Raw genomic sequence first — 144179 nt, 5'->3', positions numbered from 1 at the left:
TAATCAAACCATTGAAAATATAATTACCATCAAGGATGAAGTAGCACTTGATCTTTACATTTAAATAAGCATAAAGTAATCAACTAGTTATAAAATGTTTGTCACCAACCTTGTATATATTCCTTAGAGATAAAACTCAAACTTTGTACAAAAGATGTAAAAATGATTACATTGTATTGTTCTCTCTTCTAGACAATAGCATCCCCTATTAATAGACAAGGATTCAATTTTGAAATGAAAGGGTATACCCCTTCACTAGAATAAAATAACCATCCCTAGTTGATAAGTACTAGCTTAATTATAGATAACTGACATATAACAAGTAAATTGGAACATAACAGTTCTAAAAATCTCAAATGACATTAAATCAATCGCCCACAAGGATGCCACACTTTTGGACGTGCTCTGGATAGCTTTTGGACTGATGAGTATCTACATCATGCATGGTATCCTTGATGATGATCTTTATTTTGACAAATTTCTCCATGTGATGTAATATGCTCCAGTCCAACCTCATTGGTGTGTGCAGCATCTAGGGATCTTGCAAGGATTCCCTGGTATTCATTTAACCACTAATTTTTATCCTTTTGTTCATCAATAAAACTTGGTATACCTTCTTCCATTGTAGATGTAAATTAATTTAATTTGGAATTCAAATCCTATAAGAATTTCTCATGCTTCTCAATGACCTTCTATATTGCCCCAATTTCTTAAATGTTAGGATATTGTAAACTTTTGTCATGCAATAATATGTCCAATCTATATTTTATCATGTTACTTATAATTTTTTTTTAAATTTTTACTCAAAAGAGTTGGATCTTACTTTTGCACATTCAAATGTGCCTCTATGAAATCCCACTTCTATATTTTCTCACCCAGGGGTTCAAAACATTGTTTTAGTTATTGATACAATATTTGACTGAAAAGACACTTCTAGACAACTTGTAACTATTAATTCCCTTTTTGTGTGAGCATATTTGTATTCCTAATCTGGACACTTATTGAAAAATTCCTTAGAAATTAGGTTGATATGAAAATTATCATGCATTGGCATAGTTTTTTTATGATATTACTCTTTTGACACCATCGGTATTGTTAATCTCGTATTGGTTTTAAAAAAGTAGTGACAAAACACTTAGTCATTATTCAGCAAAGTAAAGTTCCTGCCAAGTATAATTATATAGATAGTACATGTCGAGTAATATGCTAGTTAGTACCAAGCACTAGTAGGTGTCAAATAGTTAATGTGTGCCAAGTCATTGAGGTGTCAAACCAACAAAGGGAGCCCAGAAAATAACATGTGTCGAGTGATTTTGGTGCCGAGCAAACAAAGTGTGCTGAGCTATTTAGAAGTTGAGTTACAACATTAAGAGCATAGTGGAGGCCAAGCATTAGAGCCTTTGGATGCCAAGTGATGGTTTATGACATAGATGCTTGTAATGACATAAACTTCTATGTAAACCATTTTTGGGCCAACATAATCATATTTAATGATTGTAAAAGATAAGTATGGAGTCATATTATGAATCCTTATACAATATATGCAATTAATCAAATTGAGGAAAGCATTAGGCAAAAATAAGGATCAACCTCAATCATTGATTCTTGCCTAATCCATCACCACCAATATTTATAAAAGAAGGTAGACCCTAAGAATTTTGTGTGCTGCAAAGAGACGAATGCTAAGAGTTTAGATGACATTCATAGTGGTTGAGATGGCTATAACAAAGCTATGCATTGTAGAATTAGTTTGAGAAGAATAGAGCAAAAACATAAGAAGGAGATCTAACATCAAGAAGTGAGTTTCTAATCGAAGGATCACAGTGTCGAATCATTCTAACAAATGATATAGAGAAAATCTCTTAACTGAGTAGTCCTAACAGGTTATTGTAAATATCTTAACTAAGTGCATGCTTGATTGTAAGTTTAAATCCTCTTACAAGCTGAGACCTAATAATATTTGTAAGCCTTTAACATGGTAGACCTCTCATAGGGTAGATCATAGATTATGATCAAACACTTTGTAGCCATAATAGGCCACACTTTACAACTGCAATAGTGAAGATTTGTGGGTGTCATCCCCACCCCAATTTTACCTTCTCATTGGAGGGTCTTTGTGTAACACAATTCATTGTGTTATGTGTTATCTACGTTATGCTATGGATGTGATACATGTTATGTATTTTAGTTTACATGTTAAGTTATGAGATGGATGTTAGCGATACGTTTTAAGAGGTAAAAATTTTAAGAGCTGATTCACCCCCCTCCCCCCCCTCAGAACTTACTTTCCATTGTTATTTCCAACAATTGGTATAAGAGTTTTGTTCTCTAGAAAGGAAAGTTTTATAGTTTTGGAGGTAAGACCTTGAAGATGGAAGTCTACAAGTTGGGAAAGACTATTGAGAGCTAGAAGATTGAAATACAGCTTGCCCTACATCAACTCAAGGAGGCAAGAGATGAATTGCAATGTTCATTGAAGAAAAAAAAATGGCTATTTAGCAAAATGACACTTAGTACCAAGAAGAAGATAATACTATATTGTTTGAGGATGGAAAGTCAAATGAATTTGATGCAACAGTTGTAGATCTGATGGAAAAGAACAATGCCCTAACTAAGGAAGTCAGAAATCTCAAAAGAAAATAAGAAGTACAATCAGTATTTCTATTTGAGGTAACTGAAAATAAAAAGAAAGCTGAGGAACATAGAGTCATGATTAAAGAAGACAAAATAATACTAGCTAACAGACTTGAAGAGAAGACATTAGATGTGCAAAAGCTTGCTAACATGGAATTGGATACAATGAATCAATTGGTGCTTGCAAACCATGAATTGAATGGAAAGGAAATTGAGATCACAACCCTAAAGACATGGAATGATCTACTACAAAATGAATTAAGTGATGAAAAGGAATTCATTAAAAGATTCAACAAACCAAGTGAAGCCATAAAACATCTTGAGAAATTAATGGAATCACCAAGATGTAATAATGATACTACTAGATTGGGATACACTAATATTGAAGAAGGAGAATCATCTAGAAATAGTGAGAAAAGGAATAACAAAGGTAAGAACTACAAACCCACTTATCATTATTGTGGAAAATTGGGTCATACAGCAAATGTTTGTGGGAGCAAAACTATCAACCAAAAAACTGAGCAGAAATACAAAGGATACTACTACAACTGCAACAAACAAGGACATAAAAAAAAAGAATGCAAGACCAAGACCATGAGAACTAAGAGATTTGAAGGATAATTTTACAGTTGTCAAAAGTATGGATATAGAGCATATAAATGCAGATCTAAGACCAAGTGGATGTCAAACAAACAGACAAAGGTACACCAAAATGGAAACCCCTATGATTGGGATTACAACACAAGGTAGAATTGTCACCATTTTCAAGAATATGGACATGTTCCTAAAAATTGCATAAGGACACATTTTAGAGGCAACTATAATAGATGGTTCAGTGAAATTAAATTCTTTAGTTATCTCAAGACTAGTCATGTCAGTAGAAACTATCCAACTAGGTCACCAGCGCCGAGCAATGAAACTAGTAAAGGAAAAGAAAGTGAAGGTGCAAATGAACAAGACATGGAAAAAGAAGGAAGATTGTAGTACATCAAGTTTGGATGAGGTCACTTCATCCAATGGATTAGGTGATCACATCACCCCCCAACTAGGCAATGAAAGGCATATGTGGAAGTGACATTTGAAAAGTTATATTATGCATCAGTTCCAAATATCTAAGATCTAAAAAGAATAAATATGCATAAATCAAGATGAAATGAAGAAGTTAAGAGTAAGAGTTATTCTATAGATATATTGTTTCCTATGTTGTTGTTAAGCATGAAATAAATTATAATTATTGTTGAGTGATGGAGTCAAGGCTAGTATGGGTTGAGCTCACTATGTGTATTGAGCATACTGGGAATTCTATGTTAGCCGAGTGTGTTGAAAATCCTATATTGGTTGAGCTTATAGTTGTGTAAACACTAAACAATTAATATTGAATTTGAAGGATGATATAGTCGATTTCCAACTCATTTGCACTTACCAAAGTTTGAAGAGCATGAAGGAAAATTGATAAAGGAGATTCTAGTGTTTGTTGACTAGATATAACTGCTACTCAAATCCATTATACGAATTCAAGAGGTATTTAGCTTATGTCAAGTTATGTTGTTTCATTTATCGCAAACCCTAGGAAAGTAGAATGGCAGCTAGTTCTTCATCTACTATTAGAAAAGAGGGGAAAGAGGTTTTCAACATCCAATTTATAAGCAATGATGTTAGGTAACTCTCATTTCGAGGAATTCTTGAGATTGCATACAAGGGAGATTCATCTAGTGCGCTATCTATGATACCACCAAAGGTTCTTATGATCCAGGATGTGATATGTTGCTATACTAGAAAGATTGGAGAGGTAGGAGATATGAAGATTAGAGACACCTACATTAAGTTGTGTGATAATGGAGTTTTGAGGGAAGAGAGTAAGATCATTGAATGAAAAGGGTTAACACGTGCCCTAGATTTTCCTCAAATGTTTAAAACTGAATGGATTCAGATTGTTCTAAGTCATATACATGACAACCAATTGTGATTATAGGGTGGACCAATTAAGATTTCTAAAAGGATTGTGCATAAGGTAATAGGGTATCCTACTCTTGACCAACCTAAGAGCATGAAAAGTAATGCAAAGGAGGTTATAGAAAAGAATATAGGTATCGTATGGAATAAAAGAGGGATATAAATTGACACTATTTCAAATCCCATTATTGCATTTGTAGCACAAGTCATTACCCATAAGTTCTTTCAATCAAGCTGACTGAACAATGTTTCATGTATGGTAGTGGACTTGGGTTACAAAATTGTAAAGGGAGATCATTCCTATGACCTTCATGAGTTACAACTACAACAGTTATCAAAAAACTTGGAAGCTATTAGGAAAGCCAAAAGTGCATCTTGCAATTTGGTTCTTTGATTGTTTGCATATTTTTCTATGTGCGAAATACATTCCCCACCTTTGAAAAAGTTACTTGGCAGACCAATAGGTCAATTACAAAATAAATTTCAGAATTCATTGAGCAACTTGGAGATAATTTTGAATCAGTTATGACTAGTTATTTTGAGGATTTTAAGTAGTCCACGAAACAAAGATTGAGGATTCTTGTGTAATTAGCAGAACAACATATGACACATATGATGTTACATCTTTTGGAAACTATGATGAATCCAAATCAAATCTATGTTTCATCATTGTTTCATAAAGATGCTACATGACTGCTACATCTTTTGGAAACTATGATGAAGCCAAATCTAGAATAACCATTGATTTGAAAACAACTACAATTTTTTGAGGAAGAAGAACAAACTTGTCAAAAAGTTGAAGGAGAGATTTGGTGAAGGTGAAGGTGAAGAAGAAGAAGAAGATGATGATGATGATGATGAACAAGGCCAAGCACCATTGAAACTAACACAAGGCCTAGGTGAAGATGTTGAAGGTCTCAAGGAAGAAGAAGTCAAGGAAGAACCTAAGGAAAAGGAGAAGAAAAGGATAGCAGAGACTCAAATGATGGCGAAAACTGAGAAGCTTGTGAAGAAGTCACAATAAAAGCTAGTTGTACCTATAACTAGGTCAAGCACAAGGGCAAACACTGTATAGGCTAAGGAAGTGACTAATGTTAAAGGAAAGAGAGCCAGCACTACAGTAGAGATGAGCCAACCTGCTCCAAAGACATTCAAAAGATTAAGGAACAAGTACACACCTCAGAAGGATTTAGATGAGGTAAAGAAAAAGTTAGATGACTTGAGTCAATACAAAGTTGTAAGCCATAATCCCTCTTTTGATATTGACAACTAGTGTGAAAACATTACAAGCAATGCAGATTTGTGTAGTTTTACAAGTGTTGATTTTGATAAGCTAGGGAGTGTTGATAAAAAAAAGGTTCAAGAGGCCATATATGATATGATGGCTAATTTCAAGACTACTCCACTAGAAATTGCCAACTCTCTACCCAAAAGTCTTTATGACAAAGTTGAGAACAAGTGATAATTTAGTTTAACCACTAAGAAACAAATAAGGGAAACTACTCATGCACGGGTAATGTCTAAATTAATAAAAAGATTATTGCCAAAGCTATAAAGAAGCATAAAGGAAAATTTTCCCCCAAATACAAAGCTTTCCATATTTAAAGAAGAATATAGAAGATGTGGTAACCAAAGGTACATCAATTTAGAAATCTATCTATGGGTTATCCACTCAAGCAATTAACGAGAAAGGTGAGCAAGAAGAGCAAGAACCTGAGAAGAATGAGGAAGAGATAGACAAAGAGGTGAACCAAGTCATAGAAGCTAATATGGTGGGTATTGAAGGAACAATAAATGAGGCAACATATGAAGAAGAGCAACCAGATGTGCAAGACACATAAATGTTGAGTGTTAGTCCCCCACATGATGACCGAGAGAGTCAATAGGACTTAGTTAGCATTAAGGATGTTCATGATACAACAACACATAATGTAAATCCTTTAAATGAAGATGACTTGAAGAAAATTCTACAAGACTCCACCAATGCAACACTTCTATGTAGTAATCCTATATTGGTGAGAGTAGATGAGATTCAATAGGCAAAAGTTGCATCTGCAGGGCAAAAACAACAAGTTACATCACATGTGCCCCCACTAGCTATAGAGACTAAGGATAAGGAAATATATGATCTTCAAAGAGATAAAAGTATAAACCTAGAATGGAAGGATGATACAACAGAGACACCATACGTTATGCCAATAATTATCATTTAGATGAAAGAGGTAGAATCACAAACAACAGAAACATCAGTGCCAAGCCTAAACAATTCAAGTTTACAAGTCGTAGTGACTATTGAGAAAGATGGAAATGAAGTGCATAAGGGTTAGGAAGCAAGTCATGTACCTATTCTACCATCACAGGGTGAAGGAAGGGAATAAGGCTAAAGAGTTGAAGCTAACTACTGAGCCTAAGGAACAAATTACAATACAAACTCTAGTTACAATGCTAGTTTCTACATCTCCTCTCAACAGTCACACTCTGTAGAGGTCGAGTACAAATGTCACACTATTAGAAATATCAAGGTCAACTTCCAACACACCCAAGAGTGTTGAGGTTGCATCATTTGATGATGTAAATTTAGATGAAGTGGTTGAGTTACCAAAGTTTGATATTCATACAATCACTGTTGAAGAGATAAGCATTCTTTGGGAAGCTCTAAGGAGGAAAAAGAGGTAAGAAATCTTAAGGAGGGAGCATAAGCAAAAGAAATTTTTGCATAAAATTAAAGACATATTTTTTTTGACTTTAGTCTCCTAGAGATGAATGAAGGTAAGCTTATAGTAGAGCAACTTGTCACTATTGTGGACAAGATAAAGGATGAAGAGTTGGATTGTAATGTCAAATTATTTTATTAGAATGGTCAAAAAGAAAGTTTCATACAAAGGTTTTAGAAAATATATATAGTGTTATTGCACTAAGATAGGTTGATTTAGAAACCAAAATAGGAAGTGTGAGGAAGGTGTTAGAGAATATTTTTACTCTCTACATAAAGTTATGCAATGTTGATCTATTCACTAAGGAAAATCAACAGGCTATTGACCAGCTATAAGGAGATCTACAACTCACATGTAGTACTTTAAAACTCTCTCTTAGTAATAGTTAGATACACTTTCAAGGGTTACTGATGACTCAGAGTAGGCTTGCTCAGTTGCAAGAAACAGATGCTAATAGCAAATCTACTCTAATTAGTATACAATCAATGTTAACACCTCACATGGAAGTGTTACACAAGGAACTAGTCTTTGTTGATACTTTGACGAAGATAGATTCTCAACTTTCTACTCATGAAGGCTTAGTTGACCTAGCTACTAATCTTGAAATATAGATTCATTCATTTGATGTAGCATGTGATAACTGGGATGCAACGTTGAAGATTATCATGGAGCAACACAAACCATTCCTAGATAAACACACTATCAGTGTACAACCCAAATGACATAAGTGTCAAAAAAGGGGATTATGAAGTTTTTGAGATATTATCAAGGAGAATATCTACTCAATAGGAGTAATGAATGACTGAAACAAAAATGAAGCATTTGCTCAAGGGGAGTAATGCAGTAGTAAGGTATGAAGGATATACAATAATTTTGCAAATTTTGAAAATTTGGAGTTTTGTATTGAAGTCGAGCGAAGAAGAAACATTATCTGACTTATGCATTAGATAAGAATGTATATGCCATGACAAAACATTTTTTCCACTCATGTCAAAGAGGGAGATTGTTAATCTCATATTGGTTTTGACAAAGTAGTGACAAAACACTTAGTCATTATTTAGCAAAGTGCCTGTTGAGCATAATTGTTTAGATGGTACATGCTGAGTAATATGATAGTTAGTACTAAGCACTAGTAGGTGTCGAGCAATCAGTGTGTGCCTAGTCATTTAGGTGCCAAGCCAACAGAGAGAACTAAGCAAATAGTATATGTCGAGTGATTTTGGTTTCAAGCAAATAGAGTGTGTCGAGCTATTCAGAAGTCAAGTTACAACATTAAGAGCACAGTGGAGGCCAAGCATCAGAGTCTTTGGATGCTGAGTGAATAGTTTATGAAATAGATGTTTTTAATGGCACAAACTTATATGTAAACCATTTTTTGGGCCAACATAATCATATTTTTATGATTGTAAAAGATAAGTATGGAGTCATATTATGAATCCCTATACAAACATGCAACCAATCAAATTGAGGGAAGCATTAGGCAGTAATAAGGATCAACCTCAGCCATTGATTCTTACCTAATCCATCACCACCAATGTTTATAAAAGAAGGAAAACCCTAAGAGGTTTGAGTGTGTCTGAGGAGATGAATGCTAAGAGTTTAGAGGGCATTCATAGTGGTTGAGATGGCTATAATAGAGTTATGCATTGCAGAATCAGTTTGAGAAGAACAGAGTAAAGAAGTGAAAGGACAAAGGAGACATATCTGATCAGGAGGATCAAGGTTTAAATATTAAGGAGGAGATCTAACATCAAGTAGCAAGGTGCTAACCAAAGGATCATGATGTTGAATCATTCTAACAGGTGATACAAAGTAAATCTCTTAACCAAGTAGTCCTAACAAGTTGTTGTAAATCTCTTAATCGATTACTTGCTTTATTGTAATTTTAAATCCTCTAACAAGGTGAGACCTAAAAGTCTTTGTAAGCCTTTAACAGGGGAGACCTCTCATAGGGTAGATCATAGATTATGATCAAATGCTTTGTAGCCATAATAGACCACACTTTACAATTGTGGTAGTGAAGATTTGTGGGTGTCATCTCCACCCCAATTTTACCTTCTCATTGGAGGTTTTATGGGTAACAAAATTCATTGTGTTATGTGTTATTTACTTTATGCTACGGATGTGATGCATGTTATGTTATTTCAGCTTACAGGTCAAGTAATGAGATGTATGTTGGTGATATCTTTTAAGAGGCAAAAGTTTTAAGAGCTAATTCACCCCCCCCACCCCCTCTCAGAACTTACTTTCCCATTGTTATTTCCAACATGGTATAGCATCTCCCATAATACTTTGGGTGTGTTTATCAATATAATTCAAACTAATAACTTCATCCAGTGTTGGTATAATTTCCAAATTTGTATTCTACTTATGCAATCTTACTCTAGCATTCTAGTATTTGAAGAATTCCTTCATGTGTGATGTAATACCCTCTGATCTAACCTCATTGATGTGTGTAGCATCTAGGGATCTTGTGAGAATTCCCTAGCATTCACTTAACCACTAATTTTATCCTTTATTTCCTTTTCTTCATTTATCAAACTTGGTATACCTTCTTCCATTGCAAATGTAGATTCATCTAATTTGGAATTTAAATCCTTTAAGAATTTTTCATGCTTCTCAATGACCTTTTGTATTGCCTCAATTTCTTAAGTGTCAACGTGTTGTAAACTTTTGTCATGCAATAATATTTTCAATCTATGTTTTATCCTATTACTTACAATAAATGTTTTTTTCATTTTTACTCAAACCAATTAGATCTTCCTTCTACAAATTCAAATATGCCTCTATGAATTCACTTCTATGTTCTTTTCGCTCAACAACTAAAAATATTGGTTTACTTATTGATACAATTTTTTTAATTGAAAAAACACTTCCTAGCAACATGTGATTATTAATTTCCTTTTTTTGTGAGCCCATATGTATGCCTGATGTGAGCATTAATTGGCAAACTCCTCATAAATTAGGTTGACATGACAACGATCATGCATTTTCATAGGTTTTTTAATGATATTACTCTTTTGGCACCATTGATATAACATCTCCAATAATACTTTTAGTATGTTCATTGATATAAGTCAAACCAATAACTTCATCAGGTGTTGGTATAGTTTTCAAATTGTTATTCTACCTATGTAATCTTACTCCAATATTCATGTATCGGTATAGCTTATTTTGATATTTATTTTGTCAAATCAACATGTGTTCTCTTAATGGTCTTGTACATCTATGCTCAACATCTCCATCGATTTTACATATATTAACCCATTGTTCTTTTTCTCCACTTATCATCATAACTTATCCTTATAACTTTATCAAGCGCCAGAGTATGTTTAAGAGATATCCGAATGTAATTTTATTATCCATATGGTACCTTATTTCCATAAGTTATATTGATAAGCTCATCAAGTATTAGAGACATGTTTACATTGTCTGGATGACTTTGTTAGTTATTAAGATGACCATTATCAAGGAGAATTTCTCCAATGCTCTTGCTTTCTCATTTGGGATACCCATTAGTGTAAGATATTCTGATTGACCCAACGAGTGTCTATGTGACTCCAAATTTATTTCTTTGATAGTGTTATGCTACTCTAATGAATCTATCTTAGTGTATTTTCCCTATGTCATTCTCTTGTATTTTTTTCTATTTTTGGTATATATCTTCCCAATGCTTTTATATTTCTTCTCTTATACAACTTATCCTAGTAAAGTATTTTGATTATTCTCCTACCTAGGTTCAGTTGCATGTTATTGTGGTAGGTTTATTTGATATTAAAAACTTCATTAGTATATCTCTAGTAAAGTCCAAACGGCTCAATTAAAAGACCAAAATGGCTTATGCCAATTCCTAGGATCCATGTCATTGCCTAGATACTACCCCAAAGGAATGGAATGATTTTTTAGGGCTACACCACACATAGAGCCAATGAGCTATCAACTGTCCATATCATTCAATCCTTCACATGGAGAAAAACTCTACTAACTATTCTTATAGTAGTGATATTAATCTAACCATGTAAGTATCAAAGAGTATCACAAGTACATCAAAAAAGTAGACTTGTATAAGGTAATAAAGATAAATCAATTGTAAAATTGTGTACTAACACATAGAAATAGATTGATATGACAATAATTTGGTGTGAAGTGACTAAAGTAAAAAAAAATGCACCTAGAATAATTCTATAATCACAAATTATATAATAAATACACACCTTTAAATCCATCAACTAATGTATGCATCAAAACCAGTTTCTAGAAGTTAGAAATAGATGCACCTTCTTGATCATAAATGATGCACATGATTGTATGGAGAAAATTTTCTTTCTGCATAGAATCTACAAAAAATAGGGTTCCAAAGTGGCTCTTTCTAGGGATGTATGCTCTCTATGAGCATAGAAAGAATCTAGTTATCTTTGGAGAAGCAGACCATATAAAATTATATAATTTCTCATATGAGAACCTAATTAGATGGCCTTAGGCCCTCTAAAAGTAATACCAATTATTTCCTCTGTAAAACACATGATTTTGTTCATGCCACAATTTAAACCTTTTGAAAACATCATTGTTTTCTTCACCATTCATACTACTTGTTGTATACATTTTAACTACCCTATAGATGTATCCATTGATATCACTTGATTTGAAAACAAACTATTATATTTATATCCTCTTTCATATTTGGCTTCAAGAATTTTTATTTTCTTAATCTACTTTATGTTTATTTGAAAATCCTAATACTTCATTATATTTCTTTTCTTTTGAAAAAGATTTTAAATCACCCTTAAAGACGTGAGGATTTTACTTTAATACGATTTTCATGAGCATGTCAAAGTTAGTAATGTCACAAATTTGATTATCCTTTTCGTTGTGTAACCTATTTTTTGACTGTGCAACATTCCTTAGAATAAATTTGGCAAATCTTCCTCATAATTTTTTATTTTTGAATTATTGTGTCCTAAAATATAGTATGCAAAATGGGCTCCACCATTTTCCCATAATTATTGTCATGTACACCACATTGTATTTTCCACAATGCAATTTTGATCTTCTTCTTGTACACAACACATGTTTTCCTCTTCAATTGTATCATGAAATACATCAAGAAATTATTGCTCAAAATCTCTCCATGATGAGATACTTTGTGTAGGTAGTGATTCATATGCTTCTCTTGCATTATCCATCAATTTTTTGACAAATGGTTTCATCGATTGGTCTTTTGCACAAATATAATCCTCTATAAATGTATCCAAATGGTCAAGTGTTTATTCATCATATTCTCCATAAAACCTTGATACAAGTTATGAAAACATGGTAAATAACTTATTAAGAATACAATGAAACCTTCTGAGATCCAATGTCCTAATGCAATCTAGAACAAATGGTTTTCTTTGAAATAGTTGTTTATTCTTATATATTTTGAAATAGATTTTCTTTCAAAAAGGAAAATTTGTATCTCCTTCTTGATCTTCTCTCTCAATAGAGTCACTAATGGGATTTTTTTTTAATAATAGGTTTGTTACCTCTTTTTGAGGAAAACTATTATTTTATGTATTCTTCCTTCCAACTAGGTAATTTATAACCAGATATTTTTATATGATGATTCCCAGTAGAGTTACCAATCTATATGTTGAGTGACTTAGATGGAGTAGGAAAAACCATACAAAATCTCTGGTAGATAAAAAATATAAAAATTCTAGGTGAATTTCTAAAACATCTTATGAACAGCTCCCTAGAAGAGGTCTCCAATATTCTATTAGTGGAAATCATATGGGGAAATTTGAACTATCAACTTTTAACAAATTGATACTAGAGCTTCTAGGTATGCTTCATAATGTTTTATAAAGATGATCTCTAGTAGATTCGCCAATGCTTCGATTACCAAAATCACATATTGGAATGAAGGATTTTTCCCACTTCTCCCAATGATTTCTCAAACAACTTTAGCCAACAAATGGGAATGATATTTTGATCTAGTTCCCTTACACTTTAGGCTCCACTAACCTTGGGTGGGTAGAACTTCACCTCAAACTCAATCTATTTGTTGGAGGCTTTTGTATAGAGAATTTAAATCTTTTTTGATCTCTCCAAATATCAATGTTTCTTGAGTTGGATGAATTATTGTTCTCACAACATTGAGATAAATTTGTGAATCAATTACTTAAATAAAAATTTGCTTTTCAGATAATTGTTTAAAAAAAAGATAACTTTGTTGTGTTGATATATTATGGATTGAAAATATGATTTCTTAATTAAGATTCCTTTGGAAATACCTAACTAAATTATTTGAAATTAATTATAGATGAGTGCCTTCAACTCTTACTAATTTTTATCAATTCAATTAGTTGATTATATACATAACTCTATGAGGTAGTTTTAACAACTTGTTCTTAAAACAAGACCATCACCTTAAAAGCATTTATATGTATTATTAATTAGAAGTTGTTGTTGCAATTAGTCTTACTAATTTTAACTTTCCTTTTGAAAGACCAATAAGATAGGATGAAGTTTGACAACCAATCTTACCAACTAATACTCAAACTCAAACTTAGTCTTAGTTAAAATAACTTAAGATAGCACATTGAAGCAATTTAAACAAAATAAATTTATCATACAGAATTATTCAAACCATTAAAAAGATAAATACCATCAAGAATAAAGTAACACCTTACTTTGCACTAAAATAAGCAATGAGTAATTAATTGGTTCTAAATTTATTGTCACTGGCCTTGTATATAATCCTTGGAGACAATGCAAAAGTTGCACAAAAGATGTTGCAATGATTGTATTGTATCGTTCTCTCTTCTAAACAAATGATCCCCTGTAAGTACATCAGTATTTAGTTTTGAAATGACAGGGCATACCCCTTCATTAGAGTGACACAATTATTCCTAATTAATGACTATTGTCTTAATTATAGATAGCTGACTTATAACAAATAAATGAGAAAATATCATTTATAAATATACTCAAATGACATTGAATCAATCTCCTATGAGGATGCCACACTTTTGGACATGCTCTATATATCTTTTGGATTAATAAGTATTTGCATTATGCATGGTGTCCTTGATGATGATCTCTATTTTGATAAATTACTCCATGTGTGATGTAACACCCTCTGTTCCAACCTCATTGGTGTGTGTAGCATCTAGGGGTCTTGCAAGGATTCCCTAGCATTCATTTAACCACTATCTTTTATCCTTTGTTTCCTTTTGTTCATCTGTCAAACTTGTTATACCTTCTTCAACTCTTGATGTAAATTCATTTAATTTTGAATTCTCCAATAATTTCTCATGCATCTCAATGACCTTCTATATAACCTCAATTTCCTTAGTGTCAGGCTATTGTTAACTTTTTGCATGCAACAATATGTCTAGTCTATATTTTATCCTATTACTTACAATCATTTTTTTGCATTTTTACTCAACCTATTTGGATCTTTCTTCTACAAATTCAAATGTACCTTTGTAAATTCTCATTGCTCTATTTTTTCAACCAATGGCTTAAAATACCAGTTTAGTTATTGTTACAATATTTTACTGAAATTATTTTATTGATAGCATGTAAATATTAAGTCCCTTTTTATGTGAACCCATATGTGTACCTAAGCTTAGCATTTATTACAAATTTTATCAGAAATTAGGTTGGCATGACAATGGTCATGCATCAAAATAGAATTTTTTTATGATATTAGTCTTTTTACACCATCATTATAATGTCTCTTAGAATACTTTTGGTATGTTCATCAGCATATGTCAAACCAATAACTTTATCGAGTGTTAGTATAGTTTCCAAACTGTTATTCCTCCTATGCAATCTTACTACAATGTTCCTATATCGACAAAGCTTATTTTGGTCTTTAATATGTCAAATTAGCATGTGTTCTTGTGATAATATTGTACATTTATGCTCAATATCTCCATCGACATTACATAACTCATTATTATTTTTCTTCACTTATCCTGCTAATGTGATCAGGTGTCAAAGTATGTTTAAAATTATCTCCCTATAGTATAAATATATTCACATATGTCCATTATTGAGAGATATCCTAATGTAGCCTAGTCATTCATATGGTACCCTATCACCATAGGTTATCCCGATGAGCTCCTCGGGTATTGGAGAAATGTTTAGATTGTCTGGCCAACTTTGCTAGCTATTATGATGATTATTGTTAGGGAGACTTTCTCCAATGATTTTATTTTCTCATTTGGTATATCCATCAGAATAATCTATCCTAACAAACACATCAAGTGTTAGTGTGACTCCAAATCTCTTTCTTTGATAGTGTTTCGATACTTTGATGAATCTATCAAGGTGTGTTTTTCCTATGTCAATCTCTTGCATGTTCATTTTACTATAAGTATATATCTTCTTGATTCTTTTCCATTTCTACTCTTATGCAACTTATTAGTGTATGGTACTCTAATTGTTCTCCCAACTCTAGAGAAGTTTGAGTAGATTGATTCAAAGACCAAAACTGCTTATTCTAGAACCTAGGTTCTATGTCATTTCCTAATTTCTAACCCGATGGGATAATTTTTTTGTGATATACTAGAAATATAGGTAATTTCATGTCATATTTCCATAACATGCAATCCTACACGTGGAGAAAAACTTCATTAGTTATCCTTATACTAATGAAATTAATCTAACTTGACAAATATCAAAGAGTATCACAAGGATTCATATCAGGTAATAAAGAGAAATCAATTGAAATTTGTGTGTTAACACAAAGAATATATATTTATATAAGAATAATTTGGTGTGAAGAGACTATGGTCAAAGTAAACAACTGGAATAATTCTACACTTACAAATTATAAAATATAAACATACCTCAAAATCAATCGCTTGGTATATGCATAAAAACAGTTCTTGAAAGTTGGTAATAGAAGTGCCTACTTGATCATAGATGATGCATATTATCATATGGAGAAAATATGGTTCCTATCATGGAATATGGAACTCTAAATTCTACAAAAAATTAGGGTTCCAACATGGTCATTCATATAATGTGGACTATTTCAAAGTGTTTGGAAGTAGGTGCTACATTAAAAAAGATAAGAGTGATGAAGGGATATTCTTAGAATATTCTACAAAGATCAAATACTATAAGTGTTTGAACAAGAGAACCAACAAGATAGTAGAGAGTGCCAATGTGAGAGTTGATGAATTTTCTAAGTAGAATGATGAATCAAACAAGAAGGAACTAGAAGACTACAAAGGAATTGTATATGTACAACTGACAGATCAAGTTAGTGAATATGGAAATAGGAAAAAAAATGAAGATGAACCAATGCATGTAAAACAAGAGGCTCCTAGATTTGAACCCATATTACCAAGATATGTTAATTTGAATCATTTTGTTAATCAAATTATTGGAGATATGAATGGTTGTGTGCTAACAAGAAGAAGGGCAAGAGAAGGTACATGTTTTCTTTCTAAATTTGAACCTAAAATAGTAAAAGAGGCACTAAAGGATGATTATTGGTGAAAGAAATGGAAGAACAATTAGAGTTTTGAAATAATTAGACATGGATACCTATTACCAAACTGATGGATAAGAATGTAATTGATACCACGTGATTTTTAAGGAATGATATGAATGAATTTGGTGAAGTAGTGAGAAACAAGGACACACTTGTTAGCAAAGGTTATATACAAGATGAAGGTTTAGATTGGTGAGATATTTGTAATTATTACCAAACTTGAAGGAGTGAGGATTCCATTTTCATATGTTGCATACAAAAAGTTCAACGTATATCAGATGGATGTTAAGTCAACATTTCTCAATGGTGTTGTGGAAAAAAAGTGTACATTAAGAAACCTAAAGGGTTTGATTCATTAGATGGAAAGGATTTGGTATGTAAGCTAAAGAAAACTCTATATAGATTAAAGTACGCACCAAGAGTATGGTATGAAAAACTACATTGATATCTGATCAAGACTAGTTTCATCAAAACTATTGAAGACAGTTATATGTATCTTAAGGTAGATAAGGAAGACAAGCAATTGATTTCTAAGATATTTTCAGGTGACATCATTTTGGAGGAAATGATGAGTTAAACATTGCATTTGTTGATAAGATAAAGATGGAATTTGCAATGTCAATGACCAATGACATCAAGTTCTTCATTGGATTACATGCATCAAAACTTAGAGATGTAATGTACATTAGCTAGTCCAAGTATATCAAAGAGGTGTTAAAGACATTTGGGTTAGAATACTCAAAACTAGTTGGTACACCTATAGTGATCGGTTCTAAATTATCTAAGGAAGATGAGTTCAAACAAGTGGACGAAACTCTATATAGGTCCATTATAGAAAGTTATAGTATGAAATATACAATAGACCAAATATAGAACATGATGTTGGAGAACTTTCTATTTTTTTTGCTAATCCTAAAGAAACATATTTGATGGTATGAAGAGGAACACATCTAATGGCAGTAAAGAGGATATCCAAGCATTTTAAGGGAGCTAAAGATTATGGTTTTTGGTATGATCATCAAGGTGATTTCAACTTAAGTGTGTTTATTGATGTAGATTGGGCATATGATGTGTAAATTATTTCTTAGCGATAAGCTTTTGTCCTGGACAAGCAAAAAAATATAACTACATTTCTCAATCCATGACTAAATCTGGATATGTTGTTGCTCATATTAATCATACACAAGTGGTGTGAATTAAGAAGATACTAAAAGGAATTCAAGAAAAGGTTATGGATTCGATGGTTATCTATGTAGGTCCTATCATAGGTCACTATACTGGGGATGAGTCAATATACTCATTGATTTCAATTACTCTATATCCCATTTCACACTTATCTACGAGTTGGTGCTAGCTATAACTTAACATGTAAGGATTAAGGAAAAAACATAGAACATGAAAATAGCAACACGTAACGCAATATTTATCTTGTGGAAACCTATCTAGGGTAAAAACCATAGTGTAAGTCAATCCTCACAAAGATTGTACTCGTCTAAAGTGTGCCCAATCAAGAGCTTATCTATGTTAGGAGATTACAAAAACATTATTAGGTGCCACCTGTGAGTGTTAAATATGGGCCTCTAAATTAACCACACACTTCAAAATGATCATTATTTTTCAAGTTGATCCAAGAATGAACATGAGATTATTCATATTGGATGTTTGCACAAGGCGATCTATTGCCTTCTAACTAGACGGGGTTTTACTATGCGCTGTCAAAATCGAGAGTTCAGTAACTAGATCAACTAGAATGAAGGATTTAAATGAATGTGAATGCAAGATTAATCTATATTTTTGAGATTTTATATGAAAATATATGAATTAATGTAGAGGATATGCAAATTAATCTAAGAACAAGATAAACAAATTAATCTAAATGGATGCATTGTAATCTATATGAGAAAGCAAATAATAGCAATGAAGTCTTGAATGCAAAATCCTTGAGTGTTTGATCCAATAGCTATTCGATACTCATCAATTGTATCCTTCAAAATGAGAGGTAGATGGTCTCTTTTATAGAATCTTGGAACTAATCAATGGTCAAGATCAAACCAGATGAACGGTTCAAATTAGAGGAGAGTTGAGTCAGAATAGCAAGTTTCCATTATTGAATGAGTTGAATGAGATGAATGAGGAAGAAATATTGGAGAGGATTTTCTATTTATTCAATTAAATATGACCTCATAATTGAATATTATAATTAATTGAATAATTAAATTCAACAATTAGGATGAGGGTATTTAATTAAATCAAATATATTTAATTCTATTTTCATGTGTATTAGCTAAAGGGGGTGAATTTAATTAAAGTGCTAGGAATTGTAATTAAATTGATTCAATTAGAAGGTTAATTTAGCCAATTTAAGTTGATATTTAGGAATTAAATAAAGTATGTGATTAATGTAGATTAAGGGTTTTCTACATTTGACACTTAGGTCAAGTAAAGACAATCAAAATTAGAAATGCCTAGTATAATAGGACTTGATTGATCAAGGAATTGATGTTGTAATATTGATGCACCAAAATTGGTTTAGAATGTCAATGTGCCAATTTTGGGGTACTACATTTTCCCCTCTTTGAAATGTGTGAGCAACACATTGATTCAAAAAAATCAAAAGTTTGAAGCATAGAATGAGAACTAAGATTATTTCAAGATTGATAATACAAAAACCAATTGATGAGATTTTTAGGGTTATTTCCATCATGAAGCTTAACCCTCTGGAGTCCAAATAGAACACCTAGATACAAGTCCAAGAGAATAAATTTTTTCATGATTCATAGGATCATTCCCCGAACGAGACTCAATTTTCAAGAGTCAAGGTTAGAATGCCCTGATACCTATCTATTAAAAGATGAAAAGATCAATCACAATTCATAGGATTGTCCCCAGAATAAGGCTTAATCCTCAAGAGTTAGTGTTAGAATGCCCTGATACCTATCTATTAAATAGTGAATGAAAGAAAGCTTAGGATTATTTCTAGAATGGAGCTTAATCATCTAGACTCTCGATAGAACACCTGAATACTAGTCCATAAAAGAGATAACAAGACCTATCATGAGTCATAGGATTATCCCTAGAATAAGGCTTAACCCTCAAGAGTTCAAACAAAATGCCTAGATACTTGTCCATCAAAGTATGATAAGGATTGTTATAAGTTTGATAAGGTGATCAATAAATAAGATGGATAGCATATGATGTCAGATAGAGGGAAAAAAAAGCCCCTAGTGATGATATGCCCCTAGTGATGAGGACATTAAGTTTATATAAAATTGAAGCAATATTTGATTAATTCAATGATGTAATCATCCTACCCCCTTGAGAGAGAAATCAAAAGATGACAAACTGAACAAATGTAAAGTAGTAGATTTGAAGATATTGACGTGATTAGAGATTCAGAGGAATTGAGAATGAATTAGAAGAGTGTGTAGAAAATTTGGAGTCGATTTAGAGTGATTCAAAGGTCCATTTGACCAAGGTTGACCAAAGTTGACTTTTGATGAAAAGGTTGAAAATTTTAATAAAATGTTGAGTTGATGTTTTTCTATGATTTGTATTGCATCAAAAAGATAGAGTGCAAAAGCATTTGATCGCATTGGTCCCAAATTTTAATATGCAATTTTGAGTTGTTTAGAGGTGTCAGATTTTGATTTCGATCCCAAAAATGTTCAAAGCAATCCAATTAGCTAGGAGGTGATGTTCACGTCAATCGATTGAGTGTTCAATATGGGCCTCTGAATTAATCACACACTTCAACATGATCACTATTTGTCAGGTTCATTCAAGAAGGAACATGAGATTATTCATCCTGGATGTCTACACAAGGTGATCTGTTGCCTTCTAACTATACTGGATTTTACTATGCACTCTCAGAATTGAGAGTTCAATAACAAAAACAACTAAAATGAAGGATTTAAATGAATGTGAATGCAATACTAATCTATATTTTAAAGATTTTATATCAAAATAGATGAATTAATCTAGATGGTATGCAAATTAATCTAAGAATGAGATAAACAAATTAATCTAAATGGATGCATTGTAATCTATATGAGAAAGCAAATAATAAAAATGAAGTCTTGAATACAAAATCCTTGAGTGTTTAATCCAACAACAATTTGATACTCATCAATTACATCCTTCAAAAATAGAGGCAAAGGGTCTCTTTTATAGAATCTTGGAACCAATCAATGGTCAAGATCAACCTAGATGAACAATTCAAATTAGAGGAGAGTTGAGTCCGAATAGCAAGTTTCCATTATTGAAGGAGTTGAATGAGATGAATGAGGAAGAAATATTGGAGAGGATATTTGATTTATTCAATTAAATATGACCTCATAATTGAATAATTAAATTTAATAATTAGGATGAGGGTATTTAATTAAATTAAATATATTTAATTCTATTTTCATGTGTATTTGCTAAAGGGGATGATTAAATTAAATTAAAGTGCTAGGACTTGTAATTAAATTAATTTGATTAGAAGGTTTTTTTTATAGGTAACTTTTATTTGTATTAAAGTGGATGATAAGATTTACAATGTATCAGCTATTAAAAGCTTGCCACTATTCTAAGTATCTTGACACAAAGCTTAAATGAATTCCACCCACAACCCCATATTACATTAGACGAAATGGGCATGAACACCCAACCAAAAAACTATACACCCTTGCATTCTTAGTGACCACACATAGTAAAGAAGAAGTATCATAACAATACCAAAGACTGGAAGAGACACAAACACATACCAACATCACTTAAACCACTTGTTAGAGTCTTCTTTGGTAAAGTTTGGGATGCCTCGATCAACACCTATCACCCACTCCTTTCCCTCGCTCATAGTTCCCTAAGAGTGCTTCCTACCTTCTGTGGTAGCAATGTCCACACCCACCTCTGCAACATTGACTGATGCTCCTGACACTGTCTCTTCCCTTGAGGTCCCCTAAGTAATCTATCAAATCAAAGGTTCCCTTGACATCCTTACACACTTGCACGGTGTTGATTCCATAAAACCTTTCCTAGAACCCTCCTTATACTGCACCGTCTCTTCTAGGAAAGTGATTACCTTCCTTTACCCCTTCACAACTTTTGGAATGTGTAGACCTTGTGGAGAGGCTAAGGACCAGATGACTAAAGGTTGAACTTGAGAGTCACTACTACCAATCAACCACCATGGGTCATGACTATTGTTCAACCCAATATCCAAAATGGCTCCATTGATAATGTCATCGATCCCAAGTAGCCACTAGAAGTCCATATAAGCCACCACAACCTACCTTACTTCCTCCTTGGATTCTCTTACCACTAAAGCCAATGCCATAAACAGAGATGAAAAATCCAAATTGGACCTCCCCCTCCAATATGTATTGAGGTATTTCGATCCAAATATCTCAAAAATACCAGTCATAAACTTCTTCTCCTCAAATAGAAAGATGTTCATTAGCCTTCTCACCAAAATCTTTCTCTGATAAGACTATGTCTGGTTGTCTAACCATAATGCAAAGTTGGCCTCCATCTCAAAATATTCATGTAGTCCACTTCTTACACAATAAAATCTGGGCCTTTTCTTTTAACTCTCCCTTGAACCCTCTGGAAGCACTAACTGTGAATTGTGCCAGCTTATGATTCCAATGCCTCTATCATACGCAAAGAGGTACAAATTTATGGATGCTCATCCAACTCAAGTTAATTACTTCATAATTGAACATGGTCATCACTCATGGTGTGGAAAATTTGAGTGCCCAATTCCAAATTCCTAATTCACCAACCTTATTGTAAAAGTCTAAGGTCTTCGAACATTTCATATTTTCTCTCCAAGGAACCTTCCACTCTAATATTCACCAACTTATTTGCTAGTTTATTAGCCTCCCAATATGTGTGAGAAATTCAAAAATCTTTGAACTTGTGTAGTAAACTCTTTATTTGATATATATACTTGTCAAGATGTCATGCCTCCAATTCCCCTTTCTTAATTCCATTCATAATAATATAAGAGTCTCCCTCCAAATGCACTTCTGTTATACCAATTTTGGTCCCTAAAACAAGAGCCTTTGTTGTTTCTTCACATTCTGCCACATTATTGGTGTCATCCCTTAAGTGTTTGGCATCAAGGGCTAAGGTGTTTTCCTCATGGTCCCATGCAATGTACCCACATCCCGATGGCCCAAGATTTCCTCTTGCTGCCCCCATCAAAATTTATCTTAATCCACCCATTCTATGGCAGGAGCCAAATGAAATTTTCTCTTTGATGAAAATGATCAACCTTTGGAAACCCATTAGTGGGCTGAAATTTAATAGTTGGGAAGCTCTTTTGTATTAGAGTATCTTGCCTTGTATAAAGTGTGCCATGATGATTTACTGTCAAGGCCACTATAGACATAACTTCTGCAATAGCCCTCTCCAAACATTTACCAAATCGGAAGCAATCTTCATCCTTATCCTAGAAAATCCTTTTGTTACACTCCTTCCAAAGTTCCCAAAGCATTATTGAAGGTATGATCTTCCAAGCCACTCCAAAAGTAGTACCTTTCTTCTCCATTGGTCATGCTTCCAGCCATCCTTTCAAAGTTTCTGAAAATGGGCATGCCCATTCCAACTTGGCCCTCACAAGATCCTATACCTTCTGGGAGAAATTGCAATGTAAAATAAAGTGATCAACTATCTCTTTGGCCTCTCTGCATAGAAGCATATGAATGGTCCCTAGAACCCCATATTTATTAACCTTTCCCTTGCTAAAAAAAATTCATTCCCTGCTAGCTAGGTGAAAGCACCCACTTTAGGTAGACAAGCCTAGTCCTAATAAAGATGTTGTTCTTAGGCCACATTATTATGCAGTCCTTCCAACAACTGGTAACCATTTTTTATCGAGTACCAACCACTTTTTGAACCACACCAAACTAGCTAATCCGATGAGTTTGAGCAAACTAAAGCCCTTTCTACCAATATTTGCTTGAGTTGTTCCATATCCTCATTGTTTAAAGTGAGGGAGGAGACATGTTTCCATCTCCCAGACTACCATTCATTATACTCTGCTAGTCTATGAAATCACTAACTTTTGTGCCTTGTTGTTGCTATGTTGCCTCAATCAAACTTTGAGAAACTCTAGTATTGTCTAACTTGTGTCCTCCATCCCATGAATCCTTCCAAAAATAACCCTTGCCTTCATCACCAATCTTTCAGGTCAAATGATTAGTCATCAATTCCCTACACCTTAATAGAAAATTCCAAATTGTTGATCCATGGGGAGGGTTTGCAATAGTCAATATTCTCTTCTCCTCCATGTTGTCCAAGTACTTTGCTTTGAGGATCTTTACCCAATGCTGATTACCCGTAGTATACATTTGCCAAACTAATTTGGCACCAAGTGCCATGTTTAACAACATCCAATCCCTTATGTTTGCCTTGCCTCTCCCTTTCGGGCAACGCACCTTCAACTAAGCCATAAGAGGAATCTTCCCCCCATCCTTCATCCCATTCCACAAATTTATTATCATACTATGTTGGATCATGGTGATATCTTTCTTTAGAATCATGAAACATGTCATTGAATATATTAGCATAGGCGAGATGATAGTATGGAACATCATGATCCTTCCTACTAGAGTCAACCACCGACCTTTCCAATTGTCCATCCTCTTTGAGAAGCCATTCACAGGTCCTTCCATATGGCTTCCTTACCTACCCCTTCAAATAGAGGTGTACCTAAAAATCTACCTGGGAGCTCTCGATTCTCACACCAAAGTATCTAGCAAAAATCTTCTGTGACCCTATTTTAGTTTTGAAGATGTAGATTTCTAATTTTTCCCAATTCAACGACTAACCCAAAGCCAAACCATATTATTTTCAAACCTTATTCATAACCCTTGCCTTAGCCATTGAGGCCACCAAAAAATAAACAAGTGTCATCCACAAACTGGGAATGGGTGGTGACTTCAATTTCTTGTGCTATCAGTATTCCTTCCATTGACCAAGCTCTCTCTTCTTGGTGATGAGTCTTCCCAAAGCTTCAACCAACAGGATGAATAAAAATGGGGATATTGGATCCCCTTGTATGATCCCCTGGATAGTCCCAAAGAAACCTTGAGGGCTAAAATTCACTAAAATTGAGGCCCTATAATCCAATATCATACTTGCAATCCATTTCAACCATCCTTCACCAAAGCCAAACTTTCACATAATAGCCAATAGAAAGCCCCTTTCAACATGGCCATAGGCTTTGTGAATATCAAGTTTTACCAACATCTTTTGGTCCTTGCTTTTCCTTGCTGAATGCATTGCCTTATGTGGCACAATGATGCCATCAACAATACTACAATTGGGCATAAAGCCACTTTGCTTTGGGGAGATAATGGAATCTAGAAGCAAGTTTAGTCTATTTTCATCTACCTTGGTAATAATTTTATATAATATATTATAGAGAGAAATGGGCCTAAAATCCTCATACCTAGATAGTTGTGTCTTCCTTGTTATGAGCGCAACCAATGTGTTATTGAAAACTTTCAAGATGAAGCTTTCCCTCCTAGATTCCTCCATTACTTCTAGTAGCTCCTCCTTGATGTGATTCCTAAACTTCTAGTAGAAGAGGGCTTGAAAGTCATCTAGCCAGGGAGCCTTTTCTCTTCCCAAACCAAAAACTGTAGCCTTTAGCTCACTCATCTTTATTAGTTCCATTAACATTTGATTATTTTGTTATGAGACAATGCATGGGATGACCCCTAAGACTCTTTCCTAAGTTGCACTCCTTTCCATCTTATTCACATTCTAAAGATCAGATTTTTTTTCCCTCAACTCAATTAATAGTGTCAAGTTCCTCAAGACTAGCACATCTTTATCTTTGATTGAAAGAATATGGTTCACATCGTGTCTTGCTTTCATTGAAATGTGAAAATATTTGTATTCTTGTCCCCCACCTTTAGCCAATCTTCTCTCAATTTTTGTTTGAGGTGAACTTCCTCCGTCATAAGAATTTCTAAGTACTTACCCATTAAAACTTGTTTTGTTTCAAAATAGACTATGTCCATACCTTGATCCAACACTTTGTTGTAGAGTGTTGCTAAATCTGTCTCTATCTCTTCTTTACTTTTCAAGATGTTACCAAAGTGAAATTTATTCTACTCCTTGAGATTTTTCTTGAGGTATTATAGATTTGAGAAGAAGTGAAAAGAAAAATTATCATTTGCTTCAGGTGCATTGGACCACCTATCAACCACCATTTCTTGAAAACCTTCTTCCCAAAAACACATTAACTCAAATTTGGAAGGATGTCTAAGGGGGATATCGTCTTGCTGTACCACTACATCGGGTAGTGATCTGAGCTCGAGAGTCCTAGGATTCTATTAGAAATAGATAATACTAAGAGGGGGGTGAACCAGTATTCTACAAACTTTTGCCCACAACTGGATATTATTAATTACTTTATAACATGCATATGAAAGTAAACCAATAATGTTAAATAGTAAATAAATCCATACACAAAGAGAACTCATAACACCATATTTTGTTAACTAGGAAAACCTTGGCCAAGGGAAAACCCTGGTGGGGATGGTACCCACAAAATGATCCACTAAATAAAAGAATCTTGTTAAGGATATTGAGCCTCTTAAGAGTCTATGAATTACATATAGTGTCTCAATCCTTGTTAGAGGATTAGGCTCCGTTAAAAGCCTCAACCTTGTTAGGAGTTGCTTCAACTCTATTAGGAGTTGGTAATACAATTACAACTATATGCATGAAGATTCCATTACCCTAACATGCAATTATACAATTTAGTGCCTTAAACGAAATAGAGATAGATAAAAAAGCCTCTTACTAATGTACTTTGCATTCCTTTTGATTATACATTAGACTTCACATCATATAAGCTTCCATATCATACATATAGTCCTTGTATAAGCTCCCAATACCATTTTCATATTAATACAATACACCATCTAAATTTGCAAGTTATTATTTCTTACTTATATCTTTGCTTTTTACAAAACTCTATCCAGTCAGCCTTGATACTTCCACATGTTTGGCTAAATACAAAATTAGCACTTTCCCTCTTACGATTAACATCTAGGATGTCATCCCTAATTAGTTAAGTAATTATTTTGTGACCAAAATAATTCCTTAACCAGCAATTAACTCTTTCCTGTAATACTTTGTTCTATTTTGTTCTCTACCCTTACTGGTGAATCTGATATAACTGACGTTGAACTGACTGTACAAAAATTGCACACTTAGACACATTATTAGGACTACTTTTCTACTTGTCCTTGACTGTGCACATGTCAATTGTTATTGTAGACTTTGCAATATCAAAATTACATCTATACTGGTGTTAAAATTGTCTAACACTTCAACAATTTTCTGTCTTTGAACATAGAATCTTTAGTTGTACAATCTATCATCACTTTAGAGATATATGATGACATGAATGAAAACCCTTATTCCAACCTACTTAGTCATATTTTCAACAGTTTCCCCCTTGTGCATTGATGAAAACATATGGGAAGAAATGGCTAAGTCCCAAAATGTTACACAAAAACTCTCAAAATTTGGCCTTCACAAAATTTCAAAATTACAAAATTTTGTGGATCATTACACATATAATCATCTTTCCTCATATCTCCTAATAATACTACTACTCTCCCTTAGTATATAATTATTACTTTCTTATACATTTATTCTATATAATTTTCCTGTATATTCTCCCTCTTTGACATTAATGACAAAGGTGTCAAAACTTATTTACATGTCAAAATTGAATTCTTTACCTTCTTTCTAGGCTCATAAGCAATAAATAAAATCTCCAAAATTGATTGTCAGAATCTTCATGTTCTTCGCTCATGAATCTTTTACTCCTTCTGAGATGTTGAGGAGAGCGCATAATCCATAAGATGCAATCTCCACCTCATTCAAATATGAGTAAATGAAGTTGTTAAAAGATGTCTTGGTTAACAAACATTCTTCCAACTGATGCTCAATGGTGCTCAACTTCATAGATATGTGTTCTCTCAGAAGTGAGAACCTTTTTGTGATCCTTGTATTTTTGTCTTCCAACAAACTTATCTAAACATAAGTCTTACTAACCTATGCTTTAATTGCTTCAATGTTTACACGAGGTTGACTTATATGATCTATCAGTGCCTTAACTTCTTTGCACTTCTTCTTAAGCTCCTCATCAATGTCTTTTATAAGAATGAAAGACATTGTACATTTTTCATATAAGGTTTTACCTTCAAGTTCCCACTTTCTTAATGCCTTGATGCAAGCATCTAGAATCATCAAATCATTCCTAATGTTGTGATAGACAGTGTCAAACATTTGTGCATCATGCTTTGCTTGAGCTTGTGTCATTGTAATTTCTGATAAACCTGTGAATTCAACATCAAATTCTTGAATCAAAACTTTGGCTCTATCTTCAGGATTGGGATCAAGTGATTTTACAGTCAAGGTACATCCTTGTAACTTTTTAGTTACATCCATTAGAGTCTTCTACAAACTCTTAACTTGTTTGATCTTGTTGATGATATTGCTTAGGAATGATATCAATTTTAACTCATCATCATCATCATCTGAGCCTATGAGTTCTGTAAGGGTTAGAGAGGTGCTTCTTGCACTTGCTTCCTCTTCTATCTTCTTCCTTTGTTCTTCTTATAGTTTCTTTTTCTCTTCCTCTTTCTTCTTTTCTTTTTCTTCCTCTTCTTTTCTTCTTCTTCCTTCATTTTCTTTTCTTCCTCTTCCTTCATTTTCTTTTCTTCCTCTTCTTTCCTCTTGTTCTCCTTGTCTTCTTTTCTTCCTCTTCCTTCCTTTCCTTCTCTTCCTCTTCCTTCCTTTTCTTCTATTCCTCTTCTTTCCTCTTCTTCTCCTCTTCTTCTTTTCTTTTGTTCTCCTCTTCTTCTTTTCTTTTGTTCTCCTCTTCTTCTTTTCTTTTCTTCTCCTTGTCTTGCTTTTTCTTTTATTCTTCTCATTTTCTTTTCTCTTTTTCTCTTTACATCACTCTTTTCTTTTCTTCTCTTCCTCATCTAAGCTAAAGTAGTCAATGATATTGCCACCAATGTTTGGCCCAAGATCCTTAAAAGGATCTTCTACAAATAATAATAATAATATAAATGAAATAAATAAATAAAATTAGGATCATCTTTTTTATTATTTTTGGTAATCCTAATTTTTGCTTTCTTTTGTTGTCTTTTTCTTTGTATTGGAATGTTTCTTTCTCTTGGTTGACCTTGTGTTGCCTCGATCTTTTTGACCCTCTTCCTCTCATACCTTGGCATTCTTGCATAAATTCTCTATTTGATTTGTAACTATTCATTTATCTCCTCCAACTCTTCACACCCTGATGATGGATCACTGAGTGTGATTTGAAACGTTGATGCAAAAATATGGCACACAATCAAATCCAAAACATGCATCTCTCAAGATAAATATTGTTAAATTTTGATTTGGATTCCCAAAATGAACTCAAGATCTCTCACTCCTCACTTTTCACATGAAATTTAAAGAGTAATTTATGATTTTAGATACATTAAATGAAAATCTAAAATGAATGCAAATCTAGGACTTTAGTCACTGAACTTTTAGCTTATTTTTCATCGATGAGTTTTTAATGATATCAAATGTTGATACAACACTTACTGGCTAGAATATCACAAGGATATGAACATGATACTTGTCTCTTTTTTGTATGTTTATTTTATTCAATAAATATCGAAAGTAGACATAAGCATCAAGGCACAAGTAGTTAGGATGACCAAAATATCCTTTCTGTTTGATTTAGCAAGCTAACATAAGCATCAAGACATAAACACCAAGATGAATAAAATATGTCTTGCATACATGCACATCATACATGCTAGACTTCTTTCTCATGCTATATAATTATAATTATTCTGTCCGAAATGATTCTTTATCATTCATGACCTGAGAAGTAATTTACCATTATCTACCTACAATGACCCATAAGTTCACATCCTAGGGTAGTTATGTGAATCACCATAATAATGAGGAATCACTAAAATAGACAAGGAGAAGTTCTAGCCTCTCCAAAGTATCTAAATAAAATGAGTCAAGCTATGCATGGCCATCCAACATGTGATGGAAGATCTCATAGTGGACACCCATTTTGTTTGGACCCTTCGGATCATCAAAACAAAACCATCAAACAAAAAACAAAGAAAATCCCCTATCATCTCTCCTCTAGCCAAGATAGGCATCTCAGAGTCATTTGAGGGAGAATAATAAGTGAAAATCATTACAAAGAAAATTCTAGTATAAATCAAGCATGTTTCCATTTTTCTTTCATCTTGACAAGTTTGATTGCCTATCGCATATTGATGTTCAAGATGCCAACATTCAGAGCCCTTAAGTGGTTAGGAGATAGGTAATTGACTCAGATTAGATGAATAGTAACTAAATCAAGGATAATTGGACTTAGATGATCAAAACATTGCCCCCTAGTACATGTTGATTTCCCCTAGACTATAACATTGATCAATTTCAATCAATGATGATCTTAGCAAGGTCACAAAAAGTGACTAAGAGCTATGTACAAGCTAAAGTAGCTAATGCAAGCTAGAACTGCATGAGAGAAAAGCACTTGAAAGTGGGTAAGATTGTAAGCAAAGGAAATTCTATTTTTGTTGTCATGATGCTTTTTTGCTAGGTTTTCATCAAGACACCTTTATCTTCTTTTTCCATTTTTTTGTTCTTTTCTCCCCTCTCTCTCTCTCTCTCTCTCTCTCTCTCTCTCTCTCTCTCTCTCTCTCTCTCTCTCTCTCTCTCTCTCTCTCTCTCTCTCTCTCTCTTTGTATTTTAGATCTTTTATTTTTTCTAGTATCATCAATGCAATAATTGCTAGTTTCTTGCCAAGACGATGATTTCTTCAAGAATTTTTCTATTTTGAATCATTTTTTAGGACTTTTCAGCATATATAAAAAGATTCTTAGAACATTGGTCATAGAATTTCTTCACATGAAGGGGATTAATGGGTTCCTAGAGTTGTTCTCCTTCGGTTGTTGATAACTGATATGAACTACACACAAAACCTTAAATAAAAATGTATGATCCAAGCTAATTTGGTTCAAACTTACCCTTATGTATTATGCTATGTTGATTATGTGGATTCTCTCTCAGGATGAGACCACCCACCTAAAATTCTCTTGGTTGTACTTACTTGTTATGGCTACTAGACGTTCTATTTTGGTAAGCTCTCAAGTGATTAAACACCACTTGGCGATGTTAATCAAGTAGTTCAAGCTCTTATTTCCTAGATATTATATGATCATCATCAGTGATAAGACCAATTAGAGAAACCGAGTGGGAATCTCAACCTCAATAGGTAGTATAACTTCTACTCCATACACCAAAGCAAAGGGCATTGCCCCCGTAGGTGTTCTAATACTAATACAATAAGCCTAGAGAGGTGGATTGATTTGAAGGTGCTAGTCTCTTGATATCTTGTTGACCATTTGATGTAGGATCTTCAACATGGTCTTGTTTGATGCCTTTGTTTCTCTATTTCCTTGAGGATAGTAAATGGAAGACCAATGTTGGTTTATCTTGAACTTTGCACAGAGTTGTTTAAGATCCTTATTCTTGAACCTCCCCTTGTTATCCATGATGATGGAAGAGGGAGTATCATACCTATAAATGATATAGTTGAAGATGGCCATTGCTACTATTTACTTGTAGCTTTAGTGAGAGGTATTGCCTCTACCCACTTTGTAAAGTATTCAATTGCTACAATGATGTAGTATAAGGCAAGAGAATTCCCAAAGGAGATGTCCTAACCCCCCAACAAATAACCACACAATAGAATATACATAATAAAATAGAGATTTAGATCCAAATAATGTCAATTCACATGATAGAATCATCAAATTTTCCTACAACATGCCCAATTGTAAGGCCTTTTGGGTTATGACCAAATACATAAGTAATTACAATAGTAATTCTACAAGACCTCGCAAGATCCAACTCCTAGCTAGTCCAAAACCACACTCTGGTAGAGAAATCTAAGAAGAATCTAAACTTGTGTTCACAAGCCACCAAGCAACCTCTTTGTTTCCTGAGCCGTAGTTACTAGCTTTGCTCAAACTTCGCTCTCTCAACTACTCCTTGCTTCCTCTATGTTGGATGATGATAATCCACTTATCACTCAACACAAGACAAGACCCCCCTACTTATACTAAACCAAGCCATAGGTTGGACTAGCAATCCTTACATTAAATAAACACTCATATTAAATACACCCTCAAGCCACAAGTCTACTTGGCTACAAACATCAAATACATAACATAAATTAAATACTTAGGACAAGCCCCAAGTTTACAATGCATAACTAACTCAAGAGACCACATAAGAATACACACACTTAGACATAGGTCCACATGTCATCCAACGATCCAAATCTAAGAGCTCACACACCAACTCCATCAGTCTGAATCTCAAATATACAATCTCCAAAGTCTACTAGTAAATCAGGAACCCATGACCAATAGTCACCAAAATAACTCTAACTCCAAACTCTATGTGCACTTAGGAAAAGGGTGCCCAGTATACCTCAAACACATCCCCAATCATACAAACCATAAGGTCCACAAAATTCCAAGATTAATGCTCCTGCATCAGACTCCCTAGGTAGATAAAAAAGTATGTCCCATACTTTGATGCCCAAAGAAATTTCCACAACCAACTTCATCTTCACCAAAGGCTTCCAAGCCATAAAGGATAAGTGAAAAAATCTAAAACTCAGCCATCTATGTTTTATCCACTCAAACACTAGAATTGAATGAATCTCAACAACCCAATCAACAAGCTCACTCCTAGGAACAAACTGAACATAATGCTTCACCAACAATCTCTGCAATTGATCACAACCACCAACAATAATATCCTTAAACATGAAATCCATGTTAGCAACATAAGGTAACTCCTAAATCAAATCAACATGCAAGCTCAAATCCACAATAAGAGCAACATGTAAATCCTTAGTCACATTAGTAACTACTAAATCCATGCCAACAACATCCAACTCCACATCAATAGAAGCATCCATATGTGAATTATCAAAATCAACAATCTCATCAGCCACTATAAGATGCTCTACAATTTTCATGTCAGATCCATCTAATTAATCATGAAAACAAATATCCTCTTTAACTTTAGTGAAGTCATCCTTTACCTCTTCCTTAATAGAAAAGTGTATTCTCCTCTGAACAATCTTCTTGACCGACCGTACCACTCTCTTCCGAATAGGTAAGCTCCAGCTCCAAAAATCTCTATGAAATTCAACAATCCCTTCCTTAACTCGATTGATAAAATTAGCTTCAAACTGAGTAGACATCTTTGAAATCTTCTTCTCCACCACATCACGAAGATCTGCAATCATCATAGGGTCTAATCTTCTTGGAGGCATCTTCCAAGATCTTCGTAAACCCAAAGCAAAAAATCAACTAGATCCAACCTTCACTCTGATAATCTTCATCCCAAGTCTTAGTGCAAACTACCTCAACTTTGATGATTTGTCTACATGCTTAGGAAAACTTAAGCTCTGGTACCACCTGACGCAGTGTAAGGCACGAGAATCCCTAAAGGAGATGTCCTAGCCCCTAGTAATTAACCACACAATAGAAATACAACATAAGATATAAGATTTGATACCAAACTCAACTCTTTATTCATAAAACAATTGATTACATGCAATGTGTTAGTCTGTAAGACCTTCCCACTTATGGTTAAATACAAAACAGGTAATAGTTCTGCAAGATCCTTCTAGATCCAACCCAAACCCCTAGCTAGCCCAGATCTGTAACACACCATCATTTTGGTAGAAACCTCTAGCAAGATCTAGACTTGTTCTCACAAGCCACCAAATGACCTCCTCATTTTCAAGCCACAACTACTAGCTCAACTTAAACTTTTCTTTCTCAGCCACTCCTTACTTCCTCTATGCTGGATGATGATAGTCCACTCATCACTCAACACAAGACAAGACCCCATACTTATACTAAACCAAGCCACAATTTAGCCTAGAAACCCTTACATTAAATACACCCTCAAGCCACCAGTCGATTTGGCTATAAACATTAAATACATAACATAAATTAAATACTTAGGATAGGCCCCAAGTTTACAATGCATAACTAACTCAAGAGACCACATAAGAATACACACAATTAGACATAGGTCCATGTGCTATCCAATGATCCAAATCTAAGAGCGCACAGACCAACTCCCTCAGACTAAAGCTCACAAATACAATCTCTAAGGTTTGCCAATAAATGAGGAACCCATGACCCACAATCACCAAAATTGCTCTAACTCCAAGATGATAACTCCAAACTCTATGCACACTTAGGAAAAGGTTTCCTAATATGCCTCAAACACATCCCTAATCGCACAAAGCATAAGGTACACAAAAATTCAAGCTTGATGCTCCTACATCATATAATGATAAATTTACATCAATTTGAGGAAGATGGGTAAATTTGTCCTATTAGATCAAAGTCCCATTGTTGAAATGACCAAAGTGTAATAATAGTTATAAACTCTATAGCTGAAGCATGGACCAAATTACCATAAAGTTGGCATGACTTGCAAGATTTAGCAAATTTTATAGCTTTTTTTCCATTTTAGGCCAATAGTGTCTTGCTCTTAGTAGTTTTTGAGCTAATGTCAGGCCACTTGAGTGTGATCCACAAATGCCTTCATGTACATCAATTGATGTGCGTTTGAACTCATCATGGTCTAAACACCTAAGAGAAGGGTACTGTCTAGTCCTTGTCTATATAAGTCATTTGCTATGACTATATACCATGAAATAATGTGGATAAGGTTACATTTCTCATTTTGAGAAAGTTTTTAATGAATGATTTAGTTTGAAAGATAAGAATAGATATGATGGTAGTAAGATGAGTCATGTCCTATAATAGATCAAACCATCTAGGATTAGAGAGAATCATATATGAGGTAAAATAACATCTCCACCAGGAATTCATAACCTAAATCATTCTCTAACATTTGTAACATTGAGGCAAGAGTTGTCATAGCATCAACTATTTTTTTCCCACTATAGGAATTTGTTGAAAAGTAACATAGGGGAAGTACTTCTTGAGATCATTTACCATCCTCTTATAAGGTAACAATTTTTCATCTTTTGTTTAGTAGATTTTGTCCACTTAATTAATCACTAGATGTGAATCTTCATATGTGTGTGTGTGTGTGTGTGTGTGTGTGTGTGTGTGTGTGTGTGTGTGTGTAATTCATCTTCCTTCCATTCAATGCCCATTATCATACCATTGGTCAAGATTTCATATTTTGCAACGGTATTAGTACAAGGAAAAAGTATCTTGTATGCCTTGGGTAGAAAATACAACTATGGAGTGATAAACATAGTTCCAACACTCGATCCTTGTTATGTATACAATCCGTCAAATAACATCTTCCATGTTTGTTGCATTGGAAGCATGGTAGATTCATTTGGAAATTCAATATTCAAGGGTTGATCATCATGTAATGCTGCTTCCACCAACTGATCAACAATTACCTATGCTTTTATAGCTTTTTGATCAACATATTCAACGTCAAACTCACTAAGTATCATGATCCATTTAGCCAACCTTCCAGTTAATGTTGCTTTGTTCAACATATATTTCAATGGACCAATCTTTGCAATTGGTCTGATAAAATTAGAAAACATGCAGTGTCTAAGATTTTGAGAAGCAAATACCAATGTCAAGCAAGCTTTTTTGATGTTAGTGTACTTTATCTCATACAAGACTAGAGTTTGAATGCTATAGTAAATTGTTCATGTTCTTTCTTGTTTTTATCTTCACGTACTAGAAGTGCCCCCAATGATGTGGTAGTTGTTGATATGTATAGGATCAATAGCTTCCCATGAGAAAAAGGCATTAGAATAGATGCATTTTCAAGATATTGCTTTAGCTAAATTAAGCTCTTTTCATAGTCTTCATTCCACTTATAGGTTTATCCTTTGTGTAGAGTTTTAGTAAACAATTGTTCTTTGTTTGCTAGCTGTCATACAAACCTTCTGACTAACTATAGCCTTCCTTGTAACTCTCTCATTTGAATAATGTTTTGAAGCATTTGCATGTACATTATAGCTTTTACCTTTTAAGGATCTACTTAAATGCTTTTTGTTGATATAATGTATCCCAATAGTTTTCCAGATGTAACCTCAGATGCACACTTCTTTGGATTGAATCTTACTTTGAAATGTTCCAATTGATCCAACATTGAACTCAAATATGCCAAATGTGTCTTTCTTTCCATAGATTTAGTTAGTGCATCATCCACATAATCCTTCATGGTCTTGTGCATCATATTGTGAAACATAGTCCTCATGGCATGTTGATATATTATTCTTGCATTCTTTACATGAAAGGGAAAAACATTCCAATAGAATGTTCCCCAAGCACAAGTAAAATTTGTCTTCTCCTTGTCTTCAGGTGCTATCTTGATCTAATTGTATCTAGGGAATCCATCCATAAGTGAATCCATCTCATAACCAATGGTCATGTCCACTATCATGTCTATGTTAGGAAGTGGAAATTCATCCTTTAGACACACCTTGTTTTACATATTTGAAATTTGCACATACCCTTTTATTTTGTTAGGTTTATAAACAGGTTCAATATTGGAGATCCACTCAGCATAGTCAATTACTCTAAAATCCCACTTTTAATGACTTCTCCAATTCATCTTTTATTAGTAATATTACATGAGGATGCATCTTTCTAATATTTTGTTTCACAAGTTTTATTAGGACTTCAATGATTCTTGGTTAGGACTTTGATGACTCATGGTCAATAAATAGGATTAGGGGCGTCTGTTTTAGAAGACCAATTTTAGGTGGTTACACCCCTAGGTAAAAAAAAGGACAACTAGGTACAATAATAGTCCATCAAGAGATAAATCCAAACCTTTTAAGGACATATCATTTCCTTCAAAATTAACTTGACTTGATTTAAAATATCTTTCCTTCAATAACCTTTGATCATACACATAATGCCTTTATATAATTACATTTAATTCAAGCAAAAGTGTGTGTACAATAAATTTATATTTGAAACCTATATATTAAAATTTCAATTAACATTTAATAAAGCCAATTATCAACCACTACATAAAAATATATTATTTACTAAATAATTGCTTATTAATAATATCAATTAATAAATATTAAAATAAATAAAGTGTTTTTTATTATATATTATTAAATTTTATTAATACCATTAATTAATATTTAATTATACATTAAATTTGAAATACTTTTGTTTTGTTTTAAAATGAATTATTTTTTGTAAGGAGGGGACTCGCTCACCCCCCTCCCCCTACGCTACTCTCATTGGTAGTGGTGGTTGCCACATGCAACTAGTCTACCACAATAGGTGTCTACTACTTATGGCAGTGATACTTTCATGGGGGTGGGGTTTGGGTCCCCCACCCCCCTTATATATATATATATATATATATATATATATATATATATATATATATATATATATATATATATATATATATATATATATATATATATATATATATATATATATATATATATATATATATATATTTGATTTTAATTTTAAAATAACATCTTTTAAAATCTTTGGTTTGACTTATGAGATCAACTATAAGTTGACTCGTTGTTCAACATCTTTACTTCTTGTCATTGCTCTTCTAATCTTGTCTCCAATTATCTATTTTTTTGAATGGTTCCTCTATACATTTATGGGAGTCATATTAGTCATTACTGGGAAACTCTCTTATCATTTAGTTCTTCATTTTCTATAGTCTTTTCTTCTTCTTGTTTGTTGGCAGACTCATCTAATTCTTATCCAATTTCTATCTCCATGTTCTTTGGAATGTCTTCACCAACCTTTACATTTTCACTTTTAACTTTTCCTCTCAACCTTTTACTATAGCATTTATAAGATTTAGTTTTTGTAGAATAACTAAGAAAAAATTCATTTGCTCTTGAATCAATCTTCTCTAGATTCTCCTCATCTCTTCTAATATAATTTTTTCTTCAATTTTTTTGAAATATCTAATTAAAAAAGATCTTCCATATCATACCTCATAAGATGTCTTTCCAAGATTCTTCTTGATATGAACTTTGTTTAGTGTGTGTTTATTACAATCAAAATTGTTTTTTTCTAATAGACTCCCACTAGTTTTACTTCCTTGATCATGGTTCTTAATGCTTCCTATATTATTCAATTCATCCTCTCAAGCACACCATTATATTCTAGCATTCTTGGAGTAGGCAAATATCTTTTAATTCCATGGTTCTCACAAAAATTGTTGAATAAATTTGAAGTATCAGATCTCAAACATTTGATTATTCTATTTGATTCATTCTAAAAAATAGCTTCGATTATTGAGCTTCTCTCTTAATGCTTCAATTTTTTATCATAAGAAAGTAATGCAAGACATTTGTTCATTACTTATAAAAAAACTGAGCCCACTCTACCACCAGGCAAACATTACTTGAAATTATTTTTGGTCCTTATGTTGATATTACTCATCTAAAAAGATACCTTTCTTCTCTAGAATATTGATTCAAAATATGAGTTTCTTCAATAGTAGAGACCTTGGAACTATATGATTTGGTGAGGGTTCTAATCAACTTTTGCACTACACCATCTTCTTCCAATGAGCTGCCAAGACTTATGATCTCATTTACCACATCATTAATTTTGTGCATGTATGTCATTATGGTGTCTTCTTCTTCCATCCACAAACCTTGGTATTTAGCCTTTGTATTATACATCTCATCTTGTCTGACCAATTTATTTCCTTCACATGCACTTTTTAAATTTTTCCAAATACCATGAGCAATCATCAAACGTACAATCTTAGTCAGTTAAGATTTAGTTAAAGCGTTGAAAATTGAACACCTTTCTCTTTCACCGCCTTCATATATCTCAGTATATTTCAATGTATTCAATCCACCTATTGATTTCACATATTAAGTTTGCACAACTTTCCAAGTCTTGTAACTTAAAGAGATCAATATCCTCACTTTGTACTTTCCAAAAATCATAGTTTATTCCATAAAAAAGTAGGTAGTGTTAATTTGTGCACCATCACAATGTCCTTAAGTTGTCAATTTCTTTTATAAGGAACTACAACTCTGATACTAATTATTGAATATGAAAGACAATTCAAAGGGGGTAAATCACCTGTCCATGAACTTTTAAACTTAATAACAATGTTAATGGGTTCCACCAAACTTATTTCAATCCTTTAATCCATCAATACTTAATTGGAGAAATATAAAAAAATGAAAGAACAACAACAATTAAATACATGAAACATCATATTTAAGGTTAAAATCACAGAGAAAATTATGCTCAGATAAAAGAACACTAGTTAAGGCGATACATATAACCCAATTTCTTGGGCCCTAGATCACAATAATCCACTCGTCAAACAATTATCTAGAAGGAAGATGATTTGTATCCAAACCCTTTTTTTTTGCAATACTTTAAATCTTGTCAATTCATGTTTAATGGCTTGAACCATATCTTACTTAGGGAAATGGTGGGGATTTTAATGCTAGAGGAAGATTCCTTACTTGTTTGTCGATCTTCAAACTCTCCCTTCTAAATGAGTTCTCCATTTCCACATTGCAATTGCTTGATTCTTATTAATTTGTCAATTCCCATTCCAGGGTCTCTGGCCATTGAGATTCTTCTAACAAATGTTGTTGAGGATGGGCACTGGAAATCATTGAAATATGAAGTGGGTGCTTCGCGATAAGAGGTTTTAACTTCCTTATTACTCACTGTTGATTTATTCTATTCTTCATACCTTCAATGCTTTTCTTTTTAACACCATCCCTCTTGTGTTAATATATCCCATAGGTCAAGATGACCTAGGGAGAGTCACCAAGTACAGGCTTAATTGCACCACACACTAGAGTGAGGACACACTCACCTAAGAAAGAAGCAAAGTGCAACAAAATAAAAACAAATGAAACAAACAATACAATGATAGACCAAAAACAAAATCAAAGAAGAGTGAAAAGGCCCAATCAACAGTGAAAGAGGCAAAATTGAAAATAGCTAAAAGAGAACAAAACTAAAAGGTCAACAATAGTAGAAGACCTACAAAAATATCTCTTCTAACAAGATCTGCTCAATAAACTCTTATCATGCATAAATTATAATTGTTAATTAACAACTTCAATAATAAGTTTATAACCATCCACTATTATTCAAATCTTGTAGAGGCTTGAAAAACAACACATGCCAATTTAACAAAGGGTAACTCCTTATGAGCTCATAATGCACTATTTAAAAAGAGATATGATATGATATGATATGATAGATTTTAATGACGTCCACGAGACTAAAGTAGTCTATGGGACCCATGCAATCACCCTCCCGAGTCAGGAGCGGAACTAGTCAATTGTAAAGTTTTGGTTAACTTGTCTCTCATTCTCTAAAGTTTGGTAATCAAATCCGCTGCTCTCTTCACTTGATCTTCCTCGAATAAATAGTTGAAGTCCTTGTTCTGCAGTATTTTTGTATAACCAGATCTGATGTCATTGTAAGCCAGACATTCTTTGACAAAGTGCTGCTCTGTCTCAACTATACCCATATTACAAAATAAACATGTTCTGTCTGCCCACTCTTCCTTTGGAACTTGCCACCGACCAGTTTCACATCGCAACTGATGTGAACTAGTTCGAAGTTGTGCCATCAACATTTTTGCTTTCCAGTTAATAGGTGCTCTTATATAGGCCTTTTCATCATGACTAGAAATGAGATTAAATTCTTTAATGTAATAAGATTTTTTCCGCCTTATGCGTCTTGTCCACAGAATATTGCAAAATTTTTCGTTGACAAACTTTCAGAATTAAAAAAACCCATATGTTAATGCCTTGTGATGTGACTGGAAGACTCTGCTCAACCTTGAAAGACATAACCAAAGGGTTTCTTCGAAGCCGCATTGAATGCAAAGAACCAAATTGGCGATCCCAAAACAAGTCTCGTCGGCGTTTATTATTGAGATAGTTTGCTACAAATACGATTGCTGTCTCTGTATATCAGTTTCTGTTTTCCTCTCCATCTCTTACTTCCTTTTAACTGCGGATCGAGCATACAGTTCTATCTGCTTCCGCAGGTGGGTTTTACCAAGCCTTTTGATGTTCAATTTCGGAGATCATTTTACAATTAATAGACAGAAAGGCTCAGGATTTTTCTCAGAGAGCACTGTTTAAAATTTCGACGGTTATTTTAATCTTACAAGGGTTGTTGGTAAACTTTTAAAGCTTGTGTTTGATTTATAATCATTTTCCCTAGTAATTATGAATTAAAGGAAAATACTTTGTTTTTCCCCCCGTTTCTTCAGAGGCTTACATCTAATAGGTTTACATAGCTCAATCGTGGCAAGTCAGGGTTGTGGCGAAGCCCCATTACCTATTTTTGAGTTAGATGCCTTCTGGTGTTTTCTCATATTCAAGTACACTCAATCAACGTGCATACTTTGAAACGATAGTCATCTATAATCACCATAGTTCAATATCTAACTGAATTTCATTTATATTTTGTCAGTTAACGATCTTCGGCCTACTTTTTATTAACTTCAGTGGTCGCCAATCACTGTTGATTTTGGGAAGAAGACATTACAAACTCAATGAATTCTTTTCTTCAAGGACCAAAATTAAGGATAAGAGCTTCTGGTTGTTTCTCACTGGGGGCCCCTAATATTTGATTAGTGCTTATTCTGAATATTCTGAGGAGTATCTAGCAAAATTGTTTGACGTGGGCTAAGTTTTCCCTTACATCACATAATTCTACTAGAGCTCATCTAAAATTATTGGTAAAATATAAAAGGATAATCTAGACAAACTTAGGATGGTCCTAGCAATAAAACTCTTAAGTGCCATTGTAACTACTTCTTCAGCACGCAATGAAATTGTCTGTCAAAGAGATATGGATCAAAGTACCACATTTCATTGACGGCAAGGGTACGTACTTGAATTGCAAGTGCAACATTCTCCATGGAAACCCACTTTGGTTCTATGCCACATCTACCCTTACAAAACATTACTCGTGTTCAATGAAAGTATAAGAGTATGAGGAGTTTCGCTCTGACATTTTTGCACGACCTCTGTTTTAATGCATATTGAACAAGCTGTAATGGGCTGATCTGTTGGATTATGGTCAATTACAGATTGTGCGCTGATGACGCCTACTTTGAGTAGGCTGTTTGACACGAGTAACCCTTGATTTAGTTGTCTTTGTAAAGAGAATTTGGTTGTAAGGAGGTTTGTATTCGCAGTGGAGGCATATTCTTGTATCCTCTTGTGATTTTGAATGCATTATTGTTTCATAAACAATAGTTTCTTCATTCGTATTCTCATCCTTATCTAGTGCCAAATTCTCTATTAAGAAATTGTTTAATTAGGTGTACAGAGCGTCTCTTTGCAATTTACTGGCTCTCTTTTATCATGCAGCCCTGCTATAGTTGCTCGTTTAAATTTTATAGCAGTAAAAGTCAAATTTCACATGTAAGCTAAATTACTGGCCATGAATTTATTGCTGGGTTCCCAGGTCTGCGCATGAATATAAGTGAATTTATGGCATGGTAGAAAGCTAATTATCCATATTGATATAAAGTCCAAAATTGAAAATTCAATATTTCATATTATCTATTTAGCCTTTTAGGCAATATTACCAATATTTCTTTTCATATTATTTTTCTGTATAGGCATTTAACTTGTTTAAATTTTATAGTAGTAAAGTTCAATTTTTCACATTTAAGCTAAATTACTGGCCTGCTATTCCATATTTATAAATAGTCTGATGATAGCTTCTTTTGGTTGCTATCGCCAATACTTACCTTAGCTTTTGAGATTTTATAAATTACACTCTGGCTAATAATCATTTTGATGCACCTGTATAATGTGTAATATGAAATTATCTCATCTTTTGTTGAATTAGTCATAATGAGCACCTCTAAATTTTCATCTTCTTATAGAATATGTTACCATATAATAATCTTAGGTTTCTCATTATTGCATTCGTATAGGCAATGCTTGTAATGACCTAATCTAAATGCACATAGAGAACAACCAAGAAATACTACAGCAGTAAGTACTATTGTATTTTTCAAAATTTTTCACATGTCCATACATTTTCAAATCTTCCATCAATTCAACTAGTAAAGCGGAGAGTACTAGTCTCATACATATTCCTGAATCTTGTTCTACTCCTTGAGTGTTTCCCTCTCCATAATGGTCTGATATATGCTCCTTGATAGAAATGAAGTTTTGGTTTCCAATTTCAAAGGGATGTTCTTCCAGCACTTCTGTTCTTTTTTGTGATATAACTCAGTGGCAGTCACTTCTAAACCACAAGTAGATAACCAATAAATAATGTCCAATCATTGGCAGTTCCAAACAGTTAGCTAACCACACATTCCAAACCACTAAAATCCTAACTAATGGACCACACATCCGTGTATTCTACTTTTAACTAACTGCAAGTAACGACTGTTCCAACTATGCTACTCCTATCCTGACATACAAATCATTAAACAGCTGAGGTTTAAAAAGTAACATGCTGCCTTTACAATTATTCAGACCTATCTGACTGCTGAAATAACATTCCTTTCCTATCAAGCTATGAATATCTATCCATGTGTATGTTCACAAAAAAATCTATGGAAATTGCTGGAATTTTTTAAAGTTCTTGTTAAATAATGACTTCAAGTGTTTTCCATCAATTTGCATATTCACAACTTTAAGATTTTGTTGCAAATCACTGTGAATGTAAATCAACCGTATATTTGTTGTCGAGCATATAAATTTCTACATTGTTTGATCTTATTGAAATAAAATCTTCGACTGCCTTGAATGCCTGGTAAATGTTGAGTACAACTATTCTATAGGATTGTGTGTGCAAGTTATAAGAGCTTGCAGTGCATGGAAGTATTATATATATTTTAATGCTTGATGAACTGTAGTTTTATTTTCACAAGGATAGCTTTTGTCATTCAGTGTGATATTGGCTGTCATATTTTTTGTCAATGCTTATAAATATTTTGTTAGCTAATCGAGCCAGTTTGAACTGATAGTTATTGGTATGATACTGTCTCAAATTTCTTGATAATATCCTCATTTAATGGGAAAATTTGAGTTTGTAGACCATTGTGGATTTCCTCTAATATTGTGCAGCGATGTTCAGTAGACAGGAGGCAACACAGAAGGATGGATGACTGCAACTATAATGAAATCACTGTTTCTGAAAGAGATCAGGGTGAATGTTCCGATCCAACTGTAGAGATAAAGATTAAAACATTGGACTCCCAGACATACACAATTCGAGTCAACAAATTTGTAAATATTCTATTTCCTATTGGTCATATTTTATATTTTCTGTCAGCGAAATATTGGCATTTATGAATCTTGATTTGTTTTAATATCATAGAATGCTTGTGTTTTTTTACATCGCCAATTTCCTAGAAAATGACCATTTGAATAAGGGACTGTGATAGATAAATATTATCCCAAATGTTTGTTCTATTTTGGACTATTTGCAATGGAAAACAGTGTTTTCGGATCTGCAGTAATCAAGCATTTGGATTGAACTCTGTAGGGCATAATTCATTCCATGGCCTTAGGAACGTAATGGATATAAAACTAGTAGAAAGGAATTGATGAATACTAAATTTTACAAGGATAAGCCTACTTGTACAAGAAAAAGACAATGCCTCTCTTAACTTGCCACATTGTTATTAATACTTTCTCCATTATTTTGCAAGAAATTATTCATAAACTTCTAACTAGTATTATGGAATTTAGAGGTCTTCTCACAGCACAATGTCATCATGAGGAAATCTTGTCCAGTATTGTGATCATTTAAAACTAAAAATCTATGTTTCACTTTTGACAATCTGCCTAGAGGCAGTGTCATAATCCCATAAAGGAATCTTTAACAAATAGACCTTCTTTAGCAGAAAGGAGTAATGGTGAGCAAGTAGATGCCACTGTTTCCAGGACGTCAAACTAATGGTGAGAAAAGAAAATGTTAAAGCCATAATAACATACAAGGATGATGACAATGGGGTCATGATAATTTTTTTATTTAGTTCAAATAAACCATACAAGGACCAAATTAACCAAAAGCAACAACCTAAAAGTTTGCACACAATCATACAACTGCCTCATGAGTCTGATTACATTAAGGCTTTCTCATGGAAAGTCCACTAAATTCTATCCTAGATGTTCCATACAAGATGCACTTACTGACTTCGTTATTTAGAACTACAACTAACTTTCTATTCCTGATAATCCTTATTTTGACCAATTTTCTTTAAGTGCTCGAAATATTATATTGGATGCTTGCATGAGAACAATTTTGTACACAATATCCTTATTTATATAAACTATAATACCACATATTTATATTTATATATAATATAATATTATATTTATAAATTATATAGGATATATAAATACAATAATCTAATATTATTTATATGTTTAAAGTTATAGATATTAAGAGTCCAAGCAATTTATAAATCTATACATCATTTTTTGATAAGCTATCCAACTTTGAGGGTCATACCCCCTAATGTATTAAAATATGGTAAAATTTTACGAGACAATATCCCGGGAGGAGGGTCAGATTACAACTCTTAGCTTACTATCATATAGAAAATGCTGCAAAGCAGTTACATCTGCTAACCATTATTGTCTATACATTTAGCTAGAAATACAGAATCCAAGATTCATTTTTGGCTTTGTTACCCTTGGGAGTATCTCAATTAGGTTCAGGGCAAAGGACCAGACAATGTGATTCAAGTTGACAATGCTGGTGATGGCTTTCAGAAAGTCCACACCCTTCCGATCTCTACTCTGCTGTTTCTCCACATTTCTCGAAGTTGATGGCTTTCATATGTGTCGTATTCCTCCTATCAGTCCAACCATATGTCATGGTGGTGCAACCCTTCTTGTTCCAAGATAACTCAACTTTTATATCCTCAACTATTTCTAATAAGAGGGGGCTACTTAACTCAGCATCAGTAAGGGCTTTTGGACCCCAACTCACAAATAGTTAGGACATCTATCATGCCTTGCCAATAAGGAGACCTGTTACAATTAGGTTAAATAAGTATGTGTAAGAAAATTATAACAATTCATTGTGATTAGACAAAGCAAAGTTCAAATTATAAAATTTCAAAGTTAAATATTGAACAATTGAATAAAAATGAATTACCTGGCTGCAACACATGCAATGTTGCAAAAGTACCAAAGCTTGCAATTTGATTATTTGGCTGCATAATGGACATTTGTGTTCCAAGCCATGCTCTCAAGCAAGGGTTGTGCACCAGGAGTAGTGCATGACACAAAACAATTCTCCAACTTGGATCTCTGGACTCTAGGAGGAAAGATAATAGTGCCACTAGAAGGAGCAGAAGTAGAAGCACTACAACTAGGACAAAAGGAAGGCATGGATTAACCCTCTACAACACAACCTTCGAATGCAGATGCAGATGAATGAGAGTCAAGATGAGCTAACTCCTTCAATTGCCTCTTCTTTGTTTCCTTTGATTGTCCAATTTTTTTTTATTGGACATATCATGAATGGACTGCCTTGGGAGGTGCTAATGTACATGACTCAATATCATGGTCACGTCTGCTGACAATATGGTATTTAAATCTACTTATGCCACCATGATTAATTTATTTACAAAATGTACATTTCGTTTGCAATCTTGTTCTACTAGGACATTTTTTAACATATCTTGAATCGTGTTTCTTAGGCTTAGGATTAGGTTTGGGATTAGGAGGAACCATTGGGGAAAAATATTGTTTTCAAAAGGTGAAGTCTTCTGCAGTAAGACACTTTACAAAAAAATTTACCATCTGTGCATTGTGTTTTATTCTTGAATCTTGATTATTTTCCTTTCAAATTCAAATTCAAACTTCAAAGTCCAAAGAAAGAATTTAAATGGTTTTCTACTACTTCTCTCATTGAAGTATGAGATTTAGATTTGAAATGAAAGCGCTCAAATTTGGAAAATTTAAAAAGTTAACATTAAAATCCTAAACATAGAAAAAACAACAAAATCCATAAAATTTAACATTTCACTTTGAAATGCAATAAGAGTCTTTGCAACTGCTGCTATGGACTCTATGATGTTCTAAATGCAAGTATAGTGCTGTTCCAATGTGGTTTGTGGAAGATTTTTAGCTCTTCCTCCTTGCTGGTTGCAAACCTATGGACTCTTATTTTTCTTCCTATGTCACACTTCTCCTCACTACACTTCTCCTCGCTTATCTCAATACAATGACATAAGATACCTTTTAGGGCTGCAAGGAAGAAATAAGAAAATATAAGGAAAGTTTTTTTTTTTTAATGCCAAAGTTTTCATTGACATTGACTGGGTCAATTGGCTTGGACTTGGCAAGTTAGATTATGACTTGTGACTCAACGATTCACAATGAGTCACATATTTGACTTGTCTGAGTCTAAGTAAGGGTCATTCTGACTCAAAAGGCATGAGTCTTCGGGCAACTTGCCATGACTTGGCAAGTCTAGGCGAGTCTCAAAACTCCAGGCTGGCTGAGTAAACCCTTCCAAGTTGGCTTCATCACAAAACCCGTGGTAAATGCTTACCTGTTCAAAGAAAGACCAGTCTAATGCTTAGTCAAAATTGGTCTAATTGTCTCCCATGCTTCCCATATACTAATAAATATTAAAGATCATGTTTTGTTGATTGAAAAAGACCAAAAGAACAAATCAAGGACATGCCTTTTTTTTACGATAGTTACAAAGCAATCAAACAAAAGCCTAATACATGTTATTAGAAGAAGTCATTTTTGAAACAACTTGCCAATTGGGGGCAATAGGTGCCTTTACAATTTAGTGACCCTTTTTTAGCAATCTTAGCAAACATTGGCTAACACATTATTGGGAGAAGAAGAAAGAGCAAAATGAAAACCTAATATACTTGACTTAGTAGGACTACCCTTGTCCATCCAATCTCACCAAACCTATCAAGGGAGTCTCAACTAGCCGAAAATTAATGACTCATGACAAGTATCTTGAGGAAGAATATCACACTTTTAGGCCTATAGGAAAGGTGGAAAGGTCTCGCCTTATGAAGGTCAAGAAATAGAAAGGTGTCATTAGCAAATTGAAGATCTAACAAATTCCTTTGAGAATAGGGGCCAACTGAAAGGTCTCTTTACGAGTAATGTAGGACCTTTGTTGAAAGCACTTATAAAGAGAGGCACAGAGAACAAACCTTTGAATGAATGTTGAAGACCAATATGTGATTTCCTGAAGGAGATTTTGCCCCAAAGGTTATCTTAGCTTGAAGGTGATTGACCTGTTGATGATCTTGATGTAAAGGGGATCTTGACCCAAAGGCGACCTCGATCTCAGCTTAAAGGTGATCTTGAGTAAAGTCTACTCTCATCAACATACTTGGCATACAAACACACTTTCTTCCTTCGCATTTGGTTGGCCTTTTGCTGTATGATAGTTTATGGCTTGCCGTCTGTACAACAATATTGCTTGGAATGGCCACTATGCTCATTCTTGCCTGCATAGACTTCTATAGAATAGAATACTATGCGCATAGAAAAAGCCTTCCTCCCTTTCAATAGAATGAAAAATATCCACAATTATAAGTCATGCACATACAGTGAAGAGCCTTGCATACAAGGCAAATCATCAGCTGTTATAAGACAAATTGTCGATGGTTACAAAATAACATCACAACATGATAATATGAATGGACCCAATGTAATGAGTGCCATTAAATATAGTATGAGAACTGTTGCCTCCATAAAGAGTCTCGATGACATGAGCAATAGAATGAATGTCTTTAGAAATACACCACCAACATAATAAGGACAACTTGATGGTATTCATTGTCAACACCATGTGTGATGCCAAGTACAAATAAAAAGGCAAAATACACTACCAGCAAAACAGAACATGTGCTAGATGCCATGTATGCATACACACGAGTAGGGATAAATGAATTTGGGAGGGTCTTCAGTTACTTTAGGTGGACAATAGGAAGGAACAAAGCCTGCACAAAATAGAAAGGAACTCCATGACATGGGCCCGACAAAGATGGAGATGACATCAACACAATGAAAATATATAAAAATTATCACTGATTAGAAACTATCAACAATAATTAGAGGTAAGAAGATCTTTGTTGCAGCTACATAATTCAGCACATATAGACTGCCTACGAAATACTCTGCAACAGATACACAAACTGATGAATAAGAGAAAATCCTGTACTTTTTGTTATTTAGCTTGCTCTGATACCATGTTACTATATTGCCTAGAATAAAGATAAGCAACGTTAAATAGAAAGAACAATTAGGCACAAAATGACGCAACAATTCATTCTGGGAAAACCCTCCAACTTGAGGGGAAAAACCCAACCACATCAAAGATATTTCTTTTATTATATAATAGAGGTCGGAGTATAATGCTTCTAACTGAATACAATACTTATCACACAAAGCAATCATATATATATATATATTGAGACTCTTTGTGTCATTACCAATAGTTTCTTCATTTTCCAAATGCAAGTCACTTCATATTTTAAATGCACGTCTCTTCATATGTTGCATGTCTTTTCATATTTCCAAACATGTGTATATGAGAGAGTGCCATGCAAGCAATTAGGATATCTCCTGCAACTACAAACATCAGCAAGAATGAGAGACAAATGGGTGGTGTCATTTGAAAGCACAATTCTATGATAAAATTTTTGTTTCACAAATGGGTGGTGTCATGGTGAGAGACTCCATGACATGAATATCTGGAAAGATACCTCCCTAGCTAAGAGGGAGTGTTGATGTTATAGTGGCAGGACTTATCTTTCCCTCTTTTAGTCACCTCACTTTGTAATGTCAAGACAATTAAGGGTAAAGACAAGTTAATACTAAGGAGAATTCATTATTGCTCAAGTTCAGCTTAATGTTTGGCCAAATTGTAAATTAGTCATCTGCTCTTAAATACAAGTAATATTTTTGTGGCTGGCTTTTTCCCCCTCAAGTTGGAGGTTTTCCTAGGGTACTTTTTTGTCATATTTTTCATTAGTTAATTTCTTTTTCTGCCTAGCGTCATTGCTGGTATAAAATTAATGTTGTTGGTAAAAACTATATTATAGCCAATGGGATTAGTTAGTGTTTGAAAGGTTGCGTGATGGTTGAGTCGCTCCTTCGGGAAGTATATATACATCGTCTGAATGGAATTATGAATCATCATTGTAATTGTGATTGCATATCTGCTAATATGAATAAAGTATCTTGTTGTAATCCTAGTCTCTTAATGCGATAAATATCCGTTTACCCTATACGGTAAACATTTGGTGTCATCGCCAGTCGAATCTGGTACAAAAGATGTATTATGAAGATTAATGCCAAATTTTCTCAATAAAGATTGAAATGAAATAAAAGAAAAACAGTAGAAGTTTCAACAGCTTGTTGACGGGCACTGAAGTGGTGAAGGAGCACGGACCAACGAAGTACATTCACCTAGTAGACTGAGGAGTGCCAAGGACTTGCTTGAGGAGACGTGACAAAGATTGAATTTAGTGGAAGAGACAAGGGTGGAGTTCCTAAACTTGTATACGTAAAGGGTAGAGAATCAAGACGGAAGAGAAGGAATCCACACAGCTCGAGGTGTTGAAGGAGCACGAGCGTGGGGTGAACTCTTAGTTCTCGATACACCAGACGAACGGATACAAGTTGAGAATCGAACAATTTTGCTTGTAGAAGACCTCATCACATCATAGAGTAACGCAGTATCCAAAGTAATGTGGTTGTGCAGAACAATGCGGTACTTAGAACAGTGCGGGTGTGTAGAAAGTACAAATTTAAAAGAAGTTAACCATGATAGGGCCAAAGGAAAAACTACCAAAATTTAATGGCGATTGGATGGCTGATCCAGTTCGACATTGTAAAACATGCAAAACAATATGGATTGCAAATGGTGTAACGGACCAAGATGACTAGGTCCGACAGTTTCTGGCTACCCTACGAGGTGTAGCAATCGATTGGTTTTCAGACATCGATCTGAAGAAGCTAACTACATGGGTGGACGTCAAGAAAGAATTTATAGCATAGTACTGACTACTCAGGGATGATAATGAGATAGTAGTGGAAATTTACAGTACAAAATAGGGGAAGAATGAAATAGTTCATGTATACACGAGGAGGCTGAAGGAACTGGTAGGAAAAATGGAAAGTCAACTAGCGAACAAGTTGAAGAAAAGGTGGTTCATCGAAGGGCTACAACCAACATATAAAGTTTCTGTAAATTCTGTTATAAATCAGACTGAGATAATACGTTTCTTAGGTGCTGAAGATGGTCTTGAATATACAATAATTATTTTGGAAATATTCGTATCTTTGCAATAAATCATACAAGGTAGTAATGTAGAGGAGCATACTTAATTGTATCTTGTGTGTCCTCTATCCTCATTCTTACCTCATCTTTATATTGCACTCAAGAGGCACGTCCTTAGAAAGGACATGACTCCTCCCAAGTCAACCCAATATAATTAGTGATTATTGTTGCTAAGATCGTTGTCTTCAAGGAAATATAATTAGTTAGTAAAGATACTAACTAAAACTATGCAAAAGAACATTATAATATTTGCCCAAGATAGAGGCCGATTAGGTTAGATTATATAAGAGGCCAATCCTTTCATAAGGAACTTCATGCTTTATTAGATCTTGAGCGATCTACAATCAGACCAGTATTATTATCAAAGTTACAGAATTAACACTCCCTCTTAACTTGATAATCATACTGATAGATAACATATTTAGCACCATCAACTAAGATGAATAAGCATAGCTTTATACTTTATATCTATTTGAATCTTCTAAGCATGTGGTATCATTGAACACATGATACTATGTCATATTACTATACCTGTGATATGACTTATCACTTAAACTTGTGATAATAGTATTGCATGGAATGCAATATACATGATAAAATCGGGAGAATGATTAAATTCTTCCTTTATCCAAGTTGTGACGCATAGGTATTGGCAGGCCTATATCACAATATGATCTCGAGTTAAGATCTACTAGTTCATAGGATAAACTCTAGAGAATGATTAAATTGTTCCTTTATCCAAATCGTCACTCATAGGAATAGAAATGTCTATATCACAATGTGATCTTGAACTCATCTAGATCTGATGGTAGTGCTCTGCTGTTCAGTATATTATCTAAGAGATTATCATCTCTCATAATGTCTTTTATACAAGTGTTAATTCTCAGAGATCGTCACCTCTTAAATAATGAATACAAATGGTGAAGCCCATAACAGCCAATAGCCCGACAATAAAAATTATTTTATTAATAATTTAAAGAATACAAATGTATTATAATTCAACCATACCAAGTCTTTTCTTGAAGTGATCTATCTTCACTCGTGAGAGAGGTTGGGTAAGAATATCTGCTGTTTGATCTGCAGTGCTAGTATTCCTTTCTACCATATGTCTTACATAATGGTAAGGAATTTCAATATGCTTGGACTTGTCATGGAAAATTGGATTCATAGAAAGCTTGATGGAATTCTGATTATCACAATGAATAATAGTAAGATTCATGGGTTGACCAAATAATCCTACAAGTAACTTTCTAAGCCAAAACTGCCTCCCGAGAGGCCATTGTTGTGGCAATGTATTAAGCTTCCCTGGAACTCTGTGCTAATGATGCTTGCTTTTTGCATATCCAAGATATCATCGCTAAGCCTAAACTGAAATAACATCTTGAAGTGCTTTTCCTATCAATAACACTTCTAGCCCAATCTGAGTCTGTGTACCCATGTAAGTCCAAGTCAACTTTCTCATACTTAAGCCCAAGGTTAAGAGTGCCTTGTAAGTACTTCATAATGTGTTTGACTACTACCAGGTGAATCTCCTTTGGCTCACACATAAATTGACTTAAGGCATTGACAACATAGCAAATATCAGGTCTTGTATTTACCAAGTACATAAGAGACCCAATCATCTGTTTGTAAAGAGTAGAATCTATGGAAGGTGATTCTGCTGCTGCTGCCTTAAGTTTGTATAGATTAGTCTCTATTAGAGAAGACATAGGTCTGTAGTTCCACATTCCAAATCTCTTCAAGATGTCTAATGTATACTTTCTTTGATTAAGTATGATGTCAGAATTTTGCCATACTTCTAGTCCTAGGAAGTAATGAAGGAGTCCTAAATCTTTCATTTTAAATTCTCTAATTAGATCTTTCTTGCATTGATCTATAAATGATCATCACCTGTGATTAGTAAATCATCAACATACGGTATCAAAATTATCATATCATCTTTATCCTTTTTATAGTAGAGATTTGGATCAGCTTCATTCTTGGAGAATCCTAAACTGGAGAGATACTTATCAATTCTTTCATACCATGCCCTTGGAGCTTGTTTAAGCTAATGGAGAGCTTTCTTGGGCCTACAAACAAAGACTTTAGGGTTATGAGTTTCAAATCCTTCAAGTTGTTCCAAATATACCTCATCTATAATCTTTTCATTTAGAAATGTTGTTTTCACATCCATCTGATGTACTTTCCATCCCTTCGATGCTGCAATAGCTAGGACTGCCCTTACTGAGGTGTATTTGGCAACAAGAGCAAAGGTTTCTTCATAATCAGTTCCCTTTTTTTGAGAGAATCCCCTGGCTATGAATCTGGCTTTATATTTCTCAGTGCTATCATCAACAACATGCTTGATTTTAAATATCCATTTAGAAGAAACAACAGATTTTCCTTCAGCTCTTGGAACAGTTTCCCAAACATGATTCTTAATAATGGATTGGTATTCTTCCATCATAGCATCTTTCTAAGCTGTATGTTTAATAGCATTTGAAACATTGGTTGGTTCTGATTTAGATAATCACTTATGTTTGCTACATAACTAGGAAATCTTTTGAGTCTTTTGCTTTCTCTGAAGTTTCCAGATGGTGCAGCGAAGTCTTGTGCTTCCTGTACAATTTTAATAGCCCAAAGTGGTCTCAAGATTAAGATTTTGAATTTCATCTTCAATTTCTTCAATGTTCTCCCTCTGAAATTAAGATTCATGATTTTTTTCAGAACTAGGTAAATGTGTGAGATCTTCAGAGCTTAGGGTTCTTTTGAATGCTAAATCTTCTTCAAATATTACATTCCTACTAAGTTCAGTGTTTTTCTGACCAGGTATGAAAATTCTATATACTTTAGATGTTTCACTATACTTGACAAAAATACCTTTCCTCCCAGAGGGTTCTAACTTAGTTCTCTTTTCTTTTCGAACATGTATATACACTAGACACCCAAATATCCTAAGATGGCTTATATTAGGTTTAACCTTAGTAAAGACTTCCTCAAGAGATTTATCTCTAAGGTGGGAGTGAGGACTTCTGTTTTGAATATAGACAACAATACAAGAGGCTTCTGCCCAAAGATACTATTCTAAATTTTGATCAAATGTCATAGCTCTTGCTGCTTCTATAATTGTTCTATTCTTCCTTTTCTGCTACCCCATTTTGTTGTGGGTTGTAAGGCACAATATACTCCCTCTTAATTCCTACTCCTTTACAAAACTCTTTAAACAAATCTGAAGTATATTCCCCGCCATTATCAGTCCTAAGAGTTTTAATTTTGTGTCCTGATAAGTTTTCGGTTAAGGTTTTGAATTCTTTAAATCTCTTAAGGATTTATTCTGATTCTTTACATTTTAAGAAATAAATCCATGTTTTCCTAGAGAAATCATCTATAAAAAGTATATAGTACCAGAATCCTCCAAGAGAAGGAACAGAAGAATCCTCCAAGAAAAGGAACAGACATAGGTCCACATAAATGTGAGTGAATTAATTTCAAAATATTGTTAGTTTTTCTAGTGCTATCATGAAATGGACTTTTGGTGTTCTTGCCCAGAGCATATCCTTTGCATATGCTTGAATGATCTTTATTCAACTTAGGTAAACCAGTACCCATCTTCTCCATAGTCGATAAGGCTTTGAAATTTAGGTGTCCTAACCTTCTATGCCACATCTCGTTTATATAATCAACTTCATGAATTAAGGCTTGAATAGGTTCTATGTTTAATTCATACAAGTATCCCTTTCTTTGACCAATCAACTTTGACTTCTTATATAAAGAGTTTTTAGACCTGATCATCACTTTACCGTCCATGAATGCAACATCATGTCCATCATCTTCAAGTGCTGTAACATTGATTAGATTCCTTTTTATTCCTAGTACATAGAGCACTCTTTTGAGATGTAGAGAAATACCCGTCTTTAGTTTCAAGGTTTAATTCCCAATTCCTTTGATTGAATGAGAAGAATTATCACCGATGGTATCTTCGCCATCAACTTCTTTTGATATTGAATCTAGTACTTTTTTGTACCCTGTAATGTGTCGAGATGATCCACTATCAATTACCCATGCTTTGCTTGATACTTCATTTGATAGTGTAGAATACAACACACGATTCTCAGGATCATAGTTTTCTTCTTTCTTGGTAACGTTTGTACATTTTACTTGCTGCTTTGTATTCTTAGGGCAATTAGATCTATACTGTCCAAATTTTTCACACGTGAAGCGTTTTATTTTGGATAAATCTTTCTTAGGTTTGTCATTTCTTTGATTACCCTTCTTCTTCTTGAAGTGCTTCTTCTTACCATTATAGGAATTTCTGTTAAGAACATGAAGTTCTTCATATTCACTTTTCAATTTTCCTCCTTTCTTAAGTTTCCTAGATTCTTCTTGAAGGCAATCTCCTTAAAGTCTATTGAAGTCAGGAAGATTGTGTCTAGCACTTACTCTTTGTGACAACGTTTTCCATGAATCAGGTAACCCATCTATAGCCATAAGTGTTAGCTCTTTGGCTTCAATTATGGTCCCTATACTTTCAAGTTCATCTCTTGGACTAGCCACCCTTAGGAAGTATGAATTCATAGATTCTCCCTTCTTTATCTGTATATGATTTTGTTGCCTTTTTAGTGCAAGGGTCCTAGTCACATTGTTAACCTTATATGCATTTAATAGTGCATTCATCATATGAAATACTGTTTGATGGTTCATTAGCATAGGTACTATTTCATTTTTTACTCCATTTAATATGATTTGCATGGCTTTCCTGTTTCCTTTACCCCAGATAGTTTTATGAGGATCAACATCAGGTTGCTTGGATTCTTTATCAACAAATTGTTTTACATCATTGTCTTCAAGAATCATCATGATTCTGAATTTCCAAGCGACAAAGTGTTCTTTTCCATCAAACCTGTCCTCGGGTTTGATTGTGCTCGCCATTGAAGGTAGAATGATATTGCTAGATATTTAAAATCTGATTGTTAACTTATAGAGCCTAGGTTCGACTACCGGAGCTCTGATACCATGTAAAGTCTCTGCAAATTCTGTCATAAATCAGATTGAGATAATACCTTTCTTAGGTGCTAAAGATGGTCTTGAATATACAAACTTCTATATGAAGTGTAACTAGTAATATAATAATTATTCTAGAAATATTCTTATCTCTGCAATAAATCGTACAAGGCAGTAATGTAGAGGAGCAAACTTAATTGTATCTTGTGTGTCCTCTATCCTCATTCTTACCTCATCTTTATATTCCACTCAAGAGGCATTTTCTTTCTAAGGAGATGATTCCTCTCAAGTTGGCCCAATATAATTAGTGATTATCTTTGCCAAGATCGGCGTCTTCAAGGAAATGTAATTAGTTAGTAAAGATACTAAACTAAAACTATGCAAAAGAACATTATAATATCTTCCCAAGATAGACGCCGATTAGGTTAGATTATATAAGAGACCAATCCTTTCATTAGGAACTTCATGCTTTATTAGATCTTGAGTAATCTACAATCAGACCAATATTATTATCAAAGTTACAGAATTAACACAACATTGCGGAAAAAAATGAAAATTGTACCTCCAGCATCATACATTGATGCATATAACCGCGTGATGGGCTTGGAGAGCGAATATAAAACCTTCAAAAAGAAGAAAGACAGATCTTCAGATTTTGAATACTCATCCTTTGAAAGCAATGATGAGGAATTGAGTAAAAAGGTCCGAGCACTATAGAAGGATATGCTACGTATGATGAAAGAGTTTAAAAACATGAAAAAGAATCCAGACCAAACTAGGGAAGGGGAACCATGGTGTACGGATTGCAAGGAGGAGGGCCTCACAAAGGGCTGTTGTCCTAAGAACCAATTTTGCAATATTTGCCAAATTGTGGGACATTCCACTAAGGAATCCTTGTTCAATATGAAAACAAAGGCTCACCATCAAGTGCTACTAACACAAGAAGTGTCCACCTCGGGAGCAGGAACAAATACAAACACTGACGTGACAACCTTAGGAGGGTACCGATATAACAACTGACGTGGATGAGGCAGCAACAACAATAACTACAATCTGACGGGACAACCAATAATACAATGTCATGCCTGTAACCTTTGGGCCCACTTCGCTAGAGACTGTACTACGAAGAGAACAACACAATTGTTGTGTAGATGGTGTGATTTTGGAGACCATGATGATTCAAAATGCCCTAAACCTGGGTGAATCTGTTAACCATAGAAATATGTGACGAGGAAACATTAGCAATCACTCGTGCACAAGCAAAGAAGACAACGTATCTAGATTCGGAAGAGGAAAAGAAAAGGATGCAGCAAGTGAGAGCAGAAATATAAAAAGAGATGGAGATTGAAAAAACGCAAGTGAAGGACATGACCGACACCTCAAAGGAGGAACCGGGGAAAACAAAGCATCACACGACAGGTAATGCAAGCTTAGGTTTCCATGAAACTGAACGACATTCTTCTTTCAATGCCTCAATTATGGACCGAAATCCTAAACTTGACACCATCCCCAAAGGTGTGGTAGAAGAGCCAGGGAAGGACACACAAGGTGGAAGTGGAACGACCACGGTAAAGCCAATGCTACTTGCGTTGAACACAGGGAGACACCTTACAGTAGTCGAGATGGGTATTCTCAGAACTATCCTTACGAACACCATCGTAGATGGAGGGTCGTGAGTAAATGTATTGCTTGAAGAAACATGGAAGAAGTTGGGGCAACCTACTCTATGGCCACTTACATTCCAACTACTCACTGCCGATCAACTTGGAATCAAACACCTCGGGATTCTAATGGCACAACTCATAATGATTAGGACACAACCCTTCTTACTGGACTTTGTGGTCATTTCGTTGAAAAGGAAAGAGTATGACACCATCCTCGGAAGGGGCTGGCTGATGTAGGCAAAGGTGAAGCACAATTGGAAAAGGAACACTTTGTCCATGGAAAGAGGAGGTCATAGGTTCATAATTGACCTACACACTTAGATGGTGGGAGAGGAGGCGACATTGTCAGACTCCGAAGGCGAAGAAGGAGATGACGAAGGGAAGAAATGAATGGAACCGAATGAAGAAGGAATCCTGAGACTAGAAGGAGGATTCAACGATAATGACTTGGACTCGTTGTATGGCTTACTCCATTGGCAAATGGAGGATTATGATCTCTTTCCGAGCTGTTACATGTTAGGGGTCGAGGAAGGAAGTAAGGGAGAGGAAAATAACAAATTTCCAACTGAATATAGATAAGTGAAAGGAGAAGTGCAGATAGATGAAACACCTGTGCATACATTCAGTGATGAGAAGCCTATTAAATACGAAGAGCCCATGGTGAAGATGGTGAACTTAGGAGACGAGGCTAATCCAAAAAACATATTTGTGGGAGATGATTGGAATCCAATCTTGAAAGCAGCAACATTTAAGATATTTATGGAGTATAAGGATGTTTTCGTGTGGACGTACAAAGACTTGAAAGAGTACTGCCAAAATTGTGTGTCTGCTGCATCCCATTGATACAAGGAGCAATACTCGTACAGAAGCGACCATACCGCATGAACAAAAACTATGCCGCATGGGTCATAGACGAGGTTAACCAGATGCTTGAGGCAGGCATTATTTTCTAAGTATAGACTAGTAAGTGGGTATCCCCAATTGTGATATCATTGAAAAATGATGCCACTCAAATAAGGATATGTGTAGACTTTTGTTGTTTGAATACAGTAACAATTAAAGATCCATTCCCGATACTGTTTACTGAAAATATTTTGGAGGAAGTTGCGGGGGCATGAAATATATTCATTAATGGATGGATTTTCTAGATACAACCAGATATCCATTGCAGAAGAAGATAAGCCCAAAAAAACCTTCATGGTAGAAGATGGAGTGTATACCTACAACAAAATGCCATTCGATCTATGCAACGCCCCGACAACATTTCAAAGAATCATCCTGCACATCTTCAACAAGATGTTAGTTGGAAACTTCAAAGCATTCTTGGATGATTGACCAGTTTTCAGTGTGGAGGACAAGCATTTGACCGCGCTCAAGGAATGTATGGAAATATGTAGACGGGCACGACTAGCATTAAACCCTAAGAAATGTAGATTTATGGTACCTTAGGGAAAATTGTTGGGATTCATCTTATGCAACGCAGGATTAAAAACAAATCCGGACAAGGTTCGAGTGATTCTAGAAATGCCACCCTTGACAAATGTGACTGAAGTGAAATCATTCCTAGGACACATAGGGTATTATTGGAGGTTTATTAAGAACTTTGCCAAAATATCTTACCCTCTCAACATGCTAACTTGCAAGGGAGAACCATACAAATGGGAATTAGAGTAGGATGAAGCCTTTCGGGGATTGAAAACATGACTAGCCATAGCACCTATCCTGGCTTACCCAAATTGGGACAAGGAGTTTCGTGTACATGTCAATGTGTCAAACTATGCAATAGGAGCAATGCTGGCATAGATAAGTGATCACGGATTGGACCACTCGGTGTACTTTGCAAGTAGACTATTGTCTAAGGCAGAAAAGAATTATGGCACGACAGAGCGGGAGGCTCTTGGAATGCTGTACACCATACAAAAGTTCAGACATTATTTACTAGCGACTCCATTCGTGTTCTACATAGATCACTAGGCCTTGCTATATCTCGTGAACAAATCGATCATTCAAGGATAGATAAGCAAATGGTTACTTCTCTTGCAGGAATTTACATTTAAAATTATGGTACGACCCTAGAAAAGCCACGTGAGTGCAGATCATCTATCTAGGATCAAATTGGGAGAACCTCCAGAGGGAGTCAACAATGACTTTCTCGACACAACTATTTCAGATCTCCATACTACCATCTTGGTATGTGAATATCGGGGAATATCTCTCAATGCGGCAATTTCCTAAGGAAATGCTGCCAAGCGAGAGGAGGAAACTAGTACCCTGAAGTCAAACGTTCCAATTGATCAATGGGTTGCTATACAAGATGGGACCCAACCCGATCCTTCGACGATGCATTCTAGAGGAAGAAATACCAAAAGTATTGAAAGAAGCCAATGGAGGGCCCGTAGGAGGACATATGGGGTCGGACACAACTGTGCGTAAGATACTTCTTGTAGGGTTGTGGTGGCCAATCGTGCACAATGATGCCAGGGAGTGGGTCGTTGCATGTGATACATGCCAGAGAGCCGGGAAGCCACTCAAGAGGGATTTTATGCCTTTGAATCCCTCACATGCGTTGGAATTGTTCAAACGATGGGGGCTAGCCATTGAAGGTAAGCAAGGCCTGGAGATGCAGATATATTGTTGTAGCAACCAAGTACCTTACAAAGTGGGTAGAGGCACGAGCACTGCTAGACAATTTTGCATTGAGCATGGTGAGATTTATCTATGAGAAGATCATTACGTTACAGAATCTTGATATAGCTGACAAGCGACCATGGGGGACATTTTGTCAACCATGTCATCCAACTACTCACCATGGAATTGAAAAGCTACCATTCCTTGTCAAGCCTGTACTACTCGAGAGCAAATAGACAGGCAAAATCTACAAATAAAATCTTGGTTGTAGTAATTTACAAGTCTTACGCAGTTGAAGGTGAAGATTGGGAGGAAAACTTACCATTTGTGTTATGGGCATACGGTACCTCTTACAAAGTTACCACTGGACACACTCTGTATGGTCAAGAGGTTGTGGTACCAGTAGAGTTCATGGTATTGAGTTTACGAATAACGATTGAAAACAAATTAGGAGACATGGAAAGTCTAAGGGAGAGGTTATATAACTTGAATAAACTCGATGAATGACAACTACAAACACAATGGGCCATTGAAGTTCCACAGTGTAGATCCAAGGTGTGGCACGACAAGCACTTAAAACTGGGTTCAAACCAGGTTAATTAGTATTGAAATATAATGGGTTTAATGAAATCAAACCTGGCAAATTTAAGGTGAAGTGGGTTAGGCCATACAAGATTCATGAAGTGGGAGATAATAGAGCAATAAAACTATGGACACTAGAGGGGAAGTGATTGATTCGGTAAATGGTTCGAAGGTAAAAATCTACCATGAACGGAGTGGATATCGGGGCAATAAGGAGACCAGGACGAACAATTTAGATGGAATATAAATATTTAATAAATATTAAATAATAATAAGAGTAAGTAAATAATAGCAAGTAAATATTAATAACAATAAACAAAGCATAATCCAATAATGAAAATGTGACACAACGAAGAGACATCATACGACCCAACATGTATCAAATTATAAAAGAACCACATGAGTAACTAGAACCGTACGACCAGTCAGTGGGAGGGAGTAAAGATTTTTTGACACTGTACGGTTAGAAGCACCCATCGTGATCATATTGTACGGCTCTGCAACATAGGAATTCAACTGCATTGAATTAAAGAAAACACCATACGGCTCCCACACCAATCACAACATAAATATAACAACCTTAGGCTACCATACAGCCAGAAGGAACCACCACAGAGTTACCGTACGGGCAAAGAGTTTGGACATGTAAGACACCATACGACCAAAGAGAGAAGGTGATGCATAAAGAGTAGAAGCAATACTGTACGGTTACCAAAACATCACTATCGTATGACCACAAAACACCATAAAGGAAACACTGAACAACCACATAGTACGACCAGAGGAACACGACTAAAGGAGTCGAGGGAAAACAAATGGCAGGCAAGGAACACTATATGACAGGAGAGTAACACCGTACAACAAGCAAGGGCACCGTATGGATTGCCAAGACATATTGTACAGTCGGGGAAGTATGTAAGTTTGCAAAACGTGTTGTATGGAAGCAGACTGAAGGACAAAGTGAGTGTACACGGCAAGGACATGAATACCATATGGTCACTAATGTTGTATGATTACTAATAGAAAGTAAGCATCGTACGCCACACATATTAAAGTATACAACGATTGTGGAAGTGGCACCCACGTGTTGTCAGAAGACGTTTAGCTGTAGCTATATGAGAGCATTAAAGGGAGAAGACAGACTTGGAGTGAGAAGTATACTATAGTAGCGAAAAACAGAGTGGGGTTAGTTCCCAAGAGGAGCCGTACGAATAGTAACAAAGCTTCTAATAAACCATAGGAGTTGTGAGGTGCTACTCCGAAGCAATTGCCCTAACCATTTTTTTGCACAAAAAGACAAAAGAGTAGATCGTTATGCAGTCAGTTGGGAAGAGAGCTTGGAAGAAGTTTAGATGAAAATTCAGTAACTAGTATGAACATGAATAGAAGTGTGAAGACATTGCCATCAAGTGTTCAAGTTGCAGGAGGCACGAGCACGCTTACACACGAAAAGAAGGGCAAATAGAGAGCACAATCAATGACTGCACCAACTCACCTCACACCACAAAATATTTCTTTCGAAGGCCTGAATGGAGTTGAATGCAGGAAATAGTGGTAGGATACACCCGAGGACCATTTGGTGAAGAATAACATCTGAAAGGCGAAAGTAGAATGGGTGATACAAATGCCTGTGTTTTGCATTCAGGATTATGAGGGCTTTTTGTGCACGATGATAGAGACCTACGATCGGTTCTCCAGAACTAGTTTGTTTGCCTATCTTGGGTGTGATTTGGTAATCTCATTTAGAGCACCGGATTTCACACGGGTATTAGGAATGCTTGGCCATGCACAAGGGGGGAAGAAAATTGATAACAAATCGAAGTTAAGTCATGAGGTGAAGGCACAACTGATACAACTTGTATGTGGTGACTTGTCGCAACTAGAAAAAGAAACTTTGATGGATAGTTCAAAGGGTAGAGGACTAAAGAAGTCCAACATCTAGGAAGGGCATTGGTGTTGCCTCGTGGATCTAGTGAAGAGTCAACTCATAGGATTAAGTCGGGCATCTGATATCTCATTTCCACAGGCAGCGATGATGAATGGGAGAGTGTACGATTGGGCCGCACTATTGGTAGAAAGAATGTATGAGTTCATGACACTTCAATATAAGACATTCTACATGCCTCACTACGCAATTGGGTTATTCTTGGATGCGACAACGCGGATGATTCCTCTCGACAGGTTGGAGGTCAAGCCTGGTTCGCTCGTGCTAGGTGAACCACCTATTATGCAGTGGAGACACCTAGACACACATGGTGGCTAGAAGGCCATGGTCGAGCAAAAGCGACCTAGACAAGATGCAAAAGATACGGATAGTGGTTGGCAAGAGACATCTTCTGATGATAGTGGGATTGGTGGAGAGGAGGAAGAGGATGACGAAGAGGTGGAAGTTATTACGACAACACCATTGCTATTTCCACGGCCTACACTTTTAGCGACAACACATTTGGTTCCTATAGGTACGCATAGTGCACACATTCCAGGATTTGGATAGCTCAGGTAGCCAGTAGTGATGACCCCTATCATAATAGCGACTTAGCTAGCTCCAGCGACCCCGACCATTCTGGAGGCTATGGCTATAGTTGAGACAGAGTCCCACTCATCACCGACAATAACCTTGCCAGAGGAGGTGATGGAGTTACTGACACAGGAGATTCCTGAGAGTTCGGGGACACCACAGGTTAGAATGGAGGTAGTGGGATTGGATGAGGATGTCACGAGAGACGATGCATTATTGGCCACCAGTGAGGGTATTGTAGCACAAAACTTTGAGTATGCAGAACTTAAGTGAGTAGGACTTGAGTAGGCGATTCAACATTAGAATGGTAACACTGACATCTGCCATTATCTCACCTATGAGAGAAGTATCTCAGGTTGTGGATCCCCCAACCCCACTGGAGGAGAGTCATCCTACTATTGTAGTTGTGCCACCACCCCCACCTCCGACAGGGAGTACTACGGAGAGGATGCTAGAAGCAGTGATGGCCACGGAGCACCCCACACCATTTGATCCCTCGACAGCTATAGGGAGGAGGATGCTGAGACATACTTAGTGGACGTAGTGACTCGAGGTCGCTAAGTAGTAGTTTCAGCACAGAGATGTGCTTTGGAGGTAGTGGTGCGGGAGTTATAGTAGGTTTTTTCATTCATGCGAGTTGGTTGTCCAGTGGCCTTCTCAGTATGTTTCGAGGCAAGGGATGGTTGAACATAGAGACCCTTGAGATGCAACAGGAGTGGTTTGCTATGGAGCCTGTAGTAGAGAGCAAAATTGAGAACCTAACGCAAGAGATAGTACAAGTATATCGGGAGGCTTACTATGCTCTACGGAGTGAGACGGATTAGGTAGCAGTAGCGAGGGCTCGGAAGGAGACAACTACTAGATTAGCCGTAGTAGAAGCTAGGTTGGCCACACAATAATCAGGTTGGGAGATTGAGCAAGCAACACTCGTTGCTAAGGAGGCAGGGAAGGCAACATTTGTATCTCAGTTGGGGGACGGGAAGAGGGAGTCGGATGAAAAGGAGGTCGAGCTCGGAAACATAGTTGAGATCATGAAGAGAGCACTAGAACTTCATGGTGGAGCCTAAAATTTTGGGCATCCATTTGAAATGCATTTGCTAATCTCTATATCTTATATATATTTTACTCATAATTTTGTCATTACTAAGTATAGCATATGTTCCTTTTATTCCCTAGTTAAATGGTTCATACTAGGTTGTTACAATCCCATAGTCGATATTATTTTTTGAACAAAATAGGAATATAGAAGGAAGTTGCTCACTAATTGGGTTTCAGAGGATTAGCTGAGGCTTACATACATTGTTCTGCAATCTGGAAGAGCAAGCATTTGTTTAACACATGATCATGAAGGAGGAATATCCACTTCACATATTCATGATTGGTACTATGTAGTAAAATTGTTAAAGCCTTGCAAGAAAATTTCTCCATACTTGTGTGCACAATTTTGTATTAATGATCATCGTGAAGGGGCAAAACTGCCAAAGAAATGAATTACAGCTTTGCCAAGCCTGTCAGTGATTTTCAAATATATGTGATATATTGTTGCAAACAAGGAAGTATTGAAGAGCTCTGGTCTTTGGCATCATTTCTGGGAGTACATACAACAACAATCAAGCCTCTATTTTTGCGTAGTGATGGCTTCAGAGGTTTGTGCTTGGATTAGCAGTGTCTAGGAAAAGACTTAACCCATGCATCCAAAATCTTATCAGGGGTTACTGTGAAATGTTTGCAGGATTTAGGGTTACTCTAATCGAAAATGATTATGAGAAATGTGTTCATCATTTTTGACTCTGTGTTCGAGAGTCAACACACTTAGGATATCTGCAAACGCCAAAGGATATGAAGGTTGCCAGAGAATGAGCATAGAGGAATTAGTATGATGAGCGCTAGAATGAGGATAATCGTATCTACATTGATTCGATAAAAATCGAGGGTTGCATGCTCGCCATTGATAGTTGGGTCCAGATTCCTTGTGCACACCTTATCATGGTTGGGTTTGTATTGATACATTTGTTGAAGAATAGCATGGTCCTTGGAAACTTGTAAAGTCCCTACCCGGGCCATTATCTGCTGATGCGAAAGAAAGCAACGAGGAAAGCTATACAGAAGAAGGCATGCATTCAAATATTTAAAAATGTTATACGGGTTTTATAGTTACATCTTAAGTTGTCGCTCATACCAAAATGAAACTATCTTTAGTTATGTTAATTTTTTATTGGTTATTTGTTCCCAAAGGATATAGCGTGTGGAGAGGTAACTGACACCCTCTAGCCCTCTGTAAGTATGTGATGGGAAAATCAAAGTAAGTTACCTTTGGACAATTATTCTAAAATCATCTACATATTTAAGGCATACAATTTATTAAATTTCCTTTGCTGAAGTCGAATTTGATTGAAGCTCGAGGATATTGAAATTATTGGGCATATTGTCAATATTGTGTAATGTAAAATTGTGTTGAGTGGAGCATCTACGACTGAATGTCTTCAACATAGAGTTTCCTGTAATATAATCAATAAGGTTTTATTTGGTTTTAAGAGTCAAATATTATAGTTTGTCCTTTATGATCTTTTATTTTTTTTCTATTAATAATTTATTATTGGGATAAGTAGATTAAATTATTAAGTTGCTATTTAAGCCTGATAAATACAAATATTGTGGAATATTAAAGTTGTTTCCATATTTGTATCTATTTTGTCCTATTAAAGGTTAAAAACATTGTAGACTGGTTTAATATGCATAGGACGAAATAATTTGACGCATTCCAATAATTAAAATGTTCTTAGATTTCATATTATAATATCAGAAAGTTGTATGTGAAAACTTATAAATCTGACTCTATCACCCATTTGAATTTCAGCACTGATCTTTAATCGCTCATTTTTTCCCTATCTGTTTGCTGACAATATTTTGATCTTCTTGTGTTAAGGGTTTAATATCTTTTTGTTTTAGTAATTCATTATAATTTTATTTCACCATTCACAACTCTACTAAAGTAATTAAAATTCGAAGATTATTCATCATTCGTAATCCAGGAGTTTTCCCTTAAGATCTTGCCATTTAAGGAGGTCGCCTTTGCATTATAATATATTCGCTATAAAATGTCTTGGATCCAAGTTTTGCTGTCCAGGATCAGGTGTACAGGCCTTGGTTTAGCGGAGCCAAAAGCGCGGAGGATCCAAGTTAATTTGATTGATCTTGTCAAGTTGGCCAAAATCGATTAGATATCCCAGCATCGAGCAGGCAAGGCTCGTAGGTTTTTAATCAACGATTTTGATAACCAACAAATTGGCGACTCTACTGGGGACAGTTGCAAGTAAAGCTTTGCAAACCAGTATAGAGATTCATTTAAGCACGATTTTGTGGTAAGTTTTCAAATTGTGTCTTTTACAAGCATTTACCAAAGTTGTGAATAAAATATTAAGTTTACTTTCAGTATTTTCTTTTGTCGGTTTGTAATTTTTAGATTCCATAAATTAGTTTTCTCATCAGTATTTGAGTGTAAATACATAAGATTCTTCCTAAAAATTGAGAAGTTCTCACTATGTCCAAATTTCTGAATCCGAAATTTTTATAATTCACACAAAAATTTGAGAACAACTAAGTCTAAAGTTTTATTATTATTTTCAGAAGATCATTCTCAAGTTATTGTGGCATTAACTCTACTAGGTAAACACCTAGACATTTATTTCTTTCTTTTTAAAAAAGAAAGTGGCGACTCTATTGTGTTTTATTGATATATATTATTTAAGAGCATTTGTTTGCTTTTGAGGTGTATGTGGGGAAGAAGATTAGTGAATTCCCGACCTAAAAGACTTGAGCAGTTAACTTTTGAGAAAAAACCAAGAAAGAAGAAAGTTAAAAATCCAAAATAAAAAATGTTTTACATAGGACACAAAAACTTTCAGGAAAGGACCAACAAACAACCCGAGATGTGTGAATCAAGTCATAACAGTCCTGAAAAGGATGAAGAAAATTGTAATCCATTTTTTCACATTCCTAGGGTAGATGAAGAGCCAGAATGCGAGATAACTCATATTGAGGATGACGAAGAGCAAGAACAAATAATGCAATCGGATATGATTATAAAGAAAATTGCTGAAACAATGAATGGTAATAGTGCAATATTAGCCAAAACATTAAAAATGCAGCAAGATGATGTCTTCGCAAAAATAGGGATATCAAAAGATCTTATTGCTTCCCACCTAGAAAAGCTTGTAATGAAGAAAAGTCAGATAGGTGGAGGGAAGAAAGGTCTGATCAAATGCAAAATGAAGTAAATACATCATTGAAGTACAATCCACCCCATAGAAAGAATCTGGAATCACAGTTTGCCACTAGTCATGTTAATCCATTATATGAGAACAAAAGGGATAAGAATCAAAATAATAATTTTAACAGACATTTCCACAATAATCAACGGGCTTGGAATAATGGGCAACATACCAGAGGAGTTCTGCAAAATGGTGGAAACATTAGACAACCCTATGGATTGAATCAAAGTAATAATAATCAGAACACCCAAGGTCATATGGTGCAAAATCAAGGCATTAGAAATCAAGCAATAAGGAAGCCTATGGCAATCGAAAGATATAGACAACTTGATTTCAATGGGATTAGAGGATATCCAAATCCGATATCAAATGACTTAAGGAATGCTATTCCAAAGTTTTCAGGAAGCGGAACAAAATCTGTTGAGTGACGTGATTAATCTGAAAAATGTAATTGAAGATTTTGAGGAAGATCACGAAGATGTATTTATGAAACTCTTTGTACAATCATTAACTGAGGATGCAACAGAATGGTATAGAAGTTTGCTGGATGGATCCATTTCTAGATGGTGCGATTTCGCTTATCAAGTTTATTGAGCAATTTGGTGATCACAATGACACATCCTTTGCATCACATGAATTAACAAGTATTAAGAAGAATACAAATGAGTCAGTATCAGAATTTAACAAAAGATTCAACAAAGTTCTCAACAGGATTCCAAGGGAGACTAGACCAGTGGACTCATTTTTGATTGATTTCTACTAAGTGTATTTGATAGTAAAACTCATTATGAGATAAGATCTCAAAGACCTTCTTCGTTGTCGCAAGCTTTCAAAGTTGCTATGACAATTGAAAATGATAGGAAAGTAGTGGGCATAATCAACAAAAGGGATGATCCAAATTATATAATCCAAAAAACCCTAAGAAGGATGAACTAAAAGAGATAATGAACATGCTAAAAGAAATAAAGGTTAAACAAAATAGAAATGAAAGACTATCATTTCATAGAAATGCTAGGGTGAGACTTTAGGACATGCCTTATAATACAAATTGGAAGGATATGAAACCAGAGAGACCGAATTATGCTAAGGACACCCCTTAAAGAAAATCAACATTGTTGATGACGGGCCATGGTGTGATGTATGTAGGCTGCCCCATGATCCTAAGTATTGCATTGTTGTACAATCTGTTTTCGAGGAGGAGAATCAGGAAAGTGAAGAAAAACCTGTGGTTAATGTCATATCATTAGAACCATGGTGGGGTAGAGATGAAGATGATTCTATGGACAACGACCAAAATTTTGATTGTCACTACAGGGGTTCTAATCAGCAACGTTGTATTCAGCAAGTGTTTTCAGAGAATGAAGATGCAACTATTTTACACAGATTGACAGCAGGAGAAAGGAAGGCTTATACTATTGCAGCAGTTGAACATGCTAAGCACACCTACCAAAGAAGAAATAAAGACAACATTGTTGATCAAGGTAATCCTGCTGGTATATTTGCGAAAAATCAGCAGCAGGTTGAAACATCTAAAAGATCTGGTAGTCAAACTCAGCAAAAAGAAGGTAATCAGTCTTATAAGCTGACCAAGCAGCCAGTTATGCACACTAATGGTAAGCAAATATCTGACTGTCATAATTTTATGAATCATGCTTCGTCTCAATTGAAAATTACTGTGCCTCTAATGGAAATGATGAAATTTTCTGATTACAGGGATGAGACTTTGAAGATATTATCTAGCGTAGAAGATATTAGTAATAAAAATGATGCAAGAAATAATGATGAACCACCTGTTTTATATCTATGAACAGCATTGAATAAAAAGTCAAATCAAGTAGATCCATTTTATTTAACATTGTTGATAAATAATAAATTGATAAAGAATTGTATGATTGATTCTGTCATAGTAGTTAATATCAAGTCTACTGATGTAATGAAAGAAGTAAGTCTCAAAGTTGATACTCCTTTTGGTAAATGCTATGCTATGGATAATAGATCTGTGCCAGTAGTTGGATTTATTAAAAATGTTGAATTTCATTTTTCATCATTTCCGCATATGTCATACAGGACTGACATCACTGTAGTTGAGATTTCAGCAAGTTATAGCATGTTGTTATCTAGAAAGTGGTCGAATTTGGTTGGTGGTCACGTGCAGTTGGATTTGTCTTATGCTATCATACCTGTGGGGGGCAAAGAAATCAGAATTGAGAGGGAACCCCAATCATATTACCTAGTTGAGGATTATATTCTAGATTTTGAAGTAAATTTTTGCCATTCTGACATGGATAACTTCCAGGTAAGTATAACATGCAAAAGAAGATTGTAATAACATTTGGCAAATGTTCGTTGACGGTGCTTGTAGTAAAGAAGGAAATGGAGTTGGTATTATATTTATTTCGCTGTCAGGTAAAAATTTTAAATTTTCTTTCTTATTAAATTTTGAATGTACTAACAATATTGCTGAGTATGAAGCTCTAATTATTGGTCTTGATATTGCTGAGGCTTATGGGATTAAATTACTCACTGTCTTAGGGGACTCAGATTTGATTGTTTCTCAAATTAGGCATAAGTTTTCAACTAGGAAGCCAAGGTTAAAACAATATTGTAATTATGTATGGGATTTGCTAGAATTTTTTGATGCTCTTTCTATTAAATGGATTGAGAGGTCAGCTAACTATCTGGCTGATATAATGGCCAACCTTGCTATTAGGCAAATCGATCTTTCGTTTGATGAGGTCATTCAAGTAGAAATGAAAAACAGACCTTCAATACCAAATAATGTGCAAAACTAGCAAGTTTTTGAAGATGATAGAGATATTATTAGGTTTCTAACTTGTTAAGAGGATTATGAAATTCAGTTCATTGATTGGAATGGATGTGTGGAAGAAGAGGATGACAAAGAAATGTTATTTGGAAAATAAATAGTTCAATTGAAAACGAAAAGATACCAAAATGTCTGGTTGCCTTAGGATTTTCGATGAAATAGAAAGTGAAAAAAATAGCAAATCCACTAAAATCCAAAATAATGTTGAAGAAATAAACTTAGGAAGTGAGAATTCTCCCAAAAAGGTTTATATAGGGAAGAAGTTGTCATCTAAGATAAGGGCTGACCTGATTTCTCTATTAAGAAAATATAGACATGTCTTTGCTTGGAGTTACAATGAATTTAAAGCTTATAGGGAAGACTTGTTTCAACATGAAATACCTTTAAAACCTGATGCAAAACCTTTTAGACAGAGACAACATCCAATAAATCCAACCCTAGCCCCAAAAATGAAAGATGAACTCATTAAGTTATGAGATGCCGGAATCATTAAACCTATTAGGCACTCTACATGGGTTTCAAATTTAGTCCCAGTAAGAAAAAAGAACGGCAATATTCGACTATGTATAGATTTCAAAAATTTGAACATATCCTCTTTAAAAGATAATTACCCATTACCTAATATGGAGATCTTACTACAAAAGGTAACCGGTAATGAATTATTATCAATGATGGACAGATTCTCAGGGTATAATCAAGTTAAAGTTAAAGAGTCTGAACAGTATAAGACTGCTTTCATGACCCCTTGGGGTACTTACGTTTATGCTAGGATGCCTTTTGGGTTAACGAATGCGGGAGCTATTTTTCAAAGGGCAATGGATGTTGCCTTTGATGGATTAATTGATTTGATTATGGTAGTTTACCAAGATGACCTCATTGCCTATTCGAAGAAAGCGGAAGATCATTATAAGCACTTCGAGAAGATTTTCATAAGAGCCCTTAAATTCAGAATTTCTTTAAACCCTAAAAAATGCCATTTTGGAGTCACTGAGGGGAATCTATTAGGTCATATTGTTTCTAAGCAAGGGGTAAGAATTGATCCAGAAAGGGTAGTAGCTATTGACAGTATTTAGATGCCAAAAACTACTAAGGGAATCCAATCATTCTTTGGGAAAATTAACTTCGTGAGAAGATTTGTTTCTAATTTTGCTGAGATCATTAAACCAATCGCTAAGATGCTTAAAAAAGGAGCAAAGATCGCCTGAGACAATGAAGCTATAGAAGCATTTGCTAAAATAAAGAAAGCTATAAAAGAAGCTCCAGTCTTGAAATCTCCCGATTTTAAGAAGCCTTTTCAAGTGTTCTCGTTTGCTTCTTATCATACTATAGCCGCTGTCATGTTACAAAAGAATGATGAGGGGCATGACCAACCAATCGCATTCTTTAGCAAAAGTTTACAAGCTGTTGAACTTAACTATGATATAAATGAAAAATAGGCTTATGCTCTTGTTAAAGCAGTTAGATCTTTTCGACCCTGTCTAGTCGGAGCTGAAGTCATTGCTTATGTACCAAATGCTGCCATTAAAGATATATTTAGACAATCTGAAACTACCGGAAGACGATGTCATTGGATAAATCAAATCCAAGAATTTAATATAGATATTCAAATCACAAAATTAGTTGGAGGGCAGGGACTGGCTAAACTCATGGCAGAATCAAATTTGGAGGTTGTACAGGTAAATCAGATTAATGATGATCATACTAAAGTTAATATTGAAAGGTGCTCTTGGTATATTGATATAGTTTATTATTTACAGCATACAAAATGTAGAGATGATTTGAATGCCAATCAAAAAATAACTATTAAATTACAGGCTGCAAAGTATGTTCTAATTTAGGGAGATCTATATTGGAAAAATCAGGATGGAATTTTATTGTTTTGTGTAGATGTTGCCTAGTTAGCAGTTATTCTCGAAGAGATGCATGGAGTCTACGGCGGTCATTTTTCAGCTAGGACTACAACGCATAAGATATTGCAAGCAGGTTATTACTGGCCTTAGCTTTTTAAAGACTATCATGCTTATGTTCGAAAGTGCGAGGCTTGTCAAAAATTCTATGGTAAGTTGAAATATGATGGTACCTTTCCCTTAAGAACATTACAAGCAGAAGAGCCCTTCCAAATGTGGGGAATTGATTTTATAGGACAAATTAGTGACAAGTTGAGTGGTGGACATAGTTGGATTCTAGTAGCTATTTATTACTTTACCAAGTGGGTAGAGGCTATACCCACTCAACAATCTACAAGTAAAGTAGTAATTAAGTTTCTTACTGAAAACATTTTAACTAGATTCGGAGTTCCTCAAAAGATTATAGCAAATAACGGTATGTGTTTTAGATCTAATGAGTTTGCTGAATTTTGTAGGAAATATGGCATTATAGTATCATACTCGTCTCCATATCATCCCCAAGGTAATGGACAAGCAGACTCTAGCAACAAAAACATCCTGAAGATTATCAGAAGAATGTTGGACAACAAGCACGCTTGGGATTCAAAGCTAAATCTAGCATTATGGGCAAACAAAATCACGATAAAAAAGTCAACTGGTTTTTATCCTTTCAACCTAGTTTACGGCAAAGAAGCAAAGCTTCCCTTGAATAATTTATTGCCTGTTTACATAGTTGGATTCTAGTGGCTATCGATTACTTTACCAAGTGGGTAGAGGCTATACCCACTCGACAATCTACAAGTAAAGTAGTAATTAAGTTTCTTACTGAAAACATTTTAACTAGATCCGGAGTTCCTCAAAATATTATAGCAGATAACGGTATGTGTTTTAGATCTAATGAGTTTGCTGAATTTTGTGGTTAAATATGGCATTATAGTATCATACTCATCTCCATATCATCCCCAAGGCAATAGGCAAGCAGAGTCTAGCAAAAAAAACATCTTGAAGATTATTAGAAGAATGTTGGACAACAAGTGCACTTGGGATTCGAAGCTAAATCTAGCATTATGGGCAGATAGAGTCACGATAAAAAGATCAACCGATTTTTCTCCTTTCAACCTAGTTTACGTCAAAGAAGCAAAGCTTCCCTTGAATAATTTATTGCTTGTTTACAAATTTGTTACAGAGGAACAAGTAGAAGATATCAATTTCATAGAGAGTAGATTAAATGCACTAATCGAGCTAGATGAGGTAAGAAGGTTAGCACAAGAACAGAACATAAATAAGCAGCAAAAGGTTAAATTTCTTCATGACAAGAAATCTTCAAATCGATCTTTTAAGATAAGTGATTGGGTTTTGAAATGGAATGCAAAAGATAAAGACAAAGGAAAACATGGTAAGTTTGAGGTTTTATGGTTAGGACCTTTTATTATCCTTGAAAAGATTGGGGAACACCCTTATTTTTTGTAGGATATCAATGGGTGCATATAGGATTTTCCAGTCCATGGATAGTACTTTAAGACATTCTTTCAATGAGAAAAAAGGGAGTTCTTTTTCCTTTCTTTATTGTATTCTTATTTTTCTTTTTACATTTTTCCCTTATTATTTCATGAACTGATTACACCCTATGTTTTCGCAGGTCTGCTCCTCTAGAGATAGCTAAGATGCTCACCATGCTCGCAAGGGGCATATGTCCCCAATAAGAGCCACTGGTGGAGCCTAAAATTTTGGGCATCCATTTGAAATGCATTTGCTAATCTCTATATCTTATATATATTGCTCTCATAATTTTGTCATTAGTAAGTGTAGCATATGTTCCTTTTATTCCCTAGTTAAATGGTTCATACTAGGTTGTTACAATCCCATAGTCAATATTATTTTTTGAACAGAACAGGAATATACAAGGAAGCTGCTCACTAATTGGGTTTCAAAGGATTAGCTGAGGTTTACATACATTGTTTTGCAATCTGGAAGAGCAAGCATTTGTTTAACATACGATCATGAAGGAGGAATATCCACTTCACATATTCAGGATTGGTACTATGTAGTAAAATTGATGAAGCCTTGCGAGCAAATTTCTCTAGACTTGTCCGCACAATTTTGTATTAATGATCATCGTGAAGGGGTAGAACTGCCAAAGAAATGAATTATAGCATTGCCAAGCCTGTTAGTGATTTTCAAATATATGTGATATATTGTTGCAAACAAGGAAATATTGAAGAGCTCTAGTCTTTGGCATCATTTCTGGGAGTACAAACAACAACAATCAAGCCTCTATTTTTGCATAGTGACGGCTTCAGAGGTTTGTGCTTGGATTAGCAGTGCCTAGGAAAAGACTTAACCCATGCATCCGGAATCTTATCAGGGGGTACTGTAAAACATTTGCAGGATTTAGGGTTACTCTAATTGAAAATGATTATGAGATGTGTTCGTTGTTTTTGACAGTGTTGTTATGGCAGGAAGGGCCGTTGGGAGTCAACACGCTCAGGATATCTGCAAATGCCAAAGTATATGAAGGTTGCGGGAGAATGAGCACAACGAAATTAGTATGATTAGCGCCAGAATAAGGATAGTCATATCTACAGTGATTCGATAAAAATCGAGGTTTGCATGCTCGCCATTAATAGTCGGGTCAAGATTCCTTGTGCACACCTTATCGTGGCCGGGTTTGTATTGATACATTTGTTGAAGAATAGCATGGTCCTTGGAAATCTGTAAAGTCCCTACCTGGGCCATTATCTGCTGATGTGAAAGAAAGCAACGAGGAAAGCTATACAGAGGAAGGCATGCGTTCGAATATTTAAAAATGTTATACAGGCTTTATGGTTACATCTTAAGCTACCGCTTACACCAAAATGAAACTATCTTTAGTTATGTTAATTTTTTGATTGGTTATTTGTTCCCAAAGGATGTAGCGTTCGGAGAGGTAACCAGCATCCTCTATCCCTCTATAAGTATGTGATGGGAAAATCAAAGCAAGTTACCTTTGGACAAATATTCTAAAATCATTTGCATATCCAAGGCATACAATTTATTAAATTTCCTTTGCTGAAGAAGTCGAATTTGATCCAAGCTCCAAGATATTGAAATTATTGGGCATATTGTCAATATTGTGTAATGTAAAATTGTGTTGAGTGGAGCATCTACGACTGAATGTCTTCAACATAGATTTTCCTACAGTATAATCAGTAAAATTTTATTTGGTTTTAAGAGTCAAATATTATAGTTCATCCTTTACGTTTTTTTTTTCTATTAATAATTTATTATTGGGATAAGTAGATTAAATTATTAAGTTGTTGTTTAAGCCTGATAAATACAAATATTGTGGAATATTAAAGTTGTTTCCATATTTGTATCTATTTTGTCCTTTTAAAGGTTAAAAACATTGTAGACTGGTTTAATATCCATAGGACGAAATAATTTGATGCATTCCAATAATTAAATTGTTCTTAGATTTCATATTATAATATTATAAAGTTGTAAGTGAAAACTTATAAATTTGACTCTATCACCCATTTGAATTTTAGCACTAACCTTTAATCGCTTGTTTTTTCCTTATCTGTTTGTTGGCAATATTTTGATCTTCTCGTGTTAAGGGTTTAATATCTTTTTGTTTTAGTAATTCATTTTAATTTTATTTCAGCATTCACAACTCTACTAAAGTAATTAAAATTTGAAGATTATTCATCATTCGTAATCCAAAAGTTTTCCCTTAAAATCTTGCCATTTAAGGAGCTCGCCTCTGCATTATGATATATTCACTATAAAATGTCTTGGATCCAAGTCTTTCTGTCCAGGATTAGGTGTACAAGCCTTGGTTTAGCGAAGCCAAAAGCGCGGAGGATCTAAGTCAATTTGATTGATCCTATCAAGTTGGCCAAAATCGATTAGATATCCTAGCATTGAGCAGTCAAGGGTCGTAGGTTTCTAATCAACGATTTTGATAACCAACACTTCAGATGCAGGGTAAGGTGGATTTGGATGCCTAAACGCAGTAGGCACACAAGTTGCTGGCACAGCTGAGCGAGCTACGGGCACAAAGGACGTCTACTACACCAGCCCTACCAGGGACGCACCCCTCTTCTTCTTAGTTTGTTTTGAGTCTTTATGTACTTAATAGTTAGTTGTCTCTATTTTGTCGTTCGGAGACGACTTTTCTTTTGGGGGGATGATGTTATCGGTAAAAAATATATTATAGCTGATGGGATTAGTTAGTGTCTGAAAGGTTGCGTGAGAGTTGAGTCACTCCTTTGGGAAGTATATGTACATTGTCTGAATGGAATTATGAATCATCATTGTAATCTAGATTGCATATCTGCTTATATGTATAAAGTATCTTGTTCTGTGTTACATTCTAGTCTCTTAATGCGATAAATATCCATTTACCCTGTACGGTAAACAATTAACATAGGCAATCTTCATCCAGAAGAAAAACAATTGTATGCCGGTTCACTTTGCATCAGTTTTAAATCAAACCTACAGGAATTCTGATCTGAAATTTCGAATTCAAACATTCCATTGCATGCTCCTTTTTTTTCCAAGTGAAAGATATTTAGATAATTGTCATTCACATCATGCATGAACATTCCAATTCTTGCTCAAAGGTACTGTATGATTCAATATTGAAGTTGCATCCCAAATTCATGCAAACTGCTTCAAGGATTGGCATAAACAAATCTGAAAGTGAACTTTCCAAAATGTAAGTGCTGAAGTGTTCTTCATAATCAGTGGTGATTAAATGTTTGTCAACATAAAGCCCAATTTTCAATCCTTTCATTGCACCAATATTCTCAGATTTATCATCTTCAACAATTCTCATAGCATTAAAGCAATCTGAATAAACAAAAAAGAAATCATGCCCTACAAGCATATCATTCAACTTATCCCTGTCTGTATCATTGACTTAACATCTGAAGGCCCCTTTGGATCACTAGTACCTTCCAAGGAAACTTTCATTTTTTTGCTGATCAACATTATGTACATTTGAATCAACAAGTAATGAAAAGGCTCCATCAAGCATTCTCATATCATCTTGATACACAATGAATGGTTCTATATAAACATCAATTAAATAATATGGAGCAGCAACATGACAATCAGCAAAATTGTTGAGAAACTGAGCGTGATCCCATTAATCATTAGCCCATTGTTCACTGTCATCATCATAGGCTGCAAATGTTTCTAAATGTGTTTCATACAAGCTACTTTGAACACCAGGGCAGCAAGTGCCACTATCTACATCAGTCACACAAGCAAAATCATAGACATCCAATCCATCATTGACAAAGCCATCAACGCTTGTATGCATATGACTAACATCATTACATGCTTGTTCATCTTGCAATGAATGTATCCTTTAGCTGCCATCAGCATTTCTAAACTCTTTACTAGTGTCATCTCCACATGGCTGGTTGCCCTTGAATTTCTACTGATGCAATGCCCTTATTCTTAGCAAGTCCCCTTGTTCTATAGTCAATCAAAGCTTGAAAGTGCACCATGGAGTCAACCACATCTGCATATTGTTGGTAAAGGCTTTGGAGATCAATCTGATTAGCAGTGTTGGAAGCTTCTTGTTGTGGGATGGCAAAGTAACATTAATTTGGAATATTTCTTTCAGGTACATGTATACTGGATAGCATGAAAGACTTTGATTAGGCACATGAGAAATAAATGCTGTTTGGAGTACATTTGTCCCATCTGTGGACACTCCACCATTCTGTGATTCATGAATAACATTTGAAATGACATTACCAGTCTTTAGGGGTGGAACAAAACTTGGGGCAGTAAGCTGGTTAATGCTAGGGGTACTACTGCCAAATTCTGAGCTGCACCTTTCACTTGCATATGATGCTTTAGTCTTGGGCTGAAGACTTCTAATCATCCCATAGTTAGCATTATTTTCAGCTATTTAAAATGTGTAGACTGACACTCAAGAAACAACTGTGTTTACTGGTAAACATTTTGAATGTATATAGAATATTTAGCATTTAGTGCCTTTAGGGCCAATATACTTAAGATTGTATATCTATCTTTGTCATGACCTCTCTTGGCATCTATAATATTATGCAGTTGCCTGTACCTGCACTTAAGGAGCAGATTGCAACAGTTACTGGAGTTCTTTCAGAACAGCAGCGACTCATTTGTCGGGGAAAGGTTTTAAAGGATGACCAGCTTTTATCAGCTTATCGTATCCTTATTGCACTTTCATTTTCTATTCAAGTTCCCACATTTATTTGTTTCTAATTTTTAATAATTATGATTATTCTGAACTATAGAAATGATGATCTGCGTGTTGGATAAGAAATTAGCTACTGATTTCTGCTTACAACTGTAATGAGTAAACAAAATGTCAGCAAAACTTTACACAAAATAGCATGTCCTCAAGAAAGTGCATATTGCTTCCAGCTGGCTTGGTGCATCTTACTCAGCCTTTGAATCACCAGTAAATTATATCCTTCTACAAGACGCTTACAAATCCAGAAAGAAGCTAAAGCTATCCATAACTGCTTCCTATTCAGATTCAGGCCTTTTTCATCTCTATGAACAGTTCCAGCTCTAGTCTGCCAAATATTATTCCTAAAGGCCTCATTGAAATTGAGTTTGAGAAAACCCATTGAAGAATTTCTCTATCACACATACTGCTTAGCAATTACCCCATTTAGATTACTTCTAATTGTTGATTATCACCTCTACTGATACTGATGGAAAATACTTTTGACTTATTTGCATTAATTTTATGGTCTGAGGCCACTGTTCACTCATCCAAGGTTTGTTTGATAGAACATCTGCTTTAACAATACGAATTTTCTGTGGGAGTTTGTTCCTCATGGTTTTCTGGTCCAGCCATCTTATCTATTATTTTATTTCTAACCTTGGTGTGCGTTCAATCTCTCTTCCCCTGGTCCCTATATCTTTTGGTCAGTCAACATCTGCAACCCACTTTGTTTTGCATCTCGTGCTCTCTTTCATCCTGATGATGGATCACGTAGTGTGATTCAAAATGTTGATGGTAAAAGTCTTTACACAATCGAATCCAGAAACAAATCAATGTAATTTGAATTGTGTTATCAACAAATTGCTGTATCTGAGATGTCTTGATATGGTTTGGCGACATATTCAATTTAGGAATTATGAAAAAGCATTCCAAATTTGCAAAAAAGAAAGAACAGAAAACATAAAAAGATTGTTCATGCACACCCCACTCCCAACACAAATGTATTATAACAAAATAAATATTATAAACTCATAAGAATATATAATGTGATGTTCTATACGCTTAGATGTTGACATATTACTATGTACATTTTAATCATTTTTATAATTGCTGTATCTAACTGTATCAATTCTCGGAATCTTGAAAGTTTTCCATATCCACATTTGATAGTGTATCTGTTTTCATGCAATCCAGACAATTTTTTGCTCTGTCTAAGCATCTACACAGAAATCAACTTGAGTCATGGCTGATAAAACTTTCCCATTATGATGGACCATTATTACTCCATCCAATATCTTTTTTAGTTTTAGAAAGCCATCTTATCTAAGATATATTTCTGCTGAAGCTTTAAATTCTTATTATCATAATGACACCGTCTGCAAAGAAAATCTGTCGCTTCTGTTTGAATTTCTACTAAAGCAATCATTTGGAAGGACAACCCATCTTGGGAGAAATTGGGAGAAATCCAATTTGCATCCTTCTCAACTAGGTTACCCTTGTTCGAAAAAGCTAATATTACTTGTCTTTTTGTTTATCAACCCAAGTTTCTTTAGGTATTTGTCTGCAAGAGGTATCAATGTTTTGCATAGACATCTTCCTCCTTTCACAGGAGGTTCTTTCATCCAACAGTTGGTGTACTGCAATGAGAACCTAGGATAGCCACAAGCCATTAACGCCCTCTTGGTCTTATGTTTTTCATTCTAACGAAATGTTTTTGAATGCCAGTTTGTTCAAGTCTCGAGGCAACTGTCAATGAAGATTTGAAGACAGTTCGTTAGCAAGCTTGGACATTTTTTTGTCATGCTATCTTTTGTTAATTTGACCACCAGTTATTATATGCTAGTGGGTGTACCAATTCATCAGCTACTTTATCTCAAACATTAACAGACTTGTCTGAGGAGCTGTGTCAGTCTTGGTGGTGATGTTGGTTGGTGAATGGTCTGAGACTGTTTCTTTAACAATAGCATATTCACGATAAGTCCTTTCCTAGTCGTCCATTTCCAGTATGTTGTCGATCCTTTCTGTTATTACTGCAAGATGCCTGTCTCTTGTGACAAGTCAACTTCGTGTTCATAGGCTTAACATTGCAAAGAGAGCATTTTGAAACAAATTTAAAGGGGACACAGTGTAATTGGCTCACTCGGGTTAGTTATTCTGATTTGTGGCCAGGACTTTGGATTGGATTGGATTGAAATCTACACCTATAGGATTTTTAATCCTCTGAAAGCTTTAGTATTTTTCCAGCATCCCCTTCTTTAAGACAGGTAAATTACGAGCATTTGGATTTATAAATAGATGTTTGATCTTCTTTGAAGACATGCATCTATCAGTTCAACTAATTTTTTTTTCAAGAATTGGGACACAATGTATAGAGTCTATAGACCTTGGATTGCATAGAGTAATTTATTCTCAGACTGAGCCCCCACTTCTTCAATGTACAGTATCATCTTCCCACTGTTTTCAGCTGTTCCTGAACCTCTTCTTCCACAAGGGCAGGTTTTTCATCCAAAAGGCCAAGTCAGGTCTTTTAAGTTCGTCAGGTCTTTTAAGTTCGAAGTGTCCTTTCCGCAAATGCTACTTCATAGGGGGCATTAATGCTCTAACATTCAATAAAAGGTATTTTAGTTTTCTTGATGGAGGAACTTTTACCCTTGTATTCCTTAGAAAAGTTTGAAACTGTGGATCTCTTAGTGTGATTGACACTTGGGCTTCCATTTCCAATCTTTCTGCTACCGTACATCTGTGGCTTTTCTTTGTAGCCTTGTTGGTGTTAGTTTTGTTTTTATTTTATGGTTGAGTTTTTGGAGACTGCATTTCTGATAAATTGTTAGAGATTGTGGGGCTTTCGGTTGCATGATTGACCATGTCTTTTCATCAGGGCCATGCTAACATCAGCTGGTTTATTTTTATTGTGGTAGTATTGAGATTACATTCATGATAAATTTCAGGGGTCGTGGACCCCTTTCTTAAAATAACTGTCATCTGCTCTAGTGTTTGCCCTTCTGTTTCTGTTGATTTTAGCCTGGTTTCCTTTTCCTATGTTATTTCAGTCTCCTACATATCCATTTCTATTTCTTGTTTCCAGGGTCCCACTTCTATGGTTGGTATTTGTTTGCTGTAGGTGTTATGCTCCTGCATCCATCACTTCCCCTCTCCAATTAGAAATGTCGTACATTATTGGTTTTCCTTTTCATCAATATTGTTTTTGATCTGATTGTGATCATTGAGGTTGGAATTTTGCCTCGATTTTGTTGCTCTCTTTTTTAGGTCTGGTTGCACCTCTAGATTAGTAATTCTAGTTTTTATAACCAGTTTTTATCTGCAGTAGCTGCTGTGGATTTCTAATGAGGTGTTCTGTCGAGTGACAGCGAAGTGGCAAACATCAATTCTGAATTTCTGATGCACATATTTGTGTGGGATGTGGGATGAAAGACAGATGTCCTAAATGGTTATTTACAGGAAGGGGATCTCCTCTGTGGTGTTTCCGATCTGGTTTGTATACCATTCTTGCACATCTGAGCCAGCAGACCAAATGTTGTAAGCCACCTGAACTTCATCATCAACTTTCCTTTGCATCAAACTGGGGACTCATGATAAGAGATTGAATTCCAGAGTTTCTAAGTTCAGAATTTTTTTTCTTGTGTTGTGATCCACAACTACCAATAAGAAATGACATGCTAAAAGTGCTATCTCTTTGACTGGTCAGCACTTCCAATATACTGTTAAAAGATGTCAATCTTGAACCTTACGTCTGTAAAATTTTCTAAAATATGTTTTTCTAATAGTTGATTTATTGCTGGAATTAGAAATTTGTTCTCAATAAAATTCAGCCTTTTTTATTAAGCTAGCGTGACTATGCATGAAGGCTGATTATTCATTGGCATATTACTTCTTTGTGTGAGTTGACGGTGTTTGTATTATTGGTGTCGTCTGCTGCTTATCCTTCTTCACCACGAGTCTCCCGTTTTGTAGTTTTCAGCTTTGTCTTTGCACCACATTTTAATCTTAATATTTTAGGTAAGTTCCTCTCTTAATATCTAGTGAAATATAATAAATTCTCTGTACATGTGAAGGATGACAAGTATTTTATTTTTTCAAGAAATGCCATAACAATAAGCTTGACATAGATCTCTTGTTGATTATATGTGGATTATGCTATGGTAAATTGATGTTGTTGTAGTTGTGTTAAACAAAGGAGATGAAAACTCCTTATATAGATTTACAAAGATGATGTTTCTAAAAGAAACAATTGTGAACTAAAGATGGAAATAGAAACTACCTAATTAACTAAAGACTAACTAAGATGATCATTAAAGAAATAGTACGATATTCTAATACCCTCCCTTAACATCATTGTCTAACTGTTATCTTTTGGTCACAAATCCTTCAAAACATTTTGCTGTTGCTGAGACCCTCTCTGGATCTGCAAAATGTAAATGACCAAGAAGCCAAAATCCGTCCATAAAAGAATAGATTAGGGAGCCTCCTTCAGAAAGGTTTGGAAAAAGAGACAAGAGGCTCACTAACTCTGCCTCTTAGATGAGTTTGCCACCAACCTTCCGAGGATCAACAAAACATCTGACCAGAAATTATCACAAAAACCTACATTTTGATGTTGGATAACTGAGCTGCTCTTCCCTGGAGACAGAGACAAACACTGATAACAATGAAACTTTGTGGATGGGCATGATGCCCCAAAACATATTGCAAAAAACCACGATTTTTTAGGAGAAAAATCAGACACAATTTTTCAGGAGAAAAATTGATGAAAACCAGACTATAGAATCAGAGACATGGATCAACATACAAATCATCATTTTTGAGGAAAAAATGCTAAAATCCAATATAGATAAATTTTGAGGAAAAAATTTCAAACCTACTAGATAATTTATGAGGAAAAATTATAAAACCAACAGAGAATATTTTATGGGAAAATTTAATGAAAACCCATCATAAAGTTTTCAAGGGAAAAAATTATGAAAACCCAAAGAAAATTTTCAAGGGAAAAATTATAAAAGCCCAAAGAAAAATTTCAAAGGAAAAAATTATGGAAACACATTCGAAATTAAGTGAACAAATTATGAAACTCAATTAGAGAAACCTTCAGGCAGCAACATACAAGACTTCACATGGTAAAATAGTACATGCAAGTAAACAAAGTGCAGATGCAAGCAAGATGCAAGAGATGCATAACCTTCGAAAATCAGAGACTTTTGCCCAAACCAAGAAATCACCCAATCAAAACCTTCAAATAGGCTTGCGATTGTCAACAAAAATCTTCAAAGACAAACTACCAATTTCATAAAGTACCAATGATTTTATTTTAAAAAATTGAAATACAAATTTCTGAAAAAAATTCCAGATGAAAAGAGGTTTGAATTTTTCTTAATTGTTGTAGTTGAATTAAACAGAGGAGATGAAAACTCTTTATATAAATTTCTGAAGATGATGCTTCTAAAAGAAACAATTGTGATACATAAATAGAAACTACCTAATAAACTAAATACTAAGATGATCATTAAAGGAACATTACAATATTCTAATAGACTGTATCTAATGTTAATATCCTGTAGTATTTTGTTAGGTTCTTATTAAATTTATAATGAAAATTTGACATTCAATGCCATAAAAAATTGGTCTGGGGAGTTCCTTTAGTATTTTGGTAACTACTGTGATATCATTGACATTGCTTTATATTTGCATCTGCTGTCTGTACGTGCTGTCTTTAATTGTTACAAATTTATTATAAAAGCAGATTCAATTTTCCTTATCGTAATTAGATGTTGAGGATGGCCATACGCTCCATTTGGTGGTTCGGCAACCTCTTCAGCAACCTCCCCCATCTACAATAGAAACTGGTGGAAGTGATGGCCATGCTGAACAGCAAGGTATTCCTATGTTGTCCATGCTCCAAGAACTTCTTCTGAATGCTTTTCATCTTATTGTTTTTATTTGTTAAGCCTTCTGAGGAAATTTGGGCCCAAAGGTTTTCCATGTTCCTTGAATTTGGTATTTTAAAGGATAGTGAGATCACCAGTGCTGTAAAGGTATTTGTAGCTGGCATCCAAACTTGGGAAGCAGATTCCCCTTGGTTTCAAGAAAACATGTTTCCTTTGCTTTTGCTATTTTTCAAATTTAGCTTTCATGTGGCTAACTTTCATGACTAAACTTTTAAGTTCTACTGCCCAAGATTTGTGCTGAACCTTTTACTGATTCTAATATATAATTGAGTTGAGACATGAAAGGAAATTTGCTTTAAATTTCAGTGTATTGTGACTTCCCACGAAATGTTTTGATTAACAAAGTAAGGGATTTCTCCTAGTTATCTGTTCTATAAGTTTTTGGTTGTATTTACATATCAAGCTATTATGTATTTTTCTTTATTGGTTTGGATGTGCTTGTTTTGTTGCAAGACACTGTCAAGTCATACTGCATAAATGATTTACTAAATGTTAATACCAGTATCTAATGTATCCTCTGGTGGCTGTAAGCTCTTAGATTAGAGTATATTTTAAGAATCACAAATTTAAATAGAGTGGGGTTGAAAAATAAGAAAATAACATGCTGAAATTGAAGAATTTACATGATGAGGTTATGAACACGAGTATTTAACTCTGGAAATTTTGGATTGTCGGTAAACCAACACTGGTTGTGGCAAATGCTGGTCTACTTCTATAATGCTAAAAGATTACTAAGTGCATTGAGTTTTTAATGTCTCCTTATGTTAATTCTTAGGAATAGGGGACTATAACTCACATACAATCAATTGAAAGAAATTTATGTCCAAACAAGAGTCTAAAAATCCTTTATAACACTTAGATTGATAATAACTGACACCTCATAATATAATTATGTGTGATTCTCCAATCAATACTACTTACATTATGGGAGTCTTGATCACTATATGCTATTATGATATCACTTGTCAATGAAGAACTTTGATAATCTTAATCAGTATCTGCTTATTATATTAGAATAGTCAAAAGAGCTGAGAACAATGTAAGTCTGTAATAGATCTTGTCCAAACTGATAAAAACTGTATCCTAGACCTTACTGAGCCAACTAACAGGAAGTATAATGGTCCCCCCAAACATAACTTAATACAAAAAAGGCGGGGGCGGGGGCGGGGGTTGAGGGGGGGGGGTGCGGGAACTAGACAAAATTATAACATGTTTATAGACTAACTGAACAATCCACAGATACTAAAACTGTTTGATGGTGCTGCAGAATTATTAAAACAGGAAAGCAAAACTAAACTAAACCAGACTTAAACTCCCCAGCCATCATTGGCTTCCATGTCCTTTAGCATTTGGACAGAAAATAATTCATCATTCCATCCCACTACTTTATATTCATCGGAGTCGGGAACAGTCTCACATCCTGGTGTATCAGCATGATCTTCATTATGGCCATAGATAGGTTCATTGCTAGGTTCTGAAAGAGATAATTCTTGTAGCTTGCTTTCAACTTGCTCAAGGTCTTCAGCATTTAACAGGGACTTATACTGCTCCAGTTATTGTATAGCTTTAACATTGTCTTTATGAATACGGACTGATCCTTCTTTAACCAGTTTCATAAATTGGGTCATCGAGATTTCCAAGGACAAAGATACCTGAGACATAATAAGAAAATGTGTGAGTTTTAAATCAAACTCAATAGGCCTTCTAGCTTTCCTTCGAAACACTTCCTCATTTCTAGCCTTCCATAGAAACCACAGGACTTCAGTTGTCAACCCATACCAAAACTCATTAAGCTTGATTCCAAAGGAAGGCCTCTTGCTAACTCTGATCTGCACTTTGCTATTCAGCTGATTCAAATATGACAATATGAATTGGGCCGAGTCTGCTAGTTATCGCTTTACAGTGGTGATGTAATTTGCTTTGTTGAATTGTCTTCAGAAATCTGCAAAGATGGTGATGCTCTTCCTGATTACTATCCTTGAGTATATGCAACCAGACTTGCAAAAGGCGAATGGTCAATTGGGTGATCCAAAAAGATGAATACATAATGACTTATAAGAAACAATTATCAGTTTAATTGGAATGGTTATTAATCTTCTTAAATGTCAAGGTCTAAGAATTGTGCGTGCCTCTTCATTGTAATCTTAGTACGAATCTTTTCATTGCACCTTTCGATGGAATAACTAATTATAGTCGCTGCAGGATAATATCACATCTTTAGAGAAATAGTTTCTATAAATTGGAAAGGTTTATTACTCCTTCCATGATCGATGCGAATAAACTGCCTCTTAGATATGAAAGGTACAAAAGCCTTATCTTAACTGGTATGGTTCTCTGTAAACACAGTTCGCTGCCCTTGATTGATTATCTGTAATTGATTAAGAATACTTGACAACCCTATTAGTTGCTGTTACCCATATTGACATGTCTGTCTTTGGTTAGATCTAATCATGGTTTATCTTATAAGTGTTGATTAAATAACCTTAATAACTTGCATACCTATTGACTAGATATCCATTGATTTAGGCTGCTACCATCCTACATCGATATTGTTTCATATAAGATGACTTGTCGTCATGCATTCCCAATCAATGTAACTATATTATTGTTCTTGGTACTTACAGAATCATATCTTATTTGCTGCTCCATCGTATATATTGGTTAGATGTCCTCATTACTCTAATACCATATCATTCTGACTCTAATACCATGTTTTGCTGATGTATCAACAATTTCCGTGCAATATCTTGACTAGGAATGGCATAAATTTCGTTCCATAGCGACACAAACAATGAGTTTGCCTGATAATTTTAATCTTGGTTATGTCATATAATATTATAGTTTATTTAATTTTTACATATAAAATTTAATTATATCATTCAACTAAAATCATAAATTTTATCATTATTATAGTTATATCTATACTTATTATATAATTTTATTACTAATATTTATTTTTAACCCTATTTCAGAGAGGGGGCATTACAAAGTTCTATTGTTAAAACCTGCCTCTTACTCTATTTAATTCAACACAATATTGTCTTAGTCTTTAATTATAACACACAAACCAACTGAATTCTCCTCCTTTTGATCGATAAAACATTTTGTTTGGTCTGTCATGTCTGAAGACACTGAACACCTCTTTATGATTGTTGTTTGCACTGAAGCATCCTTCTCGGACATTGGAAATATTTTGTAGAAGCTGAAAGTAGAAAAATTGCCTTTTGATTCCAAATTCTGTAGAGTCCTAATGGATGTACAGTGTAAGGAGAATTTACATTTATTATTTGCAACACATTTTCTCACTGATTTCTGCTTTCTGCTTTCTGCATTTTGCATGTATGCCCCATGCTACTTAAATGTTTTCAAAGACATCACTCGTTTCATAATTTGATGTATTAATCAAATATGATTATCACTTCCATCATGGGTGCTTCATTGAGCCTGAATTTTTCAGTTATATTAAGTATTTTAAGCTATGTGGTATTTTTATCAGAAGTTCACATTCAGTTGTCAGGGTCTTTGCATTCAACTTTTAATTTCCTCCTAAGTATATAAAGTAGTTTCCTGAATTACTCCTTTCTGCATTTCCTTTTGAGACTACGATTCCTTTGAAAAAGTTATCTTAATTAAAATTTGAATATTTAGACAGGCTTTTTGTATGTTTGGGGTTTGAAATTGTCTTGTAACCCTGGCTTAGTTGAATTAAAGCTTGAAAACCTATTAAGTAATCTCGTTGCAAAGTATTCCTAAGACCTTGTGATAATCCATTATTTCAGACTTCTGGATGTTTCCTTTACTCATAAAACTTGATCAGTTAGAATCCAATATTTCAGACTTCCATGACCTTGCTTTTAACTTGCATTTTGCACCAGAACTTGAAATTCCATTTTGTCCTAGTCTTAGACCTTTTCAATTTCCTTGTAGTCCTACATATTTACATGAAACGTCCAAAAGCTTGCTTTTCATTCCCTGCAGAATTGTAGTCTTTCCATGGACTCTTGTAGTGATCAGAAACATACAAAAGGTTGAAACCTTGCCAGTAAGTAAATACCCAAAATTTTGGACCTCGCCAGCAATTACAGATTTATTAAAAATAGTTTGAAAGTTCGTTAGAGCACATTTTGAACTGTTTTCTTTATCCTCTTCACACCTAAAGAGATTTGGTCTTATGTTGTCTATTGCTATGATGGAGCGTGAATCAAAATTAGTGGTTTTTAAAGATCTTTGGTACAGGTTTAGGCCATTTAAATTTGTGACAGCTGTACAAGAGGACATAGAAAACGAGGAAAATAAAAACCATGGCTTGATATGTTGCATTAAGTGGTCTCATCCCATCAGCTGCCTTCTCTATTTTTTGTTAAACCCCTGGAATTGCTATAACATGTGCAAACTTGTATAACTCAGAACCAAGGAAATTGGGAGCTACGATGTTGTCTATTGCTATGATGGAGCTTGAATTAAAAAGATTACTTCCTTCTTGTAAAATCATTTCAAAGCTTTTAAAGATTTTTGGTACAGATTTAGGCCATGTAAACCTGTGAGAGTTGTATGAGAGAATATAAATGAAAACCATGGCTTGGTATGTTGCATTAAGTGGTCTCATCCCAGCAGCTGCCTTCTATATTTTTGTTCAACCCCTGGAATTGCTATAACATGTGCAAAGTTCAAATTGTATAACTCAGAACCAGGGAAATTGGGAGCTATGCAGGTCAAGCCCTCCTCTAAATCATGCTCAGTCACATAGAAGAAATGTTGGGAATTTGAAATCATGCAGAATGTGAAGATATAACAATTAATTTGTCGAGGCAGTGCTTCAAAGAGATTTTTTTATTAATACATGCTAAGTCACAAGATTCACCAAATTTCATCCTTTTGATTCGAATTTCAGCGAATTCAACTCTTTCCGAATGTCATCCGAATTTTATGAATTTTAATATAATACTGTAATTTAATATAATATTATTTAATTTTAAACTGATATTGAGTTATTTAGTTAAACTATTTTAACACTTTTTTGGATATATTAGTAATATCAAAAAATATATAAATATATATAACTAAAATTTAATGTTGAATTTTTTTTCCAGAACTTTTACCCTTGCCGGATTTCGTTTGAATTTTATGATCGACGAACTTGAATTCGAATTCGAACCTTGTGACTTAGAATACATGTGAATAATTAACAAGAATTGGATGAAAAATGTAAGGACAATCACAACTAGATTGCCAAAGGTACTTTATAGATATGAGTTCCACTAGTTGATTGATGATACAATCACCTTGTTGAATTGTGTCGTTGGTAATTGAAATGCAAAAGAGCATCATCCATGGGTGTTTCAGTTCATTGCATCCGTTTAAGCCAGCATTGTCTGTTGATCCTAGATAGCATATGTAGAGGTTGTTAGAATCTTCCTATGCACATAAGCCAAGCTTTGAAGACTTAATTTTTTTGGCTGATTGTGATGAAAAGCACAAGATTTGTAGAAGAGACTTTTCAAGCAGCCAAAATATATAGATGACAAGCTTGCATTGCTTGAGTAATGTTGATAGTTGTGGTCGGTTGTAAACTTCTTTCAAGTAAACATAAGCCAGGCATTTGATTTCTTATTTCTAGTGGCAGATCTGTTTCCTTTCATAATCCCAAGGGTGCAGAGACAGATGGCTTTAATTACATTATATTTGTTTGAGTCAAGACCATCATTTGATCCTAGAGGGCATATGAGGAGGTTGGTAAGACTTTCAATGCCTTGAATCCATTTTAATGATTTGCACAAAACAAAACAGGATATGAGACGAAGAAAAAACATCCTAAAATTATCTTTGTGCTCTTTTCCATGTCAGACCTCCAATTTTGATAAGGAAGCTGTCTGTTTAGTTAATCTTTTCTTCCACAAAAAATTGGTGCACGCTGTCAACCTTCAAGCCCTTAATATGAGTACGGATATCCTCCTTAGCTTTGCATTCCATGATGAAGTGCCATTCTGTTACTGCCATGCTTCTTATTGCAGAATATGCAGGCTCTTTCTTCTCAAGTTTTAGATGGAGGCTTTTGGAAGAGTAAAGTAGAAAGTACCTAAATATAGATCAAATGATCTCAACGCCGAACCAGTTTATGAAGAACAACATATTTTCCATATTTTCTACCTGTTGATTTGAAGAATCCTTTCCTTAAGAATAGTATAGTAGAAAGTACCTAAATATAGATCAAATGATGTCAATGTCATCAATCTAATTTATGAAGAACAAAATATTTCTACCTGTTGATTTGAAGAATCCATTGGTCCTTTATAAACAAAAATCAAATCAGAGAGAGGACCTTGCATTGAGTAAAAGGACTCTAACATGGCTTCAAATGAAGATTAAAGTGAGTTGTGGGAAGCAAGAGTAGAATCATCTAAGAAGAGGAAGAACTAGAAGTTGGAAGAAGATAATGAGCAAAAGAAAATTCCTTTTACACTTGTAGTCCAAACAACTTGAGTACCTCTGGAGAAGGCAGTAAATACTGAAGATTGTGATCATCATCTAGTGATGGAACCCAGACATTTACCGTTAGATATTTCATGATACAAATGGATAATTTGGTGTGCTTATGAGTGGAAATTTGCTTGGAAGTTTAGTGTAACGTGACAACCCATGAAAATGTTTTGGCTGTGGAAGTTAGGACTCATAGGTGTTTTCTAATATCAGCCACTATAATTTATCTCTGTAATGCACACAAGGCTATCCAATATTTGTTTCATAGTTATGATGTCCCCATTTCGGTGCTAGATGTCTCCTGAACGTTTTGTTGATCACAGTGTTATTTGCTTGTGTTGGTATGAATGAAAAAATTCAATACCCTTTGAGAAGTGTGAAATGGTTTGATTTTGGATGCTAGAAATGAGCTGTTTTTCTTAGGGATTCACTGAGACACATCCCTGTAGTTTCTATGGCCATATTCATACACGTCTTGTCAAAGGGACACAAGAGAATGTCTTGGGACTGACTGGATTGACCATTCTGCTGTCTAGGGACAGCATCAGTCAAAGTTTAAAAAAATTCAGTCAAATGTTTTGAATGGAAATGTGGATCAATTTGGGAATACTATACAGTGTGCCATAATTCATTTTCTTTATAAAGAATCAAAGAATGAAATGATTACTGGGTTTGTCAAAGGAATGCCCATGCACCATCAAGCTGTCATGGCATAATAATACTAATAACGGGTTTGAGTTTGAATATAATGTCAGCGTGGCTGAAAGTTGAAACCAAAAGGTTCTTCAATGTGGCATAAAACGTTCCATAAACTCAGTTATGAATTTAAATGTTGTCCTCTGCAAGTGTATGACATAACATATTTTTGCAGTTCATTCATATACAGCTGCTGCACTTTGTGTGTTTGTATGTATCAACATCTGCCGCAGGGAAATGCCTCATCAGTGATGGATAGGGCAGGGATTTTAATGCCAGTGATATCACATTACCTAATTACAGTAATACTACAGTTGTCCGTTGTCTAAGCATTAAGGTCCATTAGAGAGAGAAGTAAAGGCATGCGAAAGTGGATCTATAAGGATGAGAATTGACCTCTGCTGCAGTGCTAACGTTGTTATCAGTTGTCTAAGCATTAAAAATCTCTCAACCAAATCTAAAAGTGATTTTTGAGAGTGAGAGAAAGGCATGGCTACCAACCATAAAATGGCCAATCAAGAAATGTGCTTATGGAATATATATTTTTAGAGATTTTTAATTTTTTTTTGTCATTTTATAGTTTATAATTGTAGCCCTTCAGCATTTTGTTGTACAGGTATATATACAAATTTGGTCAATTTATTTGTCAATTAATGTGAAGTTCTGATTCAGCTATAAATTATGTAATGAATGTGGTGTATGCTTTATTGTATGAATAACTAAATTTTTCTAATGTCATAACTTATATTTTAACTGCTAGCAAAAAGAAAGACCCCCATTCAGTTGTCATCCCTTTACTGCATCCCCGTGTTTCCCATTCTCTCTGCATTTCTTAATCATCTGTTCAATAAATTGAACTCTAGATGCTTGCGGCTACATGTTATAGTTTTTCTTTTATCTGATGTGCTTGTTTTGTTGTCAGATGCTGTCAGTTTTACTACATCTGATATCTGCTGAATGTGCCAAACTGTTTATGTAAAAACCTTTTTAACTGCATCACTCAAAAGATTAACAGATATTGAGATTAATACTAAAGACTAAATATGACACCTTTAAAAGAAGTTTAAGGGCTAGCTACTTCTGATTAATGCACAGTATCTAAATTTCCAGTAGCATAATATGTTCAGGTAGTCCGAGCTACTACATTTTGGATGGCTAATGACGTCCCAGCAATCTTGCTTGTATTGATCAACTTGTATTAAATGATAATTGTAGTTAAATCTTCTTGAATATTGTTTAGTATTTAATTTTCTACATGTAACATAATTATCTAGAGAATTCGAATCTTATCACTTCACGGTTTTTGTTTTATATTAGGGTCCACTCAGAACAGAAGTGGACAAGTGTCCCACAGTGTGGTGCTTGGGACCTTTAATATTACAGATCAAGCTGACGGGGCTATTCCAGATGTCAATCGTGTAAGTTCATTGTGAATTTAGAAAACTATTCCATGTTTTTTAAGATACTGAGTGAGTATATTCTACAGCAGGGACTGGTCATATTGAATCATTTGAGTTACCTCTATTTTATGATAGTCTTTTTGAGAAAAATGGCTTGAGCTTTAGTGACAAATATTTGATGGTATTGCATTTGATTTTTATTTTACAGTTTGTTTCTGCTGTGTTAAATTCTGTTGGGATTGGTAATGTACTACCTGTAAGTCCCAGCACAGGCAATGCGTCAAATTTGATACCTGTGAGTGCTGCTATTCAATCCTCTCAGCGTTGTTTCTGGACTGGGAAAGGTTTTATCTCTTATATTAATGCAATAATGTATTTGGCAGCAAGGAGCTGGTTTTGAAGTACAGCAAAGAGCAAGAAATGCTACTGGCAGACTAGATGCAAATCCGACACAATCTGATCATGCTTCAGATGTTCAGTCAGATCCTATTCATGGTTCATTTCGTTTCACACCACCTTCGTTACTAAGGCCTTTTGCTCAACCTACGGTGGGGTTCAATATGGTTGTTTAAAATTGTTAATATCATTCTATTTAAGAGAATTTCAAATTTGTTATGTTAATAAATCTTCGTTTTGATAAGGTTAATTATATATTTGTTATGCCTCTTTGCTTGATTTGACTGGTTATATCTGTTGAACTAACCTATGTATGTGGAATTTTAATGTTCTATGTATCGCTGGTTTAATAGGTTATCTCTGATTCATTGACAACATTGTCCTTGTATTTAAACCGTATGAGGCATGAATTTTCACTGATCAGTGAGTCCATCTCTTGTTTTTTGTTTCAGTTTTTGTTATGAATTATCAAATTTCTAGAATATGTAGGGAGATGAGATAGATTAAAATGTTTTCTACATTTCCAGGTTCTGAAAATCAATCCCAAGTTGCTTCTCAAAGTAGTGAAGCAGATGCTTTACGAAGTGCATCTGTTTCACCTTTAGTCCCTGGAGGTTTGCCAACACCAGCAGCCTTGGGAGCAGTTATCAGGCACACACAACAATTATTGAATGATCAGGCTGGATCTTCACTTTTTGTAAGTCCCTCAACATCGTTGTTCAATGTCATATAACATTAATTAACATCTTAAAACTGTTTTACAACCTCAATTACCTTGAGTGGCCTTACATAACAGGGGACAAATCTTACTGCAACACTTTACACACTTCTAATATGTTTTCTTGTTTAAGTTGAAATGTGAACTTAATGTATGGGGTGCAAGTCTATGTGGCCATACTACAACATCGAAGCAATGGATCGATATGCAGGATTTGGACTGTTCATTTGATGGCTTATTTTTTTATTTTATATAAATAACCTTATGCTGGGAGCATCTTTATATTGTAGTTCTTGTAGTAGACATCACCAAAATATGATTGATTTTCTAGTAGACAGAAATCACTTGTGCTGATTTGACTGATCTTCTAGTAGACAGTAAAAATATTTCAAGTTGATATCGTTTATTATTTATCAGCAAATCTCATTTCTATTTTTAAAAGAGATATTTAGTTGTGCTAATTTGATTTATTATCTGAAAAACCAAATGGAAAATGTATAGTTTCAAGTGTATATATTATTGTATAGAAACAAAAAATCAGATTTGATTGGATATTGCAATATATTCACCCTGTGATATTAAAAATTCAAACTGCATATTGCACTTGTGACTTGATGAGTCACTTTATAAATTGTCTTCCCAACATGTGGTCAATTTCAATTTCAATCGCTAAAATAACTTCAAAAATCTGAAAGGTTGGATGGAATGAGCAGCTGACTAAGAATGATGACTTTATTTGGATCTATAAACATTCTCATGAATGAGGAAAATGTATTACTTGACTGAAGTTTTCCTAGAAGAGGATTACTTCATGTTGCCATTGAGCTATTGTTGATGAATAAGATCTAACACCATATCCACACGTTTTTTATCCAAATATTTATATGGATCAAGATGCAGCTTGAAAACATCATTGCTGAGAGCAAAAAGCATTAGTAATGAGGCTGAATGCTCATGTGGTGATATCTAGAAGTGAAGTTGAGATTTTGTTGAGACCTTGATATCATTAATGGCTCTTATTCTGCTCTTTCTGTACATAGAAGTTAAAAAGAGAGAAAACATGACTCAATGAGTATTCTGATGCCACAAAGGTGTTTAGAAGGCTGAGGGACGAAGATGGACATTGCTTGAGGTCAATTCTGACAACTCCTTTTTTTAGAGAAAGTTACTTTTTTCTGCTTCTTATTTTTTAAAGTTTGATTTTTGGCACTTTTAGGTCAATAGGGATTTGATTCTTTGCCTGCTTTTTAAACTTTTTCAAACATTCTATTTTTAGAAGTTTCTACTTTGGGAAGGTCGAAAGGTCATGTTTGTCACCGAGAAAAGAAAAGAAAATCCTGCAAATATAAAGTTCCTATTTTCAACACCTAATTCATCTAAGGCTTCATAAAGCTTGAATAGCGATGAAAAATTCCAGATTCAAAATAGGAAAAACATTCACATTTGTGAGAATCCTTGTTCCAATATCTAATTAATTAGAGATCTTCGAATAAAGTTGTGGAAAAGAAGACTGGTGGAAGCATGCTGATTATTGAAATTTGACTTTCAGAAAATTTTAAGGATCTTCCAACACCCAGAACCTCTATTATAACTCCTAGAGATCTAAAACCACTCTCTAACATCCTAACAATATAAAATCAACATTTAAGTACTTAATGTTATATTTTATATAAAAAATTCACCCTCCAACCATGAAAAACCCTAACCAAGACCCCAACTCTGTCTAAAAATTTGTTGAAAATTGTTAAGTCATGGAAAAGTCCAGCATGAGAAATTCTGTAAGACATGAGAAGTCCAAAATCTCTATCTGCAAGTGAACTCTGCTCATTTGTCTAAGGTATGGAGAAGTCCTAAATCTACATGAAGTTCTATTTGAAGCTTCTCCTAAACACATATGTAGTCCTACTTGAAACTTGTCCAAATCCAGTGTCTACATCAAGTCCGATCTCTTAGGTGTTTCAAGTTATTCAAACCGTGATGAAGTCTGCCCATGGAAGCATAAAAATGTTTATCAAGATACGAAGTCCAATCAAGGAAAGTGAAATTCCAGGTTTCATGATGAAGTCCAGTTAGCTTAGGCTAAGGAGAAAATAATTATTAAGTGTATAATTTTTTTAGATCATCCTCAAGTCTGTCCAAGTGAGCAAGACATAAATCAACAGTCCATGGTGAAGTCCGACGAAATGAAGAAGAGCATTCAAAAGGGAGAAAATTCTGAGTTCAAGGGGGTTTGAATATGATGCAATTTGGGAATATTTTTCCAAAATCCCAAAAATCCAAAAGTATAGAAGTATTGTTCAAAGCTAGCTTCATCCAAAGAGATAAGCACATTGAGGTGGCAACCACCTACTTTGCACTAATGAGATATTTTCATGCTTTTGGTGTGTAGGGTTCATCGAATATGCTGCTAAGGAAAGGATAAGGGGTGATATCTTCTAGAATAAAGCTCCATTTAAGTTGTTCATTTTTCATTGGTTCTCATGGGATAGTCTATATACACCCTAATTAGGGTATATTTTCTTAAATCTTGGCCATTGATCTTATTTGGCCTTCATTTATTTTTAAACTCTTTTAGAAACCCTGCTCTCATTTGTAATGGAAGATTTAGAGAAATTGTTGCATAAACCACTTTAAGTAAATTCATTCTTCAATTGTTGGTAAATTTACTATCTTTTGCAAGTTGCTTGGTTTCTTGTTTCTTACTTAAAGTAGATTTTATTTCCAAGTTGTTAAAGTGAGTGAAGGATTGGATGAGGATGTTCATTGTGAAAACCATAGTTCAACATCTTGTTCTCTGCCACTTCTTGACAAGGCCAAATTAAAAAAGATCTTGGTTAATATTCTGATAAATCAGTGACTTTTCGGAAAAATATCGAGAATTTTAAATCCACGTGCAATCAATCTATGAGGCTGCCAATGACAATTTCTCTCCACCAAAAGCCATCTCCTCTCTTTGAAAGGCTGCAAATTAAAAAATAAAACATAATAGGGCAAATTGATGGGTCCCCCGGTTTTATTAGTGTCACTCGTGAGAAGTTTTCAAGTTATCGCTAGAACTTGCAGACTTCTTGACATCAACTTGCCGTGAGAAATCTTAAGCTTTCTTATTTTCCAAAACTTCTCGCGTTAAGACGAGTTCTCTGCCACTTGTCGACAAATTTTGATCTATGGTGGAAACAATATGTTCTTACTTTTAATAGTTGGATGATTTTCTACTATTGTGCAAAGTTATTTTGAACTTGTCATAGAAAATTTAACTAGCATTATTGCATTCATCGGTCAAATGTTTGTGAATATCTGTGATGTAAAAATCCTTAGAGTACCTTAGAATATCGCACCATTCTCGTGTTGTTGTTGAATTTGGCTTAACAATGATATTTTAGGGTTTGAATCATCTTCTCAAACCCTTTGCTTTTGCACTTTGTTTTAGAGATCCTTGTAAAACCTAAAAAATCCATAAAAAGAAAAAGAAGGAAATTCAAAAATTGAAAGTGAAATGTTGAATAACCAAGTAAGTCCCCTTGGAGCTTTTAGGCAAATCATCCTACTAGGAGAGTCTATCTTGAACATCAAAAGCCACAATTTTAGAACCTTGGAGTCGCCTTTGTGACCACACAGTTTGTTTGTTTGGCTCATTGAAGATTTTGATGAAGAGAGTATTGAATGCCCCTGGCATTTTATTGTTTAGTTTGCGTCATAAAACACACACCGACGGAAATTAGTGCTAGGAGGGCACAAAAAAATTTCATTCAAGAAGCTATCAACTAGTAATGAGATTTCAAGCTAAAAGAGATTTCTAAATGGATGGATATCAGTTATGCATTACTTATGATCAAGGTCTTTGAGTTGATTTTCCTATGCTTCACAACTTTTGAAAATATAGTTGTTTCTGAGGAGTTTATCAGACTTTGCAGTAATGAACAAATGCAGAATTTGTGGCACCAGTTCGCACAATGAGTTGAATTTTCTTAACTTTCTTGTCAAGGGTACACTTAGCTTCAAAATGGAAAACTTTCTTTTGGGATGTATTCAAACCAGTTGTAATAACAGATCCATAATAAAAGATCCCAAATGCTGAAAATGATTTCTTCATGAGATTCAAAAAAATGATCAAGAAGCCATTGCAAATTTGGTCAAGTGTTTGAAATGCTCAAGTCATGATGAACTCAACTCCACACATGGCGAAATCCTCAACAAAGTCTGCCTTGAAGAGATAAAATAGTGTTTTTAAGGCCTTGAAATTGCTAAGGCATGCAGATTTCTAAGTTGATAAAATGTCTGCTCCAACATAAAGGATTTGCCCAAGGCATAGAATAATCCTCAATTCAATGTCAAATCTACTAAAGGTAAAACAAGGGAAATTGTTGAAATTGTGGAAACTCTTGATTTCAAACAAGAAAGGTTGTTGGAAATCCACAAGCACAAGCACAGTTCTCCAAGCTTTGGATCACTTGAAAATTTAGCTAAGTGTTGATGAAATTCCACAAACCAAGGTAAGTCTTTTGTTGCATGATGAAAAATTGGCAAGCACAGGCAAAGTCTTCCCAGCTTTGGATGACTGAAAAATTTGGCTAAGTGTTGATGAAATTCCTCAAACCAAGATAAGTCTACCATCTCATTATGAAAAACTGGCTAAGTGTTGACAACCTAGGCGAAGAATGTAGACCAAGAGATAAAATTCACTTTTGGAAATCAAAGAAAAGTTGAAAATTGTGAAGTCTAAGTTCATTTGAGGTTGAAATCACTATCCAAAGAATATTCCTAGTGTGAAAGAGAAAAAGGTCAAGTTTCAAAGGGAAAAATGTTGAGTTTATGCCTAGAAAAGAAGTATAAGTTTCTAGAAGAAAGGTGAATTTTTGAGAAAAGGTGATTTTAGAGAGTGAGATCAGTAAGGAAGCAAATATGAAAATTGATGAAGTATGGGAAATTCCCTATAAATCAGACACAAAAATGCATTTCCAACAACTTCATCATTTCCAAAATTCATGAAGATATTTCCACATAAAAATTAAGATTGGTGAAGTCATCTTAATAAGTAATTGACAATTTTTTCAATGTTGTTTTGCAAGTGTGATGCATAAGGAGCAATAAAGGGTAAAAAAGATGAAGGAGATGCTATGGAAACCTAGGATTTCCAAAGATCAAAATAGGAGGGAATTCAAATAGTAGAAGAAAAGATGGCATTCGTAGATGAGGAAAACAAACACAACTAAGGACTTTATCACTTACAAAGAATTTGAAGACAGGAAGAGGGATGGATAGACAATAAGAGATTTCAAAGACATCTTCTAGATTTTGAAGTTCGCACCAAGAAGTCCAAGATCCTAGATCAAGATAAAGAAGAGCATTCAAAAGGGAGAACATTTCAAGGTAAAGGAGTGTTAAAGATGATTGAATTTGGGTATATTTTTCCAAAATCCTAAATTCCCAAAATTGAAGAAGAATTTTTTAAAGAAAACCTTATTCAAAGAGATAAGCATGTTGAAGTGGCAACCACACATCTCCACCAATCAAATAATTTATTCTTTTGGTCTCCAAGTTTATCAATATATGTTGCAAAAGAAAGGATTAGGCGTGCTTTCTTTTATAAGAAAGCTCTATTTGAGTTGTTCATTTTTTATTCATTCTCATTGGATAATCATTGTAAACCCTAATTAGGGTACAATTGTTTAAAATTCTGGCCATCGATCTTAAATTGATCTTGGCCCTTCCTTTTTTTGAACTCCTATATAAACCCCACTCCTCTCATTTGTGAAGAGTTTTTGAAGATATTGTTGCATAAAACGCTTATTGAGTAAAATTTGATTATTTTCTTGTCTCTCATTTAGAGTAGATTTTATTTTCAAGTTAAGGTGAGAGAAGGATTTGATGAAAATGTTCATTGTGAAATCCTTATGTTCATACTCTTGATAGTTGAATGGTTTTCATCTATTGTGTAAAGTTAGTTTGAATTTGTGATAGAAAATTTAACTTCCATTACTGTATTCATAACTCGAATATTGGTGAATATTTCTGATGTGAAAATCTCTAGAATACCTTTAGAAGATTGTACCATTCTTGTGGAGTTGATGAAATTGGCAAAACAAGGATAGGTTTCAAATTGAACTTTTGCAGCCTTGTTTCCATATTTCATAGGATTATTAGTTTGTAGAATTACTTATCTTCTTAACCTTCCTTTTTTTCATGTAAGCCCCCTTGGGAATTTTCGATAAATCATCCTACCACGTGAGTCTATACTAAACACACCCATATTTATTACCTTTTAGTTGTCTTTGTGATCACGCAATTCATCGGTTTAGCACATTGAAGATTTTAATCAAAAGAGGACAAATTACCCCTCATTATTTCTTTTGTATGGTCTCTATTATAAAGCACACACCAGTAGGTGGTCAATTGATCAATGAAGGTCTTTGCACAAACTTGTGCTTCACGAGGGCATATCCCTTGGACTTTAGACCTTCTCCTATCCCCAATACAATATGGGGACACAAGGATGAATTTTTGTCATGCCCAATGGTGTGTCACAATGGGCAAATCTGGTATTGTCCTTGAAATGGAATTTCAAATGTTGAAGGAAATGAGGGTACCTAAATCTATACCGAGGATGGCCAAGTTGCATGTCGACCCTCCTAGAGATATATTTCAATCCCTAATGGCCAACCACTAAAGTGGCGTCCAAATATGCAATAAAACATTTTAAAAAAAAAAAGTTCTTTCTTTTTTAGTTGCCTCTGCATGGACTAAAAAGGCAATAGAATATTACAAATTTTATTTAAGGAGATTAAGCACCAATATGCCAAAAACTTGTTCGTTTTGTCATATGCCAAGAACTTAGAGCAGTAGTAGCTCGGGAAGAAATTTTCATTTTGAAGTAGCAAGAGGAGGTTTTGTCATTAGATCTTCTTTATTGCAGATATATTTTTTTTCCATTTGTTTTGCAACACATAGGAAGGGCATTGTTATTGAAACATTTTTTTTTGAACTTACAACACTATTTTACCTTTTATAATCATGACAATAGTGAGTGTGAGGGGAGAAGGGATAGCATGGATGTTGTAATTGGAGAAAACATCTCAAAGGAGACCTAGTACTAGGGCAGTCATGCCTAAAGTGGATATGACAGTGGCGGCAACCTCTAAGCCATTTTAGTGTCATTCCAAAGCCCTCAAAGAGTTTGCAAAAGGCTTGTTCAAACCCAAGAAACCTCTTCTACAATTTGCAAGAAGAGTCGAGAAAGATAAGGAAATATTTTGGGGGGAGGGCAGTAAGGAATGAGGGTGCCATTTGTGTCACAAACATTATTTTTGCAGCTATTCTAGAGTCTATTGCCATTTTTTGTGGATAGGTGGTCAAGGGGTCAAAGGTTGCAAAAATATAACACGAAGGCGAATTTGAGGTAACTAGATTATCAATTGCAGGGAAGGTGTTAAAATTAGGGAGTTCAATAGAGAATGTGCAAGCTAGAATGCGTTTTACTCATGCTTCTTGTAGGGAACAAAGTGGCACACCGTCACCCACTTCCACTAAAGTAAAGTGAAAGAAGAGTTTAAGGGGTACCAGTGCCGCTGATTTCTTTCATTTGCAAGCAAAAGAGGTGGCTGAATCATCAATTACAAAATTTCTTTTTGCTCATGCCATACAATTCCATGTGTTACATTCACCATATTTTTAATAAATTTGCAAAGATATCTATGCTGTTGGTTCCAATATATACGGCCTAGACAATTAAAACTACACACCACCCTTCTTGATAGAGAGTACTCCAAAGTGAGTAGTTTGGTGGAGGACATGAGATAATATGGTTGAGGGATAGCTGCTCCATCATTATGGATGGGTGGACAAATATCAAACATGGATCACTTCTCAATCTAATTGTCACTAGTGCAATATGCTTTTATTTTCTTAGGGCTATAGATTGTTCAAGGGAAAGAAAGGATGTAACCTTCCAATTTTAGATTTTGAGAGATGTTATAGAAGAGGTTAAACCCACCAATGTTGTGCAAGTAGTCACTAATTCAAGTGTAGGCTAGTTGGACTGATGGTGGACAATGCTTGTAATCACATTTTTTGGACCCCATGTGCATGCATCAAACAACACCTTGAAGGACATTGGGAATATTTATTGGATAGAGACGCTGGTGTATGACAACACCTTGAAGGAATTGGGAATATTTATTGGATAGAGACGCTGGTGTATGAGGGCTAGAGATGTGTAAACGTTTATTTGCAACCATCACACATCTCTTGTATTGTTTATGACATTTTTCAAGAAGAAATTCCTCAAGCCCATGGAGACTAGATATGCTAGGTTCTTTATTTTGTTGTAAAGGATGCTTGAGGTCCAAGAGAACTTACAATTCATCGTGATAGATGGCACACCGAATGGAAGAAGTGTGAAGCAAATGATCCTTGATGATAATTGGTGGTCCATAATGAGGTAAGAAAATTGTATTTGCTGATTTTATAAAATAATTTTTGATTTTGGCATTTTCTGATTTTATAATATAAGAATTAAGAATTTTGAATTAAGATGATTCTAACTTGTAACTTGTTTGCACTTCTAGTTACAATTGCTCCTTCATCGAACCTACTGTGCGGGTCACTAGATATGCTAACCTTGGAGAGATTTATGAGACCTTTGATAGTATGCTTGTAGGTAGATCAAGTAAAGTATTCATAACAGGGAACTTACTTTGTGATTTAATGAGGAGTATTTTAGGGCCATTGTGATGTGATAGTAGAACATTATTAACACCCTGCTTCATATGACAGTCTATTCTCTTAGTCCCAAATGATATGCACTGAGACTTGCAAGAGTGGTTGCATCTAGTGATCAAAAGGTGATTTTGAAATCTGAAATCTCAAGTTTTCAATTTAGGTTTCAAATAGAAAATTAGATCTCTTATGATCATATCTTATAATTTAATATTTGTTTTTGTGTTCACCTCAAAGGAGGGCTTCTTTAAGGCCCTTGGAAAAATGTGTAGTGAAGATGACGCTACTAATTTTTTGAGTTAGTGGCTTGCATTCGCCAATCTTCATGGTCCAACCTTTGGTAGATCAGAGGTGAGGACAGATGGAGCTACATTAGCACAAGCTAACCCTATTGGATGGGGGACGTGGCATGGTAGGGATGCACATGAGCTAAGAATACTTGTTCGTCTTCTTTCACAAGTTACTAGTTCCTATGGCATAGAGGAATTAATCCACATATAGCTTCACCCAATCAGTCAAGAGGAACAACGTTTCCTCTAGACGATCGAAGAAGTCAGTGGTTGTTCATAGTGTAGTGTGGCTACAAGATTGATGGAGTATTGAGTATAGTCAAACTCTAACCTTACGTTGGAATGTCAATCTTGAAGATGCTATGTAGGTTGACGAGGATGACATACCTCCAAGATTGCTTAGGGTTCCATTGGATTAGGGAGACACTCATCTTGCTTTTGACTTAATGTCTAACTTTGATTTGGATTTAGATTCCTAGACCTACCATGTGCTTTCTATGGAAAGCCATATATTTGCGTATATCTTAACACTATTGATTGTGATTTTAATGGACAATTGATTATGCAATTGGACTTCTATACTTACTGTTTAGTACATTTAATATTAGTTATGTGTACTGTTTACATATTGATGTTTTATGTCATTTCATGCATGAAACATGCCTTTGAGCATTTTCGCTCTATGTATGCCATATTTTGACAATGGAAAGATTTGAAATTTGTTAATTTGCTATGTATTGAGCATCTAAAATGTCTATAGTGAATGGTTTATCAATATTATGATGTGTTATTTGAATCTCTCTCTCTCTCAATTTCTCTCTCACTCTTTATCTATATATATGTATATATCAGTGTAACACTAGTACTAGGGTATATTGGGATGATAGGACATGTTTCTAGGATGTGGGGAAAATGGGCCTTAGTTTTGGGACGATGAGGGAATGGCTAGGGACAATGGGAAGGGGAGGATGGGGCAGGGAGAGTTGTTGTAGAGTATACATATAGAGCTTGAAATGCTAGTTATAAAATGATGTTTTAATAGAACATACCAAATTGAAATACTTGAACATAGCAAAATAGCTAAATGAACTAAAATCATTAAACATTCAACATAGTTACATATTACGTACCCAATAGTAACATTCAAAAAACAAAATTTAAATAGAAATTCAAGCACCCATCCTAGTGGTGGCATGGTTGTGGATTGGTGGAGGTGAGGGTACTTGGGTACTCAAGTCCCCGGTGTGGGGACAGGTACTTCGAGGCTTGGGAGGGGGGTGTAGTCCCGTGCTACATTGATATGTGTGTGTGTGTGTGTGTGTGTGTGTGTGTGTTGACTATAGTGTATTGTGGCTACAAGATTGATAGAGTATTGAGTATTGTCAAACTCTAGCCTTACATTGGGATGCCAAATCTTGAAAATGCTATGCAGGTTAACGAGGATTATACACCTCCAAGATTGCTTGGGGTTTCATTGGATGAGGGAGACACTCATCTTGCTTGTGACCCAATGTCTAGCTTTGATTTGGATTTAGATTCTTGGACCATCTAGTAATTAGCATTGCCAATTGATCACTATGAAGTGCTCAATACAAAGTCTTATATGCTCGTAATTGGGAGTGTTAAACGCTGAGGGTTTAGCGAAATTCCTCCAACCCCGTAGGATCACATCTGAAATCCAAGGCTGAATTAAACATGGCAAGAAACAATTAAAAAAAAGTACAATTATTTCTAGTTATATTTGATGGAGGCTTGTCTTTTCCAAACACCATTATGTTGGTTTTAGATGTAGCAAGTTCTAACAGACAATCCTCTGAGTAATTCTAATGTTGTTATGAAAGAACAATTTTCAACTTTTGAGGGTTATTTGAACCAACATTTATACATATAAGTCTGATTATTTGTAGTGTGTGATTCATCTGGAAAAGAGAATAACATTATTTCCCTTACCTATTATGACGTTTGGTTGAATTTTTTGTTATCCACAGTCATGCCTAAAATGTGGAAGAAGGCTTTTAACTTAATAAGGTACATGACATATCAAATCAAACTTGTTTGAGCTGTTTCTATTTTGATTGCATATAATTCTGAGTCATACTGACCTATTTTCTTTATTTGTGGACATTAATAGTAACTACTTTTTCATCAGAGGATATTAATAACTCCTCTTTCCATCTGATGATATTAATAACTCCTCTTTCCATCTGATGAATAATGGGAAATATTTATGCAAAATGTTTCATCAAGTTAATCTCTTAATGTGTGCAATATGAATAGTAGATTGCAATTAATGTCTTCTTTTGGTTGTTAAATGGCTAAACCAAAGGCCTTATCACCAATAAACAACTATACTCTAGGATGCAAACTTGGGATAATTGTAAAATAATTTTGTGCTATTATGGCAGGTTCAATTAATATATGCTTTAGTTTTGTTGGAACAAAGCCATTTATTTAGGTGCCTTCTCCTAAGTATTTGAGGGCACTATTCATCTTTTTTGGGTGCAACAAATGACATGGTCTAGGCGCAAGGTGATAAATGTTTTCAATATTGTTTCCAATAAATCCACCTGAATAGGATGGTGTAGAATGCAATGGTTTCCTGTGAACCAAGATACAATCATAGAGGATTTCTAAATGACTTATTTTGTTGGGTCCAATATCCTTGACTTGTAAGGGTAATCTTTCTTCTAGTTGGAGATGCTTTTTGAACACAGAGTGCACTTGAAGTACTGGTATGACTTGCACCAAGATATTCCGCTTGTCTTGTTATGAATCTCATATTAGCCGTTTATGTTTTACTATCATATCACAAAGAAATCCCTTTACGTGCTATCAGTGTCTAGTAAAAGCAAACACGAGTTTTTGAAATGCAAATAGATAAGATAAAAAATTTAATGTCCAACAAGAGACCACCAAACGGGTCTATGGGGCTGAAAGCTTGCAACCAACGAGACAACTAACAAGAGGAGCACCAAAGGGTATCCAAGAAAGAGCGAGCATAGAAAAACAAAAAAACTAGAGAGAGGAGCGCCAAGGAAAGGACTAGGGGTTCTTCCTTGGCAGGAAGAAATCCAACACTAATGGATGCTGCAGTAGTAGAGCGGGAAATAAAATAAGAAATGTTTTATGTTTTCAATATTTAAATTTAATGTTTCCAATAAACGTCCTACATGTGGTGGCATACCTAGAGTAGCAGTTTGATGAGCTCTCCAGCTAGAGCCACCTAGGACCAGGTATAGGTTTTTTAAATTAGAATAGTTTTAATTCGTAGATAATGATTGTCAAATTCCAATAATAGGTAGTAGGCAGTTTCGGATTCTTATCCTTTTCTTGGATAGAAGACGAAAAAAAAAACGTGAATATTTAAAATGTGGCCTACTGCATGATTGTCAGATTCCAATAATAGGTAGTAGGCAGTTTCGGATTCTTATCCTTTTCTTGGATAGAAGACGAAAAAACGTTTCTCATCCTTTTATTAGAAAAGGAGAGTCAGTTTTAAATAAGCCGGTTGGCTATGTAAGAGAGGCATTTGAATTTGGGTAATAGAAAAAGTTTCAGTTTTTGCCTTAGAAAGGATATAGATAATCGACTATGGAGTTTGGCAGCAATTCGATCTTGGTCTCTCTTGTAAAAGTGCAAATATATTTTCTTTGAGGATATTCCGGGTTAAAGATCTTGGTGTGCGGGTGAAGATAAACTATGGAGATTTATATATTCTGATTAATCCAATCTTGAGTTTGGTTCGAGTTCGATCCCGGCTGATTGATGTCGTGCCTCTTGAAGTAACTCAGTTGAGTGAGTATTCCTCCTGAGCTTTCCAAGGTGTAGCTCTGCATCATTTTTGGTATCAGAGCTCAGCAAAAGGTTTGGGAAAAAGTAGTTGTGTATATGTTTGTGTGATTGTGAAAGATTGAGAGAAATAGTCTGAGAAGAAGTCCAGGAGACTAGATAAGAAGAAAATAACCTAGCTGAGGAACAATGGAAGAAGAAGAAGCAAAAAGACAAAGCTATAGCCAAAGACATTCTATATTTCGAACAAAGTGCAAGTGCAAGAATAAGGTATGCAAAGTTATAGTTGACAGCGGTTCCTTTGAAAATTTAATCTTAGTAGAAATGGTTGAGAAACTGAATCTTCCAAGAGTACCTCACGATTTACCTTACAGAGCTTATGGGTTAGGAGATGAATAGTGGATTGATGTCTTCGAAAAGTCATATGTTTCTTTTAACATTGGACCATATTATGATACCATTGAATGTGATATTATGCCTTTAAAAGATTGTCACTTGATTTTGGGAAGAGCATGGCAATATGACAGGTCAACCATATATGATTGTAGAGAGAACACATATACCGTCAACAAGAATGGGAAGAAGATGGTTTTGCTTCCATTGAAGGATGATGCAACATGGAAGGAATCAAGAAGTATAGGTCTTATTGATAGGATAGCATTTCCAATGCATGATGAAGTGAAAGAGGAAGTGAAAGAAGTTTTGGTAGAGGCAAATGAAACTACAGAGAAGGCAGCCATAAAGAGTGTAGATGTATGTGAAGTTGGTACAAAAATCTCAACAATGATAGATGTAAGTTGTCCTTTGGAAGGGAAAGAACCTGAAGAGCAGAAAGAAGATAAATTGCAGCAAGTAAATGTTGATGAAAAGAATAAAGAGGAAAGCCCTATGGGATTTGAGTGTGATAAAGTTATGGTTGAAACAATAATGTGTTCTTTGAAAATAGAGAAGAGTACAATGTTGGAAGGTACTCCTATGGAAAAGATTTTGGAGGCAACTAATGAAGCCTTAAATATGCATAATGAAGAAAAATGTCAAGAGGAACGGCATGAAGATGAAGCTAAGGAATGTGTAACAACAAGTTCTAAAGAAGAATCTGATTTATGGGAAAAAATTGCAGCCATTGTGGGAGAATGGAAAAGGCATGGCGGTAGTATGGAAACTCAGCTTCAAGAAGAAAGGAAAGAGTGCAATATTGTTATTGTTCTTGAGAAAAGTTGTAATAAGAAAGAGATATTTGAAAGTGAGATTACTATAGAAGATCAAGATGATGATAAATGTTTAATAAAGGAAGAAGAGATAAATACGATTCTTAAGACTCAAAATGTGAAACTGGTTGATAGTCAAGAAGTAGATAAGTTTATGGTTACTATTGATGAAGATAGATATAATGCACATTACATGGTGTATAAGGAAGCTCATATTCAAAAAGAGAACTCAAATAATCTTAATGCTGATGATATGTTTTCTTCTAATAATGTTTATGCAGGGATGCAGATTTCATGTATAGTGAATCATGCTGGAGAATTTTTTGTGACATTTACAGCATTAAAGAATCAAAGCTACAAGGTGGAGAAGTTGGATATTATTTTTGTTTTTCTTGTAGATATGCTCATCCTAGTTCAAAGAAATTGGAAAGTTCGAAAGAAGAATGAGATTCATTTCTACAACACATCATCTCAAGTGGACTTGAGATTCTTTCTATAGGGGAGTATGCTGCAGTAGCAGAGCGGGAAATAAAATAAGAAATGTTTTATGTTTTCAATATTTAAATTTAATGTTTCCAATAAACGTCCTACATGTGGTGGCATACCTAGAGTAGCAGTTCGATGAGCTCTCCAGCTATAGCCACCTAGGACCAGGTATAGGTTTTTAAAATTAGAATAGTTTTAATTCGTAGATAATGATTGTCAGATTCCAATAATAGGTAGTAGGCAGTTTCGGATTCTTATCCTTTTCTTGGATAGAAGACGAAAAAAAAAACGTGGATATTTAAAATGTGGCCTACTGCATGATTGTCAGATTCCAATAATAGGTAGTAGGCAGTTTCGGATTCTTATCCTTTTCTTGGATAGAAGACGAAAAAAACGTTTCTCATCCTTTTATTAGAAAAGGAGAGTCAGTTTTAAATAAGCCGGTTGGCTATGTAAGAGAGGCATTCGAATTTGGGTAATAGAAAAAGTTTCAATTTTTGCCTTAGAAAGGATATAGATAATCGACTATGGAGTTTGGCAGCAATTCGATCTTGGTCTCTCTTGTAAAAGTGCAAATATATTTTCTTTGAGGATATTCCGGGTTAAAGATCTTGGTGTGCGGGTGAAGATAAACTATGGAGATTTATATATTCTGATTAATCCAATCTTGAGTTTGGTTCGAGTTCGATCCCGGCTGATTGATGTCGTGCCCCTTGAAGTAACTCAGTTGAGTGAGTATTCCTCCTGAGCTTTCCAAGGTGTGGCTCTACATCAATGGATATGGACCATGGTAACTAGGAGACCCAGATTGTCTCTGGGTACTGGAGGAGTAATGATGACAACTAAACCCATTGCAGGGCCTCACGGATCTGGTTTGGCCGACGATAAGTGTGCTACATGATGGCTTCACCCCTTGACTGGAGACGAGGGCAAGAAGGGGGCGGTGATAAGCTGATTTGAGTCTTGGCATTGGGGGAATAAAGACTATAGAGTGTGGTCGCAGAGCTGTATGGTCTCCTGGAGATAAAATGCGAGGCATCGCTGATCCTTGTAGTTGAAGAAAGTAGAAAGCGACCTCCACTCTCTGTACAAACAATAATATCTCCTTTTGATCTCATAGTAGACAAGGCATCAAAAAATGAAATGGGTCTTAGTCTCTGCTTCTGCCAAGGTACACTCTCGACAAATCCGGTCCTCTATCAATCTTAATCTCGATTGACCTCAGCAGAGTAGTGGCTTGGGTGTACTAACAATGGGCTTTGGTGGCAGTATTGGAAACCACCACATCAACTGAGGAGCAATAAGCAAGATAGGAGCAATTGTGGCAACCATCCACTAAGTTTGCAAAGTTGTGGAGGCAGTGAAAAGATGAACACTGATCTCAACAATAAGAATATTGGGCAGGGTGTACTGATGACATCTAATGATACATCAGAGAAGCAAAGTATACAAGTTATAAAAATTGAATGCCTTGCATATGAACTAAACAATATAAAAATTATTTGGTTTATTCATACTTTTATTTTCTCTGCATATGGTTGACTATATATGAAAGTTAAATCTTATTAATAAATTATAAATTCATTTCTCCTAATTGTTGTTTTATAGAGTATTTGGCTGGAAATGCAAAAGGAGATTAGTTGAATTTTGTAGGTTGTTGAGAGAATTTGATGAAATTAGATTCAGGTTTTAAAGTTTAGAAGTCCTCGAATAATTTTTATCAAGGGTGATTGACTGGTTCAGCAGCAAGAAGTGGATTGATTTAGTTTATTGAGAGAAATTGAGTAAGAATCTACAATGAGTGATGTCATTAGGTCGCAAGTTCAATGTTAGAACTGCATATAGATTGTTTTTGATTGGGTAAGCAGAGATTTAGAAAGGGCCCTGATCCCTTATACAATAAAAGATGAAACATTTAGTCCAAGAGAGCAACAAACAAAAGCAACAAAATAGCAACTACACAACAAAGAGCAAGGAAAATGAGGAACTAAAGAGCCCCGCGAAAAGATAGGGAGATCCACCCAAAATGTTCCAAGGAGTTTTGCTTTACCTCAGAACTAGTGTGCTGTCCAAATTGCTTGTGACAAAGAGACATTATGAGATCATTGGCAGGACCTTCCTCCAACTACTTAGTAGAATTGTCTGTGGGTTTCTTTTTTACGTCAGCTTTCTTAACTTATAGAATAGAGGGAGAAGAAGACTCCACACAAACAGAGGTTTGATCGTTCAGCTTTGAAACAAAGTGTTGATTCTTACTTTTCGAGCAAGTGGTGGAGGGATGTCCCACTTCACGAAAAGAACGACAAACTAATGGAGAGTCCAAAAACTCAATTTGCAGCACACACTTATCAAATATAGAGGCTATGGTAATATAAGAAGGGAAGACCTCATCATTTGTCTTCTATGCTCCATGGAATTGCAGGGATGGGAATGTTTTAGGGGATGAGGACTTGTTTCCGGTATGGGTACGATTCAGGGCCAATTTTCAGGGGATGACATGGCACAACTATTAAAAAAACTAGGGGAAGGTTTATATTACAGAGGGAAATTTCAAATTTCCATATCATAACATTGATACACCGTTGACCATAAACATTTAAAAAGCTCAATACATAGCAATGTAACAAAATTCAAATACTTCGTTGTAAAGTTATGAGTATACACAGAAGTTTACAATAATATATGTCTATAATCAGTAGATGGTATGTCTAAGAGTCTAAATCAAAAAGTAAATTTGATACCATAACCTCCTCTTTCAACTATTATTCACTCTTTGACCAGTTGCTCCTCTTGCTGCTTTTCACCTTTGTGAATGCGAAAATGAAATACTTTCTCCTTATGTTGGTTACTTTATGCTTAAATTAGGTTTTGGTATTGTCACATATGGTTTGGGTGCCCTTCATGGCCAGCCAGCCTTTTTTCAATTTAAAAATGCCGTGTTTTAACAATGACAGTCCAAAATAGTTTGAGCCATAAGGGACAACCAAAAGTCCCCTAGACAGGAAATTGCTGTTCTCGTGTCCCTGTACTGCCCCAGGTATGGGTCGAGCAGAAATTTGGTAGGGGATACGTCCCCATGGATCATAATTCTTTAGAGAAACACAAAATCTAGTAAACAACAACAACTTCACAAATTTGTAGACTTTATTGCCCAAAAATGTTAGCAACAATCCTTGTAATGGTTTTGTTTCAAAATTCCAAAGGTAGCCTTGGCAAACGAATCCAGATAGGAAACTTGAGAGTTTCCTTTTGAGAAACTAAGACACCAACTTTGGATACAAAGACCATTCATGCCCAAAAACCAAGGGCCATCATGAAGAATTATTAAACGATCTTTTTCATAGGAATAGGAAAAGAGAAGGAAATCATTCAACCTTGTAGTTACCTCAATCTATCCATTAATCTTCCAAGTCCAATGAATCTATTATGCATAGTGTGGATATTGGAGTGATTACCACAAAATCTCTCAGCAAGAGATTTTCTCAATCAAGTCTCTAACTCATCGAGAAAAGAATCAAGAATACAGAGTTCAAATTGACCTTTCTGCATTACTAGTAAAGGCTTATTCAAACTAGAACAAAAAGATTGTTCTGAAGGGAACTTTGGAGAAACACTTAGGGAAGGAATGGTAGCAGTGAGAAGAGGGAAAATAACCATAATGCCACTAGCTTGAAGAGTGGAGACTTGTTTTGTAGAAAGAGGAGAAACAACATCCATATGATCAAGAACTTTCAACATTTATTTGCCAGGAGAGGAGATGTCAACCCTAGAAACAATCCCCTCATTGTTCTTCCAAACAAGCAAGGAAAAAAATTAGGGTAAAAAGTGTAGGGCAAAGGCTGAAGGACAAAATTGGGATTCGGGTATAAGGATGTATAATTCAAAGAAGGTGAGAGAAACATGTTTTGACCTTGTCTCACCATTGCTCCTATTGCAAATGAGGAACCCCTCTTTTTGCCCGAACTTTTTCCACCTTGTACTTGGCATCTAAGAAGTGGACATTTTCCATCTTGAACAAAGTTGTCCAAGCCTGAAGGCTATGCAATTTCTGTATTGCACAAAGGTATGATGACCACACTCAACAACATTTTCCGCTAGCACATGGAAGCTAAAGGCAATGCAAATTCTGAACTCCAAGCTTGATGTCTTGCTCAACTCCATGACAATCTCCGATCAAGCAACATGTTAATCATGTTGGGTAGGGAGTGAATTGTAAGGGCAAAGTGGTGGGATCTGATGGAGCTCAAATTTTTACAAATTAAGAGCATCCATTTTAGAAATAATGATGAAGATTCTTGAGATTGTTGAAATTCGTCATGGATGTCAAAACTAAGGAATAGCCAAAGAATATTTTGTACTTGATGGACTATTGTCTCATCTCAGTCATTTGTACTTCAAGATTCAGGGGTGAATATGATCTACACGTATATCAGATGATGCAATGGGCAACTCGGCAACAAAAAATAAGAATACTCAACAAGTTTGCATGTTCTAATTGTGGTGGGTTAGATCATGTTGGCAGAATATCATATATTTGAAATGAAAATCCAAATGTTTATACAACTGGTAAAGTGAATACAGGATAGACAACTATTGTCACCATTTATTTCTTTATGGAAATACAGAGGTGTATCATCGATATTGCCTACACTTCTGGTTGGAACATTTGGATATTGCCTCCAGCAGATGCTCGATTTGGAGATATCTCTCCTAAGGTGGATGTTTATGCATTTTGAGTTATTTATAAAATGGTTCAACCAATATGAATACTATTGAGAGGAGATCAGACTAACTGACTAGAGAAGTGAAGCTTCAGAATTTTGAAGTGAGAAAGAACTGGACAGATGGATATCATAATCACAAAAGCTTATCATTAGAGAAAATCTCAGCAAGAAGCATATAATTCTGCAGCAATTCCAAATGTTTTAGAAGTCTAAAAAAATCACAAGCCTTTTTTACTCATATCAATTTCAAAGCAAGAAGTTGTGTCTGTCAAGTCCCCTGACATGTCATAAGAGAAGCTGCTATAAATGACCTTTGATGATGTTGGCAGAGATCCAAGTCAACAGGCTGGGATGAGTGTCTGATACGAACATATATGCACAGTAACCTCTTCTATTATCATGTCCAATAATGATTCTGAGACATGGCACTAGGAGATTACTATTGGCATATACAGAATCAAGTAAGCATAAATCTGACAGCAGCTGTTGACCATATATGTGTGATCTCATAGACGGGGGCAAATTATATTTCAGAAAAAAATATGAAGAGGTTATGAAATATCATGAACTTGTATGATTATATAGCAAATGACTATATAAGTGATTCAAGGTTATTGGTAAAAAGGAAGACGAACCATTACATGATTTGACACTGAAAGCTAAGGATAATAGTTATAGCAATAGAAGAATGAATGAACCAATAGGATGCAAAAGTATGTAAGTGTGCAATGAAAGAACGATATGCATCCCAGCATTAACAGTGAATATATAATAAGTTTCAAAGTGCTTGAAGAAGTTTGTGAGGGCAACGTTGAACCTTGGCTATACAAGCATCAGTCAGTAGCTTTGGGAATGGTAGCATCCAAATCATCACCAATCACAAACTGTGATAATGAGCCAAGCTTGCGGCATGAAGATAATGTTGCGCTCATTCAGCGGGAGATATATTATGCCTTGATGGTTGGTTTATCTCAAAAAAACAAAGGATATCGAGTCATGGTAACATGCTGTCTACAAGAGGCAAAACTTATTATTGTATATTTCAAATATAAATCAACAATGGAACATATTAAAAATCTGGCACGATAAGCAAGAAGCATCATCAGCAATAACATATGAGTATATATTAACATCATGGATATCCAGTGGCAATGATAAAGAAGTTTCAGAATACAATGAGACACACGAATTTTGCTATTCAAGAGTCTCCCGTCAACACCAGATACTCATAAGAGTAAAGAAAATATGTGGTAATGATTGAAATCAACATAGATTATTATTTGAGTTTATTGATGAAGGCATACACATCAATTATATACAAGGAGATCAATATGTTCGATGGTTGAATTCTTGGCTTCCACGTCCTTTAGAGCATCTTATCAGAAGGAATATATTTATCTTTTTTATCGCTCTTTGATAGTTTATATTTGACTAACTCTGTCTTTGGTGCAAGTATATACGCATGGAGAATTGTTACAGTAGATAGAAGATGGCAAGCCCACGAATTAATTTTCTTCATCGAGAAACTCATGCGTTATTTCTGCCTGAAAGAAAAGAAATGATTAATTATGATTCAGATATATTAGTTGCGAGTCATTTGGCAAGCAACCGTTTGTATTATAAATAAGGCTTAAGATATGTTGTTCGGTTATTTGTTATGAAGGGGTGTGATGCTTTGTAAGGCACCCTATACCCCTCCAAGGTCTATAAATTTAGAATGCAAAGGGCAGAATAGGACAATACACAATTTATATTCATTTTTATCAAAATTTTTAAATATCCAAGTTATGACACTTGATATATTATATTCTTCCATTGATGAAGATTGAGTGATTGAACAAAGCTCATGGTTTTGAATTACTGGGTAAATTTTGTGCAGTCCTGGATAAGTTTGCGGTAAATGGATCATTTGTAAGGAGTGTCTTTGTTGCAATTTTATTTCCGGCATAATTATTTATTTTAAATTTTGGAGTTGAAATATTATTAAGTTGTGTCCTTTATAATTATTTTTTAAATTCTATAAATATTTTAACGTTCAGACAAATGGATTGGATTGTTATTGCATTTCAAACTTGATAAACATAGTTATTGTGAAATATTTAATTGTTTTTGTATTTATGTCTAGTTTGTCTCCATATCACTGGAGTTAAAACACATTCTAGACTAGTTTAAAATTGCGTTTGTATAATTGATCTGTCGCATCTAGATAATTAATCTGTTTATAGTTTAAGTACATTGAACTTTATAAAGTTGCACGTTTCAACTTATAATATTGACTCTGTTTGCCCATTTAAAAGCATTGGTCTTCATATTACTCTTAATTCATGATTCATACGTTGGCAATTATTTCATCTCTCCTTTGAACATTTAATATATTCATTTGTGGCATTAATCCATAATTATTCCTTATTCAAAACACACTCACCTTTATGCAATCATTTACTTTTGTTCTTAATTCATAATTTGCAAGTTAAAAGCTTTCTATAATTCTTGCCATTTGGGAAACTTTCATTGCATGCAAATCCTAATCGATCTGCTATAAGTATCTTGGACTTGAGTGATTTGTTCAGGATCAAGTACACCCTCCTTGGTTTTGCAAAGCTAGAAGTGCAGAGGATCTAGATCGAGTTGACTGATCTTGTCAAGTTGGCCATAACCGGTTGGATATCCTAGCATCGAGTTGGCAAGGCTCGTAGGATTCCAATCTGCGGTTTTGGGAACCAACAGGATCAATGGGGACTTGTTGGGTGTTTTGTAAAACAAAATTAAATGATAAAAACGTAGAAGGAAGTATTTGTTGACACTCGTTTTCATGAACATAAGTTTTCTTCTATGTTGCTAGGAAATGAAGAAGTTCAAGTGGAATAGGAGATCCAATCCCATCATGGGGATGATCAATCAAATGCAACAAGGGATATTCCAGGTTGATTTCTTCAAGTGCAAGCATGAATCTAGCAACAAGATTGGTATAGGAGCATCATTAAGGAAACCACGAATTGATCTTTAGGCTAGAAAGAGGTTCAAGATAAAAATTACAAATAAAGAGGCAAATCCATGTTGCAACTTATTCACCAAGAGATTCGTCACTCACATGGGTATGGTGAGCTTAAAATAGGATCAAGATACAAGTCCAAGTTTGAGAACAAAATGATTGTATGGAAAAGGACTATCAATAGATGATGCAAGTAATGACATCATGATCATGTTTATAAATGAAGGAGATCATCACAAACTTGAATTTTCTTTGGAATTTAAGTTTGACTCGAATAATACTACCCTCACTTCTATAGAAGTAAGATTAGAGCAAGCACTAGTACAAGCTATTTAAAATCATTTTAATGAGAAAATTTGCAAGAAGATAGAGAAGGTTTACAATCAATCGAAGATTGGAAAATGTTGAGTATTAAGAGATCTTGTTAGAGATGTAGAGACTTCTTTATGACGACGGAGAAGTGGAATTGATGAAGTTTACAAGTTAAGCATTTTGAGGTGGCACCCACTCATCTTCAATCAATCAAAGAATCCTAGATCCACGTGTCTAGCTCATTCAATCAAATTGTTTTAAATGTGCATGTAGAGTCAACTTCATGTCTTCATCTAACTTGTTTTCCTACTGGTTCATAAGAACAATGTAATAATCATTGACCCATAATTGGTGCCCAAGTGTAATTGGATGACATTTAATGCTTCCAGCTGATAGTTCATTAGGGTTGTGTTGGCATATCGTTAACCATTGATCTCAGGCTAATCTTGGTCATTCATTGTACTTGAGTTCCCTATATAAGGCATGCTCCACTCATTTATAAGAGTGAGAATTGGAGAAATTGTTGCCTAAATGCTACCCTCATCCCGTTTTCTTTTTTTTTTTTTTCAAAAAAGCTGTTGTTACAAATAGTTCATAGAGCCCAAATGCTACACCATTTGTTTCCCAAAGTGATCAACAAATCACATCACAAAATTGAGTTGAGTCTAACATAAGAAGGAACCTCACGATTGCCTTAGTTGAGCACACATTGTCGCATGTTTGGGATCTAAGCTTCCTTTTTTTAAGAGCAGATTTGATATTTGGTGTTTGATCTTGGAACACTAAGTGTTCTACCCTACATGTTGAAGTGGTCTCAAAACTCACATCAACAAAATCCCTTTACCAATTCTATAAACTTACCACCATCAGAGGCTTCCAGATCATAACTCGTAACTCTCTTATTCATCAAACAAGTATTTGATAAGATTCCTTAGGAGCTCCTCCTCTTCTTCAAAAAACTTAACTGCATTAAAATGGGAAAAACTTGGAGAAGATGAAGGGGAAGAAAGATCATCTCCTTCCAACGAACCAAGAGCCTCCCTATACCAAGAAGACTTCCGTAGAGCTTCCAAATCTTTGGAAACCCTCTCAAGTAAAGAAGAGCCAATAGTCAGATCTGCCATAGCCAAACTCTCATTAACTCCTGGGTCATCATCTGCAAAGCTGCCCTCCCCAAAAACAACAGCTGCCTCCATCAAAGATGAAGCATGAACATCGAGAACCCCCTCTCCATTGGTAGCATAAACCTTCTGAAAGGCCTGGACAACATGCTCTGTTCCATCCTGCTCTCCGTCCTCAACTTCTCCGACAACTCCACCACCAGAAGACTTGGTTGAAAATGAAGTGTCACTGCGTCTGCCATAATCCTTTCCTGAGAAAAACTCCTCCAACATGCATAGGAACCCAGCCCTGCCCATGCTCCTCTGGGCAAAGAGAGGCAGAAAACAGAGACTACCAAAAAAAACCCACCCATCTAAACTGTCTAAGAAGAGCCTTCTGCAAAAACCAGCTACCAACCCTGAAAAATACCCAACCATAGAGCTTAAGCAAGAAAAATCTCAGGTAGGGATAAACCCCTGCCTGCAAATAACTTCAGAATTGCAACTCACTCTTATCTGTCGATAAATCAATTTTCCACAATTGGTGATGTGAATCAAGGCATGTAGATGCATTTAGATTGTTGGGGTGAACCAAGGCATGTAAATGCAAGGTAAGACAATTATTGACATTGTAAAGTCAGTTGAAATCATGAGCAATCACCCATCGATTGCTCAACATTTCCTAGGAAATTGTATTTTTTTGTTACCTGCAGTTTAGAACTGGATTGTTACAAATACTTGTCTATAAAATTAGCCTAATGGGAGGCAAGTGTAACTTTTATCAAGTACAAGTATATAACAAAAGAGAGTAGTGAACAAATGTATATTTGAAATGTTTTTGCTTTTTGTAGCGGGCAAAGAATGGGAAGCCAAATGCCTTCCATGCTATAGTAGAAAATTCAACTAATTTAACTTCTTAAGAACAAATTCTCTATGAAAGCTTGGTTTGGGAGTTTTTGAATGAAAGAAAACTGTTCTATTGATAAATACAATCATCATTTAGATAAGCATCCTAGTTTCAGAGGCTCTTGTTCTCTCAATATATATAGTAATACAATTATTTAAATAGATAGTTGCTCAAAAACATTCAGGAGTGTAAATTATTGAAGTGGTTAATCGATTTAGGTTGCTAGGTTGGAACTAGGAGGCATTCTTGCATTTTTCAAAGCAATTTTTAACTGTCAACTGTTCTCTGTCATCAAAATATTTATGGGAGATAAATATGAGAACTCCTCATTTTCTAGCTGTAACTAAATTTTTTAGGTGGAAGAATGAGTAGTGCTTAAAAAGAAAAACTTAAATGTTGGTAATTACTAATACCTAAAATTGATACGGTGCGCTAATCATAAGATTTATATGCTAATCTTTTGTTTTATATTTGGAATTGTAACAGCAACTTGCCAGGCAGCTGGAAGGAGAATCAAATGAAATTGATCAAGGGGTACGTGCTGAGATTCAGTCATCTGCTATGCGAAATGGACTTATGATGCATAACTTGGGTGCATTGTTGCTAGAGCTTGGTCGGACCACCATGACATTGCGTGTGGGACAGTCTCCTGTATGTTTGGTTCCTTTTGCTTAATTTAATCTGATTGTGCTTGAATACAGAATGTCATGAATGCATTTTTTATTTTGGATTTTGTATTTGCAGGCTGAATCATTAGTGAATGCTGGTCCAGCAGTCTATATTTCCACAACTGGTCCCAACACTCTAATGGTTCAGGTTATACTTATTGTGTCTTGCATTCTGACTGGTATAATTAATGATATTTTTATTTGAATATTTGTTTTGTTTACTTTTGACTTTATGGTCTACAGGCCCTTCCTTTCCAGCCTGGCTCCAGTTTTGGTAGCATTCCCATTGGAGCTACTCATCCAGGGACAGTGGGGTTGGCAGCTACTGGAGATTCACTGAGAAACATTGAAATGCATATACATACAGGTACCTTAAATGGTTTATAAGTGACATATTTACTTAACTGATTGTATTGAGATCTTCTAACTCATTGGTTGATGACAGGATCATCACTAGCTCCTGGTGCAGGTCTTGAGCAAAGAGAACGTGTTAGTGTGCAACAAGTGGAAGCGCAGGGAAATCAAATAGCAAGTCCTCAGGGAGGGGTCCTGGGCAGAGAAGGCGCTTCATCTCTTCACTCTGAAAATGGTGCTGTAAGGGTTGTTCCAGTTAGAGTTGCAGCTGTACCTACAGCTAATACTGGTGAGGCTCGAAGTGAGTCCTCCAGCAGTTCACATGGTTTCTTTTATCCGCTGCTTGCAAGATTTCAGCAGCTAAACCCTTTACAATTAAGTCAAGTGAGAAATCTTACCCCAACTGTTTCTTCTGGAAACCTTACAAATGGCACTGATACTCACACAACCCAACAACATTCCCCACTATCCATTCCTCTATCTGCTATTAGAGCTCAAGTGCAGATGCAGACTTCACCACTAACAGATAGAAGGCGAGAAGAAGCGGAACATGCGAATTCTTCAGTCAATGCAACTTTGGTGGGTGAGACTCAACCATCAGTGCATGGTGTGCTGCAGAGCCAAGCTGGTGCGTAACTTTGAAGCATTTACATTTCAGATTCATAATCTACAATTAACCTGGCAATAGTACACTTAATATGTTAGATTTTTTTCAAATGCACTAATTCATTAAGTTGCACGAAGTATCTATTTCATTCTTAAGCACTAGTTGGTTGCTTCCCTGCTTTGGCCTAGGAATCTTAGTTGTCCCCTAAGTTGGTCATATCTAGTATTTAATAGGACTCTTGACATCTGTATCAGCAGTATGAATGATTTTGACTTTGATATGACAATATTGTTTGAGGCTTTCAGTTATGACTTAATCGTATGTTTAATTACTGTTCACTTGCATCTCTTCAATCCTTGATGGAAAAATCCCAAGATAATTAGGAAGGTTCTCTACTTATTTTTCTGCTCACCTCTCACATTATATGAAGAAATATATTTGTAGTTGCACAGGTTCCAACTTCTACGCTCTGTGTGAAGTGTGATCTTGTTGTTCTGACATCGCAGGTTCAATAACAGAGCAAGGTCTGCCCCAACAGAGACCATCGAGTGTACATGTTTATAGCATACAGCTTGGTCCCCATAACATGCAAGGAGATTTTGAGCATAGCAATGGTGGTATATCTGATAGTGAAGGTAGCACTTTGGCACAACTGCCTCGTGAAGTCGGTCAGATAATTTCTGGTATGATGTCTGATGGACAAGCAGTTAGTGGAATAGGCAGTAGTGTTAACTTAATGTCTCATATGCATCATAACGCTGGAACAACCAATACTTCCAGACCAGCTGCAGACCAGACTCGAGCACCTGTTGCAATATCCGATGTGGTTTTGCAGGCTTTGCAAAATCCATTTCCTAGTAGTCAGCTACAAATGAGTGAACAGATAGGAGAGAGAAGTCAAAATTTGTCAGAGTTGTACTCAGGTTTACGTGGGGAGAATGGCACAGTAGATTATCTGGGACTACTGCAACGTTTGATGCCTAATGGATCACATGTAGTTGGGAGAGAATCTGAGGCATCAGCTTCTCGCCATGAGGTTGAGGGACATCCTAAGGCCTCAAGTTCTGAGGGTCCATCCTCAAGTTATGGCGCGGAGGCACAACCTGGAACATCAACTGATATGCAATGTTCATCTGATAGAAATGGGGCAGAAATTCCAATGAACCAGGTTTGGTTTTCACCAAATCACTCTCTGTACTTGATGATAGTGTCGTAAAGTACATGTCCATATCCATGTCCATGAAATATGTTCTGTAAAAAAATTGGTACTAGTAATGATAATGAGTGCTACTAATATTTCTGTTGCATGTTTGGATTGAAAATTTTCAGAATGACACAGATAATGAAAATCTCCAATCTGATTCTGAAAGGCAGCATACATATCGGTCTGATGAAGCTTACCCTGAAGGTTCACCTGCTTCCAAGCGTCGTAAGGTGTCTTTCTATATTCAGTTTTGAGTTTCTGTTTCAGTTGCAATTGAATGATTTCTTTCAAAATGTATTTTCTTTGAACTGTGGAGTTTCCACATATCAGAACTGTAGTTTTGTTGTGCTTTCTTTATTGTTAATGATTTTGGCATACTTTTTGTTTTGACCAGACACAGTAACTTTTGTTGACTTAACAATGGATCAGTTGAAGAGAAAATATCTAGCTGTTTTTTGGATCAAATTGGTTTAGCGATAACCAAGGATTTTTATTTGCCATAACATTCCCGAGGGCATGTACATAACAATGGGTGAGGTTGGTGTAAATGCTCTTTGGTGCAAATGGTTGATAACCTGATGGAGTTTAGACTTGAGTGCTCTCTATCAGGTGTCACTAACAGCTTGTTTTTGTAAGTTAAATTCTCCCTTCGATTGTTTTGATCTTTCTTGCATCAAATGTAAGGACTTCTATTGTTATGGCTCTTTTATTACCTTGTTTAACAATATGGTTAGATCTCCATCCAATTTTAAGAACTCTACTTTATTTTTTATTTTTTAACATATCATATTTTACTGTGATTTAACAGCATTTTAAAAATTGTTCACAATATTTTTGTTACGACTTAATCCACGAATAAAGGCCTTTTGAAATGCCAAAGAGTATTTCAACAACTTCAGTTTGCTCGGGCCTAGCTAAGGAGATTTTTCTTATTATGAAATACCCATGAACTTACAAAGTCCTTTGAATTACCTTTATAGTTAGTAACAGTTTAAATTCAATAAATTATGCTTCTCTTATAATTTGTATTATTATAAATATTTATTTTCAAACAAGACATGTTGCATAATTGTGCCTCTTTTCTTGTTATGCATGTTGCAACAAGATTACGAGAAGGGTATTGGAAAACTATTGAAAACCATATTTTGGGCACAGGGTTGGGTATCGCTGAAGTTTTTATTAGGCCTTCTAAGATTAAATTTTTTAATATTCTGAAATAGAACCAAAATATACAATGCAAGATGCATGGCGGACTGACATACCCTATATTCACCATTCTCAGTGGTAGAAATAAATCTTAATCACTAATCTTCATTTAGGGTGCATTGTACAATTTATTTTTGATGCGTGTTTCCGTTTCAGTGGCTAAGTGTTTTTGTGAAGAAACATTAGCTACTCAGCCAGTCATGTAAATTAATTATGAATATGTAATGTCCCTTCTTGGGGGGACATTAGAATTATTAAGTAGGAACGAATTTTCAACATTAAATTTGACTATGTTACCTGGAGATTTATTATTAAAGGTCAAATTAATATCTCATGTGGTCACAAGAGGACGAGGAGGAATAAGACGATTTACCAGGGAGAAGTTGAAGAGTCACCATTGTGAAAGATAAAAGGGGATGAGACTCATTCTTTAGCAGGCTTAATTTTTATTTAATTCAGATTTTCTCTCTTGTGAGAGTCTCAGAAAGCTTTAGCTTTCAGCTAGTTGGAGGACGTAGCCCCTCGTGCTAGCAGACAATGGACGCAAACCCATTGTCCCGGAGAATATCACTTTAGGTGTTTCATTCGCGCTTACAAGTTCTTATCCTATCGTTCCAATCCGACTGTTGAATCTGTATTTAGGATTGGTTTCTGTGTATTGGTTATTGTATTGCTGTTGTATAATACAATAACGTTTAGTTGTTGGTTGTTATATGGCTGCTGCATAAGGCAATGACATTGTTGAAGATATTATAGAGTTTGCTGGTTTTGTACTATCAGTTTGTAATTCATGGGTATCTGTTCGACATCTTGAATGATATTGTGAAATACCGGTTATATTCATGTGGAAAAACCTTCTGGTCTTATTATAGCATTGTATTCCATTTTGTTTATATCTGGAATTTGAATATTGTATCTGAGTTTAGTTGATAAAATTTCTATTGGAATTTCTACTGGTTACTGGTTGTGCTGGAAACTATCTACCAAGTGGTGTTACTGTTTATATTGCTCAAAGAGAAACCGGTAATATCTGGATCAGAATATTACAGAATAAATTAAAATATAACGTGATATTGTTTGTTAATTTCGCTGAAAGTGAATACATCAAATACTTGCTCAAACTATGAGGCACATCCCAATCCTCTACACTATTTAAAATGTCTGATTTGAAATTAAAAGACACCATGTTGAGTGCATATGGAAAAGCTATTATCTTCTTAAGTTTTAATGAAAAGCAGGTTTGTTAGTGACAGCTGTATAATAAAGTGTTAAGCAAAAGTATATACATAATGGTATACAGATATTGTGGGATTAGAAGCAGAATATTTGTTAGCAGCAAGATAAAAATCAGGTTGTATTGCTGAAAAAATGAGTTGTAGCAATATTTTATATCAAAACGAAGAATTGTTTTGGTTATAATTGAATTTCCTATATATTCTATAGGCTTAGTGCTTTGTTAATTGGTGAAACTCATTGCATAAGTGTATTTCCTGCAATTGTATGGAAACTGCATTCCATTTACACTTGTTGTATGCATCGAAGTTCTAGATAAGATAATTTTTTCAATGTCCAACGAGAGACCATGAGGGTCCAAGGGATTGGAGAATGTACAAGGCAACAGGTGGTAGCGGGAGCACCAAAAGATGTCTGTGAAAAGAGAAAGCAAGAAAGCATAAGAATAGAGCTAGAAAAGGCTAAATACTCCTCATAGGTGAGAAGTAGACCAAAACCGAAGGATACGGTCTGGGTGAGGCTGTGTCCCAAACCGTCTAGAGGATTTGTAGGAAGAAGGGTGAAGTTGTTGAGTGCGTCCTCTGCAAGGCCTCATAAATTTGGTGTGACCCGAAGAGATAGGGTTGAGCGACCACTTCTTCCCTTGGGCAAGAGACCCAAGTGTGAAGAAAGAGGTGATGAGCAAGTTAGGGGTTTTGCTTCGACAGAAATAGAGACTCCAAGGTATGGTCAAGAAGCCGCAATGCTTCTTGGAGATAGAGGGCAAGACACTGCTGGTTAGTGTAGCTAAGAAAGAGGAGAGGGACCTGCTCTCTCTGAATAAACAACGAAACCTCCCCTAATCTCATAGTAGATGGGACATAGAAAGATAAAATGGATCTTAGATTCAACTTCCCCGATAGGGCAGAGGCAACAAATCCTGTCACCCCTATCAATTTGGTGGTCAGCTTGAATGGGTAGCCAATGAGAGCTCACCTTGAAAGAGCCTAGAGAGATACAAAGGGCATGAGTCTTGTTGGTTCTCAAAACCACAGATTGGAAATCTAAGAGTTTTGCCAACTCTCTAATAGGATTATTCAGTCAGTTTTGGCCGACGAATGAGAATAATCTCTTGATTCAATTTCCCTTCACTTTAGGCTTCACTAAACCTAGGCAGGTAAGTCTCCACCTTAAACCTTGATCACTTGGTTCAAAGCTTTTCTATAGCGATTGTGAACTTTGTGAATTTAAATTGGCAAAATCCTTAAACTTGATCAAATGAAAGTTATATGAATGCTTTGAGATATTTACTTGTGAAATGAATGTTATTTAAATGAAAGCAAAAGTGTTTATGAGTTTTGGATATGGGAGAATTTTGAGCTTCAAGGCCTTAGACATAAACCCACTTTCACAAAATAAATTGCAGATCAGTCCCTAATCCAATCTTGGGTAAATAGAGTCAAACTTTCTCCAAATTCTTATATACAACCCTGAGACATAGTGTTATACCATCCACTACTTTATAGACTGAAGCTATAGTTGGCAACACAAACCCTAGTCTAGTTGAATTTAATTTCTTTGGGAAAACCAATTAGACAAAATTCACATGGACAACATTTCATATGCAAATTTTGATAATCAAAGACTTGTATTGAAATCAACTTCTTAACTGTTAGTAGCAATTGATTTTAAAATAAAAAATCAAAGGGGATTAATCTTAACAAAAAAATCTATTTTCGATTTTCAAGATGAATAAGAAAAACAGCGTTCTTGCATTAATTTTGAGAATGAGTACAATAAACTTGTGTTTTAGTGACAATATCCTAGCTACCAAAACTGCATTAAACATCTATTCTTTTTCTTGTTGATCTTATGTATTTTCTTCCTTTTACTTCTCTATCTTTGCCTTTACTGCTCTTATTTTCTTTCTTTATTTATATCTCACTCAAGTGACTTTTCAAGGTGAAGAGTCATATCTCTGTTAGCACTATATTACACTTCTTTAAAAACTCGTACCTATTCATGAAATAATTTCATTTAACATGTCCTTACTTTTTTTAATTAACAATTATATAGATGCCCACTAATGCCACCTTTTATCGCTGCCTCAACCTCCATATTATAGCTGCATCATATAAATTTTTGTGTATCGTTTACCTTAAAAGAAACGGCATCTCCCAGTTTGAATGGCATTTAAGTCTTCCAATAATATCTATGCATATGCGTATTTATTAGGACATGTTGACGGCATGCTGTGATTCATTGCTGGTCTTCTTGGCAATTTTCTTTCCATGTTATTGTTTGAATTTCTGAGTCATGTCATGTATTTAATCAAACTCTTGGTGGCACTGCATACTTATTTTCCTGCTTCTTCGATTCTGTTGCTTTGCACATTGTAGGCTCTAACTTAGCCTCCATACATGCACGATGATTTTCTTTGATTGCATCCTTCAACTATATGCGATACTTATTTCGAGACAAGAAGACTATAGCTGTTGTAAGTTATTCAACTGCTGTATACACTTGCAGGTTCATTTTTGGCATCAATGTGATACAAATATCATGTCTTCTATTGTTATTCCGTAGAGTTTATCCTTTGTATTGTGGTGTACTTGAACTTTCTTCTCAAGTTTAATATTGTTAGTGTGAATAAAAAACAGGTTTGATGATAGATATTCAAGCAAAGGACCTGCGATTGAAACCCTACAATAAATTGATTCAATCTCTAGTTTATTCATGCATATGATTCTCAGTATTTATAGTGTTACCATGATGTGCGGATAAGACCCTTGGCTGCCACGAATGATCTGATTTTCATCTCGATACTACTGTCTAATATTTTTCTCTATGTTTTCCTTGGGAGGTGATGTGGCAAGTTTACTTCCACTACTTCATCCTTTAGACCCTGCATTAGTTCTTGGTAAAATTACTGCCACTGAACTCTTTAATTCTGTCTCAACACAATCAGCTTGAATACTTTGCCAGCATATAGCAGATGATATTACCATTGTTTCACCCAGTGTTCTATGACTCACCTTAATATTTGGTTCTGTACCCAAAAACTGAACTAAGGGTGGACCTTGAATCTTGATCTGTGTAGTAATTGACTCAAGGAACTTAAGATAGACATCAACAGAAAAAGTGACTGCAGTATCACTAGGAACCATTTCAACAAAGCCACCAAATGTCACTGTCTTATTGAGAACTTTGTGTTTCCATTAGCATCTTTTGAATGCTTGTAATACTCAACTCTCCAGTTTATAAATTCACCTTTATGTTTTAATGTATTCCCTATCTTTATTTGTTATGACATCAATACTTCAACAAGTCTCCAACATTATTTCTCGAATGGAGGCTCCATCAAGTCCAATGATGAGTGAGGTACCAAGGGCGCACAATAATCCCGTCCTTAACAGTCATGTAGTGCTCTGCATAAAAGGTCATCCTTGGGTAGAACCCCCCTAGAGGGTTCCTCCATGTCGTCGTAATATAATGCCTGTAGATATCAAGCCTAATGTGCTCATTCAACTCTTGCTAGGAGGGAAGGATGTGAGTGGGGGCATCCAAATAGAACTCAAAGGGTGGAAGACTGTCCATTGTAATCCCAATCGAACCAAGAAGAGAAGAGGCCTAGGCGAACCAACAAGGAGCTCTGTCAGCAGGATCTGACCTAGCAACTACCTCGGAAGATCAATAAGCCAATTAAGAATATTTGTGATGACCCTCAATAGAGTCCACAAAGCCATGAAGTCGATGGAGAAACCAAACCAAGTCAAAGATAGTTGCAAGCCTGAAAGGATGAAGCCCCAAATTCAGCCAAGATGATACTATGGGGAGTGGACTGATGACATTTGATAATACACCAAACGAGGGTTTGGACTCTCTCAACCAAAGCCCAATCAAACTCTAGGAGAGAGGGCCCCTAGACAATACAGTTATAGAGGACGGTGGGCTTGACCAAGGAGTCCAAGAGGGACATCTTGGTCATGGTGTCTTGAAAGTGATGTCTAAAGCACTGTCTCTCAAGTGTAGCTAGAGAACCGAGTTTCTTATTCACCCAAGGCTGCATGACAGGTCACATATTGAATCGGGGTCTAGAGAACTTAACCCCCAGGTAAGTATAGGAGGGTGTGATCTCAACCTCGACACCTTGAAACTTAAAGTAGAAGTAGAGATGCGAGGATAGGTTTGGGGAATTCAAAGGGCCTTTCAATTGGCCCATGTAAATGCATGTGAGTGAATGCGTCAACATCTGTCACTAGTGTTAGGTATTTTCTCATGTTTGCAATTGATTTCAGTAGGAAAATGTGGGTGTTCTCCCCAAAACTAAAAATTGGAATTGTTTAAAGAATTTTAGAAGCTCAATTCTTTAGTTGAAAAGAGTATGGTTGTTCAATAATCACTCTCAGGTCTAATAATGGAAGTGAATCTTGTTCAAACAAATTCATGAACTCTTAATAAACAAGGTATCAAACATTCTGCTGCTGCTTAGACCCTCTCCCTGGATGTACAAAATGTTAGTGACCAAGAATCTGTCTAACCTTATGTTGTGTAACAGGGCTATCCCTCTGAGGTGAACCGCTAAACCTGAAACCATGATTTTGTGGAAAAATCAGCAAACCCACCAGGCATGATTTTGTCAAAAGCCACTAAAAATGGTTTGCAGATGTTCGCCCTAGCAACTCTAGGTGCGAGCCAAAACATACTGCACCAGACGTCACCTAGTAACATACCCTAGAAAAGGGCCAAACTTCATTAGGCGGTAAAACAAGAAAACACTTTCACGTGGACAACAGCACATGCAAGTACATACAACTCACAAAATTCGCAGATATTTTCTCAAACTGGGAGATTGTGAGACGAAAACCCTTGACCATGCTCATAATTTTCAGCAAAAAATCCTCAAATCTGCCAATGAATTTAAAAGGTCATTTTTCCATAAAAAATGATTAAAAAGTTTCTAGAATAAATTCCAAGACACAAGCTAAAAAATTTTCATTAAAAAAATTGCCATATCTCTGATAACACGATAGAATATTTCAGTATTCATAAACAAGTAATTATAAATGGAAACATAATATCCTTAAATAGAGAATAACTGAGAACAAAATAGAAACTTCCTAAAAGACTAACAGGAAAGTTTCTATGTTATCTAAAAACTAACTAATTAACTAAATATGCCTAAATCACCACTAATATTAAATAATTTATTATTGCACACAAATATAATTATGAGCTCCATCTTGCTATTATTGAGTTTTGCACTGTCTTCTCTATTTTCAAGAATATAGTTGACACATTGGACTGGTTATTCATTTCTCCTTTCTGACTGAATTTGAAGTTGTGTTTCATTATTCTGAACGTAGAGAAATGGGTGTCTATTCAATTGAGCCAAAGATTTGTGTTTGGTTTCAAAGGAGTCTGGTAGAAAGGAATTTAGATGACCATATGCATTGCAACTAGTGTAATAAATATCTTGCCTTTTACTGTAGAGATTTAGCAGGTTGCATCATTTTATTCAGCAGTAGGGTAATAATGGCCTGGGCTCATGAAAAACTTGTACAGTCCCTTACATGGCTTAAATCTAAGGAATACAATCTTGTACAACTGAGATGAATTTAATCCAAGCCCTTAGTATGTTATCAACTAGCTTGTTTATCCCGACTCCAGACATCAACTCAACAAAGGGTATAGCAAAGATGCATGTAACACCAATATCTACTCTCCCAGAAAGCAGAACCAGCAATCTGCCACAGGACTGTCAAGGAAATGGCATAAAATGACAGTTTGCCGAATGGCAAAATGCTAAGCGAATTTTTTAGTGTGGATAAGGTCAACAGAGGACTGCTTTGAGGAAATTGATAAAATATCAAAATAGAAATGCTGTTTTTTTAGAAGAGTTAACTTCGGTGGTGGAGATGATGAAAACAACTTTCCAAGCACTGATAAGCTAAGTTACTGGTTCACTGGCCTCCGGGCTTGAATCCTGTCTGATTTGCACTGGAGATGGGTATGTGGTTTGGCACCTGGGTGCAGGCAGGGAAATGTGTTTTTCTGTTCAAATTTGTTCACGTGTGTTCAGGTATGTACATCAGGCAAATTCTCGATACAAAACACTAGCAGAGCGAGCCTGTGCTGAGTTCAATGATATTTTTTTAATGGCTGTCCTTGATGTGATGGTTGAGCTGCAAAACTAGATGTCCTCATTCTGTCCCGTGTCTGAGCTTGCCCTACTGAATTGTATTGAACAAGCTGGATGGCATTGGATCACATTATTGAGAAATTATTTCAACCAAGGGGCTCAAGGCTCTTGTAGTTGTGTAAAGTTTCCTTCTAATCAGCTGCGATAATGTCCTTCAAGGGTTGATCATACCTAGAAATAAATTTGATAAATGACTTTTTCTGGGTTTGCAACTTTATCATATTTTTGTTCCTTAGTGATGTAGTGGACAAGTGTGATGGGGCCAAACAAGTTCACAATGTGAAAATGTGCAAGGGAAAGGCGAGGTTCCCCAAACCCACAAAACAGCAACTATCCTTTCTACAACTCCAACACCCCCCCAATGGCCATGGTGAATGTATTTCACTTATCTAAGATGGATTCAAGAGATTTCTAGTGGTTTTTGAACCGCAACCTAATCCTAGCACTCAAATTCCTCAAAATTACCTAGTAGGCCTAATTGCCCCCAACTAGGTCACCAGTGAGAAAGATGTAGTTTTCTCCCGAACTCTCCAAATGACTTCTCAAACAAAATAGGTTTTCAGATACCCATTTCAGTCTTCTTCAACATATCTCAACCTTAGTATAGGTTGTTTTGGACCAACCAACAGATCCACCAATTGGGCACCCATTTTAGGCATAAAACAGGGTGGTTTTCCAGAGCAACTACCAGCTGCCCTTGTTCCATGCTCCAAAATTTCAAAAGTCTCCCCAAATGGACCCAATCGATGGAATATCAAGTTGATTTGATGCTCCAGCCTCTGCAAGTAGGAAACCCCCAAATTGGTCTTCACAAACCCTCAAACCTAGGGCTTTCTCAATGTGTGACTTCCCAGCCCAATCTCAATCAACTGAAGGTTGATTCACCATCTCCAAGTCATGTGTAGACATAATCTACCATAAAATACTATGCTCGAATGAATAGATCTCCTGCTGCTGCTTCTTAGGCATGCATTTCATGCACCTACAACCACCTAATCTCCATTAGAGGCCACCAACCATGCAAACTCCTGTCCAAACATTGTTAGAAGGATTATTTGCATAGCAATACAGGTTCATTCCATGGGAATCAGATTCCTACATCCATGGAATGACTAATTGCTTCCTGAGTGCCCACAACTAGCAAAAAATGAAGAAAAGTTGCTTGCAATCAGCACTTTTGGCAAAATGAACTCCTACTTGTCTTAATGCACCAGGAATGGATTAGATACCATGCCGATAGACTCAAAACACCATTACCGCACTAAGAAACCAATTCAATCAAGAGATCAAACACCAAATTCCTCAAAATGGAGTTTTATTGCATTCTTTCACCACAGTCCGTACAAATGCTGATGGAACCGTACACTGCTCTTCCTTACCGGTCCTATGCCTTTACCAGGCTATATAGGACGAATTACTACTTCCCCAACCATATTCCATCGGTTGGAATCCATAACAAAGGTTAAAACATTCAAAAAAACTTGTTTTCCCTCCTAATCTAGGATATGACAGTTAGGATTCAAAATTTGAATTTAAAACCTTATTTAATTAATTGCTTTATCTCTTAATTTATTACTTCCTATCACTTAGGACTTGTCCTAAGACCCCCTAGGACCTATTTGATTCCTCTAATCACTCTAGATCCCTTTTTGGCACTATTGGCCACCCTAACATCATTTTTGTGCCTAAATCCCTTATCAGGACCTTTAGGACTTTTCATGTTTACATTAAATTGATCATTACATATTGCCATTATAGGCTTCAATACATTCCAATCCACCTTTAGGGATGTCATTGATCCTTTGTCTTTGCTTGCAACCAAGGTTTACCTAGATGTTTGCCTAGGTGCTCCTGCACCACTTAGCTATCTATCATACTGGTGAAGGATCACAGAATGTGATGCAAAATGCTGATGAAAAATCTCAAACACAATCAAATCCTGAAACAGCTACTTACATCTCAATGGATTGTGGTAATCCAATATTATTTATTATTAGTTTTTTCATTGTTTGATATATATGCCATTGATCTTTTGTATAATTGGTTTATTGTTTAGATCCTTTCTTTGATGGTTTATTTGATTAATAAAAGATTCATCTATATTTATTTAATTAGCTTTAAGTTTACTTAATCAATAACAATATAAGATGTTGGTGAGGAAAGTCCATTGTTGTTAGCAATTAAGGAAATGTTTTCTATGATTTAAAAAGTTAATATCTTTTGGAGGATCCAACAGGAATTCACATCCCACAAAGAATATGCATTATCATTCATAAATACATGGATGAACCCACCTTAATTTTATATTTTTTTTTTTGCTGTAGCAGTGAACCAAACTCTGTACCTAAATCCGAACTGTAACTTTAGTGTGTAAGGTCAATAGGAGTGCACTCAATTAAGTTGACAAAAATAGAATTGATGATAGTAAAAAGAAAGTGAGTAGAAGAATTTATTTCTAGAATCATTCTGTAGATTCAAAAGCTAGGGGAATATTCGTGATTGAAATAACTACTTTTTGCTCCAAGGGCAATTTACAAGCAGAAAATAAGCTGGCAGCATTCATGTACCAAAAACATTCCTATTAGCAAAATAGCTCTAGAGAATACAAAATTCAGAGACTTGTTTCTAGAAAGGTTCCTACGGAATACTAGACTGCCAATTCACTTTTGATCATTAGTTAGAACTGTAGTCAGGAATGCAGATCATCAGAGAATGGGAGAAATGGTAAATAGATTTCTCGGGAGGAAAATAATCCTTCGACAAAATTTGGTTGGAGAAATATAATGCAAGCTACATGAAGAGCCTGGACTTCATACAGGTCTTCTTCAACCTCTGGCAATTAAGTTAATTAACTAAAAAGAAGATGGCAACTGCCAACTATACAATCACAGTAAATAACACAGGATGCAGGTATTGCATCTATATATGAATTTCACGGAGTTAAATTCTCAGAGCTTTTGACACCTCTAAACAGACATTGGGTTATTGGGATGCATATGTCTATAATATGGCATTGTATAAGGAACATCAATACAAACAGCATAATTAACCTAAACAATAAAACGACGTCAAACAATCATGTCATAAGAACACAATAACAACTGACCATATTTAACAGTCAGATGAAATAACTATAGACACTGGCTTTGCATCTTTGTATGCTAGGGTTGGATTTGGAATACAAGCTTTTCACACTAGTGCTGAATGGCTCTGTTCTTGAGCCAGAGACAATTTTTATTATATTATATATGTCTCATAGGCCAAAATCCAAGGTGCAAAAGGAAGCAAGTTTTGGGTTGGGGGAAAGGGATCATCGGTAAAATTGGCATCTTACCTTCTGTCATAATATAAAAATAATATCTACCTTTTTCAGAAGACATTTAATGAATTGCCTTTTCTTGTGTTGCTGTGGGGTGTTTTCTTCCATTTATGTATGAATAGATCAGTTCTTAACTATTAAAACATTGGTATATCATGAAAAAAATGCATAGACTTCCTAATATTGATTTGGTTTTGAACAAAATTATAAAATCATTTACCCTCCGCCCGGAAGAGCAGATGTGAGAATAATTCTGCTAGTTTCTTCATGGCTACATACAGTTTGCTGAGAAATTGAGTTACCTCTTTAATTTGGTTTTAACGAAATGTAGGCTATTTCATGTGATTAATAACTAGATTGGTGCTTGTCGGTAAACAGATTGTTCTTTTGATTCAACTCTTTAAATGTCCAAATTTGTGAACAACATTTGGTTACCACAGTTGGAGAGTTGTTTTGAAATGACTAACTTCCCTCTGAATTTCTAGGTATAGCTCCCTGTTGCAGTATGAATGACTAACTTCCCTCTGAATTTCTAGGTACAACTCCCTGTTGCAGTATGATTTGCAATGAATTATGTTTGAATCTAAAACTAAAAAGGGGTATGTTGTTAACCCGAGAACAAAAAAGGAAAACCAAGCTAGGCCTGTACAAGAACTAACTTAGGCAAGAATCAGTATTTTAAAATTGATTAAGTGTATGAATTCACACACCTTATGAACCCATCAGGCTTAACGATTCAGTAATGCATGCTAACCATAAGTAAGCTGATATCAGCAAGAAACTAACTGCAGAGAAGAAAGACTAGCTTGAGAGAAAACACAAAAAAGATCTCTCTTGAACCTATGATAACAATACTATCATTTTAAGTTCACTGCCTCAAAAACAAGGGAGTGAAGCTCTGTTCATTCCTTGATTTAATTTAGATGAAAGAGAAAACATTAATTTAACACAAACAAAATGGAACGGACAATAATTAACACAAAATACCATTCGATTGTCTCTGCAACATCAAGTATTTCACACCAAAAATTAGCCAACCTTTTATTGTTCTTTCAATCTAGTACATATAGGATCCTGGGATGACCCTTACAAAGGAATTTAAAATCGGTTCATCTCTTCAGAAGTGACAAATGGCAAGGAGCCAATTTGTCCATTACAATCATTACATCAAAATAAGAAAGGGGCGGAATATGAATCACTTCGCCTTCTTTCCTTTTTCTGATTTTTCCCTATAGGCCTTGGCGGCGACAATGATTGGAATCAATTTCTCATGCCCATGTACATGTACATTAGTGTATCTTAAGAGCCATTTAGAATGCTCTCTGGCTAAATCCTTAACAACATTTAACCGATCTTGTATCTCTTCCTTGGCCATGTGTACACACCCGCCAAGTTTCTGGGGCTCGGAAACTCTGTTCTGGTGACCGGAAGATATCCCTATCAAACTATCTATGTAATTGGAGAAGTTCGTTTGCATGATGGCTACTCCAGTTCTTCCCTTCCCTTGTCCACTAGTCTGTGAGTCCGTATGTAGACCTCTTAGGAGTTCATAGTCTCTATCTTGATCCTTTTTCACTGTAGCTTCGGTTTCTTGAAGCCCTTCCTCTGCTGCTATGATCATCTTAGACTTGAATTGCATGCTCTGGAGCCACTCAAATAAAGGCTCATCTCCTTTAGGCAAGATCTTTGCTTCAACAACCTCCTTAGTCTTCATATGGGTAATCATCTTCAATAAAGAGACACAATCTTCACTCTTAGCTTTCTCTGCTGCCAAGGTGGCTCTATTTGCCGAAATGTTGTCCTTCTCTGTTTTGAGCCCCAATATTGCATTGCTGATCTGCTCTATGATGGCGAGCCCTTCTAACTTAAGTTTCCCACTCCACTCTTTGCCTATTTGCCTGAAGTGTTTATCTTCTTGGAGCTGAGAGATGAGTGCTTAGACATCTGTAGTAGTAGGGTCACTAGTGACTGACATTCGAGAGATACTTGCCAACGGGGTAACCAACTGCCAGATGAAGCTTTTGAGTTCATGGATTTCTGCCTTCATTCTGACTTTTATAATTTAAGGCTTTCAAGCTTTCCTTCTATCACCTCATTTGTTGACTTCCATAAGCCAACCTTGGTATCATGTCTGACCTCCCCGAGATCCACAGAGTGTAGGGAAAAATCATTTGTAGACACATCTTTGATTCTTCCTTCTTTAGTGGGCTTTGCAATCTCTATTGTCAGATGCCCCGTTTCAGGATCTTGTCCAAGAATGGACAAGGACTTTTTTTTTTGACTTAGTGCTGATCCAGAGCAGATAGCCAGAGATAAAGTCTCTTTGTTAGGAGCTCCTTTATCTCTCTTTCTTTTTTTGTCCAACGTGTCCTCAAGCCATGAATTTGTGCCGATCACTTTGGAAGTAGTCCCAAGAGAGTCTATGCTAAACATCTTTCTCTTGATCGGGGTGATTGTTTTCGTGGCCAAAGAGAGGATTCTTTGGGGCCTATGAAACGAGTTTTGAAGAATCCTAGCCTTTCTCCACCTCTGAGGTCTTCTTCGTTGCCTTGTCAAATTCAGTCGACTCACTCTCATTGCTCCCACCATCTCCAAGATCTACTACTTGCACTTAAGGACTACTCGGAAGGAGAAGTACAATGCTTATAGATGGGATTGGACTATTATGAGGCAAGAGGGCAAGAGTGATTGCACCATCTTTTAATTCCTCTGCCTTCTCAACTTTTGATGGAGTTCCGATCACTGGGAGGGAGCTGTCCTAACAAGTCTTAGCTAAAGGAATACTTTTGTCGAGAGGTTGATCACCTCCTCCTGATGGCTATGCTGGCCCTTGAGTAATGGCCAAGGTTGCACTTGATGTGCCATCTTAAGAGGAGGAAGCCGCTGCAACTGCTGGAGAAGCTTGAGCGGATGTACTTTTGGCTCGACTTCTTCTAGTTGTGGTCCATTCGATCCATTTTCGAGTCCTTTTGATAATCCGAGCCATCATTATATCTAGCTCTTCTCCTGAATCCTCATAAGGTTCTGAGCTTATCGGAGTGCCTCTTAGCTTGGTTAGGTAATTGTTACTATACATGTACTGACGGTCATCGTCTACTTCTACATCAATATTGACTTTATACATTTTCACCTGATCGATGGTCAATTTGGCAAAAGCACGATTACGGCTCTCGAACTCATCCTTGCAATCGGCCTAGTAGTCCTCAATGGTGGGAATGTGCGTGATTACACTTCCGATCTGCAAAACCTCCGTTGCATACCCATTCAAATCAAACATGGGCCTCAAGACTTCATACATTTCCAATTTATACTTCATTTCAAACACCCTCAACATGTTCTTGGCATCATAACGGGTGTCATAGTTGAAGGCTTCCACTTTCATGGGAAACTCGTATCCTTTCTTCTTCAAACTCCCACTCAACACATTCACTTGAATAGCTTGCTGCACAACCTCGATCAACACGATCATATCGCTAGGATATCTCGGCAGCTTCAAGGGGAAACCATTGAAAGCTGCAAGACACAAATAAGAAAAGGATGAGAATTGGATGAAATAATTCCCAAATTGGCTGATGGCTGCCATGGCTTTAGGATTGAATCTCCTTTCTGGACATCCTTGTAGCTCCCTGCAAATTCTCATAGTGAATGCATCATTAACTTTCACATACTTTGCGTAGCTGTTTTCCAACTGTAAGCATGGATAAAACTCATAAGATTTCACATCATCAGGAAAAGTTTCCACTCTTGGGAGGCTTGGCCATAGTTGTAATGAGGCCAACATATAGATGAGGAAAGAAGACATATAGAATGTATTGTAAAACTTTGCGGCACGAAGAGCATTGGACAGGATTTCGCTTACCTCATGAGCCCAATCAATATATTGGGTGTCAGAGCAGATGACTTGCACTAAAAAGAAATATTGCTCAACAAAATTCAAAGCTTCTACCTCACCTTTTTAGTCTATGTAGAAGGACCAAGATATCAATGATCTCTGGTTTGAGATTAGTCCCAAGCAAGGTCTTAGGAACCGAACTCTTGGTGCTCCATGGTCTTTGGAACCATGTCTGCATGATTTCCTTCCTCCAGATCATCTTCTTTGTAGAGAACTCTGAAATGGCTCCTCTGAAGGTTAAGTCTAAGAATTCCTCACATTCCGGTACTCGAAGGCAATTCACCACAGTTTACTTGTCAATTGAAATCAGCACCATGTCATCTGGTAGCACAATTTGCCTTGTGTTTGGGTTGTAATGATTTATACACTCATAGAATAACTCTGGGGCTTGGAATGCAATTGGAAAACCAACTGCCTTGACTAACCCACCTCCTCAAAGCTTCTCAGTGATGGGATGAATCCACTTCGACTTCACTTTCTTTTGGAAATCCTCCATGTTGTAAAAACGAAGGGAGGTATCTATGAAATTCTGCAATTGAGATTTGATTCTGTTCAAACCATCAAAACCCACAAACTTAGCGGCCATGGTTTTGAGAACGAGTTTTGAATTAAGAAAGTGAGAAGAATAGCTAGTGTAATAGATACTGGCTTTTTGAAAAGGTTATGCACATTAAGAGAATAATAGTTCAAAGAAAGAGTGGTAGTTTGTTCAATTGTTCATGTTTTATGTATATGGGAGCGTTGATTCATCCGTTGATCTTTAGAATTCGTGCCACATGGATGAATTGAAGAGATCCGTTGAGACGGTAAATGCAGGAGTTTAATGGGTATCTAGGGGTCTTTTCACTATTCCGTTGGCACAATGGTAACTTTCTATCTCCACATAACTTACCTTCCCATTTTCCTTTAAGTTTCGGTAAGTTACTAATAGAGTACTCTATGGGAGAATGTCCGTTAAGTTGAATTCGGATCATTAACTCTTTTCTGTAATGGTTAGATTCCTTCTATTAGCATTTTGAGACATTTTATGAACAAATTGCAGGTCCAATATGATTATTGTCTTCATGAGTTGAAAACCCGCCAAGGAGAAGACAGTTTGTGTTTTTCTGCCAACGCTTTCTTTTTAATTGACCTCTAGACCATTATCCTTTTTGGGTTCGGAAATGTCTAAGTGAGGTGCAAAAATTCTGTCTGGGCCTACTTATCATTTCTTTTCACTCTAAACTGCCTTCTTGAAGACCCGCCGAGGAGAAGTTCATTCTGAGTTTTCTGCTTGGAATGATTATGAGAGTTGTGACGAATCCTAAACATTTTGAGGTAATAATTGTAAAGGGAACATGGATTCGCCATAGGGTACCTTGCTATTTTCTTGCTTTTGATCCATATGTATCATTTGGTGCCCTTTGCCGGAAATCATCTTCATGGGTTAGAAACCCACCGAGGAGAAGACGAATTCCGAATTTTCGCAAGCTTCTGTTTCTATTGAGGAAGTGATAGGACGAAAGTGGATATAACTTGTAAATGATCATTGTATGAGCAACATGAATCTCCATTGGACTAGGCACTAACCTACCCGTAAGATCACTTTGACAAAATGGAAAACCACCCAGCTATGAAATGTGAAGAAGGAGAAAAAGAGAAATCCGATGGAGACTTGTTCCACCTAAGAGGGCTTAGACCTAGACTCAAACACAACTAGGAACTCACTATAACATAAGTATTCACTTTTACTAATTGGTTAGAGGATGAAAAGTGGGGCGACAGTGCTTCTAATTTGCTGGTCATGCATACTACAGGATGCTTGCAGCCATTGGAATCTGAATAATCACTTTTTTTATTGGTGGGAAGTCTTTGTGTCACCTGTGTTCACTCAGACTCCTATCATACACTTTTCCTTTTGCTCTCATATGACCTCTTCCTCTTCTTTCGCCACTCATTTCCTTCTCTTACTATCATGCCCTCTGCTCCCTCAAACAAAAGACTAAGGAATATTGAAATACATTAGCAATTTATAATAAATATTATCATCTTTGTTGTGTACACCTCCAATATATAATCTTAATACCTTAAGATGAATACAGTTTTACTTCCATCCTTATATCATGTTAGTCTGCTTGGTCTTTTTATCCATGAAAATCTTTTCATTTATATTGCATTGTTCATTGATTCTGGCAACTGTATCTAGAATTCTAGCATATTAGTGTTCTTATTTATATATACATCGGCATCAAACCCCCATACCTGTTACTATATTGGCCTCCCCACATCCCATCTTTTTACTGACTGTTGATTACTCAATTTTGGTTTCCCTAATTAGCCTTTTTGGTGAATCTAGAAGTGGCCGTTACTAGATTTGGAATATTTGAATAGTATGCTGCATTACAAGTAAGGCTGGGTACTGCAGTATGAACTCACTTTGTTTCTCTTTTGTTACAGGAATATCTGGCAAATTTACCTTCCGAGTCATCGCTTCAACATTTATCTAAAATGGCTCGGTTTCCTTGATTCCCTATTGCAGATTAGATCCTACATGTTCAGCTGACTAGTGCTCTCAGTAGGTCTGTCGTATTTAGTTTGTACTATAGGCAATTTAGATGTTTTTCTTGTTACATCCCCTGGTCCCAGGCGACAATTTTAGAGCTAACATGATGCTGAGAAATAATACTGGTGTCAGGGAATGTCTGAAATTGAAGCATTCATAATTTACTGTTTCTGTTGATTCCAGTTTTTCTGAAATTGGGTGATTCAAAAGATAAATTATTTGTACTCTTTCGGTGGCATGTATTTCTTCTAAATTGTGGAAGATGATTCTCTCATGTTTAACTATAATGAAACTTCATGCTTCATGCGAGTTAGTTTTTGTTGTGCACCAGCAGTACAGTTAGTTTTTGTTGTGTGCAAGCAGTACATTTTTTTGCTTTTGGCATTTGTATTGAAAAAAGCGGCATACAGTAAACCATCAGTAGAATATTCTTTTTAAGCACATTTTAAGTTTGGTGGAGCTTGGGACCATAATGTTCGAAGTGTGCTTGGACGTTATAAGTTAAATGGTTAACATAATTGCATTCACCAAGTGAAATAAATAATTTGTTTAATTATGATATTATCTGTTATTTTTTTCTCAGTAAAAGGCCGAAGTATTATTTTAGAACGGGAAATAATTGTAGCCTGATACTTTTTCAAGTAATACCCACCCTAGTTTAGTGGATTATAAGTAACCTAGTGTTAATGCAATATGATCTCTAATAGAATAAACTGTATTTCAAACTAATGAAATATGTAGCTTGCTCTCAGATTTGTATGTTGCAGATCTTCAATTCAGAACAGTGCTTTGGTGCTTGGAGAATTTTCTAGTTGAATTATAATGTATAATAATCTGCAAGAGAAACAGATCGCTGGGACTGCATATATGACTTGTAATTGACACATGATAAGTCCCACCGATGCCAATATATATATCCAATGAAGAATTGCATCCTCGTAGGCGCATGACTCTACATGGCCAAAGGCCACATAGGGTCATGACCCTAAGTTGACACACTATTTAATTACCTTTAACAAATCAGCCATGTAGGGTCATGACCCTACGTTGACACAACTATTGAATTACCTTTAACAAAACAATATTAATCAAGATCAGCAGAGTATTTACGTTGCTCGATACTATTCACATAATCAATGTATTATACCTGATGTGAGATCGGTGAAAGAGAATGCTTTAATAATATGAGAAGCCCGATATAATTCAAAGGTAATGATGTCTAATTTCATATGTAGATATATATGTCTACATATATGTATATGCACACACGCGCGTGTGTGTGTGTGTATATATATATATATATATATATATATATATATATATATAGGCATATATGTAGGCATATATGTTTGTCTAGCATAACCACAAAATCAAATTTAATCTGGAGTAGTACTGGGATGGGTGACCTCCCGGGAAGTCTCGGTGCTTCACCCCTGTGAGCATCACCTAGATCCAATGAGTGCTAAGTGTTCCATTTATTCTCATAAGAGATGGATTCATGTTGAATCACTACTCATGGAACATGGGTCATCGAGTTTGACTCAAAAATCACACAGTTAAATCCTGATATTCACATCACAATTTGACTAGCTGTGGAAATCATCTCCTACTTATCAATTGATGAGCTTAAGGGGCTTTCTAATGAATGGTTCATAAGGCACAACACTTGGTGAAGGTTTTGCAAATGGGGTTGTAAGCTTTGGGTTTAACTGTGGTGGAAACTCCATAGTTAAGCGCGCTCAGGCTGGAGTAGTACTGGGATGGGTGACCTCCCGAGAAGTCTCGGTGCTTCACCCCTGTGAGCATCACCTAGATCCAATGAGTGCTAAGTGTTCCATTTATTCTCATGAGAGATGGATTCATGTTGAATCACTACTCATGAAACATGGGTCATCGAGTTTGACTCAAAAATCACACAGTTAAATCCTGATATTCACATCACAAATTTAATCTGTTCAGAATTACTTTGACATAAGCTATATTTCAACATTCCCTCTTAGCGAGGGAGAAGTAATAGATTTTTCAAAAGAATACAGAATGTTTGTATATAACCCATTATCTGACTTTTAACACTTTGAAATAGTGACTAGTCAAATAATTAAAATCACCATGCTATGAACACTATCATAACATATATTATGATCTCTAAGGCCCTGTTTGGTTGCAGGAATTGGGCGGGAATAGGAAAATCTAAATATTAACATTCGCCAATTTGTCGTTTGTTCACAAAATACAAAATTGGAATTAGAATTCGCCTATCTTGATTTGACCCCAAAATGAGCATAGCGGAATTCTTAAAAAAGTTGGAATAAGAATGGCTTATTCTTATTTCAGTTTTTAGTAAACCCAATTTGATGGGTTGTCAGGTCCGTGACTTTGTCATGTGATTGTGTTTTGCGACTCGAATGCATTTTTGGACTATTTTCTCTTCATCATTAGATATAAACTAGGTCAACATTATTTAATATTTAATATGTGTTATTTTTTAAATGACAAAGAAGATTGATATCAAATTTGGTATATTTTCTAAACTTTTATAAAATTATCTTTACAAATAAATCTTGTGTTTAGTCTTATAATTAAAACTATGTTGAAATATCATTTAAATATCATATTAATGATCTCGACTTATATGGATTTTTTATTTTCTTTAATATATTTTAAAATAAAATGATTTTAGTTTTGATTTTAAACTCATTAAAATAATTTGATTTAATTTAAAATTAAATTTATAATATACAATATAATATGTCCTTTGAATTTTGATGAATTTCTAAAGTTGTGGTATATATTTCACTTATAAAGTCAATTTAAAAAATTAAATAAAGGTTAATTAAAATAATTTAGCTTTTTAAAAAATTAATAAAAAACTAGTTTTTATAAATAAAAAATCTTATTTATTTAAAATATTACCAAATATCTAAAAATAAATAAATAAATAAATTTTTAAAATAAAACTCATTCAAATTCCTATTTCAGTTGTTGCAACCAAACATAGAATATGCATATTTTGACTCCTCTTCCAGGTCAACCAAACATGTTCAAATGATATTCCAGAACTTATTTTAAGAATGCATGAATACCAGAAGAGAGCTTATTCTAGCATAGATGAATGCCGCATTCGCCAATTCTTGGAGCCAAACAGGCTCTAGTTGTTCGAAACAATATCTAGAATAATCATAATGCATTCATTATCAATGACTTTTGGCATAACCGAAACAAACATCATGATAACATCCCTATCATTTGCAAGATTGTCACCTTGTAGGATTACCTTCTAAATATATATGTCCATGGAAGATCGTCACCTTTCATTACATATCTGATGCAACTAAACAACCATAGAAGAATAAACACATATAAATTGAAAATTTTAAAATCAATATTCAATATTACAATTTAATCATACCAAGTTTTCTTTTGAAGTATTCCAACTTCACTTCAGCAAGAGGCTTGGTAAAGATATCCGCTGTTTGCTCATTAGTACTAAAGTACTTAAGTTTGATAATACCTTGATAAATCATATCTTTAATGTAGTGATAAGAAATTTCAATATGCTTAGAGCGATTGTAAAAAATTGGATTCGCTGAAAGCTTGATACAATTTTGATTGTCGCAATGAATCACAGTGGACTTCAAAGGCCTTTTGAACAAATCAACTAGCAACTTCCGTAACCATACAACTTCTGCAGCTCCCAAAGAAGAGGCAATGTATTCTGTTTCAGTAGAACTTAATACAACAAAGGATTGTTTTCTGCTAAACCAAGAGACCATTCCAGATCCAAGACTGAAGCAACATCTAGAAGTACTCTTATGTTTAATAGAGCTGCCTACCAAGTCAGAATTTGAATATCCATGAAAATTGATGTCTACTTTATCATATATGATTTCCATCGCCAATAGTGCCTTTTAGATACCTCAAAATGTATTTTCTTTGGTGCACACATAAATTGACTTAAGGTATTAGTAGCATAACATATGTTAGGATGAGTATTCACTAAATGCATTAAGGATCTAATAATCTACCT

At 35.3% G+C, this 144179-nt stretch overlaps 1 protein-coding gene across 4 annotated transcripts; it reads left to right on the top strand.

Moving 5' to 3' along the window:
- The first annotated feature begins 40698 nt into the window (after positions 1-40698).
- On the top strand, positions 40699-140470 carry LOC149567507 (ubiquitin-like domain-containing protein CIP73). Of its 4 annotated transcripts, XM_089820724.1 has the most exons (18): positions 40699-40932; positions 44001-44152; positions 78632-78749; positions 84557-84664; positions 93227-93327; positions 93518-93604; positions 93693-93857; positions 94059-94128; positions 94233-94402; positions 119433-119597; positions 119691-119762; positions 119858-119981; positions 120060-120596; positions 121082-121743; positions 121905-122009; positions 122174-122410; positions 126597-126694; positions 140047-140470. In XM_089820724.1, exons 2-16 carry the CDS (start codon positions 44024-44026, stop codon positions 122180-122182), a joined length of 2622 nt encoding a protein of 873 aa, XP_089676850.1. In that variant the 5' UTR covers positions 40699-40932; positions 44001-44023; the 3' UTR covers positions 122183-122410; positions 126597-126694; positions 140047-140470. The 4 variants fall into 4 exon arrangements, with proteins under 4 accessions (XP_089676850.1, XP_089676847.1, XP_089676849.1 ...); XM_089820721.1 differs by lacking the exon at positions 126597-126694; XM_089820723.1 differs by lacking the exon at positions 126597-126694 and having other exon boundaries at positions 40758-40932; positions 43991-44152.
- Positions 140471-144179: the final 3709 nt, after the last annotated feature.

The sequence above is a fragment of the Cupressus sempervirens genome, chromosome 3, assembly GCF_028749045.1.
Source record: "Cupressus sempervirens isolate cs-2001-9-10 chromosome 3, ASM2874904v1, whole genome shotgun sequence".
In the NCBI taxonomy this organism is placed as follows: Eukaryota; Viridiplantae; Streptophyta; class Pinopsida; order Cupressales; family Cupressaceae; genus Cupressus; species Cupressus sempervirens.
This window is presented reverse-complemented; position numbering and strand designations above follow the sequence as displayed.

What these genes read in the sequence shown, in the direction of transcription:
- LOC149567507 (XM_089820721.1), top strand. Translation starts at nt 44,024, where the DNA reads ATGGATGACTGCAACTATAATGAAATCACTGTTTCTGAAAGAGATCAG. An exon ending in CAATTCGAGTCAACAAATTT is followed by an intron (nt 44,153 to 78,631) that starts GTAAATATTCTA and finishes AATATTATGCAG; the next exon opens with TTGCCTGTACCTGCACTTAA. An exon ending in AGGCTGGATCTTCACTTTTT is followed by an intron (nt 94,403 to 119,432) that starts GTAAGTCCCTCA and finishes GAATTGTAACAG; the next exon opens with CAACTTGCCAGGCAGCTGGA.